General features: G+C 32.6%; 1 protein-coding gene across 1 annotated transcript; it reads left to right on the top strand.

Moving 5' to 3' along the window:
* Nucleotides 1-40,810: 40,810 nt before the first annotated feature.
* LOC143239356 (uncharacterized) lies at nt 40,811-143,008 on the top strand. Its single transcript, XM_076480346.1, has 8 exons — nt 40,811-40,906; nt 78,483-78,688; nt 78,915-79,050; nt 125,693-125,826; nt 130,257-130,470; nt 133,481-133,608; nt 137,685-137,916; nt 141,422-143,008. Exons 1-8 carry the CDS (start codon nt 40,846-40,848, stop codon nt 141,496-141,498), a joined length of 1,188 nt encoding a protein of 395 aa, XP_076336461.1. The 5' UTR covers nt 40,811-40,845; the 3' UTR covers nt 141,499-143,008.
* Nucleotides 143,009-144,179: the final 1,171 nt, after the last annotated feature.

Genomic DNA, 144,179 nt, shown 5'->3' with positions numbered 1-144,179 from the left:
CGCGCAAATCTACATTTGGGCTGTCTGTGCTAGCCATATCTAATTTAATAGTGTAAAGCAGGAGGGACGGCAGCTAGACATCACCACCCACCGCCATATGTTGGACTACTCTTTTACCAACGAATAGTGGAATTGACCGTAACTTTATAACGCCCCCACGGCTGAAAGGGCGAGCATGTTTGGTGCGACTCTCAGATTACGAGCCGAACGCCTTAACCCACCTGGCCATGCCAGGTACAACATATACATCACACGAGGGACAAACACAGTCTCACACACTAACCGCTAGATCACACCTGTAACCCGGTCATTAAACAATCTAGACGGAAAACACAACATCTCTGCCCACCAAGAGGAATCGAACCAGGAATTTTAATATGGTAAATCCGAAAACATGTTGTCGACTCACGGAGGGCGGGAGTAATGAATTGTAAAATAAGTGAATCTTGCGTATTTCAACTCTTAAAATGTTAAATAAGCGTTAACGAAATGTTCTGGAATTCGATACTTATCCATAATTTCCAATCAAAGGAAAACTTACTGCATAGTTCAAAATAAGAAAGCAACTTGCAAGCCAATTAAGCTTGTTGAATACAGGAATTTTAATATAAGTACATAGTGACATAAATCATTAAACAATAGACAAAAAATAGAATGATTAAAATGTATTAATCATTGCTTTTATGCATTGATTCTTATAATCGAAAATCTACAAATTTAAAGAACAGGTAGGACTTGCGCAACACACATTTAACAATACACGTTACTTGCATGAAGCTGAAACAAACGCAGATATTAAAATAAGTGCATGACAGAAAATCCATCACGCTGTTCACAGTTCCATATCTTAATGCAAAATAATACTTATTAGTATAAATAACAGTATCCAAATTTATTTGAAACTAATTCTCCAAAATGTTAATGATTGTTGACACTACTTTGAAATATGTTTTATCAAACATTTTCCTCTGCACAACAGAATTTGAAATGTCTAACTGCAGTCACATTGGTTTGATTAGCATGACAAACCTGATAATACTACTTTAGTTAGTACATTAATCATTTACATTAAATAGAAGCTTTATTTGTAACATTATGTGTTCTCAATAGTTCGATATGTTAGGAAGTGATAGTTTCCCAAATTTCTGTAACACGACCCAAATTCATGGTTTTGTAAACTCTTAAAGAACTAACTTTCTCCTATACCCTTTTATCTAAAAAAAATCTGATATGATGTACACAGATAAGTTTGAAAAATCCGAGAATGTTATATAGAATTGGAGATACACTAAATAAGGAGAAATGACACGTTACAAATTCTGTACTTTACCTTAGTACAATAATTGTTAGCCTTCACTTTTATCTGTGTCTACATATGAATCAGTGTTTTGGTTTCCTTACTACAAGACCTGTAGACGTATACTTTAAAGCAATAATCTCAGTTAACTAGAAATTCTATATGACTAAAATAGTTTATCTTGTTTGTTCCCTTTTCGTATAGTTAATATTTAACCATCACTTTCACCTCAGAAAACACAGCAGATAACCCGATGTGGCTTTGCTATAAGAAAACACACAAACACTAATCACTATTTTTAATATAAAATAATTTTACGTTTTTTGGAACTGCTTACATTATTATCGTTTATACGTTTTCAAAGTTTAAATCTAACAAAAAATTAAATTTAAATCAAGTGTTTCAACTTGTAGCACCTAGAGAACTGTTTTACAAAGTTGTAGATTATTATTCGCAGAATTGGAGATATATTTTGAAAAAGCTGGTACATCAACTAGCTAGACTTTTCATAGTTGTTGTTTTGTGTATACAGTGGTAGCTAGATATCACATTTTTCATGTACACATATCTCTATCTGGATTTATATTTTGTTTATTTATATAGTTAGTGATAAAACAAATCAACTATTGATAAACTTTGTTTTGACACAGTTTGCGTTGTGATGTATTCTGAGTTTAACTAATTTCCCTTAGAATGATCGTACGGGAGGTAATTAATAACAGAAGGTTCGCCAAAAATATTTTCAATGCAACAAAATATTAATTCTTCAATTTTCAATGAGTTCAAAGAAAAGTTTAAAAAATGTATTTGAAGCACATGTCAGACAAGGTTTAAAACAAGTATATCTAATGGACAACTACAGTAGGGATCTCCTATATAATTTAACGTGTACGTAGATCTTAATTAAGCAAACCATGTTCAAGACAAAGAAAACACGGTATCTTATACTAAAAAATTAAAATGCCATTCTTCTCATGACACAGGAAGCAACCATTTAACTAAATGTCACTCGCACATTAATATATGATGTGTTGTATTCTTCAGGTATTAACTAAAAAATCACTCTTTATTTCTATGCAGTATTCTTTACTTTACATGAATATTTTCTGGAGACATCATATGAATTATAGACATTGTATATTAATAATACTTGCTTAATAAGTACAGATTTATAAAATAAATTATATTAAAAAAGGGGTAGGAAATACATAGTATACCAGCAAGTAGTTCTTACAGTGGTTGATGTGTCTATTCGCAAAAAAAACAAAGATAATTTATATTTTACACATATCTTTAGCCTATAATCCTATACCAATTGTATGTTTTCATAAATATACCAAACTATATCCTTACCAACTTATTATAACTGTAATATTCTTGGTTACCAAACCTACTCTTTTTAACTGTTAAACTTAAACTGTGTTCTCGTTGCTTGGTTTGCTATTTCATTTTCTAACTTTCCATGGAAAAAAGAATGATTACATTTCAATCTTCTGTGTGAATAAAGGAAATTAGGAAGGAGTCCTTTCTTGTTTTCACTCTTTTTATGTGAATGTCTCAGTCTCAGTATTGATTGTGATTTTACTCTGAAGAGTTCGAGTGTGTGCAAATGAAGTAAAAATAGCCTAGTGTTTCTGTAAAATGTAGGAATCTACTTAGTGTAGTTATGCATTTGATCAGTGTAAGGTCTCATTAATTCTCTTCCTAGTGACGTATATAAGACAAGGTAAAATTGTGTTCGCATTCCTGTTTTTGAGCATTGACACTTGTTTTGTGTTTTTATACATGTTCTGTAATCTACGTTGTCTAACAATACAGATGATATACACCAAATCATCAGGTAAACTATTTTCATTAGTCTGTCTTAAATAACGGAAAGTTCCATTTACCAAATACTACATATAGATTATTATAATTTTTACTCCTAATGCAAAGGTTTGAGAACGTTATATTAAAACAATTTTACAAATGCAAATCATCATGTTACATCACAATCATAGCAGCGATAAATATAAGATCGAGTAGAATGTACAAGAACTACACTTTATAATTATTTGGTGATTTAGGTTTTGTTATGCCACCAAAAAATGATCCTTTTGAGGAAAAGTATCTAATAGCTTTAATCAACGCAGAATTTTCATACACTGAAATAATAAAGATTCATAATTCCCATGAATGGAATTTCCTTGTTACTCTGTGTAACTAGAAATCAAAAGCATATAAGTAGTTATGGGGTTCTTCAGATTAGGTGGACAACGTTTCTTTCATAGGACTGCAAATAAATTTCAGATCTCCTCAACTAATATTACACTGGGGAACACTTTTTCAGTAACTTTGAGTTGCATTGGATATTTTAACTGATTCTGAAGGAGTTTTAGGCGCTGATTTCAAATCTGAAATTAGTTTTTCTCTACAAGCTCTAGTTTGTATGCAATTTGAGGTTAATGAAATTGTACAAATGTGAACTTGCGTAAACCATGTATAAGCATTTTCACGTCCATATATATAGATAGCTTCTAATATTTTGATCATTCTTCTTTTGTTTCAGATCAAACATGGCTTCCACATATGTAGCAGAAGGCATCAGGCTTGTTTCTGCAATGATATCTATTTTTGGATATGCCTTGTAGGCACGCTTGAAGTTCATCTTGGTGATCAAGACAAGCAATGGGCTCCTCATGTTGTGTGCCACAATTGTGAGGAAATGCTTCGAGACTGGACCAAAGGAAAACGCAATGGTCTGCCTTTTGGTGTTCCAATGATTTGGCGCGAACCCACCAACCATGTAACTGACTGTTATTTCTGCATGGTAAACACAACGGGTGTTGGGAAGAAAAACCGACATAAGATTACGTATCCGAACATTCCCTCAGCTATTCGGCCTGCTCCGCACTCTGAAGAAGTTCCTGTTCCTGTTTTCAAAGGCTTGCCTTCATTGGACGATAAAGACATTGGACATGATACAAGCGAACAAGACAGTTGTGACAGTGAATTGTCAGAAAAGTGTACACAATCGGAGAACTGTTCTTCAGACACTGAACCTTTCCCGTCCCCAAGCCTCTTCCCAGGCTGAACTGAATGATTTAGTGCGGGATTTAGGTCTTTCAAAGAAAGCAGCAGAGCTTTTGGCATCAAGATTACAAGGCAGAAATCTTGTTGATCACTCTGTTAAAGTATCATATTTCAGAAAGCGTGACCAGCTTTTAGTGACCTTCTTTTCAGAAGACAGACAGTTTGTTTACTGCCATGACATCCAAGGGCTTCTCAAAGAACTGGGTGTACCTTACTATAGTCCTGCTGAATGGAGACTCTTTTTAGACAGTTCAAAACGCAGTCTAAAGTGTGTTCTTTTACATCATGGGAACGTTTATGGAGCAGTACCTGTCGGTCACTCAGTGCATTTGCGGGAAGACTATGATGATATGAGAATGGCCATGGACTTATTAAAATATCATGAGCACAATTGGATCATTTGTGTAGACTTAAAGATGGTCAACTTTCTTCTTGGACAACAGAAAGGTTTCACCAAGTTTCCATGTTTCCTCTGTATGTGGGACAGCCGAACACGAGACAGACATTGGGTCCAGAAGGACTGGCCTATTCGTGACACCCTTGAAGCAGGCATGCCAAATATCATACAAGACCAAATTGTAAGCAGAGATAAGATCATCTTTCCTCCTCTTCACATCAAATTAGGTTTGATGAAGCAATTTGTCAAGGCACTGGAAACCGAAGGTGAATGTTTCCAACACATCATCACAGCTTTACCAGGGTTATCATTTGAGAAGATCAAAGCAGGCGTGTTTGATGGCCCACAGATTCGAACCCTAATTCGTGATGATCAGTTTGTTGCTAAGATGACCGCTTTAGAAAAGACAGCATGGTTATCCTTTGTGGCAGTCGTTCAGAACTTCCTTGGAAACAATAAGGCGGAGAACTACAGTGAACTTGTGAACAGAATGCTCCTCACTTTTCGTGATCTCTGGTGCAACATGAGCATCAAGCTTCATTTTTTGAACAGCCACCTTGATAAGTTCCCTGACAACCTGGGGGCTGTGAGTGACGAACAAGGAGAACTATTCCACCAAGACCTAAAGGTCATGGAAGAACGCTACCAAGGGCGCTGGGACAAAAGTATGATGGCTGACTACTGCTGGAGCATTAAACGAGATTGTCCAGATGAAGTGTACAAACGCAAAAGTTACAAACGCAAATTCCTACGTGAATAAAATACACAAACAAATTGATAAGCTATTCCTATAATTTCCTATAATAACGAAAAATTAAAAAATAAATAAAAATGTCAAATTGCATAAAATCTGTTGCTTGCAGACAAAAACCGACTTCAGATTTGAAATCAACAAACTCAAATTGACTATAGAAAGGTCTTTTTTTAAATGCAACAAAATGAGTGTTCCCCAATGTTATTATTTTAAATTCATATATTTGACTGGATACCTTTTACACATGTGAAAAGTGTTACTAGAAGGAAAGTGTTATTAAGATATTTGCTGTTAGGGTGGATGATATCTCTATAAATGAATAGTTGAATAGGATGATCAACTCATCATAGGATATTTAAACGTTTTTCAAAATGTGATTACGTCTTCGACATTGTAGTTTTAGATTTAATTGTATGTCATAAAAATCACAAGTTAAACATTGTTTTAATGAGACAACTATTATAGCTTATTTTATTACATATTATAGCTTTTATCCCACACAATATTTATTTCATCCATTATTTGAACAAGACAAATATTATAAAATAGTCAATCGTTTTCCTTAAATAATTTTAATTATTTGTTCTGAAAATATTTTATCATACCTAATGTTTCATTGAAACAATACTGAACGAGAGAGTTAGGTTATTATTCTGCAGCTGATTGTGCTTTTTTATCTTTTGAGTTTCGATTTAATAAAATTTAACGCTAGTAGGATAGATTTTTGATGATAAAATAGTTATTTGCATCTTTAAACAATATACAATAATTTAACATATAAGTTTACTGTTTCACTTTATATGTATATATAAATAAAATGTATATTTCACTAGTTATAAATCTTCACTTAAGTTTATACTAACCATCTATATCTTTAATTCTGTTTCATCTGTATCTCTAATTTTAATACATTTTTAATAAACTTAGTAATAAATGATTTTGCAACTGCTAATTATGATAAATGAATGACTTACTCTCTAAACAACGAATTTACTATTACAGAAACGAAAATAAAGCATTTACCATTTTATAATTTTCTATAGAATATTCATTTTAAGTAAAATACACACCATACAATTAAAATTTGTAAAGCATTGTGGCTTTAGATTAGAGCTTATCCATTAATTTTCTTTATATATGAATTAAAACATCTTAAATGATTATCTTGCACAGATTTCTTACACACTAATACTGTCAAAGAGGCTCAACTTAAATGTCGTTCATAGCCTCCGATGTTTAAAAACTACAAAGTGTCATTGGCAGAACGGTCGTCACGTGACGAAATAACCAGTATCTCTTCGAAAGCTCTGGAAAAAGAAAAATGTGTAACACGGAGACATTGTAAGACATACGTTATTTCTAGTTTGCAGTGATGTCACTGCACAGGTCATGTTACTTTATAATGATTTAAATGTATGTGTTAGATATTTGTTGGCATATTAGAAATTATATTACACAGTAAGAGTCAATCTTATTAGTTCACCAAAACAATGAATACAATTTTCATAAATAAGTGGCACAGCAGTATTTTTGTAGACTTAGAACGCAAAAAACCGGGTTTCTACACCCGTGGTGGGCAGAGCACTAATATCTCTTCGTGTAGCGTTGTGCTTTATTAAAAAACAAGAACAACACGAAAATAAACATGACAATCTTTATCTTAAAAGCATCCTTAATTATATATCAAATGGTTATTATTTCACGTTTTATAAATGCAACATATTTACCTTATATACTAATATTAAATTTAGATTTGTTTGTTTGTAATTAAGCACGTAGCTACACAATTGGCTATCTGTGTTCTGCCCACCCTGGATATCGAAAGACGGTTTCTAGTGCTGTGAGTCTGTATAACATTCTACTTTGCCACTTTGGAAGCTTCTATTTAGATAAATATCTCAACTTATAAAATGCTGAGTTAGCTTTCATACAACTTCTATACATTGTGTTCGTATTGTTGTTTCAGTTCGAGTTTATATTGCGTAACAATATTTCAGAACAAAACATAATTATTCATGATACATTGTACTAAAGGCATGTTATTACATTAATAAACAAATAAAGGAATAAAATATATGCATTATAGTCAAACACAAATAATACGGCTGGCGTGGTGTCACAAATTAATATTTCCTCATATAAATAATGTTTTGATAGCTTATATTACCATTCACTTAAAATGTATACAAAACATCAGTAACAAATCAGCATACAGACTGAAGGTCGAATTTCACGTAACTACTTATCTAGTGTAATCTTTTATGATACATTACACCTCGTAAATAATAGTTTCCCACGCGTGTAAACACCTAATACAAGTCTCCATTTGCAGTTTTTTTTATAAAAATCCCATGTTTCACCACAACCCAATATGTTATCATTAACATATGTAAATAAATATCATAGACCTAAGAAATATCACATTTACTGAAATGTTTAATGAACGTTGAAATACACTACTTAAAAAAAGCATGTTAGTTATGAAATAACTGCAGGGCAATTTAAAAATATTTATACTATATAGTTATTCTACCATGTGATTTGTGAAATACAGTAGGTCAGTATAAATAATATATGAGTGATATTCTCAAAAGTGATTTGAGCTAATGTGATCATAGACATTTTCTTCATTTAGAAATTCTACAAAACATGTCATTCACTTAAAATCCAAAACTAATTTGATTCCTCCCCAACGTGCTTAACATTAGATCTTTTGACATATACTTTACTCCTTCCCCATCATTTAAAACTAACATGTTTCACTATACCTTAATATGCTATTATCACTATATGTAAGTATCACACGTCATTTACAAACAGAAGTTTAAGTTGGAGAAAGATGACTATACTCAAGATTTGTGAAAATTATTGTGTATGTATACTACCTTTAAAAATGTTAAGAAAAATATTTAAAGTAACTGTGATAGCAATAAAGTTTTCTAAAGAAAATATTTAAATTGTTTACTTATTATGTTAAAAGTAGTGATCCACAAAAAAACATCGATTTTTCACATATTATAAACCTGTTTATAATATAAATAGATTATATTATAATCTTTACTTTTATTGTTACAGAATATACATTATACCTAAAATACGTTTTGTGTAAGTCAGACAATGAAAAATGGATTTTATATGTCACTAAATTTGATTTTCAGAAAAATTGAATGTGTTTGTTTATTAAATTTACACAATAATGCAGAAAATTGAGCCAAATTTATGACATTCTCAAGACTTAAGGGCACACCATAAAGTTATTCTCTATTTTAAGTTACTACTTCCTGTTTTTGTTCTAGAACAGACACATCTGTAGTTAACAAATATAACTTACCAAATTCTACAAATTATTAAACGTATTCAAGGTGCAATTGTTTAGACACATAAAGAAATAACAATATCATCAATTTTACAATCTCGATTGTGTTATTCAAATTTATCCTAGGAGCAAGTATCTTTTACAACTAAATAACCTATGATACATAAGAATAACACAAACTGAAACATTTATGAATTATAAAATATTGGATTATAAAGATTATATTAACTTACAAACTAGTCTAGTTTAGTTGATACACAATTCTTATAGTCTTTCTACTCAGCTACTCTCCTACCGACCTTTATTCATTTGTCATATGACTGTAAATTATCTCAACTTCAAAGACAATCTGTTCTATTTCCATACAGTAACGTGACTCATCTAAAATTAAATACTCTGATAAGTATTGCAGCATTAATCAATGGTTTATAAAAAGTGTTTTGACTATGAAATTGTCAGATTTCCAACTGAAACAAGCCTTGATATTGAATGAAAGGTCTCTTTGACAATGGCATGCATTGCAAGGTGTTTACAATCGAGATGTTATTATGTTTCTCTTCATTGGAAACCCGTAATAAAAAGCCAGTAAGGAAAGACTTGTAAAGATATATTATCAGATACATTGTTGTGCATTTATATATTCCCATAATTCATGAAGGTCTTCCTTTTATGTTTAGCATAGATTGAGTTTGTTTTTTTTACTTTGCATCTTGATAAAATGCACTCACGTTGCGAAGTAAAACCATCTGTGCCTCTACAGGCTCAGTAACATTATATGTATATAGAACGTTAGCAATACTATATGCCCACAGAACATTACTAGCAATTCCTCCCACAAAGGCTTCATAACAACCTCCAGCTATAAAACCTAGATAACATCATTTGCTTGTTGTTATAAGCTCTGTGGTATCAAAACTATGACATAACCCCTCCTTTAAGACAGTAACGATCTATGCGCCAATCAATGGAATTGTAACATAATCGTATCTAATAGGTGATATCATGGGTCCAGCATGGCTAGGTGGTTAGGGCACTCGACTCGTAATGCTTGCCCTTTCAGCCGTGGGGACGTTATAAAGTACGGTTAATCCCACTATTCATTAGTAAAAGAATAGCCCAAAATTGGCGGTGAGTGGTGATGACTAGCTGCCTTTCCTCCAGTTTTACACTACTAAATTACGGACGGCTAGCGCAGAAAAACAAAGAAATGTGATGTCATGACGTAATCATCTCTACCACTGAGTGCGCGGTGTCGAAAGTCTCCACTAAGTACTTACAGTACTGACCAAAACGTTTGCATACTGTTCTATATTGATGTTTTTTTTTTTATATTGGTTTTTGTCTGCAAATGCTTTAATAGTAACAGACGAAATAGCATACAAAGGACAAATATGTGCCGGTTGTTATTCTGGTCTGTATAAGGTGTTTTGAGTTTTTGTGTTAAACACACATAGACACCTGTTTTGTATAGAAGTGTGTAACGGATCAATCAGCACCTCTTTCAGAAAATCGCTCTGTACTTGGTGGAAAGTAATGTGGTAAAAGATATAGGTAGTCAAATAATTCCACTGTCCTGAAATAGTATGAATCAAATGAACAGTAGAATAACCAGTGCATTGTATCTGGAATCCGAAAACGTCATTTGACTATTGAAAACTATGTTCCAGGAAAGTGTATTGTAGATGCCATAGCACATTACTGCACGTAATGACCACATTTTGATCAGGTAAATTAACACATCAAAATCGAAAAAAAAAAACACTTACAACATCTTAGAATAGCATGAATACATTTATTCTAGGGTATCCAGAAGAACAGTGAATATCAGGCTAACCAAACAAGATTATTTTCCAAGAAGGGTTATCTACAAACCGATATTAATCAGAACTCACCATTTCTATGGTGTTACTTAGGCAATACAGTATTCCAACTTACAGTTAGAACACTGATGACATGTCATATTTTCACATGAGTCCTGTTTATTGCTTGTTAAAGACAGTGGTAGAATTTGTGTTCATTGTTTGCAAAATACACAAAATAATCAGAAATGATTTTACGTCTATGAAAGCGACTCAAATCATGCATACCTAAATTGGTTCCAAGGCATATCCATTCAGCTTTCTCTTGACCAAGCACATTCGGAAAGAAACAGGTAACCTGTCAGTGCTGTTCCATATGAATACAAAGTACTATGCAAAAGTATTAGGATAATAGAATATTTTGTCTTTCCATTTTATGGGGTTAATTTTCCCACGCCATTACAAAATGTAAATTTCAACATTGTAATGCTTCACTGATCCCTGTTGACAACTGAATCAGCTAAGATGAGAATGCTTACAATTCTTCCTACTATTTCCATATACTTGTATCGTGGGCATGACACAAGGGTTCTGCTTGAATAAATATACTGATTATATTAAGGGTATGAAATAACTGTCATGGTACCATATGCAATATCTTAAAGCCTTACATGATGTTTGTTTGTTGCACTCTCCGACGAAATTGCTGCAGACATGAAATGCTCCCCAAAAATAGGAAAGGAAGAGATAGAACACCTAAATTAAATGATACTGATTTTATGTATCTTTGTTTGTGCACCCTTCGGGACAGAAGGAAGACTGCCACTGATCTCAAGCATTAGATAAAGGACCATGTACCAAATGACAAAACAACGTCCATATCTACAGTATCAAGAAGGCAAAACTACTATGGAGTATTTGAAATATTAAGATATAAATCCGTTGCTTCAATATCTAAATACTATTAATAAACTGAAATTTGCCAAAATAAATACCAATGATGGACTGGTGATGACTAGAAAAGGATGAATGAATCCTAGTTTGAAGTATTTTGTTAAAATCATAGATTGTATATCCGGCGGAAGAAAGATGAAAGATAGATACTTCAATACATAACAACTTCTTTGAAGCATGGATGATGCATTAGGGTAGGTTGAGGTCTTTTTATGTTAAAGAGAAAGAAGATATTTGCAAGATATATAGAATAATGGAACAACGCAAGCACCATCAAATACTAATCCGTCATGGTATATCCAATGGTTTGCGTATTATTGGTAAAGAATTATAATACCAAGAAGATAATGATCCCAAACACACATTTAACCTATACAGAAATTATTGAGCTAAGAAAGAAGCTGCTGGAATAATTAAAATGATGCAATTGCCCCTACAGAGCCCCGATCTCAAACCAATTGAGCAGATCTGAGATGTGATAGATAAAAAAAACTTAAAAAATTATAGGTTACTCCCAAAGAACCTATATGGGAGTGTATTAGAGACATTTAAAGTAAAATCCCAATGAAAACTTTGATTAAATAAGTTCCAACAATGCCTGAAAGACTGTCTGCAGTTATTAAAACATAAGGGGGGCACTCAAGCATTTCCACTAAGGTTCTATTGTGCTAAATATGTTTCACGTGTGATTTACCTTCGATTGTTCTATGAAAGTAGCCTAAAATCTAATTTTCAACTTCGTTCTAACACTTTTGCACAGTACTGTATAAGTGCATCATCAATGGATTTCTGTGTCGTTCGATTGTTGAAATAGAATCTGAGAAATCATTGTCTCGTGCACTGGATTGCATGTTAAACTCCACAATAAGGAATGTGTGCATAAGACATGCCAGTCTTACGGCGGTTCTTTGTACAATGAATTATATGCTTCAGAACTATTATCAGACAGAACCTAACTGGACGCGGCGATGTAGATTGCAATAAATTGTTCAGATTCCAAATGTATTGTAATATAACATATTCAGCCTATGCAGATCTATTTCTTTTCAACAATTCTAACTTAACTTTAACCAGACAATTACACATCTTTGTACAATTATTTGCATTGTGTTTTTGCAATGCGAAGCTGCAAAAGGATGTATCGTTCTTTCCACCACGAAAAATCGAACTCCTGATGTTGGCATTCTAAGTGCGTTTTGACCCGAGGGCTGTCCGTGATATCTGTCCTTAAGTTACGTATGATACACTAGAGTAAAGGCAGCTAGTCCACATTACTCATTGTCAACTCTTGGTCCATTTTATAATCAACGAAGAGTGGGATTATCCGTGATATTATAATGTTTTTCCTCCCCGCAGCTGAAAGACAGAACATGTTTTGTGACGAGATACGAACTTGCAACTTGCAGATTGTACGGTGAGCGCATTAAAGACCTCTCTAAGTTCCGGAAACATATCACTGACCACTGGCGAGCAATTTCTTACGATTTCATCTTTCTTTATAAATCATGTTTCGTAATAGAAGACTGTATAATTTTTGTTTTCTTTAGCAACGTAAACAGCAATTAGTTGAGAAGAGAGAGAAGCTGATGATCTGGTTATCCAGCGAAATAAATGATTATGCATATCAAAACAAAGGACCCACATTAAAATAAAAAAAAATCCGTTCGACACCACAAACCTTTATAAACAGATTATGTTACTTACGTCTTCATCTATTGAGTATTGAGAAAACTTAATAAATACTGTGGTAATAAAGCTTACTTAATTAAGCCCAATGTCTGCAAATATAATATTTGATACATAAAATCTCTAAATATACTACTTAGATATAAACTTATACATGGTATATTTCCTTTTAGACTTTATAGTAACTACATTTTAATATCATTTCAAAATACAAAAATTCCTCAATTCATTATTTCTCTTTACTTGTAAACTTAATTCACTCTAGTTCTTATAAAACACATTCCTATCAAAAATAATACAAAGAAGTATAGTTATTTTCATGTTACTTTTATCGGTATTTAAACGGTCGTTTTTTTTGTGTGTTTTTTTCTGAAACAATATAGAATTAAGCGATTTGGTGTAAAATAAAAAATGTACAGTTTTTGTTTTGTTTTTGTGAAGTAACCGAAAAAAAAAATCTTATTTTCTAACATAATAAAGAGCTGTATGCTCAGACGTCTCAGTTTCCTTTGTGTGTTGTGGTGCATATGAATAAGTTGAGTAATGAAAAGTAATAAATGTAGTTATCGAATAGCTCACGTAAGAAACTAAAAGACATAAATGGAATTTCTCTTAGAGTGAGCTTATGTATAATTTCATTAGAGAAATCACTGAGCCGTACAAGTAATTTCGAGTACGGTCGTCTTGTAAATTGTTTTGGGCATTATTCATGAAATTCTAATCAGAAATTTTAACAAGCAAGTGCTACGCTACAATTTTAATTTAGTCGATTGATATCATGCCAGACTTAGTTAAAGTAATCCTCAAACATATTTTTAAGTTTCAGACAAAAAAAAAAAAAGATTTCAAAATAGCAAGAGATAAAATTTCTTCTCCTGTTTGCTATGAAACCAAACAGATCCCTAACTATAAATATTGTTTGGTTAATTAGCTCATAATGTAGTACATTTTACCATGGTAACAAAACTAGTGACGATAAATACTTATATACTGAATAAATATTTCATAAGTAATGTAGAAGACCGTCAAAAATTACAGGAAATCAAAGACTATCTTATTTGAGTCGTCCTATCTATTTTTGTAACTTTACTGTTCGTAAACAGACATAAGAAAAGATATGAGTCTTCTAGCTTCAGGAAATTAAAACCTAGCGTGAGTAATATTTAATTAATCTAAAGAATTTATCTTCTCAGTATCGATTCTTGTAACAACATTCATTGATCACAGTTTTTTTTTCTAATAACATCAACTGCAATAGCGCAGTTGTTTGTTTGTTTTTGTTTTTGAATTTCGCACAAAGCTACTTGAGGGCTATCTGTGCTAGCCGTCCCTAATTTAGCAGTGTAAAACTAGAGGGAAGGCAGCTAGTCATTACCACCCACCGCCAACTCTTGGGCTACTCTTTTACCAACGAATAGTGGGGATTGACCGTCACATTATAACGCCCCCACGGCTGAAAGGGCGAGCATGTTTGGCGCGACTGGGATGCGAACCCGCGCCCCTCAGATTACGAGTCGCACGCCTTAACACGCTTGGCTATGCCAGGCCAAATAGCGCAGTGGTTCTCTTAAAACCAAATTTCTTGTAAATATTCGATCATCTTTCAAAAACTTCTCTTCATAACAAACGGGAAATTAATTTCACTCAGTGCTAAATAAAGCTTTTGTATATAAATATTCCTCCTTGATAAGCTTTTATATAGCAGAAAAAGTACCGAAATGTAGCGTTTGAATTCAACTAAAATGGGAACGGGCAAAGAAAGGAGGAAAAGTGGAAATGTACCAGTGTAACTTACGAAAGTCATGTATGACCGACAAACACTTTATTTTGCTGATAAGATTTTAAATATTCTAATAATCATATCATGATTTGTAAACCTCTCTTTTGGCTCAGCTGTTAGTCTGATAGCTTACAATTCTAAGATTCACGGTACGATCTATGTGATAGGTGCAAAACAGATGGCTCATTGTTCAGCTTTGTATTTAAAAATAAGCTCTAAATATTGTTATTACACATTATCATACCTGTAAGCCAAAGCAAAGGACGAGTAATTTAATTATGAAATCTTTTATATGAATTATATTTTTTATTAATATTTTATCTTGTATCTAACTGTACTGAATATTAAGCTACATATAATCCTGCGTGTATTTGTTTCTTCAATTTTGCGCAAAGCTACACGAGGACTTTCTGCGCTAGCTGCCCCTAATTTATCAGTACAAGATTAGAGGGAAGGCAGCTAGTCATTACCACCCACCGTCAACTCTTCGGCTTCCTTTGTACCAACGCATAGTGGGATTGACCGTCACATTATAACGCCTATACGACTGAAAGGGCGAGCATGTTTGATGTGACGGGGATTCGAACCCATGATCTAAAGATTGCGAGTCGAGCGCCCTAACCACCTGGCCATACCAGGCCTATAATTAGGTGTAAAGAACACTTGTCAGCAGTAAAAGAATAAAATTCAGTTGATTAATCATTCATAACTTTCACATCAAAACCTGTTACAAGTCAAGAAATGTGAACTTGTTATCATGCTCCTCCAGAGTTCTGATGATGTCTAAAAATGATAGCTTCCATAATAATAATCCATAGGTAGAAGCAAAACTTTAGTTTATATAGTGTGTGTGTGTGAATGCCTGTGAAACTAATACAAATTATCTCTTAACAGACACAGATTTTTTTTTAAAGGAAAATATAAATGTTCATTTTTACTTATTGATACTTATGTTACTGTTTAGAGTGTGAGGTTATATTTTACTTGTTCATTTTAAGATGGATATACTATTAAAAGTATAGTATGGTTACCTGAAGCTTTCTCTGAATGTTATATGAAGTTTTGGTTTGCTAATAGACACATTGTTTTCAAACCTCTGTAGGTTATTGCCTTAGGAATGTTTACTCACATTTTTTAACCTTAAAGAACAGGTACTGTTCATTTATGTTTATCAAATTCCAAATATCTTTTTTAAAAGTAAAATGCAACGATATGGAGAAAAAATGAAATCGAAAGGGGCAAATTACAGAACTTGGAACACAGATCAGATGGAATGAAACAGTTTTCAGCTGACCCTTAAAAGACTGCGTAGAGCTGAAGAGAACACGTGGAAGTGTCAGAACTAATTGTTCTAATATTGTTGCTAATAGTTTGTCATAAAACTGTTTTATATGTTTTATATCTATATACTGACATTTCTGTGTTCTGTGTTGTAGATTAGGGTAAGTAATAAATGTCACTAATGAAATGGTTAAAGGTTAAATAACCTATTTAGCTTCACTTTAAAGGGAGGGTATTAGTTGTAGGAAAACACCCATTTGTAAGCTAAGAATTTACACACGTACATACAAACACAACAAAAACACAATTACAGAGACCTTTTTTTTCTTTCACAGCTGAATATTCATTCTATAGAAAAAATAATTTTATACTTTGAGTTACAAGAAAAAAAAAGATATGCAGCTATTCATATCCTGAAAAATCTGGCCTGCTCATTTCATTTGGTATGACAATAGTCTCTCATTAAATAAGAAATAACGTCTAGAAAAACACTCACAATAATACAAACACACTTCTAGCACGAAAGCCGACAAATTCAAAGCAACCCTGGAATGTTCTCTAAATTGTCAGGTGAAGAATGTTGAACGACAAATATTTCATTTCCACGCTCTATCACAATCAACTTTTATAGAATTAATATACTGAAGAAACACCTACTAATGTACAGAGAAATGTAGTTATGATGACAACTCATCCTAACATCTTAATAACATGAACTTGATAATATTGTAGCTGATTAATTTTTATAAGCTTTCATATGAGAATGTTATGAATAAAACATTTTATCAGTCATTTGAGTTAATTATTAATCCTAAAATCAGGAGTTAATTGTACAGAAATTAATGTTTGTTTTGATCATCATCTTAAAAGAGGCAAACGATAAAAAACATTAAATTTAATTTTAATGATAATGTACAATAAATAGAGATATCGAACGATACAATATTTGTGCTTATCGGTTCACTTGCAGAAAATTTTGAATTTGAAAATGAGCTCTTCCCCCCCGCTGCCTGTGTAAAGCTTTCAGTGAAAGTTCATTTCCTTATACGAAGTAATTTATCTGTAGAAGTGCTGTAAGTATATAGTAGGATAATGTCCTTAAGTCATGTTTACCCTTCTCTCATTGCAAGCGTAAGGTTGGAAGGCGTGAAGTTTGCATGAAACGTAAACATTGTGGATGGGCTTCCTGTCGAACTTAACGTGATCAAAGAAGTCGTCCAAAAACATAAAATTCCAATCGAAAGAAAAAATTGCAATGCTGTGGGAATAAGAAGGATATGATATTTTATTCTTTTCATTGTCTTATATGCCATGAATATTTTGAAAAGAGAGGAAAAAATCAAAATTAAAATGAAATGACCCTAAGGAAACGAAGTCTTGGTTTGGAAAGGCGTTTTATTTACACATAAACAACATTTTGAGAGTATCTATGTGATTTTTCGAAACGTAACGTCGAACCATCTTCTTACTTGTATATAAGAACTCGGTTTGGTTTTTTGGTTTTTCAATTTCGCACAACGCTACTCGAGAGCTATCTGTGCTAGCCGTCCCTAATTTAGCAGTGTAAGACTAGAGGGAAGGCAGCTAGTCATCACCACCCACCGCCAACTCTTGAGCTACTCTTTTACCAACGAATAGGAGGATTGACCGTCACATAATAACGCCCCACGGCTGGAAGGGGGAGCATGTTTAGCGCGACCCTGGCACGAACCCGCGACCCCCGGATTACGAGTCGCACGCCTTACACGCTTGGCCATGCCAGACCAAGAACTTGGTGTAGCGTAACGTTTTTAATTTAAAGTTGTCTTCCAAACTTGGCAATTTCGATACAATCCACTCAATATTTACGGTTCGAAATGTCAAAATATAATAAGTCGATTAATGAGTATGTTACATTAACAATATATGGAATTATACCACCCAAATTTGTTGTACATTAGTTAAGCTTTTAGTCAAAAATACACTGAAACTGTTAGTCTTTAAAAGTATTATTTTCTATTTTAACCAAATTATAGTTAAACCAAATTTTTAGCGTAGGTATGACCAAATTATTAGCGTACCAGACAGCGGAGTAGAATGTGTCACTAATATTTTGTCATTTGTGAATATATATTATTAGTACATACCTCGCTATCAAAGAAGTGGCGACACTGTACGAATAATTATATGATACTAATTAGTTAAATGCTATCCCGAAAAGTGAAATACAGAAGAAACTGCATGTATATACATTAAATAGTAAAAGAACAGCTTGGAGGGATAAACCTTGCGTTTATTTTATGTATGTATAGATCACTCAAGCTATGAGACCATAAGTTACACAGAAAGACATTTATTATGATTTCACAACTTTGTTTTGAGATTATATAAGGTTGTAAAAAGCAAAAACATTTTTGAAATATCATAAGAATATTTTAATTTTGACAATAAAAAAATTAAATGGTGCACAAATGTTTTAAAATTGGGCTAATATGTTATAAAGAGTAAAATAAGTCATGTGATGTGGAGGTATATTTTGGGTTGAGATTAGTAGGTTTTACAAAAAATGTAATATAAGTTTTGTGTTGATGTCGGAATATTTTGAGTTGGATAAGAATATTATACAAAGTTAAATATTTGATTCTAAGATTTTACTTCGATATTTAGTAAAGAGATCTACTGAAGAGTTCTAAGAGTAAAGTTTTTTTTATTGAAGTGAAGATATTTCTCTACGTTTTAATACACTTTTTCCTTGCCCCATATAATTCTGATAAACATCTATATGTGAATAAAAAATACCTTTTTACATAGTTCTATTTACTTGTTTCAAATTGTTTTCATACTTATGTTTTTATTGATTTCAATACATTCAGCATTTCATCTTTTCGACTATTAACTTACTTCACTCGCTTTAACTTTCAGATGTTAGTTATAAAAATATTCAAATATTCGGATATTTTTTTCTTATTTCATACAGACTACAACTGATAATAAGTTTTTAATGAATTTATAATTCCAGTTTGTTCAAGACATGACAGACATTATTACACAAATAAAAATTGTTAAATATTATTCCTCATCACCTTAATTCAAGTTACACCATAACTGTCGTTGTCAGTAAATTTGCTAATATAAATAGTTTTTCAACCGCTACTGTATCTGTTGTATCTCAGCCAACACTGAATGTAATACGTATAGTGTGGTTGACATTTTATTATGCAATTTTCGCTCAGAAAGTAATTATTTCTAATGTAATTGTTGAGGCTGTAGGTAGATGTTTATTTAACATATTGTGACCAAGATATAAATGAAATAATGTCTTTAAGTTATTCGTTTTTCAGGACCCAGCATGGTCAAATGATTAAGGCGCCCAAATCGTAATATGAGTGTCGCGGGCTCAAATCCCCGTCACACCAAACATGTTCGCCCTTTCAGTTGTGGGGGCTTTATAAAGTGACGATTAATCCCACAATTCGTTTGTTAAAGAGTAGCCCAAGAGTTGGCAGTGGGTGATGATGACTAGCTGCCTTTTCTCTAGTCTTACACTGTTAAATTAATGACGACTAGCGCAGATAGCCCTCGTGTAGCTTTGCGCGAAGTTTAAAAACATAAAAAAGAAAATTGGTTTAGATGCTTTGTGCTCAAGTCGAAGCTTGTTATTAAGATACGATAATTCATTCATAAGTATGATTATTAGCAAAACACCGTATTGAAGGTGATAGAGCTCTGACTAACGGATAATGAAAACTATCAACTATTAACTATGTTAATTACAAATTGGTTTGCTTTTCAAATGCAACCACTTAGTCTCATAACCAATGTAATGGTCTAAATATGTAAGCTTTTATATAGTTAAAAACTTCAAAATGTTCCAAAAGGAGATGTTAATTCATTTGTAAATAGTTTAAGGTAAGTAAATGTTTGTGAGTAAAGTCATCAAAATGTAAACGTTTCGTTATTTGTATATTTTGAAGTGTTCCAGATAAAGTTGATTCATTAGTTATAGATGTGAAACATTGAGGCTTAGTTAATCATTGTGAAATTACTTTAAACATTGTGTGGTAACAAAAAACTCTAAGGTATTTGTTTAGTTATACACGCGACATATTGTGTGGTAGTTAAACACATTAAAATATTTTGTTCATAGTTAAGCACAAAGCTACACAAAGGGCTATCTATGCTCTGCTTTACATTGGTATCGAAACCCGGTTTTTAGCGATGTGAGTTTTCAGACACGCTGCTGTGTCACGGGAACAAAAAAAACACGAATGTTTCGTTAACGTGCAGTGGTGACCACCCTCTACTGTAGACATTTCTTTAGTTATACATGTAACATGTTATGGATTAGTTAAGCATAATAAAATGAATGTTTATCTAATGTCTAGTGGTGATAACTCTCTAGGTGAAAGTAGTGAATGAGTTATACATGTAATGTGTTGTGGGATATTTAAATACTGTAAGAGGAATGTTTAAGAAAGAGTTTGTGATGGTTATCCTCCATGTGAATGTATTTAGTCAGGTGATGTGTTGTGGGTTAGTTACATATTGTAAAAGGAATGTTTAACTAAAAAGTAGTCTATGATTATTATATTTCTTTGCACTAACACTGATGTTAGCTAGGAATACACATACCATCTATATCACTGAATATGTTATTAGTGCAAGTTGTTCTTATGCATTGGTCACTAATTTAAATTCTATAGGCATTAATACAAATATATGACTAAAAATATTATCAATCATTGAAGCAATTTTGCCATAATCATATTATATTTCGTTTGGTAAAGGTTACAACAAAATATTTTATTTTGGCACTATGTCATGGCTAGGATGGTACAATATATTGTTATATTGATCTCCGAATTGTAGCTTTATAAGTCACAAGGTGACACTCATGATGAAAGTACCTACAGTTACGACAAAAAGTGTTCCTACCCCTCCATTGTGAATAGTTTCTTCCTAATAACTTCAAAAACATCAAGATTAGGATAATGGAAGTAAAGTATATTATAAATACTATACTAACACACATCTACATACATTTTTATGTAAATTGAACAACAAATAAATTGTTTATAAACAAATAACCAAAAAATGAGGGGCAGAAAGTGTTCGTGCCTCTACTTTAATGGTCAGTTGTGTAGCCTTTCAGGTGAATTACTTGGCGCAATTTCTCCTCATAGCCCTCTATGATCGTTTGACAGTATTCGACTGGTACCTTCTTCCATTCCTCTTTACAGAAGGCCTCTAACTTCTGCAAATTTTTCGGATGACGCTGATGAACCCTGGTCTTCAACTCATGCCGAACGTTTTCAATTGGGTTGAGATCGGGTGACTGCGATGGCCACTCCAAAACGCTTATATGGTTCCTCTCCAACCAGGATTGCACATATTTCGATGTGTGCTTAAGGTCATTGTTGTGCTGGAAGATCCAACGACGCCCAAGCCGCAAGTTCCGATCATCATTCTTGATATAAGTGCCTAATATATCAACGTACTCTTCTTTTCTCGTGATTCCGTTGACGCGTTGAAGGCTGCCTACACCAGAAGAGCTGAAAGAACCCCATAGCATGATCGAGCCACCTCCGTGTTTAACTGTAGGAACGTTGTTCTTTGGAAGATTTCGTTCATCCTTCTTACGGAAAATATAGGGAACATCATTGTAGCTGAAAAGTTTTATTTTAGTCTTGTCTGACAAAATAATACTCTTCCAATAGGTAAAGGGCTTATCTACATGTTTTCTTGCATACCTCAATCGTGCTTCTAAATGAAGAGGCTTTCAATATGGAGTTCTACGAGGACAGCATGCTTTGAATCCAGAAGAGCGTAACATGTTCGTAACTGTAGAGGTGCTTACTTCAACTCCAGTTTCCCTTACCAGTTTCTGTATGTCATTACGTGTTAAACGATGGTCCCTACTAACTTCTCTGAGAACCTTCCTCTTGGTTCTCTCTGGAATTTTGGTGGGGCGTCCGGAACGAGGGAAGTCAGCAGTTGATCTTGTAAGCTTAAACTTGGCAATTATGCTTTGAACAGTAGATTTCGGCACATTAAGTTGTGTAGCAATACCGGAAAAAGACACAAGAGACTAGTATTTTACAATAATTCGGTTTATAAATCACTGGACAGTTGTTTCCTGTTCGCCTGTCGTGTGAAAGTGGGTTTTCTCGGGGCACTCCCGTTTCCCCACATCAAAATCTTCAGGCATTGGATTTCTAGATCCCAGCCCAGGCAACTTTTTTGCCAGACCCTGAATCGGGCCGTTTGATTTGATCTGGATTTGAATGAATTACATTCATGTTCACATTCTCCACCCAAAAAGTCAAGAATAATAACGATAATTAATTTATTAAAATAATAATAAAAAAAAACCACTTAATCTTAATAACAATCCACGAAAGGGGACGAAGAGGAACTACAAAGTTCCTGAACACCCCAGTTGGAGAGAGAACTCTTCTGATTTCTCTCTCTCTAAACTGAACCCCTGCCACGTTAGTTTAGTTTAGTTTAGTTTTCCTGTTCGCCATGATGACCAAGCAGATAATGACGAAGACGGCGCTAAATTTCCGGAAGTAAATGTTCTGCTGGCTAAATTCTAATAATTATGAACCCAGTGTCTCGTTCTGGAATGGTATAATGTCGTTTATTCGCCAAACTAAACAAACTTTTTACAAGAATATTAGTTTTTTCCCACGTTCTGAAATGTACAAACACTTTATGCCTCTCCTATTTTTGGTTATTTGTCTATAAACAATTTATTTGTCGTTTAATTTACATAAAAATTTATGTAGATGTGTGTTCATATAATATTTACAATATACTATACTTTCATTATCCTAATCGTGATACTTTTTTATGTTATGAGGAAAAAACTACTCACGACGCAGGTGTACGAACACTTTCTGTCGTAACTGTAGTTAACCAAAAAATATTGCGCTTAAATTCTAGCCTTATAAGCCACTTATGATAAATATACATAGTTATTAGAATAGGTGTTTAAACCGAAAATATTTTATGCATTAGATGTTGAAATATGCCTGCAATAAAGGTTCTTACATTGTCACAGTAGATAATGTATTCAACTTGAAAACTTTCTACTGCACATTACAATAGGCTTATTATATGCTTAGTCGTAAAAAGAAAGAATTATATTCATGATAGAAATATTTTGTCCATCAGGCAGGGTAATAAGTCTGCGATCAAAATTCTTAGACAGTTAGGTAATATATTATCAAGTTGTAAGAATTTATTCACTAGAGTATATTTATGAATAAACTGTCTAGTAGTGTCTAGTTAGATGATGAAAAGAATGTTTCCAATCTTAAAATATTTTGTCTCTAAAATATAATCATAAGAATATGCTTAAACGGACGGCAAAGGTCATTTACTTAAGTTTAAAGTATTTACTCGAAAAGTTATCGTAATATGCTCTTGTCAATTAGTCTCAGCTATTTAACAAAAGTTCTTAGTTTAAGCTGGAAATTACTAACACGTGCACTAAATATTTATATTAATACAAAGCAATTAATCAGTTACAGAAGAATTTATATTCGCCATAAATGACTACAGTGAATAACAAAGTATTTATTTTCTGTTGTATTTATTATAAAGAGTCCCCTGCTAGTACAGCTGTAAGTCTACGGATTTACAACTGTAAAATCAGGGGTTCGCTTCCCTTCGGTGGCTCAGCAGATAGCCCAAGGTGGCTTTGCAATAAGAAAACAAACAAACATTATTATAAAGTTGCAAAATTACCTGGAGAAGAATTTGCAACCAAATTTGAAAACAACTGTCCTTGACGTTGCAGTATGCTTAAGATGAATATACTTATAACAATGTCGAAGATCATTTACTGTGAAATATAACACACTTCAATATATCATCTTCGATTATGCTATAAGTATACTGAAGTGTACTGTATTTCACACTTCACGGTCATAAAGAAAATTTTAAGAAAAAATATATACATTGTATTGAAGCGGTAAATATTCCATGTTTTAGAGAATGAACTTTTTTTTTTACATTTCAGATGTAATTTGAGTTGGCCTGGCATGGCCAGGTGGGTTAAGGCGTGCGACTCGTAATCTGAGGGTCACTGATTCAAATCCCCCCTTCCACCAGCCATGCTCGCCCCTTTTAACAGTGAGGACGTTATAATGTGATGGTCAATCACATTATTCGTTGGTAAAAGAGTAGCCCAAGAGTTGGCGGTGGGTGATGATTACTAGCTGCCTTCCCTCTAGTCTTACACTGGTAAATTAGGGACGGCTAGCGCAGATAGCCCTCGAGTAGCTTTGCGCGAAATTCAAAATAAACAAAACAAACAAACAGTAATTTGAGTTAGACAAGATGTGTTCAAAACGGAAATATTTGCCGGTTATACATCTCTTTGTGGTCTTAATGAAAGGTGCTCAGTCAGTTGGAGAAGAAGGTGGAAATTCATGGCTTCTAAACACTGCAATATGCTTACGATAAAAGTAAGAACTCAATTATAGGGGAAGAAGAGCTCTTGACTGATTTCATTTCTGTTATACAGTTGGTATACTCACTACGAAGGTACCCAGTCAGCAAAAGGAGATGGCTCATTCAACCTGGAAATGTGTAGTTCATTAGAGAGTGTAGTAAACTCAGGATGGAAATAATTAATCAGGCAGAGTAGGTACTTTATTTAAGTCCAAAATATTTTGCCTTTCACGCTCAGAACGTTTCTCTTAGTGACATTAAAGATTTTCTCAAATATAACATATTTTTGTCGAATAGATTATGAAATATGCTTTTTAGTAATGTCATTTGTTCAAGCAGGAATGTATCGTTCAAAGTACTTAAAGGAAAGAGGGTGTTTATAATATTTTAGCTACGACAAGGTAAAAACATTGTGATAAACTAATGTAAGAAACTACCTGGTGCTCAGCATGTGAACTGAAATACGAATAATTCGTTATTCAACTTGCCATTTGTCGCGATCACATACTAGCAATTGGTAGTTGTCACTTTAAAATCAATCACACTGCAATTCAGGAAAAAAAATCATAAATGATAGACGACAAAGATGTCGCTTAGAAGTCTTGCTCATCAGACAATTTTTTTGTCTGTTGAACTTCATGCAGGGCTAGATGATAGACTAAAGTGAAGACAACTAGCCAACAATGCTTTTCAACAAACCAAATAGTGGGAACTGACCGTTACATCTATAACATGTCAAAGTGTAAAGCACGAGTTTTTATTACCTTTTTTTTGTTATTTCTCCCTTACCAAGAAGTGAAACGTTGACCCTCAAATCTACAGTTCAGCACCTTAACAACTTAACTGTGCTTGACCTTAAACAAACTGAAGCTAACCTATTGCAATACACTTTTGTTAATTGGCTCCGAAGTATTTGAGAACGTCGCTAGTAGAATGTGCAGTTGTTATCAACTCAAATGTAAAGGTAATCTTCGCACAAGGTCAAGACAAACTGTCATTTACAGCACATAAAGATGACCAGTATTCGTCAATTTGGTTTGCTGCAGTTATTTCAGGCTGTAAGATTGAATCAAATTTTCATAGCCTCAGCTCGTCATAGTATGAGTGTATAGAGGATGATAATAAACAGACTTCCATGCCGACTTACATTCTATAATTCAACCTACTGTATATACTATGTATATTTTACATAGTAAGGCACAAAACAGCACACCTGCAATGGTTCTATTACGTCCAGCAAAGCAACAGTATTGGCCAGATTCATTTCACAGACGAGTTTTACTTTACTATAGTTACAAGTACTAGTCTAATTTGTGGAGAATTTGAAACCAGATATAACCCTTTTTAAATAGGAACTTAATGTATATGGCGTTGGTGGAGTTGTATCATGAATAGGAATAATGACTGATGAACACAGAGAAGTCTACATCATAGGGGATGGCACAGTTAATTATGCATATCCTATAACCTTTTGTGCTCCATGTCTTTGCATAACTGACTCTAAAGTCAGCCTAACTGATAATAACATTTACACGCAGTATCTAAACTGATCAACATGTCATTGAATGAAAGAATGATTGAGTGAATTAAGTAACCATTTAAGCCCACGATATTTCAATCCTATCGATATATGGAATACTTTTAGGAAATGTGTCTTCAGGCACTAATTATTACCTGAAAATAACAATTTCATAAGATTATTAAAGAATGATTGGGAATCTTTACTATATTGCTCTTTCTCTCTTTAGTCGTAATAAATTCCATTTTGAAGTGAAATGCATAAACTTAAAATATCTAAAACAACACTTATGAAAATAGGCTGGATGACCAACCATTCACATTTAAGATCCATTTTTCAAAATAGTTTGTCTGTTAGATTCTCTGTGAATGTAATACTTAGTAAACTGGAGAAGGAAATGAGCTCAATCCAGACATTTGTGTGTTACTAAATAATGAAGTACAAAATCACTTAGTCACAAAAACTGCCGTGTTCACGATGAGATGTTATCCCGGTAAACATGTAGAGTAATCGTAATTAAGATGCATAACTAGGTGTAAAATGTGACGGTCAGTTCCACTATTCATTGGTAAAAGAGTAGCCCAAGAGTTGGCGGTGGATGGTGATGAGTAGCTGCCTTCCCTCTAGTCTTACACTGCTAAATTAGGGACGGCTAGAGCAGATAGCCCTCGTGTAACTTTGCGCGAAATTCAAAACAAACTAAAACATTCATTAATAAGTTTATATGTAGTTTTTATAACGTCTTATATTGTTTTTTTAAGATTCGTTTGCTTGTAGAATGCATAAAAGACCTTCAAGAGCCATGGAAACATGTTTGTTCAAGAAGCAACAACAACGTATCTGTAGTGCATTTTTTTCGTTTCAAACTGTGCAACTGGTGAAAAGAGCTTGAATAATTCAGAAGTTGCTGTTCATTAATCTGTGGGAATTTTTGTAATTATACATTTTCTATGGTGTGTTCATGATCTAGGGGGTTGTTTAGTAAGATATGTTGAATTCAGATAAAACATATTTTTTCGTTAAGTATTTTATATTATATTCAAGTTGAGAAAAAGCATTTTACATACTACTGAAAGACGCGGAAAGTACTCAAAAAACTTTTGAAACTTTTGCAAACTTTAAAACAACATAGTTTACTAAACTTTCTAGCTACTAGTTAGGCGTACATCCTTCGTTTATCTTAGGCAATCAGTATTTTATACTGTTTGTAATCTATTCAGACGTTTTTATAGCATTGAAATACTTTTTGAATAATCATATCGAAATTAATTTGATGAGATACAAAGCGAAAGATGTGATCTCACTGGAGATATTTGTTTCTTTACACCGCACAATGATCATTTTTAGTCGGTTATACAATAGTAAAGGTAAAGATGGTTATTGTTCGTTATTAAGCACTATACAAATGTTATCTATACAAATGGCTATCTATGCTCTGCCCACCACGGAGGTATCGAAACTCTTGTTTCACCTTTACTGCAACTTTGCTTAATCAGTTATATATCAGTTATATAAATAAAGTCCAAAAATTGAAAAGTTCACAACTGTACGGAAGTTGATAGTGAAATGTTTGTATGTAGTTGTACATTGGTGTCGCAGTTTAATATGACGACAAACTTGCGCATTTGTTGTAAGCTGTATAATATGACACCGATCATTAGCTCGAAGCGTCATATGTTTAAAATTAGAATATTAAAAACATGTTTAATCTATTTTTAATTTTGATATCTTTGCCGCATAAACGGTAAATTATATATTTTTTTTTTTAAAGTGAAGGACTAATCAACAGAACCCACCGTCAAGTCCTAGGGCTATAGTGATTGAGTAGTGGGATATGACTGTCGCACTTATAACACACTCACGCCTTTAAGGTAAGAAGATCGAATTGTTTTTCTTTGCAGCAACGGGGCGCGAATGGAACCTTCGGATCCACCCTCTGGCAGAAAACTAAAAGTCAAAATTTCTAAAAATGGAACTCCGATTGCACTCATGAGTATAAAGCATCAATAAATTTTGCAGTTAAATATTTGCAGTTGATGTGTGATTGCATCCTGTGATAAGTAACACCAGATTTTTACTTGCCATACACAGCAATTCCTGAAAAATCTTAAACTAAACACATTCATTTATATAAGTAAACGTGATATTTCAAATTCTTGACAGCGCAAAACTAAGTTTATTGTAAATTTAAGTGTTTAAAAAACTGTATTTCCTTCTTAGTTTCAAATCAAATATGTATACAACATGCTATTTTAATTATTGTTTTACAAAATAAAATAAAAGTTTAATTTACAAGAACTGGTTATTTCACCATGTTAGTTTTAAAATCATTTAACATTTTATTTATACGAAATATTGTACCTATTTTCATAATACAATCCTGTAAAAGTTGGTATTAAATGCATCTACCTATGAATGGGAGTTCAGAGAGATTTAACTTTATTATTTCACACGAAACGGGAATTAAGGGAGATTCGACTTCATTGTCTCACACGAACGAGGCAACAGATGATACTACGACAGTGGCATGCGCACTAATATTACACGAATTCTGGTTTTATCAACCTTTATGAGACGAATAAGAAAGGAGATTCCCAGAAGAATTCGTCTGGAAAACCAAAACTGTAACCAATGTCCCATAAATATTATTATTTAATGAACAAAACTCCTTTTACAGACTTCATACAGAAACAAAGAGAAAGATGGTTAATGGTAACAAAACCTTATATTTATTATATTAACTGGCCAACAAAATGTGACGATCTTAATAAGAATGATTTTTACATAAAAATGGAAACATATAGGGATGCTACTTGAAATCGTAAATAAAGTTTAGAAGAGTGATATACAATATCTGCGATTTCAGTTAGTATATTTATTTATATGTCTGCGTGTGTGTTTTCTTGTAGCAAAGCCACATCGGGCTATCTGCTGAATCCAACGAGGGAAATTGAACCCCTGATTTTGATGAAGTAAATCCCTAGACTTACCGATGTACCAGCGGGACACCTGTATTTATGTAAATACAAGATCCGTTACGTTCTTTCCCCAGTGATGTAAAATTTGATGTTTAGAAACTTTTATTGTTAAGTAAAGTTATCTTAAGGTAATGTATTTTATGTATAAGATTTATGTTTGTATTTATCGTATGATCAGCAGATAGTCTGTTGTGAATTTGTTATAAGAAAACACACACTTATCGTATGAATGTTTAACTTCATATGTTTTAGGCAATACTTCGTAAAAACAACTATGAAAAACTTCATCCAAAAGTTGTTGATATTTTTTATCATTTTACTCCATGCATGATAAGAACAACAAGCACAAATCTCAGCAAAATGGACTATAAACCTGAAATTAAAAAAATCTTTGACTTTATAAGTTTATAAATTATGCAAGTGCATAAAATGAATAACTTGTATGATTTCATATTAATATTTATGAACATTAAACATTTTGGAGCAAGATTATTAAAAATGAAATAAAATTGCTGTCTTCTTGATGACGAGAAACCCACATGAAATAAAAGATTTCAGGTTAAGAAGATGACCTAGGAAGGTCGAAACTTTGTTCGCTCCTTATCAGTAAAAGTGTTAATACCCATACCAGCCGTTCTGAGATACAAAATTGCATTTTCCTATCAAGAAAATTCCAAACATTGGGCGCTTTCTAAGAGTTATATTTTTAAGCTTTTAATAAAGCACCATAAATTTTTGCTCTTTCTTATTCATAGTTTACAGTTATTAAATAATTCATTTTTATGCATAAATACTTTATAATAACTTGACAAGCACGGCATGTGAAAATGAAATAGATTGTGAAATCACTCAAAGACTCCGAACAGTTTGATAGGTACACATGAGATCAAGACAGAGCTGCTTGCCATTTTATTCAGAGCATGGTGCTGCTTTGGATTTGAAAGGAAAGCACATGAACTGTCGTTGTCGTCAGCTCAATATCTATTGATAAGGTTGAAATTGGATCACGCAATCAAGAAAAGATTGACAGGATAAATTTTCTCTATGGAGCTTAGTTTGCTGTATCAATTTATCCATGTGAAATGAAAAGAGCTATCACACACTTTTGTCGCAGTCTCAATCACAATAAGAGCTTGTAGTTTTAACCATAAGCTCATTTTTTGAGATAAGAACAATTTTCCTCCTTGTTTTGTGTACATAGGTTACCTAGAATAGCTCTTGTTTTAAAATAGCAAGAATACTATGGATGAGTCGTAAAGTGATTTTGCCACTGCCTAAAAGCAACATATCTTATGTAATACTTTAATAATATACAAACAGGGCAAACTTCAATCTCCCTAAACCAAGAACAATCAGTATCTCCTTCCTCTCAGAAGTATTAAACACAAATATCTGAAATAAACTCCAAAGTACAACAGTAGTATTTAATGCTATTAACATGTTCCTCATTGTATAGTTTAAGAATATGCTACTGTCCAATGTCTTTAGGAAGAGTCTCTCATTGGCTGGAGTTGATAAAGGTGAGAAAGCAGTCGTCCTTTTGTTAGTCTCTCAGGCATCGAGAGAATAAAATTATCTACGTCATTAGACAACTGTTGAGGTTAGCAGATGTCTTTGTGAGTTCAGCTATATGAAGAACTCAAGATCTCCTATGATTATTAAACGCTATAATCTAATATACGAGAAACAAAGACAAGGTCAGAAAAAAAGGAAACTTTTCAACATGGGTTTGGAAAAGGAAAATAAACGAAAAGAGTTCAACAAAATGAAAGAAAAGAAAACCAGCAGATATGATAAAAAACGAATACGCCGAGAGAGTAGAAAAAGAAAGAAAGTATTATGTTGCTTGTAAGTATCAAAAACATATTTCTAAATATATGTGTTATTGGTTACTAGTAATAAAGAGCAGTTTCTTATATTAGATTGGTATGAGTCAATTTCTGATAGGAATAGGTACAACATAAATAGAGTTGAAGAGCACGAAGAGAAATCAAAGTGTATGTATGACAAAAAAAAAGTGCCTTTCCTAGACTCAGGGTTATAAATTGTGACTATTTTCCGCGGTAAACTAGCTTTGGGAAAACTAAAACAAATAGTGTTTTAATCGATGGAAAAGTATTTGAATTTCTTCTATTACTATCACAAATATGTAATTACTGCAGTATTGAAAAAGCAGTAACACCAAATGTGATTTACGCAAGATATCGCTATCATTCACTGTAGTGATTGAGCAAATACTGATTATATGTGTCGTCTATTGTGATTGGTGCAGCGAACACAGTTCAGCGTATCAGCGTGTGGTAAATACCTTGGAAGTATATCACTCATGGTTGCGAGACAAAGTAGCGTAGTAAATGCCAAATGGGGGTAGTTTAGTATTATTTATGTTAAATGCTAATCTAGTTTTAGTTTGTGTTTTTCATGATGAGTTTGGATGGGTTTTTTTGTTTTGATTACTATTATACAAGTATATATATATGTGTATACACACACAATATATTATATATATATATATATTATATGTACGTGTTTTTTATTTATATATACATATGTATGTATAAACACGTAAGTGTGATAGACCAAAGCCACTGACTAGGATACGCCACTGGTGATAAATCTTTTGTTGTCACAACATAGTGTAGATTCTAGTCTCTGGATGTAATGTAATAAATGTTTATTTATTACTGGTCAGCAATAATATACAGATTTAGAAAAAGGTTTTTATTCTTATAAGCAACATATCACTTTCTTACTTCACCTCTCTAAGTTCCATTCGTTCTCTCTCACATCTTCCGGTCTTCTTTTCTTTCCATTCATTGAGCTTCTTTATTTTATTTTCTCGAACTCACACCAAAGATATCCATTTCATTTTGACTAAACTAAGAAAGACAGCAACTTACTACAATAGTTTCTAATTACTTAAGGTACTGAAATTCCGTAATTCCATAGAGACTAATCAAAGACAAGTAACTTACTCGAGTCTCTCTACCCCAACCTATGTTTCTTAAACCTAACTTCATGACCCGCCATATATAAAAATAATACCCTAACTTAACGTGCACAACAGACAAGTCATGTAATTTGTCTGAAGAATTAACCTCACTTACCTCCATATCGTAGCTGGCAGTTTATAAAGACCTTATATCTTGTGAGCCCTTGTGATTTCCTCTACAAGCCATTTTGGGTAAACAAATCATGAAAAATTCGTACTACCCTTAGCCGAAATTGTCATAATACACAATGACTGTCTGAACTCTAGTGTATTATCATGTTTAATAACATCTTCAAACATATTATTAAATACCTCAGAAAATATTTGGTATTGTTGTTGCTGTTGTTTACGAAATAGGTGACGGTTGATTTAGTACAGATCTTTCCAATAACTATGCTGCACATATACGTTTAAATAAATACTTAAATGTTACTTCAAAACTGCCGCATAAAAAAAATTATACCAAAAGTTTGAAAGTAGTATCACACTAGAAACAGCGAATGGCAGCAGCTGTTGACACGTGCTCATTAAAGATGAATTCAAGTTATAGTTGTTCTGTAACAATTAATCATAGTTCATGAGATAGCCAAGGAGAGAACAGTAGGGCTCACACTGTACAATATCTACAGACATGCATGGTGACCTACATAACATGGATGGTGCTGTGATTACTGATAAATAAAACCATCAGCCACGGATCAAGCTTCGTTAGACAAAGACGCTTATTCTTACTAGACAATAACTCCAAGCAAGAAAACAAATGTGGTAAAACAAGGTCTTGATGGTAAAGTGGCCAAAGAAACATTCACAACTTTAGGTTTAATGGATTTACAAAAGTGTATTTATTTCCCTGTCGACGTTTAATATATATTTAGAAATGCATGTAACATATATTGCTATATGTGTACTGCGCAAGTCCCTCCTTCTCCTTTAACTTTGTAAAGGATTCTCGAATGTAAGAATCAACAGTGTATATTTTACGAAGACACTAGAGTATTATTTGGACAACTGAATTTTTTAGAGCCTCGTCTTAACATTTATAAACCGACGCGTCGAGAGATAGAATGTTGTTTGGTCTTAAAAGTCAACATACGATAAGCCTCGGTAGCTATAATTGTAACAAACACTTATTAATAGGAAAACTACAAATAGTTGACCAGGAATATTTATAGCTTTTGAATATTACAAACTTCGGTGAATAAACTTCAGATATTAATATTTCTTCGATGACATTAAATATTGTTGTCAGGAAAAAAATACTCAGGTGTGAAGAAGAGTGCTACCCTAGTTCCCGTCAAGTGAAGTGTTTGTAATTAAGTATAAAGATACACAATGTTCTGCCCATCACGGATATTGAAACTCGCATTCAAACTTTGTAGGTCCACAGACATAACGCTGTAACAGTGAATACTTGGGGGAAGGTGGGATAAGTGAAGGGTATCTTTGTATCAACATGAAAGTAATTTGTGCTTCGTGAACCGTTGATAAAGTAATCAGTTCAAGACCCAATAAAGGACATAATATTGTTTATGAGATTGTAAAACATTTGTATATAATTTATTATTTCTAATAAGTGTTTGAAGTAACCGTTTTTATAAATTGCATTGTTGTTTATATATTAAAATATATTTGTGCTAAGAAAGAAAACTGTGTATCAGTCTTGTTGGCAAATATCATAAATTTCATACATATCGACATTTACTTAACTTTTAAATTAAAATTTCCGTCTATTTGAAATCGTAATACATAACATGCGTAATATAATAAATCGGAGACTCGTTTGGGATAAATTACAATACGTAACATAATAAAGTGAGAGCTCGTCCTGAATAAATTGTAGTACGTAACATAATAAATTGGGAGCTCGCGTCCATATAAATTCAACTCCTAATCCAATTTTTATTTATCAATGTCATCAATATTTGACCGAATCTGATTATTAAGGTTTTCTTGAATAAACCTTCCTTGAACAATGAGAAAAAATATGATAAAAGTGAATTGCTCAAATTGCCAAAATTTTAGAATTAGAATTTAAAAAATCAATGAGAAAAAATAAACTAAAAAAGCGGATTATTGAAATACTAGTCAATGAGGATTTATTATCTGAGGAAGCGTTAGGGGAAAACCCTAATGTATCCAGGATCCCATCAGAATTGAGTGATAAAAATAAGTTAGAAATTCAGTTAAAACTTAAACAAACTGAGCTTGAACAAACCCTCATCAAAGTTGAGAAAGATCAAGCCTGTATCGAAGCCAAAAGGAAAAAAAAAAAACAAGTGGGAAATTAAAGTAAAGTCTCGAGGCCGAACAAGCTCGTATCGATCCCGAGGAGGAAATTATGATGATAAAAAGAAAATTATACTCAACTCAGATCGACCAAGGCAAAATGATAACTTTGAACTCAATCAATATTTTAAAATACTGCCACTTAATGAAAATGAAGTTAATAAATATTTCTAATATTTTGAGAAAGTTGCTCAGACCTTAGAATAGCCCACCGAAAATTGTCACTATTGTTACAGAGTGTTTTAATTTATAAAATACAAAATACTTATATCGCTCTCTCTCTAGATATTCTACATAGGTTATGATAAGGTTAAAGCAAGTATTCTCAAAGCATATGAATTAGTACCAGAGGTTTATCGTCAAAGGTTTTGATGGTATTGTAACAACGAGAGTCAAACTTATACGAAATTCGCCCATAAAATAAAGGTTTATTTTGATTGATGGTACAAGTTTATGCATATTGCTAACATTTTCAACAAACTAAGATAATTATGACTAATTTAGTAATTGAAATGGTGTAAAAGTGACCACTTTAAAACTTACTTGGATGACAAGAAAGTTGAAACATTACATGAAGCAGCTGCTCTTTTATTACACTTTACACTTAAAACCACTTTTAACAGAAAAAACTTTCTGCGGTCTCAGTAAATCCACTAAAGTTGAAGATTCTTCTTTTCTTCAGAAAATTCAGCTCTTCTACTCCAAATTATTCAGACTCTCAGGAAAAAACTTTATCAAAACTTTCAAAGCTTCTCTGATACTTTTGTAAATATGTATATTTATGGTTTACGAAAACACTATCGTATTTTTAGACCTTGCCTTAACGTTTATAAGCTGACGCGCCGAAAGATAGAATATTGTTTGATCGCTACAGTCAGTACACTATAAACCTTGGAAGTTATCATTTTGGCAAACGCCTATTAACATGAAAATTACAGATATTTGACCAAGAACGTTTTATATCTTGAACATTACAAACTTCACTGAATTAAGTTCGAACGTTAGTATTTCTACGACTACATTAGATATTGTCGTCTGGATAAAACTCACTTATGAAGAATAGAGCTACCTAGCATTTTCATCAAGTGAAGTTTGTGTATCGACATAAAAGTAATTTGCCTCTCGTGAACCGTCGATAAGGTATTCAGTTCCAGCCCGGATATAGGACTTAATATTGTTCGTAAGTTTGTAAAACTTTTGCATATAAATTAGAATTAATTCGCTCCCCGTGAACCGTCGATAAAATATTCAGTTCTAGAACAGATAGAAGATTTAGTATTGTGTTTAAGTTTGTGAAACTTGTGTGTATAAATCATTATTTGTAATTATTTGTAAAAACTGTTGTAAATTCCATTGTTATTGGTATATTAAAATATATTTGTGTTGAGAAAGAAATTGTGTATAAGTCTAGTTGGCATATATCATAAATTTAATACATACCGACATTTAGTTAACTTGGTTTCAAGATAGTTGAAATCGTAATAAGTATCACAATAAATCGGAGACTCGTCCATGATAAACTATAATACGTAACATATTTCCTCCTTCGAGAGATAATAATAGTAATTTTACATTGTGCAAGTAAGGAAAGAGGTAGAATAATTTATTGCAGCAATATTCATGGAACACGATAAAATTATTATATTCTTATCAAACATGAATTTATTTAAGTCTGAACGCCTCTACATGCATTTTTATTATGACTTTCTTCAAAACTGTTTCTAAGGTAAAAAGTAAAAATCAACCTCTGTTCGTCGTAATGACCAAAACTATAAGTAGCTATACAGCAATTATAACTGTACATAAATCCTAAGCAAACCAGAATTCTACCTATTCTTCAAAAATAACTTGTCTGTGCATATTTGCGTAGCACATCCCAAATATCCCTTTGTAATAACAGCATACTTTCCACCTTCACATGAGAAATAGATATAAATAATATTAAAAACGTCTATCAAACAGCTGTAGATATTTTAGTTTTTATATGGAATAAAGTTCCACTATTTATACACACTTTTCATTTACAGTTCCAAAATGTATTTTCATCAGAAACGAATCTCAATATCTGTTTGTTTATCTGAGGAGATTCAAAAGATATTGATACAAGTATGAGTAATGCCAGTGAAGTGAAGGACAAATCTGTTTGTGAAGAACACTTTTCACATAGTTTTATTGACAATATTCTGTGTGTACATGCAAATTTCCAACATTGTTGTGTAGATGAATAAGCCACGATATTTAGAATAGATTAACGTATGGACGATGCAAAGGGTCTGTTACCAAGTGATAGCAAGAATTGTTGACGCAAAGGACATCGAACGCCTGGGAAGAGTCTGTACAGATAATATAAACAGATGCTATTCCACATAAGCTTTCGTAATGTTTACACAACAGCTCGTACCTTTATCTGCAATAGACAGTAGATCTCAGCGACGAAACGACTGACTGTACGTCTGTCTTGGTGTATCCATTCTGAAAAGACTTCAAAACTATTTCAAATGATCCTGCCAATATACTCTTTTTATCCCTCAATTTCTATCAGAACAAGTCACACCTTAAGTAAATAAAAAGCTAAAATATAGTCTGTGTTCCAAATCTATTCAAAAAATAAGTTTGTAACTTAATACAAATTAATATATTTAATTGTGGTTTATAAAGCTAGTTATTCATAAAATCAAAAGTATTACTGGGTTTAAACTGAAACATATGACATTCAAGAAACTAGTTTTTGATTTTATACTAAAACCCATGACGTATAAAATCCAAGAATTATTGGTAAAACGTAAGACCTAAAGATCAAACAATCAACTTTTTTAATTGCACTTTTTTAAATTTAAAATATGCAAGGCTCATTTTCTTTATGCTGGAGCTTAAACCTACATATTTCAAAATTTTCTACTTTACAATTTTACCTATAATGTATAAGAGTCAAAATTATACTAGTTTTACCAACAACTTATATGGAAGAATGTCACAAACTATTTGGCTGTTGAGTTAAAACTTATGATGCATGAAATTAAAATGTTTGCTTGTATTAAGTAACATGCACAATCCACAGATGTAGATTTTGGTTATAGTTTTTACATATGAAGTTCAAGGATTTCTGCCTATATGTTAAAATTCGTGGAATTCAAGAAGCTTTGTTGGTTTTATATTGAAACTTACAACACACAGTACTCAATTTTAGAACTCAAGGTCAAAATGCTTCAAAGTGAAATCGTTGATCTAAGATCCAATGCTCTTTATTTTATTGCAACTTATTTCACAACCAATTACAATTCTTTATGATTAGGTTAGAATTTAATCTCAATAACTCCGAAATAAATGAAAATGGTTTTCAAAATGTTATTACCGATTTTTTTTATTGTTTTATCTCCACAAACTACAATGGTATTTTATAAACTATGTTGCATGTTATTTTCCCTACTTATACAACATTTTCATGCACCACTTGAAAGGAGACTACAAATCAGTCACAAACTGTCCACAGATTAAAAATGCTGTTTCAGAAGATCTAAGACCTTCTTGCTTGTATTGCTTCTATAATAAATATAAAATCTAAGAGCTTCTGCTTTATTTTAAAAGTGAAGCCTGCAAAATCTTGAGCTTTGTGTCTTCTAAAAATAACTATGACATTCAAGCAGGCCTGGCATGGCCAAGTGGGTTAAGGCGTTCGACTCGTAATATAAGAATCCCGTGCTCGAATCCCCATTGTACCAAAAATGTAACCCCTTTCAGTCGTGGGGGCGATATAATGCTCCGTCCATCCCACTATTCGTTGGTAAAGAGTAGCCCAAGAGTTGGCGGTTGGTGGAGATGACTAGCTGCCTTCCCTTTAGTCTTACACTACTAAGTTAGGGACTGCTAGCGCAGATAGCCATTTAGTAGCTTTGCGCGAAATTCAAAACAAACATTCAAACTTTCGCTGCTGTTTCCAACACCGAATTTTAGCATTGTAAATCCATAAACTTACTGCTGTCCCATTTGGTCACTTTGTTTTAGTTTAAAACTTATGCTCACTAAGATAAAAGGAGTTGTTTTTGTTTCAGGTCACAGTTATGAACCGACAAAGTCCAACTTTGTTTTTTTTATTTTACCTTGATACTTATAATCAACAAAAGCCAGGATTTGTTTTCAAACTTGTCAACTACAAATGAATAATCTCCCCCGCTTTAGATTCAAACATATAAAATATAAGGGAGTAAGCTTTCTCGTCTTCCATTAAAATTTATTGCTTACAAGGTCCAAGTCTCTCCGATTTTATTTTAAAATTTATTTCTAAAATTTCTCTATTTGAATTTAGATTAATAATCACAAACTATACAATCTTAAGATTTTGACCCTTGATCTAAAATTTAACGATACACATGATTCATCGATGTAACATCCAATGCTCAAAATACGCAGTTGTGTATTTAAAACTTATATGTTAGAAGATTTAAAAATTACAGGTTTTAAATAAAAAGTAATAATCTACAATATCAAACAGTTTCCGGTTTTCAAATGAATCACCAATTTAAGGTTTATTACTTATAGTTATATCAATAGTTATAGCTCTTTTACTATAGTGAAAATTTATTTACTACAAGATCCAAAGCTCTTTGATTTTAGATTGAAGTTGTGACTCACGTGGCTAGCTGAGTTTAAAAAAAAAAATATCATGTGCGTGACCAGAAACATATAGTTTTGGCTTGAGGCCTAGATTAAATCGTAAAAGGTTCAAATGGTTTTTTGTTTACTATCTATACTATTAAATTATAAGATCCAATTTACGTTGGTTTTGTATTTAAATCCTTATTACCAAATTATCAAAGGATTCTAAGCCTGTTTAGATCTTCATAAATACTTATAATCTGTGCAGTTCAAGAATCTTCCTTTTTAATTAATTTTCAATACATAAATGATTCAATACTCGCTACGTTGGATTAAATCTTGACACATAGAATAATTTATAGTTTCCAGTTTTAAATTAAAACCATAATTAATTTCCAAATCTCAAATCTTCCTGTCTTAAAATATAAGCTACGAGATCCAATCTTGGAGTTTCAATTAAGTTCATTTTAGATTGAAACTTATGACCTATGAAGACAAATTATTTTCGTGTTGTTTTAATATTTATATCGTAAATATCCAAAGTTCTCTTTTTTTTTTAGGTCAAGCTTTATGACACACGGTTTCCACGTTTAGCAATATTTTATACATTTTCCCAACAATTTTTAAGGTTTCATGTGACTTTTGACATACGTGAACCAAGATTTAGTATCTTTTTATTACAAGTTATACCAAATAGGATCTAAATCTCTATATTTAGAGTTATCTATTTTTGACTAAAATACTTTACCTACAATTTCTAAGACTGCCTTCCTCAAATCAAAGTGTCTAATATACAATATCTACAAAAGTCTAGGTTTAAATTAACATTTATAATAAAAGAAGTATCATTATTGCTGATTTTAGTTTAAAAGCTCTGGCGTATTAAATTCTATATATGCAATTTTCTGTTAAAATCTGATATTTCAATTTATAAACCCTTTCTTGAACTGTGTAGTTCTAGCTATAATACTCGAGAAAAATGTAATTCGAAAGTTTCAGATTTAAGATTTGAGTACGACATTCAACTATAAGTTTATAGTCTACTTCATGTGTTACCACTATACTTTAAAATATGAAAGCCCATGGGAAACAATAATCAGTTCTTGAATATTATTTATTAGGTTGAGGAATAACTCGTGAGCGTTTTTAAATAATTTCATTCAAGTATTACATGCAAGACTATACAATACTTCAATGCATGAACACATTAACCCAAAACATTTATTATGATACTTTATTTCATATAATACCTAGGTATATAGTATGCATTGTTTTAAACGAAATTGCAAGAAATTAAATGCGAAAAGCAGATGGTGTCGAAAATACTCGATTTTGTCCACTTGACATTCCATTTAATGAGCTGAAAATGAAAGCAAAAATTAAAGACATGAAAATCAAACACACCATCTATTAGACCAAAAAATTATCTACCAAATGACATGAAATATTTTGTGAAAGCGTTTCATTTATGAATATATTTGTTTAACTTGAAAAAACGCTCACGAATTATTCCTCAACCCAATACATTACTTTCCTTTTTTTCTTTATTGAAGATTTAATTTTGAATTTACAATATAGCCAATAGATGGCGCAAACAAACATTTCAAACTATCCCTTGCCAAAGTGGTAGACTTGTCATCAAGGGTTACCAGTATTCAGAGACAAGTTACAGTGTAAAGCGTACAGTTGTCGGGTAAGAATGGAGTGGACAACTTGTATATTGTTTCTGTTCAATGTGATCGTCAGCTTTCATATACACGGTAAGAAAAGCAAATCCTTTTCTAAAAATGCTCTTTTCTCTCCCTCTCTTCTTTTCCTGATAAATATATTTAGCTTTATATTATGCACTATTACTTGGTTATTCTGTTTCAAACAGAATGTTTTTGATAAACCACAACAAAGCACGCAGCCACAAAAATATACTGTTGACTTATACTCAGGATAACTATTTACAAACAGGTTACCCATACAACCATACTAAACCCTTAGGCTTCACAATATATATGTGTGTGCCTTTTATGGCACCAAGCCTTGCCCTTGTTTTTTGCTTCAAATATGATACATCTACTGAAAAGAGCTTGCTACAAGGAAAGGTAAGAATGATAGAATTTTTCCAAGTTTTATTATTATGCAAAGCCAATATTACTCATATTGCGACTTATGTATTGCTGTATAGGCATATTTTATTTTGAACGCACAGATAGTTTCTAATTCTATTTATATTGATTAGATCTCGATCCTCTGTGTAAATAATAAATAGCGTCAGTAAAACACAATAACATCTGGTTATTATATTTTTAAAATTTAGTAGTTTATCTGAAATTTTTAGAATACAATATTTGTATTATATTTTAAACCTTTATTCAACTGCATTATGCGCAATATAGATTAAGATCCATTAAAATCAAAATATTAAAGGAGACATTTGCAGCAAGCACAGTTTTAATCAGTAATGGTGTATGAATTTAATGAAAACTCTATTGCAAGATAACTATCTGAGGGTCGCGGGTTCGCATCCCCGTCGCGCCAAACATGCTTGCCCTTTCAGCCGTGGGGCGTTATAATGTGCGGTCAATCTTACTATTCGTTGGTAAAAGAGTAGCCCAAGAGTTGGCGGTGGATGGTGATGACTAGCTGCCTTCCCTCTAGTCTTACACTGCTAAATTAGGGACGGCTCGGTGCAGTGGGCTAACAACCTACTCACTTAAATACCTGTTGAAGAATCCGCAAGCAATTGCGGCCTTATGTTCCTAGATGGAATCTAATGGTGATAACTAACTAACTATAAATATTTGTAATACGATGATTTTATGATTACATTACATTGAATCGAACAAAACTATAAACTAAAAAGAAGGAATAATGAATTTTACTCGAGTAACTGTAGTTTAATGTAATCCAAGTAATAAATTGAAATCGGTATTTCAATCATACATATATATACTTTCATTTCATTACAATACCCGAAGCTATTAATACAGAATTATGCAGTAAGTTAACCAGAGTTCTAATTTATAATCTTATTGTCGTCTCATTGTTAAGCCTTTAGCATCATTCTTTATTAGCTGTCATAGAATCGCTCGTTGTTAGTGATAAGCTGTGTCATACAACGTTACCTGAGGATTAATGACAAAATAATAATGTGACATTTATGAAGGAACTTTCGACTTTTATTTTATTTTTTCGTTTATCATAGTAGTGTAGTTGCTCTCTAGATTTGATTAAAGAGTAATACAGGTGCTCGACATTGGAAAATGTTTTCTTGTGTCTGGTGCCCTGCTGGTACCGCGGCAAATCTACAGATATACAACGCTAAAATCAAGTCTTCGATTCCCATCGGCGGACTCAGCAGGTAAGCCTGTGACTTTGCTATACAAAAAACATACGCACACTTACGTCTGACACACAGGAGAAGTTCATCTGACCCGCATGAAAATAAAGTTGATTTGTATGACACGAATAAACATTTTTCCAGTTATCATAAGTGTACAATTGATTTGTTCCTCATGGAAGAACGTTTGATTTTTTAAGCATTGGGAGTACACTTTATCTGTTTATCTGTAGCTGTTTTAATATATCCGACGAGAAATTACTGTTCGATAATCGAATACTGATTGTCAATTTTCATTATTAAATACCATTGATATATCTTTCATATATATATAACCCTATCTCAGAAAGAAAAAAACAAGAGTTGAAAAGTCAGTCGTGTAGGATATTTTATCTGTCTCTCATGAACTATCTTTTATTACGTACAGCAGAGAAATGAGCAATATTTTTGCTTATGTAATAAACTTATTTGCCTTACTTTTTACAACGATTAATTAATCACACTATTCAGATACAGCAAAATATATTTTTATTTGTGTGATATGGAAAGTTGACTGAGCTCACTGGCATAAAGTTTGCTATCTCTCTGGCACGTTCGTATAGTTCATCCGGCAATTAAGGAAAGCTGTAGATTAGTGCGTGGGGAAAGTACCTAATCATTTGTCAGTTTTTTTATAATAAGATGAAATAGGTACCATAAAAAGCTTCGGTATAAAACACATTTGTGTCATATCCTCAACTGCTTCAATAATGTTTCATTGTTCTATAGCAGTGATATAGTTTCGCTAGTTGGATCAACACTAAATAACTGGTTTTTGTATACAGTCATATTTTTACGTTAAGATGTCAAAACATTGGCTTTTAAGTATGAAACTATTTTAGATGGATTTATAGTTGCAATATTTTATACACACAGTATCGTTTTAAGTTGGATCGAGCTATTCTATTAATAATTTCGTTTTTAAGTTTACTTACCGATTATGAGTGTTATTTTGATACTAATTGTAGCTTTCACGGTTAGGAAGAATATTTTAAAAACAGATACAACGTTTTCACCACTGATGCGTCGTACGTAAACTTCAAAATGATTACAGCAGTAATCGAAGCGTCGTATCTGTTTTTAAAATATTCTTCCTTACAGTAAAAACTGTAACTTATAATAAAATAAGGGCTGCTTTATATCCTTTGTTTTGAACCACGTATCTGTATTACTTTTAAAGTGACATGATATTTCTTTCATATATAATATAGTTTTGTTACACTACTAATTTACGTACATGCACTAATGTAAATTGAATTGTTCTATACATGTATAATTACGTAAGATAAGGAAAATTATAAAAGCATTATGTATTTATCAGTTTTCTATAAATTGGTAGCTATATCGCTGTCTAAACTAAATGTTTTCTTATAATACCTTCCATGCTAGTAAAATGAAGCGAAAGTTCCACGAAAATAATCCTTTGATACTGCAGTAGGTGTATTAAAACTCATTAAAATTGTCAAATTCTCCTGCTATGCAACATCAAATTAGCGAAATAATTGTAATTTATATTATTTAATTCTATTATATATAAACAATTCTACTTCATTTTGCCCAACTGTACACACACAATAAAGCATTAAGTAAATATAACACCTCGGAAGAGCTCAATACAAAAGCATTTCTCGAGAGCTTAATTCAAAAGCAACCTAATTTCAAGAGAGTCCGGCTGCTTATAAAGATCGTCGTATACTGAGAAGATTATAATAATAATAATAACACCAGCGTAAGAATTTCAATCTGAAAATTTTAAAATGTTTCCTGGTGCGTAAGACGTGTAAGAAGGTAGGACAACGAAAACAAAATTTTCGAAACATGTGAGGTTTAATGTCTTTACGAAATATTCACATACGAAATCGGGTCAAATATAAATTTGGCACAGATGTGAACGTTGAAGCTATCAAATGGTAACTTTAGTTTTTATTAAGACTTACGGATCTAATTAACTATATTTGTTCCTAATGCTGATTTTAAACTTAATTATAAATATATGATTCATGAATAGTGGTCAAAGTTTAAAAATGGTCATTGGCATTTTGTTGGATCCTACTTCCTTGATCCACGTTCATTTTACCATATTTACCCTGCAGGTTGCTGCAGATCAAGCCTATTAGTATTCTGTGATTGCAAAAAAGATATATTACAATAAACCAATAATAATACAGGTGTTTCAACATATTGTTATTATTATTCACAGCAGCGTACTGTATTATTAGAGACTGAAGCCACCTCTCTGACTGTTTATAATTCTTTGGCCTGGCATGGCCAAGCGCGTTAAGGCGTGCAACTCGTAATCTGAGAGTCGTGGGTTCGCATCCCCGTCGCGCCAAAGCTCGCCCTTTCAGCCGTGGGGCGTTATAATGTTACAGTCAATCCCATTATTCGTTGGTAAAAAAGTAGCCCAAGAGTTGGCGGTGGGTGGTGATGACTAGCTGCCTTCCCTCTAGTCTTACACTGTTAAATTAGGGACGGCTAGCACAGATAGCCCTCAAGTAGCTTTGTGCGAAATTTAAAAACAAACAAACAAACAATTATAATTCTTTTTTTCGGATTTCAAATCGTATTGTTGAAACAACTCGAAATGCTTTATAATAACTTTGGATTCAAATTCGTATTATTTAAGGAAATAATGTGAAGTCATCATTTTATACAGTGATAACCTTAGGGACTTATAACACTAAAATCCGGTATTCGATTCCCCTGTGGTAGACACAGCATACATCCCTATGTGGCTATTTTATCAAACTCGCACACAAACAACAATAATATGATAGAATAACAATATTTTTACACCAACTTCTAAGATTAGGCTTATTCGTACTTGATATAGTCTAACATAATTAGAGAATGCTAATTTAGGCTTAACATATATTATTACTGAGGGCGTTAGTCATATAGACTTGCATTAGTAAAATATGTATATATGTTATTCTCTTGCATTGTTCTATAATTTGCTTGCAATGAAAAATCACTAAAGTAGGAAACGTGATTCATATATGTGAAAAAAACGTATATCTTCGTTCTCTAACAAAAAGCAAGAGTTTTAATGGAACACAGCTCACAAGTTTACAATAAATATATTTCAACCAAAATCATTTCATTTAGCAAGTACAAATTAATTCAATTCACCTTAATGTGGCTAAGCTAAAATGGCTGTATGATTACTTTTATTTCCTATAGACTAGTGGTTCACGGTCAATGATGAGCATGGTAACAATCTAGATAAATTACGTGAAAAATAAAAACGGTTTATTAGAACTATCCATGATATATAAATATACATATTCAGGACTTAATACGTTTGTAAAATTATGTTTGTTAACTTACAATAAAGTCAGCAAACAATAAATGTAGTAAAATATAAAGTGACTACTTTGTTGTATATATAATACGTAATCTCAAGCGTCACTTGAATATCTAATATGCTTATTTTCACTACTTGAGTAAAACAATAAAAGTATTGCTCAGAAACAATACTAATTAAAGACTAAATTATAAAAGTTGAATTCTTCATCACATCTGTCATATTCTGTCTTATGATTCATTTCCGTTAGAATAATTCCTTGTTACACTACTTAACGAATTTACCGAGTTATGAATACCTAATCCTTTTTTGATTTTTATTGACACTCATGGTCATGAATTGTGACAGTTTGGGAAACACCGGATTTAAAAGTATGTTCAGCTCAACTATTTTCATTTCGATTATCTTTTTCTCACCTCCTACCATTTTTTTTCGAAATGAATTTTAGCATCTTTTTTGCATTTTTCTTCAATTAACAAATGTGATTTTTCACAACAAGCATAAACATACATCACAGATAATAAAGATATATAACATCAATTGATAGAAGGCTAAAAAATATCAGTTGCATCCAAACAATGTTTCACAGTATTGTGTACGTAAAATATACAATGTGGCCACGTGTAAAATAGTATCATTATTTTGTTTGTAAAAAATGAACTGACAGTTGCTTTCCTTGTGTGGATCTCATTTCCAAGCTGTTGAATTATAAAATTAAGCTAAGAATCGCTAACATTTTGTTTTCATTATTAAACAACTTTGGTAGGAGTCGCTAGCATCTTCTGTTACGTGCAAAATTGCACTAAAATCGATCGAATTCGTTTCTGTTTTTTTTTAACAAATACAGTACAAGTACATATTATTTTATCAATATCCACGAGAAATATATCCACTTCAACTTCAATGGAGGCTTCACAGCTTTTTCACAAATAAATTTAACTTGCGTAAGTATAGCTTAAACATCATTTCCAATAGTTAGGTAAAGTACATTATATTTAATTTTTTGTTCATTGCTGAAAAGAAACATATTTTCTATTGTTAAACGCAAAACTACACAAAGGCTATTTTGTGCTGTGCCAATCAGAATTATGGAAACTCGGTTTTTAACATTGTATATTCTCAGACTTACCACTGAGACATTATCTAGCGCAAAATATAAAGCGAAAAAAAATTAGGATTACTGTACAATGACGTAAGAACGGCTAAGTATAAGAGATTTATCCATTACGAATTCCTGGACTAACATTTAAGGACACTAATATACAAAGTGAATATTTTTAATTAAGCGACATATTCGTAAAACTTTTTATATTTTAATGTTTTTTTAAATGATGTCGTAAAGCTGATCTACTTTTAATGAATATTTTATATAATTTCTTGGCGCCATTTGTATAAACATGAACGTCGTTTAAGATAGGCCGAGATCACACATATTTAATGTTATAATAGTTTCAAATTTTGTAAACCGGACGGGGTCAGCTAGTTTACGATCCCAAAAGGTAAGTTCGAGAATCTGAAATGGACATTTCGTTGTCATGAAAGCACACTTTATACTTTGAGACGGTAGATTTTCTATAACAGCGACGGCTAAACCCCACTATTCGTCGAGACACAAGTATCCAGTGGTATCATTGCTGTTGACTAAATCTCTTCTCAATAGTTTATAAGTTCCAAATTAAGGACATATGTGTAAAAATAATCTTATGTAGTGTTGCTAAAAAAATTATGAAGAGAGCATAAAGATTTCATGAAAAAATAATTATGAGAGCAGAAACTTATCAGGTGAGCTATACAATAAACTAAATGGCTTCATATTATATAAGAAAAAAGCTTGTTTTTATTTGTAATTATAACCTCCATAGCTCAGTCTAGAAGAAAGACACTTATAAGTTTTCATAACCTCTGACAGCAGTACAAAAACCACACCTTTTTTTTTCTGTCCAACGATAAATATCACAAAATCACGATTTCCAATGACGCAAAAATCTGGATCCTGATAATAAGATGGCTGAAAACTTTAAAATTATTTACACTGAATGAAAACATTGAAGTGTTTCTTTAAATGGTAGCAAAAGAAAACAGAATGTATAACAATATTTCTTAGGACTTAAGATGAGCAAAAACATCAAAGGTTTCAAAGATTATCAGAGAGAATATTTCACAAATCACAACACTTTGCGAGGCTAAAGAAAATTTCTATTTCGGACTGTTATTAGTATTTGAAGCAATTAATTTATTTCAATTACACAATCTACAGTTTATACAGTAGTTGGTAAAGGCATTAGTAAAAATAGTCACTTTTAAATTTGTAACTAAACTGGTCTTTTTATTTTTCCGAATGGCTAATAAGACTGAGGGAAGTCTGTGCTAGAATGTCTTTAGGTATTATTATTAACATTAATTAAATAATTACTTTACAAAACTTAAAACATCCATCTAAGCATTTCCATTAATGTATCTGTTCTTCCACGAACTTATCATTTTATTATATTTCAATCATCTATTCAACGGTTTTCGATATTTTGACCTCTTTTTTTCTCTATAAGAATATATGTTTTATTTTCCTTTTAATACCGTCACATCTCTATATCTCTCATTCTATTTATCAATCATTTCTCTTTCTCCGCGCCCGGCATTGCCAAGCGTGTTAAGGCGTGCGACTCCTAATCTGAGGGTTGCGGGTTAGCATCCTCGTCGAGCCAAACATACTCGCCCTTTCAGCCGTGGGGCGTTATAATGTGACTGTCAATCCCACTATTCGTTGGTAAAAGAGTAGCCCAAGAGTTGGCGGTGGGTGATGATGACTAGCTGCCTTCCCTCTAGTCTTACATTACTAAATTAGGGACGGCTAGCACAGATAGCCCTCGAGTAGCTTTGTGCGAAATTCAAAAACAAAACAAACTCTTTCTCCGACTGTCTAAAAATGCCTGAGTTGAATTTTCTATGATCTTACTGACGGCAGTTATAAAACCACATTTCCATGTTTGTTTTAATGCCCGGACTTCTCTGTTTAAGCTGATTCAACAGTCGAATGTTTTTTTTCTATCATCCTCTTGTCTCCACTTTAGTTAGCAGCCGATGCCTGTGTGAATGACACACTCTATGATAATGCAACTAAGTCTGTCATGCTATGAATTTTTGTTAAACACTGCTGTAATTATCTACCTATGTTGATGGTATATGAACTATTCTAGCGACATTGTCAAAGTTAATAGTATTTCTACATATCTCGCTATGAACTTCTTTTTTTCGTAATCGCTACAGCTGTATATATATATGTGTGTGTGTGTGTGTGTGTGTGTGTGTGTATTTGTCTTTTAAAGACAACCCTAACGACAATAATAAATTCATCCATTTGTTGGCTCAGTGTAATCGTTGCTGTGAATTTCTCTGAAGATACCAAACCTATTTAATTTAATTTTACCATCATCCTCTCTGATTACACCGTACAACAATACCTATGTCTCTCTTCTTATATATTTCTTTGATGTCACTCGAAAAGCTGTCAACCTATTTCTCTCTTGGTGTAAACGTCCCTTCAATAGTGATTAGACATCCTATGTTTACCTTGTTAGTAAAACTGACGTAGGGTAACTATTATTCATGTGTTACTTTTTATTAACTTTTTTGACAACGCTAACAGACTTGCTGTGAGTTTTACTATCGGCTCTATCTAAGTTTATCTATCTCTACACTTCATTAACGTAAATAAAGTTGTCTTGTTATCTCTCAATTCTACTTACCTCATTATTTGGTATTAAACACCCACCTTAACTCGAAGTATGCCTGTCTCATAACAACCTCTCTAACAGTAATTGTCCAAGTATCTGTATTTCTATCTTGGTACGTTATTTTTTCAAACATTGATCAAGCTGTAGTCATGTCAGTCTTAATTCGAGTTTCACCAACTATACTGATGCAGTTACTAAATTGAGCGATCGCAAACAGAAACAAAATAAATACACTTTATCTGTATTTACACTGATGAGCGTTTCAAAATAATACTAAGATATCATTAAACGACCTAGGACGAACTAGAAAATTCTACTAGACACTTAGGTTTATCGTTAGACAACACGCTAAAGGTCTATAAAGTCGTTTATTGTTACGTGTCTATATGCCATGTTTTATGATAGCCTGATCAGGAGATAAGTTTGTACATGTACATTTATAGCTGTATGCTGTCACACAGCAGGCTCTCGTTCTTATGCCATTTAAATACAGTTTACTACTTAAAATATATGGTAAAGGCAAGTCTTGGAAATTAATTAATTTCAAGTGCTTTCAGGATCTCAGTAACTATTCGGATTATGTTTTATAAAGCGATAAACTATTCTGTTCTTTTGTACTGTCAGAAATGTTCGTATAATAACCTTAATTTTTCGTTTAATTATCAGAGATAATTTTACTCTTTAGTTAAATAAATATAAATACGATTATAAAAATATTTCTTTACGTTGAATTGAGTACTACGTGGCAATACAAAATATGGGGTCGAAAGGCGCTAACCCTAAACGTTATTGGTTGTATTTTGGTTCTATACCGATCTTTAGACGGTTTGAGAACATCAAAGGATGACAACTGTCTGTTGAAAGCAAAGAAACGAAATTTCTACTTTTATGCTGCAGAGAAGCTGAAACGTCACTTCTCTTCTTTTAACAAGCAGTTGAAGACCGTTAATGTTCTCGAATATTCTATACCTGCTCCGCTTAAAGTTCCACTGAAACAACATTTGCCTATAGATTCTCAAACATTTCGCTTTACCAAACTAAACCCTACGGCATTTCGGTTTTAGCAATATCATTCCCCCTGAATGTCAAGAACTACCTTTTGTTGTTGTCTTTATCTTCTTACAAGAACTTCATAGTTTCATCATTGAGTATCCATAATAATAGTCTTGCCGTGCAGTTTTTTCTTTCTGTCATCCATTTTAGGATCACCTACTGTGAAATTTACGCAAACAACATGCGAGCTACTGACAAATATTACGTCGGTGATACCCAATTTGGGACTCATTCTGTTTAATAATCCAAAAGCTAACTGATTATGTGGTCTCCAAAATGTTGTTGCTCTGCGAAATTATGCATACTTAAACAGCACTCTCTTTAAATATGTAAAGCCTGGCTTTTTTCTTTCACATTCTACCAGTTCGTTATGTGTATGCTTATTTCTACCGAGCCATCTTGTATCGCCAGCTGTTTATTCCATTTCAAGATGTCCAAGATTTATCTGGTGGGCAATTATTACCTCAGTGGTGGCTGCCTCCTGACGTGCCTTTTATACAAACATCTGCTTGATTTGGGTGTCTGAGTCCGTTATAGGACTGGAATATTCTGAGAAAGCCAATGAAGCGATTATGAAATGCATGGTCTTTACATTGGAATGCGTCAATGAAGAAACTTGTAAGCGCTGTTGGTATTTAGCGATTTTGCAAAGGCTTTGCAGGGTGTAATATGGCCTTAATGGGACGGCTGAATTATATCCCATTAGTAGTTTTAAACTTTAACTAGAGATATTTTTACGTTACGTAGAACTTCATTTCTCGAAAGATTGTAACGTATAAATAAAATGACTCAACATTACAATGGATGTTTCTTAAAAATATTCAATGCTGTAAAACTTTATTTATGTAACATTCTAGTAATTAAAAATATAAATTGCTACTTTTCTGTATAAATAGAAATATGCCATTTCCTAAAATCTAGAATCGGTAAATTTTTCTGAAATTTATGTGTGCATGATGATAAAATTGGACAATTCTGAAAAACAAAACGTTTGTCTAATATATTAATGTTTAGATGTAAAATCGTGTGTCTACTTGCAAGATATCAGTTTCAGGTAATTTAAATTCAGCTAATTTATTCTATTACTTTTTCTAGATTTTATTTGTGGTCGTAAATTTATATTATGAAACTCAACTGAATACCGATTGTTCACCCAAATTCATACGCATCTCAATATTACCTTTGCATAATTATCTTTCAACAGAAAACCACTATTCTGTTTTATGAAAATTAGAGAATTCACTAAAAATAATAGTATGTTTTCACTTGCAGATTTTTTATATATGCAGTTTTTTATTTGTGATTAAAGATTTACAGTTTTGGTACCTTTAACACTGATGGTTTCAACACATCATTGTATTTATTTAATAATAATCTTATCTTACGCAGTTTACACTTGATTCTTGACTGTATTAGGAAAAGATTTTCATTCACTCTCCCAGTATAATAGAGTATCAACCCTACGTGTTTATATCATATATGTGCAGAAAAAGGTAAAATGTTTACTAATAGTAATGACAGTACTGCCTTCTTACGTCCTTGTTATTCAGCTGTTTGCTTTACGTCCTACCTGTAAAACAATCAATATTTATTTTATCATGATCGTATTATTTAATTGTTTCGCTTTGTCTTGCATACAGCAAGTAAAATAATATCTTCGTTTTACTTTTGTTAACTAAGGCAAGGTATTCATTTGTAATGTTCGATAATTGTATATATAACTTATTGATTTAATCGTGTCAGTCTTTCTTCCTTTCATGTTACCTAATGATCTTAAGTTTTGAAACAAAATCTCTACATCACATAATATATTAAAAACAAAGAAACATAATAATTTTTAAAAAATGAAGAATGAAATGTACTGTTTATGGCAGCTACATTATTCATATATAAAACAGAACATAAAATAACTATTTTTGTGTTTAACTTAGGTGACATTTACTTAAAACACAATTTAGTTGGCTAATATAAGTCAGATCACTTTGAGGTATAATTAAGATGATATATGCACTATTATTCATTACCTGTTTGTATCATCAGAATAACATGGAAATATTAGGACTATGAGTGCAAGTGTTACAACTATAATTTAAAAATTATACTGCGATACTAACCTTCTATTTATTCACTCGCATGAGTATTTATTTATTTATTTATTTGCTTTTTGAATTGCGTGCAAAGCTATACGAGAATAATCTGCAGAAACCACCCCGAGTTTAGCAGTGAAAGACAAGATGAAAGACAGCTAGTCATCAACACCCATCGTTAGCCCTTGGGCTTTCTTTTGCCATCGAATAGTGGGCTTGATCGTCACATTATTATATATCCACGGCTGAAAGGGCAAACACGTTTGGTGGAACGAAAATTCGAACCCTCAATCCTCAAATTGCGAGTCAAATATCCTGACTCTGTATTAATAAGTAAACCATATATACAAAGGATAAAACTCTAACGTTCCGACTGGTTAACATGTTTTCTTCTGGTATAAAATACTAGGTTTAACTGTGAAAGAAACAGGTTCACCTGTCTTAATAGGTAGGGTTTTATATTTTCCAATGACATTTGCCAAAACGAGTTTATATTACAAGAATAGGTTTAATGCTATATATACCATTAAGGTAATTTGTGTCATACACTAACTGTTTTTGATGAAAATAATACGAATAAATTCTAAAAAAGAAACGCTTTCATAAATACTTACTCAAATACAATTGCTCGCGGATTAACTGTTTTTTTATTCAGTGATGTTCGACCAAAACATAGCCTTATGGTTTTAGATCATTTCATAATTTATTCACGGCTTATCTATAATTCTAAAAAAATACAAGCCCTTGATTGTTTGGAATAAAGCACAAAGCTACACAATGGGTTATCTGTGTTCTGCATACCACGGGTATTGAAACCCGGTTTCCGGCGGTGTGAGTCCGCACACATACACCTATGCTACTGGTGGTGAGTCCATAAATGAGAAGAAGTTGCATAAAAAAGCGTAATAAAGTGTAAGTTTACACCGTGTAACTAAGTCATGCAACAAGGTCTTTATTAATCATTGTTCTTCTTCTTATAAGTTTTATTTCTAGTTACCGTTTTGTAATTATTTTGTAAAACGTATTAACTTTTTATTTGGTCTATATTAGATACATCTTCATTACCTCTGAATTTATTTTCTAAATAAAAGCTGCAGTTCTGAAATTAATTATGATGTTTTACTGTTGATTTAGTTTGTTTAGAATTTCCCGCAAAGCTAAATGAGGGATACCTGTGCTAGCCATCCATAATTTAGGAGTGAAAGATTAGAGAAAAAGTTACTCTTTTACTAACAAATAATAGGGTTGATCGTCAATGTATAACGCCTTTACTACTCAAAAAACGAGAATATGTGGTGAGACGGGGACGAGAAACTGCGAACCGTTTTACTGATATATATCCCGACGCATTTCCTTGTGTGAGGCTTCATGTTGGTTTGGTTTGGTTTTAGAATTTCGCACAAAGCTACTCGAGGGCTATCTGTGCTAGCCGTCCCTAATTTAGCAGTGTAAGAGTAGAGGGAAGGCAGCTAGTCATCACCACCCACCGCCAACTCTTGGGCTACTCTTTTACCAACGAATAGTGGGATTCACCGTAACATTATAACGCCCCACGGCTGGGAGGGTGGGCATGTTTGGCGCGACTCGGGCGCGAACCCGCGACCCTCAGATTAAGAAGCGCACGCCTTAACGAGCTAGGCCATGCCAGGCCCAGGCTTCATGTTACCTTCTCATTAATCAGTCATTATTACAACAATTTTCTTTTAACTTCAGTATCATCTGTTTTACTCCAAGCTCATAATCTATGTATAGTTCTACTTCGAAATACTCTATTATGGTTAACGTTTTCAAAACCAATTAATTCGTTCGTTAAATCTATTATTCTTAAACATTAACAATCAGCGTTCAGTAAAACAAACTTAGTTTCATGTACACTTTTCTTCTTTCTCTTTCTTTCATCCTTTCATGTTACAAGATTTGTGCTTTTTGCCATTTTTATCAGTTTTCATAATATGTTATTTCAAAAGTATGTATCTGATAGTTTTATTACAAAACACATGACCTAGTTGTCTAGAATCAATAAAGATACATTAAATGACATTTGTTTCATAGTCATTAAAATTATCCTAAGAGTAAGTAACGATATTGAATGTAATATTTGTTGTATGTAACAGTAAAAAAACCAACTAGTTTGATACATTAGCTTGCATTAAGTTTCATTAAACATGTATTTCCCATATCCCCTTATGACCTTAGAACCTCTTATATGTACTTCATCGTGCTCAGACTGATGCCTATGACTATGGTTTTGCTCAATTTCGTAATTTTACTGCTAAAATCTTCTGCGAATATGGCGAGACTAATCGTAGATCGAGTGTCTGGACAATTTTTCCATGTACCTTATACTATATGACAATGTGAAGTTTAACACATCAAGTATAAAAACTTCAATGGTGTTGCGTTTACGATGATATAATGTGGTTGAAAGGACCCTTGACTTATTGTTGAAGGGGTATTATTGTGATATTAGTTATCTGCAAAAGGTTTCTTAGAAATAACTGTTTATTAATTGAAGTGACTTCAAGCTTCTGAGTATTTTTTGTGATTTTGTATCAGATTCAGATCCTTGTTCATTTTTTTTTCAGTTTTGACAAAAGATGTTTCCAGTTTCTCCACAATGTATTTATTGAAGTTGTTTCCTTTTACTAACTACAGGTTTCACGTTTACAAGTCGCAGTATTGTATTAAATTGGCTTGGGGTTTGAATTTGAGTGTCTTTGTTGCCTTTTATCGTGGAACATTGACAGATTTGTAATAGAACAAATTCCAAGTGATTCAAGTTTCTTTAGTCAAATTTTTCACGAAATAGCTGCTAATAGTCAATTTTCACGGTTGAAGTAGCAAAGTAATAATTAAAGTGGCATCTAACTTGCCTTCATCGAAAGAAAACAGTTTATAACAAGATTCAAATAAATGTTCTCTATTTTTCTTAGCCTTATCTTCGATACTCGAAATAACGTAAATCAATGATTTAAATATAATACATTGTTTAAACACCTTATGGATTTAGAAAGTCCACGAAATACAGATGAATGAAACTACCTATACATAATTAATGTGTAAGCATACATTCTTCAACTGTTGGTGAAGTCGTTAGTGGATTATTTAATGTTACATGTCTAATTGCGTTTTACAATATGGTTCAAAATTCTCATGGTCCGAGTAGAGAACAACTTTAACGGAGTTTCCATATTTTAATGTATATATATACATGTATGTCTCTCTCTACAGTTCAGTATCCAGAAGGAATTTGATTATGAGTAGGCAAGCTGAAATCACTCTGCACTTTTACCAGCCGTGACACATTAAATAACCATTCTTCTTACAAGGTCTATGGGTAACTTTATACGTCGTTCTTCATACCAACTAGCTGATTGTTCACTGATGGATGATCGATTTCGGGGATTTAGGCTGTAGTTCTTTCAATTATTTTAGAGTTTTTAACGTTTATTACACGAAAACTTTCCGACTACTAAAAGCTTTATTGGCGAAAAATTCAGATATAAATTTATTTTTATAACTTAGAACATTTCACTAGGTAAACCATTTAATTTTCTTATGATTGAGATTATGGTGTGTTAATGGGGAATATACCTATATCTATACCTTAAATATATATTCTTATGAGTATTTTAATTGATAGTAAATCAGTAGAGAAGTCTCTTCATAAATCCCTAATAGTTTGTAAGAAAAGTTTACAGTTTGTGGGTAATTTGTATTTCTTAGTTTATAATATCAAAATACCATGATCGATCCCTAAGTTGAAAATATCATATATAAGGTTCCTATTTAGTTTTATGCTAAAACAAACTCTTAATTTGAGACTCAAGCAAAGTTGAACTTAATTTTAATTGCAAAACATTTAACTTTAAATTTTCACACAAATAACTTCACAAAGAGTTAAAAATTATAAAGCTTTACCTTAAAAATACATTAAAGCTTTAAGATTCAAATGAAAATGATATAATAGGAATTCGATTCAGGTGTATTTTTGTAACGTCAGTTGAAAATTATAAAATAAAGCTTCAAGTGAAGTAAATATCTGAATTAAGTTACATGTTAACATACAAAACGAAAATATTCTATTTAATAATTTTACACCTCTTTAAGAGATATTTAACTATACATGTACAATAAGTACATATAATTGTTAATGAAGAGCGTCTGTTGGAGCTCTTAACAATAACTTAGTAGCTTGTGTTATAATACTATGAAGAGCTTATGTCATTTAATAGAGTTCTATTTAAGAAATATTTTGGTTCTACAAATGTATCCCTAAGGGTAAACACTAAAGTGTAGGCAAACGTCTGTAGTTGTGAATTTTTCTAGAAATTCCTGTTTGGTTTTCTTTACTATGTCCAGTAATATTTGCAGTTTGTAGTTTACTAACCAAATTTATGAAGAAAGTGCTAGTGGAAAGAACCTAATACTGTGTATAAACGTATTTGCCATGGCAACAACATCTCTGAGGTCATAGATTCGTTATAAGGATAATGGCCTATTCCACTTTCGATCATACAAGAGTAGCCCAATAACTAGCGATGAATACTATTGACTAACCTTTGTTTTTGTTTGGGAATTTCGCACAAAGCTACTCGAGGGCTATCTGTGCTAGCCGTCCCTAATTTAGCAGTGTAAGACTAGAGGGAAGGCAGCTAGTCATCATCACCCACCGCCAACTCTTGGGATACTCTTTTACCAACGAATAGTGGGATTGACCGTCACATTATACACCCCCACGGCTGGGAGGGCGAGCATGTTTAGCGCGACGCGGGCGCGAACTCGCGACCCTCGGATTACGAGTCGCACGCCTTACGCCATGCCGGGCCGGTTGACTAACTACACTAGTGGAATGGAAAATGTAGTATATCTCTACGAGGATGACCCAGGATTGAATTCCAGCTATTACTAATACAGAAATAGTATTTCTTAGAATTCCTCTGAGACGGTAGTAGAACATCAACCGATGTATGGAATCAATATTTGTTACTAATTATTATCTACTTTTCATAAAATATGTAAGAACTTCAACCTTTAAAAATGCACTATAATTTATCGTTTAGAGTTAAAAGTAAAATATACAATTAAAACTCTACATTGACACAGCAGTATCTCTGCGGATTTACACTGCCAGAAACCTTTCAATACCTGTTGTGAGCAGAGCACAGGTAGCCGGTTTTGTAACTTTGAGCTTAAAAACAAATAAAATTCTACCTTTTTTTTCATAAAAGCATGTAGAGATTTTAATTGTATATTTTACTTTTAACTTTATACAATGAATTATTGTGCATTTTTAATGCTGAAGTTCTTACTTAAATAATGAAGGTGTGCACAAGAACGGTCATAGAATATCAATGATTATTTCAGTATATAGTTATGTGTGTGTGTTTTCTTATAGCAAAACCACATCAGGCTATCAGCTGAGTATCTAGTTTTAGGTATTCATTCACAACAACAATTTAACATAGTTTAATTTTTAATGAACCTAAAGTAAAAAAAAAAAGAAATTTAAATGAAAGCAAAATATTTCTCGTCAAAATATATCACTTAAATTTCTAGAATTAACTTTTAACAGAGGAAGCTGCTTTTTACAAATGTTGACCGTAATAACCTTTACATATCAATGAATAATTCAAACTACAAACAAATTCAGTAGGTCTGGTTCATTACTGGTACCAAGTAGACTGTTCGACTCGTACAAAGCTTACTAAGACCGAGGTATGTATCAGAAGGAAGGCTTACAATTTTAATTGTGTTAATTATGTTGCAGCGTTTCTAATCTATTGACTGCAAAGTAAATATATTTTCCGAACCTCCGTAGCGAATTAGCATCCATATTTATTAGCGTAAACAAAAGCTCTTTAGAAACAATTTTATAAACACGACAATAGACAGTACCTGTATGTTACATCCGTCTATGCCTTTGCTTTACATTATAACTAAACAGTGACTAACGTGTGTAAATAATGATTACAAGTATTTAGGGCATGGTTTTGGCGTTTTCATATTAAATATTTTAATTTTTATTTGAACATCTAAGTATAGTTATTCACTATTTACTGATATTGTATTTACTAGGCTCTAATTAAGAACTAAGTTTTAAGAAACATTTCTGCTTCTAATTTGCTGCCTTCAGGAACTCCTGAAAAAGATTATTTCTTTGATGGTAATGGCCGAGATTCTGAGTTTTATTGACAAAGAGGCTGCTGTGCTATCCACCCAGTCAGCCTAGCATGGAAATAAGCAACACCTGGATAGTCCACTTGAAAATATTCAAATAAATTAGTCTATGTAATTCTTATCAGAGAACCCTAGACGAGAAGATGGCACACTGGCTACCCTTTGAAGACAAACCCATCAAAAACGAAACCTAGCCACTACTGCTGCTGAAATAACTCTTCTCTTGCTTTCTGCAGGTGGCAACTAATTAGTAGCCGAAACTCGACACGAAAACTATTTATTAATTAGTATCCAATAGCTAAATATACGTATATTTACATATTAGTAACCAATTAACAAATGGACTAAGCTAGGTGATCGTATAGGCTGCTAACTGTGATAACTAATGATGGAAAGACGATCACTTGTCTTGTCGTCATTTGCTGTTTATAAATAATGAACGGGATAAAACGTGACGTTACAACATTAACATGTGTAAATGTTACGTGCAGGCGTCCAGGGTATCAACGGCATTTCTGAAAGCTTATAATGATCGGATTTCTTTACCTGGCTGGACACAGTACAGATAGCCCATCATATAGTTTTGTGCTTAACTTCAAATTAATATATAAGTACATATATAAAACTTGTAAAATACCAAATGTAAGGTTGGAAAAACTTTATATATGCATTACATTTGAAGTCAGTATTTGCTTATATAGTTGTTGAAAATAAACATGGAACAAATATAATATAAAATAAAAAGTAAATAAGACGACATCTAATCAACTGCAACAATTATAAAGGGTACACAAGTCTCATGTTCCCACAAAAATGAAACAGCCACGTCATAGACTTAACGATCGCCTTAACCACCTGTCCATGCTAGGCCAAGTTCGGTAATCAATCCCGTGTTTCAGCATAAACTTACCAACACCTGAGTAAAATTTTACATTTCATATGGTTCAAACTTCATATGAAATTAATTTATCTTAGATAAAAGAATTACTCTTAACTTTGATAAACAAAGTTTAACAAGATATCTTATTAGTTTTATTAATAACTGTACAATATTTTCATGATTTTTTCCTTTAATTATTTAAATTATTTATATTTTCTATTTTTTCGTACAGTTTTCATGATATAAAGTTAACGCTTATATTCAAATTAGTATGTAAATTATTTGTCCTGATATATCTAAAATATAAAATGTTTTTTGACAAGAACATCATATAATAAATCATGTTTGAAGACATGTAATGAAAATATCGACAAAAACTTAGTACTGTAAATAGCAGATTGTATGTTTGTACACGGTGCGAAGAGGAAGACAACATAGGTAATTGGAAGTTGGTTATAATAAGATGTTATCATGGAATATTTTATTATTCTTTATATAAATAAATACTTTTTTTAGCACTCTGCCTAAATTAGTGAAGAGTTAATCCTATGAATGTTGTATATATAACTAGACTTAAGTAAATTGTAAAAAAAGTATAGTTTAGATTAATATTTCATAAGGAAAATACTATGAACATAGAAAAAATACTTGGTTTAGCCTTACACCACTTTTAAGGCCTCGGGGTAACGTGTTTGTGTTTGTTTCAGCGCAAAGATACACAACGGTTTATCTGCGCTCTGTTCACCACTAGAATCGAACTCTGCAAGTCTGTAAAATTACCGTTGACCAATCAGAAACCAAATGTAGTCATAGAAAGTTGTAAGTCTTTAACAGTTATATAAAAAATATAATATTTCGGTGTTAGTTCAGTTCCTTATTTTTAATTCAGTAAATTAAATGACGCTACATCTCCAGTGGCATTTTGTTGTTGTTGTTTTATCACACATCAAATCACCACCTGCTTATTAATACAGAGTTTTAGTACATTATTTTAAAGTGAATATGAATTCTAACCACAACGTTAAGGTCAATATCACCACATCAGATCATGATCTATCTGACAGTAGAGCATACTAACAACAGCCATACATTATACTTTCCATTTTAAGTGGTCGGTCGTAACGCTGTGGTCTAAATGAACGGCATATTTCTCACTATAGGTTGTCTGTAAATCACTTACTGTACATAAACAATCGCTTCCGAACACAGAAATCCATGGAAACTGTGACTGGCAACTTGGCATATATGGCTTCACAATGAATAGCATGAATACCTGTTCCATCTTTCCAGCTATTTGAAGTGTACCGTTCTTAAACAGATATTTAGTGGAAGCAGTTTTTATACACGTGACTTGTTTCGCTTTCATAAATGGATGTTTTTATTTGTTACGAGGAGGACTGTTGTTTGAGGCACATGGGCAGATTTTTCCTTGACTTTCTATTCATTAACTTTTACCTATTACAACACATCACATCTAACTTAATGCAATTAGTTTCTTCCTGGATGGTCTTCATACTCAAAGCTGTTTTATATTTTTTTTAGGGGGGGTTTCTAGTAAAAGGAGTTTTCCTATCTTGAAAGCTCTAAATTTTCATCTAAAACGTATCTTTATGACCTAGGTGAATGATTTTCGTCGGAAGGAGCTATTAAACATATTTCGGAAAAATAATCTATTTCCACTTGTATAATACTACATATATACCGAAAATTTTCAAAATGCAAAATGTAGTTATGGTACATACAGTTTCACCTCGGCCTTATATATATATTTACTGCAGTTATCATGTGAATCAGAATTTTTTTAATATAACAAACCCAACTCCAATGGAACTTCCACACTGAATAAATCAAACATTTTCTTAATGAAACAATCACGCGAATAGACTATATATATATATAGAGAGAGAGAGAGAGTGGGAGACGATCTATAATTAATTAAAAGTTATTCGCAGGACTTAACATGAATCCTTCTACTTGTTAATGAATAGAACAGTCTTTGATGAAAAGTATTAAAGTACTGTTAACTTAGTAGATTATTAACTGTTGTTCTTCTCTCTGATTGAGTTTCATGTCTAATGTTAATCAAGAAGTAATGTAAATTTTGATGAGAGCATACTACAAGCACAACTAAATAAGCTAGATTCTTGAATGTTAGTTGAATAATTTCTATGCCCATGCAAGCTCAAAAAATGGAATATCAAAGTAAATTAAAACTAAGTATGGTTAAGGCTACACATATGGACTGTAGCAGTAGCCACGAAGTGTACGCCATGAGTTTAAGTTCGTTCTTATACAAATGAGTTCTTTTTCTTTTCACATTTATATTTAGATTTGTGTTCTCCATTAATTAACAGTAAATTTCAGTTACGTATTAATTACGTTCCCGTGTACAAACATGCATAATCTTTATCAACTCGTGCAATAAACTCTACAGTTCGATTCCAGTGATAAAGTAAACGTTATAGTTCGTAATCTCGTGTCGCCAAGGGAACAGTGAAAAGTGTTTGTTTGTTTTTTGAATTTCGCACAAAGCTACTCGAGGGCTATCTGTGCTAGCCGTCCCTAATTTAGCAGTGTAAGACTAGAGGGAAAGCAGGTAGTCATGACCACCCACCGCCAATTCTTGGGCTACTATTTTACCAACGAATAGTGGGATTGACCGTCATATTATAACGCCCCCCACGGCTGAAAGAGCGAACATCTTTGGCGCGACGGGGATGCGAACCTGCGACCCTCAGATTACGAGTCGCACGCCTTAACATGCTTGGCCATGTCGGGCCCAGTGAAAGGTGAACAAGATATATTACAGCTAACCGAACCCGTTATACCTCTGATCTCGAAAGTATTAATCAAGGCCTGATATTTAATATCATAATACCTAAGTTTATCAAGGAGAAATTTATTGGCCACATTTCGTTAGTCTCCCGTATTAAACTAGGGTTTAATATTTGTACATGAACAACATAATGAACATTACCTTATTATTTTGTTAACCAAATGAACCAGTAAATAATTTAATCGATTGACATTTTGTCCTCAATCCTATAAATAAAACTGATTGAACCGTGAGTTGTGAATACAACTCTCTTATACTAGTGGTGCGCACACTTTTTATGGTGTCTCCGCCTCCATTTTCTAAATATGCGTTTTGTTACGCCCTCTCCCGCATCCTCGTATAACCAACTTATGCATATACTGTACCCTTAAATTTATCACGTTAATTCTTACTACTGTGTTATTAATAATAGTAATATTCATAGGGTAGTGTTGAAAACTTCTTATTTTTTAATTTATAGTTTTGGATGTAAATCCCATGTTTTTATGACCAGATGGCGCACTTTACAGTTTACACACTACCGTCTTTGACTTGAATTACCACTGACCGAAACACTGCGATGGTCTATATTGACAAAAATGTTGTATATTGGCACGTTGATACATATTTTAAATAATACTGTACTTGTGAATATACTTACGAGTGCCTCAGTGTTAGTGCAAAGATAGAGACGACGATTTTAGATATATAGATAGCTGTCACATCAGATCGTTGTGAAAAGAAAAAAAAACGCTTCTAGCTATCCATCAAGAAAAGATGTGAGAAATTACCCTTCCATATATAACTTATGCAATGTACTTTTCAATTTCCCTACGATATGATAATATATATTTGTAAGTAGAATTAAACAGATATATCTGTATGTATTTATCATCAGCACCCTCGATGATGCAGCTGTAAGTCTACGAATTTACAACGCTAGAATCAGGGGTTAGATTCCCTCCGGTGGGCTCCCCGGATAGTCCGAATTGGCTTTGCTATAAGAAAACACACACACATACGTGTATTTATCATTGCAGAATCGATAATCGAAAACAAAACGAACAACTTGATTAATATAAAGACATCATAAATCGATTATTTTATTCCTAGATGATCAAAGTATAAGAAAGAAAATTTCACTTCACAATTTACATATAATGTTATTAGGTAATAGAAAAATACACTATTTTTCATAGTAATGCATTGTATCGAAATGAAAGAACTTTTAAGACTGGTGACATATTTCAGTTTTTGCACTTTATTTTTTAAAAGAGTAAATAAAATCCTATGTGATAGAATTTCTTACTCATAAATATATAACATGGAACAGAAATTAACATTGATTATGAAACTTTTATAGTTACCACAGGACGTAATCACATTTTAACACACTTCTCAATACTTCAAACAATAATATAAAGAGAGATATAAACACTACTTTAGCTTCAATGTCTCCCAAAATTATTTTCCTTCTTTGTGTACCTTAACTTGAGTGGGAGTGGCAGTCTTTCTATTTCAACACGTGGAGACAACACGCTTTCCCATTTCTTAGCAATCAAATATATTATTTATGACATTCCCAGTGTTCATATCAGTTCATTGTGCATTATTGTTTTAATGTTGAAGTTTAACACTATTCTTAGCTGTGTACGTATATATATATAATAGTAACGATAAAAAAGCAAACGTCAGAGTTACAAATATGAGTGGGATATTTTCATAAACAATGTTGTGTTATTTGTGCTCTATTTTGTATTGAGAAAAGAAAAAACATAAATATATAATTTGTTTGTGTTCAATTTCGATAGCATACTTTGTCGATACCTTTATTCTGTGTTTTCATTCAGAAACCCATAACATTGTAACTTCATCATATTTTGAAGTACTGTAAGGTGTTGTTCCATGCCCAAACTTTTTTATGTTAAAGTCAACATAAACTATAACACATAAAAAGAAAAACTGTTGTTTTTCTTCAGCTGATTATATATATATATATATATATCAAGTTTAGAGGAGCTTTTTTTATATAACAAAGAACACGCATGTGTTACTTTATGCACTGTTTGCATGTTGCAACTTCAGGTAAGGATTAAACATAAGCATTCTGAGTATTGCTGATCAATTTATTATTTCATGTAGAAATTGAAAATTGTCAATACTCCTAATCATACCAGCGTTTTTATCACAATACGAATGAGCTTTAAAAACTTTGCTAAAACAAACATAATGATGCAAGTACATGAGCAAAAGAAACATAAGCGATTTTTAAAAAAAGAATGTTTGTGTTAGAGAAGTATTAGTAATTTTGTTTAGTCCGCAGTTTTGAAGAACACTGATGCTTTCTAATCTAAGGAAACTTTAAAGAGATGTTGAAAGAGTACTATTCTGTCTTTCCTGGGATACTGTGTAAATGTTGGTTTGTTAGCGATTGTAAGTTTAGAAGTTTTTATTTCAAAAACATCTTACAAGTGTAAACTGGTATAAAACAGAAAATATATATTTTTTCTGCTAAAAGACTCTGAACCAAACTCCAATAGTCAGATATTTGTTCGTTTTCTTAGTGTAACCTGCTTCGCGTGTAGTACAATAGACCAGTGCATTACTGTGTTCCGTTTTAACGTTCCAAATCATAGACATTGATGTGTAGTAGAGCATGTCATTTATCAAGAAACAAGCATATTGAAACATCTTTCATCCATGTCATCCAACAGATAAAGAAGAAAAGCAACTATGTACAGTATACTTCTCTTTGCTTCAGTGTTTTAGAGTATTACGTTTATTAAGGAGAAAAAATCAATGTTACAAGATTAAATCAGTTATAACCAGAAATTTATAACTGAACTGAACTAACTGAAATCTGCTTTCACTAATATTTTAATATCTGCAAAGGCCTTAGAATAGACTGTTTTACTAAGTATATTTACAGTGTCTTTATAAATGTCATAGACAGTATCACTTAGCACGTAATAGTTATTTGTTTACTATGTGAAGAGCACTCTGCTGTTTTAAGCAATATAATGACTGGTTTCTTTCCTACGTTAGACATTCATTTAGTGCAGCTTTTTTAAGGAAGTAGAGTTATCGTCAATGAAGAAGATTTTTTTCATGTTAAGCTTCAGGATGTTTGACCACCAGATGACAGCGCTCAAATTGAGTGATCACAATACTCAGATGGACAAAGCTTTTAGACGACTTCCTGTCTTTATACCAGTAGATGGCGTGGCATTAAAGATACAGCCACCTAGGAGGGCGACTCACTAATGTATATAAATGGACGTTTGATTGCACTGTGTTTGACAAGTAGTCTTTATTTTAAAACAGAATTGGTATGCACGATAACTTTAAAAAAAAAGTATATAGGTTCTTCTGTTGACAAATATTGTTACAAAATATAATGTGATTAACATTGTTACAACCAGAGTATAACATAACCAGAACAAAATTTATTCAGAAGCACTATATAAAGCTCAGTACACATTACGAAATTCCTGCTTGGTTTTATGTATACACTGTGAGGGTACATGGGTTAAGTAAATTATAAAGTCTTAGTCAAAATGTTTCCATATTTTGCAACAAATAAGATTAATTACAATTTAAGTTAGTGCTGTGAAACTGATAAATTTATTTTACATTAAACATTTACATATGTAATTTGTATAATAAAACAGGATCTATGGAGATCATTAGATATTTATTAGAACAGCAACAAGTTCATCAAATACCCGTAGAAAAATGTGTAATTCGACATTTCACCTATCATAATGAAATCATACCAGAAAATATAAAATTAAACTATAGCATCAAATTTTTATAAATAGTGTCTATAACCTTATATTGGCTCATATAAAGCATCCAGTAGTTGGTTGGTCCTCTTTGTTCTTTACTAACTACGTAAGGTAATGTGGCTTGCTGTCGATGATGTTTTTTGACGTAATCTAACATAATTTCATTCTAACTTGCCACTAGTAGGTGCTTAACCTCAATTACATTAGCTGGTTTAAGTATATGGTTACATATTTTTGACTTAGTTCTGCCCGACATTTCTTAATAGGATTACAGTTTGAAGACTTTGCTGGTCATGAGAATCTTGTAACAATTTTCTGAAAGATATATTCCTGTATAATTCGCGCACTATGGACAGTATTACTGTCATTTTAAAACACAAAATTATTATCAGTATACAGCATACAGTAGAAACATCTTCTCTATATGATATCTGAAGTAGGCGACATTGGCTTTTCCGCCATGTAGAATACGTGCCCAAAAATGTACTGCACCAGCTCCTTTATGTTATCTGTGGGAAATACAGTCTTCACGCATCAGTTATCCACGCAAACAACAATTACAAATCCTACCATCAGCTTTAATAAGCCGGAAACAGGACTCATCTGTAAAGATGACATGTTGCCAGTGTCCTAAATGTAAGTTAGAAGATTGTGTTGGCCAAATAACACAGTAATGGTAGTGAATTATGGTTAATATTGATTTTCAGATAGCCATTCTTGCAAAATAGCCTCTTCTGCCTCTTCTGGTCAGTATTCTATTCACTTTTCTTCTGAGTATTCGAGAAAGATTGTGTTTATGCTATTCCTATCATAAGGTATTCCAAGAATTCTTTTGACCTTGATGTCTTATCAAAACACGGTCATTTCAGACATCAGTTTTTCGGTGTCTACACCAAGTACAGAGAAACTAACTGAACAAAGTGTTGATCTGGTTTCCAATGGATTATACCAATATATATTTATATGTGGGTTTAGACGACAAAAATGCTCAACATAGCTTATACAGACCAGAATAACAACTTTTACATGTTTGTTAGACTATATACTACCTACTTTGTTATTACTCGGGCATTTACACGATAACTATTCCATACGTATAGACAATAACATCAAAATAGAACATTATGCAAAAATTTGAACAAGTCCATATTAAAATGTTTTTATAACCTCACTACATTGTTGAAGTCCCTATCACCATCTAAGATCATGTTCTATTTAACGACCGTGTTACTTGAAAATCCCCGTTTATAAAGGCTCCTTGATGATGATGCCATGTTCAAAGTATCAAAGTACACCATTCTTTCCTCCTTGCTTTCCAAAGTCTTTTTAATCTTCAAGGACGATCATTTTCAAACTCCTATTTCAACAGTATACTATGTATCAGACGCTGCACCTAGCAATCCCAATGGCAAGACTTTTAATTGAATAGCATAAACACTGTTTCATTTTCCATTTGTTTGAGATATGCGAAGGATGAACGATATGTCGACGAAAAAATTCAATCGCTTTTACAATGGATATCCGTCTTGTTTATGTTGTTTTTACCTCTTGTCTTTGTGTATATGGATGCTCACCTATTACAAGATGTTACGCTTTGCTTACCAAGGCTATGAAATGACATATATGTTTTTCGGAATAGTTGTGGCCACCCCAACTTATCCCATATTTTTGTCTACAATAGATAACCTGTAAGTTTAGGTGACTTAAGGATATAATTTGTCTACTACTGTCATATTCATAGTTTTATTCGCTTGTTTTAGAGCTATATGTCGGGTCTATCGAAGAATAAAATACCTAAATTTCAGCAATTTAACTCCATATACTTAACGCTGTCCCACCAGAGGACCATATGAACAGAACAACATAATTGCATCGGCGTTTTTGAATAATCTTGTTTTGGATTTTTTTATAATTTTACCTGCGTTTTTACTACGTTGAATACCTATGTTTCATGAGTTTGATTTGTTACTAACACTTAAACGGAGTATGGTCAATAGCTCATATTTGCGGTATACTAATATACATACAGGTGTTTTTATTATTCAGCTATGTTTTAATATACTGACATTTTATAATGTTCTGATTCTATTTGTTATATAAGACAAATATAAATTTATAATTGTCTTTGTGCCATTGTTGTTACATTTTGAGAAGAAGTAAACAAATATTCCTATAAGTTTTCTTCTGCAAAACTTTAAAATAAAATAATAAATTGTTAGACATTTTTTTGTTTCTTTGTTTCAAGTTAAACACAAAACTGCACAATGGATTATCTGTGCTCTCTCCACCAGGGATATCGAAACCCGATTTATAGCGGTGTGAGACAGTTCTAAGCAATACATTGTTCAGAATAAATAATAGTTTATGTTAACTACAAAATTCTAATAAGCTGAAAATTTTGGGGCCATACTGTCACTAAACAGGCAAATTATTAGCATTTTAATTCTATAAGATTTAATGAAGAATACAAAAGATTACCTCACTAGTGTAATATTTATTAAATAGCATTATTCTAACGGCGACTAAAAGACTAAAAATAGACATGGTTATGTGTTGCTAAAAACTCAGAACTACAAACATATGCTCCACTTAGACTCACGTTTCAAGATTTAGAGAAATATAAATCACAGATGATTTATAACTTAAAGTAAAACTAATGTCTTTTACGTCTCACATATGCCCACTTATTTCCTGTAAAGAAATTGGTTCACGGAGTAATCTCATTAAGCCTAATAAAACAAGTAATTGATTTAAAATTTTAGTCTTTGTTCTTATTTTAAACTCGTTTATTCAAATACAAGAAATTGAACCTATGATAAAAATATACGTAACATACTAAATGTCTGGACACTTTAAATAGTTCAACGATAAGTTTAAAATTAGAATTTTAATTTGTAAGATGGTAAAGGACTTCCGATTTTTTCATTTAACAAACGTAATTTTGCTTACAAAAGAAAGAGTGTTCCGTTTGTGTTCTATATAAGTGTGATGCTAGAATATTTCTATAAACTCTATACAATCTAGACATATGAGACTGAGAATTAGTAAACTAGCACAATCACCAAGAATAGTTTAGTTCTTTTTTTAATTTCACGCAAAGCTACACGAGGACTATCTGCGCGAGTCGTCTCTCATTTTGCAGTGTAAGACCAGAGGGAAAGCAGCTAGTCATCCCCACCCGTCTCCAACTCTTGGGCTACTCTTTTAACAAATAGTGAAATTGACCGTCACAATACAACGATTCCACGGCTGATAAGGCAAGCGTGTTTGGTGTGACCGGGATTCGAACCCGCGACTCTCGCATTACGAGTCGAGTACCTTAACCATTTGGCCATGCCAGGTCTATCACCACGAAAAGCTACATTTGATCTGTTCTCGCATATACTGCTGGTGGTATCTTTTTTTTTTTTTAATTGTACCATGAGTATTACTTCCACACACACATACATAGATATACATACGTATCGCTCACATATGCCTTATTTTAACTTTCTTTTCAAGAAATTTGCAATGCATCTTTCAATAAGTACCATTTTTTTAGAAGTCAATACCAACAATACAACGTGTTTCGAATGTTAGATGTGTCTGTTCACTTTATCTCATAGTTATTTCAATGTAACTTACACAAACAAATACTTCCGACAATGAATAAGCTTATAAATATATGTCATATTGATTACAATTAACTATTGAACCTAAGTTGATCAAACGTTTTAAAAGTTCTACAGTTATTGAAACACGTGAACACAACTTTTCTATTGAATATACTATAGTCTTGCCGTTTTTTTAATTTCTGTTTCTCTTTATTAGTTTAAAGTAAACACGCTTAAACATGAAACTAAATAATCTCTTTTGTGTAAAACTTAACATTTTTAGCTTAATTCGCAGTTTAACTTTTAGTTATTGGTTCGCTTTCAAAAAATGAACTAATCTATTAAATATATGCGTTTGAAGCTATCTTGGTTGATGCCTTGAACATCAAATGCATTCACATTTTATTGATTATTAAAATTCATACTTATTCATCCTAACACTTAGATTTTTACAAAGTCTGATGTTCAAATTTAACTAGTACGTACGCACTCATGTAAAATCACATTATTATGTTTATCGTAAGAAATTGAACGTTTTTATAAAACGGCTGAGGTCTAATATTTGTTAATATCAACACCCCATGACAGTTTCGAAGATAGAGGTCTTACAACGCCGAAATTCAGAACTGAATACTTGTGGTTGGCACAGCACAGTGTGCAGTGTTGTGATTATTATCACTATCTTAGAAAAATAATATAAAATTAATAAAAGTATGTACATTAATTTGGATATATCTTGTTTATATATTTATTTTTTGTTTTTATGGTGCAAAGCTTCACAGTAGACTGTACAAAGTCTGTGCAATTACTATTTACTCACCTCAAACATTTTCTGTTCTATCGTTATTTTAATTCATAAATAAGCGCAATGTAAATATAACATTTTGAGTAATGGAGATTGGAAAAGGAAGATTCAAAAGCTAACTTTTTGTCTTTTTGAACATATATGTTATCCCATGTTACGTATTACGATTTTAAATAGCCTGAACCTAAGTTAAATGATAATTTGAATTTATAATTAAATGTAGATATGCATCAACTTTCTGATTTTTAACAAGATTGATATGTTTTTTTTTTTTAAGATAAATATTCAAACAGTAATACAGTTTATAATAAGTTATTACAAATAATCATTTATATACATATTTTTTTACAAAATTTTGTTTGTTTGTAATTAAGCACTAAGCTCCACAATAAGCTATCTGTGCTCTGCCCACTACGAGTATCGAAAGTCGGTTGATAGCGGGGTGAGTCCGCAGACATACCGCTGAGCCACTGGAGGGCTTTTCCAAAATTAAAAACAGTATTTTAATTAAAAACACGATAAGATAATGAATTTCCAGTTGATATCGATATAACTCACTAATTTAATGTGGAGATAGCTAGCTCTTTGATGGTTACACGTCGGTTACAAGTAAAATTTTTCACCGATGAAGGTATGTAATGTTTTTGTGAAAATACTAACCTTAGATGTTAATCCACTGAAGTCAAACGGTTCATAATGTTCGGAATCTATAAACGTTCTTGGTAAAGCATCTGAACTTCCTGATTAATAAGCGTTAATTACAGTTATAGCTTTCGAGGTTTATAAAATACCAACTTTAGTAAACCAATACTATAGATACTGTCACATGATGCTCTGCATTGGTTACTTTTTATAAGCGTTAGGCGAGATTATAGAAATTTCAGCCTGCACAACAATACTGACAATATATTGGTGTTACCAACACACATACATTATTGATTCTTACACTTGAGAATATTCTACAACTTTGGTGAACAGGCAGAAATTTCGCAATACAAATTTAATAGATGCCTTTCTAAATATATATTTAACTGAGACAAACATCAGTATTGAAATAAATATATCATAGTAAGTCGTAACATCTATGATATAAAGATTTAACTTAATCAAACCAACCGTTTTTTCTTAAGAACAAAACTAATAGAACTCATTAAATAATGAAATAAACATAGTTAGCCCACGTGAATGCTATGAATTTTCAACTAACTGCAGCAGAATTATTTGTAAAGTCTTTTAAAACTAAGGATCTTTTCTAAATAAGTTACACATCTTCCAACCAATCCGGGTAAAGAGCTGTCGTCACAAATAAAGGTTATAATATTCATATGCTGTGTTTATTGTTTGCTATTTATGTCTCTAAGAACTTAATAATTATATTAATACTCTTAATTCAACCCTATATTGTGTTTATTTTTAAACATTTAAGGCTTAATTATTTACTTTAGTTAAATATTATTTTAGTGTTCATATTTTTAATGTTGCGACAAAAGCGCTGTGATAGTAAGTGGAACAACTTATTTCAGGTTAATATGCAATATGATATTCATTTTTAACTAGCATTAGGCACATTATAATTAAGTTAACTTGAGGAGACAAATTAACTTCGGGATTTTATTCGCAGCCATTGTGTCTAATGGTGCATGTTAAATACAGGTAAATGTATATTTTCTTTTTAATAATTAAGAATAAGCTCCAAAAAATCTAATTTTTAAAGCAAATTGTTTTTGATATATATAAAAACTATTAAATACTCGTTTTAAAATTGACTGGAAACGTATTACACAAAAAAACGGCAATTAGTTATTAAATCTGTAAACTGTGGACATACGGTTTTAGTCTGTTTTCCCATCCAGAATTCACTGTCTTTATAATTATGATTACGTATTAAGGTGGTTCGCCTGTAAAATTTTAAATTGGTACCTGTGAACGTGACATTTCTTCATAATTTTCATTTTATGCAGCCAGTGTATTTTGCACATTGTACGTTGTCTGGTATGAACAACGCTGCGTAAAAATAAAGTTTTAGTCACTTATTTTATTTTATTTATTTGCTACTTTTCTCTATGTATCTAAAACAAATGATGAAATACTTCTAATTACTATTCAGATCTTGTGTTTTTAACAATTTCATTATTATTTTGTTATCAAGTAGGCTTATTTACTGTATATTTGTATATTTAACGCAATGAAAAGCTTATAAACCTTGTTATTGATGAAAACTAATTCACGTATACATTCCACAAGGACTCGTTATCCGAGGGTATGGTATTCGAGTCTCCATAGTTCCAAACTTACTCGCCCTTTCAGCCGTGTGGGCGTTATAATGTGACGGCCAATTCCATTATTCGTTGGTAAGAGTTGGCGATAGGTGGTGATGACTAGCTGTTTTCCCTCTATTCTAACACTGCAAAAATTAAGGACGGTTAGCGCAGGTAGTCCTGGAGTAGATTTGCGCGAACTTAAAAATAAAACAAACTAACATTCCACAAGTGTTTTCATCTGTAAACTTGTAAACTCCTTCAGCTTAATCGGATAAAGTACTGACTTCCAGTCACTGTAAAATAAAAATATTCTTTGTGTTTAAAATTATTTTACTAAAGTAACAAAAGCTTAAACTTACTCACACTCTTCTGTATACTGAAAAAAATTAAATAAACGTAGTCCACACTGATCGATGAATTTATTAAATATTGTACAAATATTGTAATATTTAAATTTATTTAAATATTAAATATCAAGAAATATACAATCCCATTGTCCTGTATACATGTATCTAAATACAAAGTGTTAAGACTTATACGTCAATGTGTTTAAATATTAAGAAACTGTTAACTGAAATCATAAACGTGCTTGCGTTATGATTTAAGGCAGGTTTTGATTACTGCGACATGCATGCTTTTAAAGTTAATGAAGGACGCATAGGCCTTATTTTTATTTCGTGAACAAATAACAAATGTATTAAATGTCTATGCTATTACTTTTTTAGAGCAAAAAAATTGAATTTGCTTGGCACAACATAATATAATATCACTCTTAGAGAAGATATACAATTTCATCCAACAATATAGTTCTTGTTAATATCAAATTTATTTTTATCTATTTGAAAGCATGACACTAATACGCACCAAATCTCCATAAGAAACTATTTAATTTAAATTTTCTTTCTTGTGAGGAAATTGCAGTTATAAAAACACCTTCTTTGTTTCTAATGTACATAGTGGAGCTATCGTATTTTTGGAGAAAATAAATTCAAAATTTAGATTGGTATTAGAGTTTTAAAAATAAAATATCCATAACTCGTCAGTTTCATATATTGCTTTTAGTAATTTTAAACCACTTATTTTATAATGAGAATAAAACGAAGTTCAAGTTACTCTATAAAGCTTCTGAATCACCCTTTACTAAAATCCGTTATATTTATGAAAATGAATATTCAACAGCAGTTGTAGTCAGTACTAAAAATGCATTAAAATATCTATGTGTACCTCTTTACTATAGGGATGTTGTTGTTGTTTTTTTACTTAAGCACAAAGCTACACAAGTGGCTATCTGTGCTCTGCTCACCACGGGTATCGAAACTCGGTTTTCAGCGTTATAAGTCTGCAAACATACCACTGAGCCACTGAGGGGCCTACTATAGGTAATTTTATCTTTTTTTCTGGGGTGGGGAATTAACCGTCATGTTAGTTCCTACTCATCACGAACGTTAAGATCAGTTTTACAAAATTTTATTTAACTCTTCTCATGAAAAAAAGATAAATGTATGAACTTTGGAACAAGCTGGTACTGCAGACTCAAATACTAAAACTTCGGTACTTTTCAGAAATTATTATAACTTATTAACGTTTACCACATTCATAAATGCATGAAAATAATACACCCTAAAAAAAAAACTTTCATTGCGTAGTATGATACATTTAAATAAGATCTTCCAATACAGTTACTTTTTGAATTATTGTTGCAAATGTTATCGATAAATATTGTAAACATATAACTTTCTTGAAAACGTATTTTACTTGTAGTTCTTACTAGTTTAGTTATATTACAGTTAACGTTTATAATGTAATGAGTATATAAATGTTTAGACCAGTTACAGCTCACGAACTGTTAAACATGATTTGGTTGTTTGAAATTAAGCAACACAATGGGCTATCTGTGTTCTACTTACTACGGTATCGACGCTCTAACATTTTCCACTTTCATTGTATGTGAGCTTGTGCTTAGTGTCTAGTCGTTGTTTTCAAATAGTAGTTTCTTTTAAATATTTACAATATAGATATTTGACTACATAGGTAAAAATAAATAGCGAATTTTAAATTAGTATTAGCTTTTATTTTGGTATTGAAAAAGAGAAACAATTTCCTTCTATGCAGAAACAACTTATAATAATCTATATATAATAATTCAAACGCAAGCTTCAAAGGACAAAAGTTATAATTGAGTGAAAACTTTCTTTTTTTCTCCATTATAACTTCTTAGAGCAAAATGGAATGCTAGTTTGAAATAAGCTGTCGACACTTCAACCTTAGAATTTTCTAGGTTGTACAACATAACATACTTTCACTCGTATTACTTTAAAATCTAAAAAAAAACGTTTCTGACAAAAAAAATCTCAGATGAAATACAGGAATAAGAAATATTGTTCATGAAACGGCCTCAGGCTTGTGCCTTTGATAAACGAAGTCTTTGTGTATGATGGTATGTTTGACAACTTGTAGTAAAAGGCTTATGATGTATTTTGTTTTATCACACATAAAGAGACCCCTCATGGCAAGGTGCTTAGGGTGCTCGACTCTACATTTGCGGATCGCAATTTCGCAATTCCGTCACACCAAACATTCTCGGTTTTTCAGCCGTGGGGGTGTTATAATGATGACGATCAATCCCACTATTCGTTGGTAAAAGTGTAGCCCACGAGTTAGAGGTGGGAGGCGATGACTACCTGCTTTTTCCTCAGTCAAACATTGCAAAATTAGGGGCGGATTACGCAGATAGCCTTGTGCAGCTTTCTGAGAAATTCAAAAACAATACATACGCATAAAGTTATAAAGCGTAAACTTTTTTAATGTTGTTCTAATATTTTACTAACATGTTGTCTAAAAAACAACATGTTAGTGAAGTATCAACCAGAAATTAATAGAATTTGTTTTATAATCTTTTACTTGTGATGGATAAGGTTAATAGATTAAACCACGTGATCATTTCTATCCACTTCATTTATTTACTTTGAGTTTACATTACAAGTATAACAAGTAAAATCCATCTTAGTTAGGCCTGGCATGGCCAAGCGCATAAGGCGTGCGACTCGTAATCCGAGAGTCGCAGGTTCGCGGCCGCGTCACGCTAAACATGCTCGCCCTCCCAGCCGTGGGGGCGTATAATATGACGGTCAATCCCACTATTCGTTGGTAAAAGAGTAGCCCAAGAGTTGGCGGTGGGTGGTGATGACTAGCTGCCTTCCCTCTAGTCTTACACTGCTAAATTAGGGACGGCTAGTACAGATAGCCCTCGAGTAGTTTTGTGCGAAATTCCAATACAAACAAACCATCTTAGTTACATCAACGGATACAGATATTGCATATATATTTTGATATTTTCATTAAAAACGTTCCAAAATCGTTTTCGCATGCAGCTGTTTTGTTTATTTATTTATTTTTGTATTTTGCGCAAAGCTATACGAGGGCTGTCTGCGCTAGCTGTCCCTAATTTAGTAGTATAAGACTAGGAGGAAGACAGCTAGTCATCACCATCCACCGCCAACTCTTGGGCTACTCTTTTACCAACTAATAGTTGGATTGACCGTCACATTATAACGCCCCAACGGCTGAAAGGGCGAGCATGTTTGATGCGACGAGGATTCGAACCCGCGAATCCCCATATTACGAGTCGACCACTCTAACCACCTGGCCATGCCGGGTCCGCATAGAGCTGTAATGTCCAGTAAACCTATTTTGATAGCAAATGGAAGACACTTTAATCACATTATAAAAATTTAACCAGAAAAATTACTTAAAGGCGTAAGATATTGTTATGCATTTATACTATTACTTTAGAATATCCTGAAGAAGAAAATACCATTTACAAGAATTCGCATACTATACAAACAAACCAGGTTAATAGCTTGGTTATTCACTTGCGCAATGTAAATATAAAGCTGTTTCAATTATTATATTCTACAGGAGCGTGATTTTTAAATAATTACTTAAAATGTAAAACTATTACTATTTAAAGTTTTTAAGTGCTTACTGTTTCGAGATCTGTTTTAATAATTTTATTTTACAACAACAAATCAAATAATTTGCTCAGAAGTTAAACCTTTAACTGGAATTTTTCAATCAAATGACCTACCTCCAAATAAACATTTGAAAACTGGTTGTTAAAATAATACTATGAGAAAGAAATATTACATTCATACTCACTTCAGGCATGATATCAGGGAAATTAAGCATACTAATATAATTTAGATTTACATTAACAACCACTTAACACAGTATCCCTCTTTAAGGTTTTGTTGGTTAATCACACCTCATTTTGGACCATTCTTATGCACATCGTACGGTGTAGAATGGCGCAATTAAGAGCTTTAATTACACGTCTGTTTTCTTACACAAAATCAAAAAGACGTTTTTTAGTGCATGGTAAGTTTCATTTATATGTTTCACTTAATTTTGAAAATTTATATTTTGTGATTTCAACAGACATATAACTGTATGGGAAGGTATTAAAATATAGCAAGGAGTTGTGATTATTTATTATGATTCTGTTTAAGCTTATTCACAATTAAGAATCTGCTTAACATTTTATTAATTTCAAATATAACATGATATATTAGTTTATGATAGCGGTTTAACTGACAACACACTGTTACTTCTAAAAACTGTTTTCATTCAAAACTATTATTAAACTGGCATTATAAAAACAGCTCTAGCAACATTCAACAGAAGAAAAACAAGTTTTAATGAAATATAGTATTTGTCTTACCACTACTTATACCACTACAAAGCGAATTTTGATATCCGTGGTGGGCAGAGCACAGATAGCCCATTGTGTAGCTTTGTTCTTAACTTCAAACAAACAAAGAACTTTGCGCAAGAGTGATAAATAATAAAGATTAGTTTGTTATATTTGATATAAAGTACTAACTAAAATAAATAAATTATTATTTTAATTGTGTGTGTGTGTTTTCTTATAGCAAAGCCACATCGGACTATTTGCTGTGTCCCAAGAAGAATCGAAGTCCTGATTTTAGCGTTCTAAATCTGTAGACATACCGCTGTCCTAGCGAGGGACATAGTTTTAGGAATATAACTAGTCACATTGCATTGAGGTATCACATTTCGAGGTTTTCAAACGATATGTGATATACTAAATTATGCCACATTTTATATTTTGAATTTGCACACTTCAATAATTGGAACTAATGCATAGTTGTTAGATAATTTCAATCTAACTAAGTAATATACAGGCAGATTTTAATAGTAGTTTGAAGTCTTCAATCGATGAAAATTTAGAAGTTTTATATAATTTCAAACTTACCTAAGGTATAAAATATGACCCTGCTAATATCCAATAAAACCCTTTTTAAAATATATGTTCAAGTAATTTTAGGTAATATACAGTCTGCATTCATTTTCACGTTGATTATGTTAGCTATGCTTATACTCATTAATTAAATATAAAATCTTTAATATCATTTTAACTGTTATAACTGTTTCTTATTATTTCAGTGATACATGGCCTTCGACTTCAAATCGTAGAAGTACCCACAGCTGTTAGACGAGGTGACCCCATCTGGTTAAACTGCACCTATAATTTAGAAACAGACGATTTATACTCTGTGAAGTGGTACAAAAATAACGTCGAGTTTTACCGATACTTACCAAGCGATGATCCTCCAGCACAGAAGTATGATTTGGTAGGAGTCTATGTTGAGGTAAGAAGGTTGTATGGATATACAAGCATACTAGCAACGTATTTCACTGCAAATAAACTGATTAAATGTTCTGATGAATGAAAACAAATCAAAGATCGAACCACTAACGAAAAACGTTATTTTTTGTTATCCTTAGTTTCCATTTTTTTCCTACTTTCAAGATGTGTCATAGTTGTAAATAATATGACTGTTAATATTCTGAATTTATGAAAATAATCTTTAACAGTTGAGCAAGTCTCATCAAGGAAATGTATACCTCTCAAGTTCGGACATGAACACAGAAGGAACCTATAGGTGTGAAGTGTCAGCAGAAGCTCCGTCCTTTCAAACAGAACGAGCAGAGAGAGAACTGCAGATTTACGGTAAGGCTAGAATGTTGTTGTTGTTTTGAATTAAGCACAAAGCTACACAATGCGCTATCTGTGCTCTGCCCGCCACGGGTATCAAAACCCGGTTTTTAACGTTGTAAGTCCGCAGAAATACCGCTGAGCAAGGCTAGAATGAATCATGCATATATATATATATGTCTCTTGTGTGCTTGTGTGTGTGCGCCTGTGTAGGTATTATTTCAAACAAGAGGTTAATAACTATTTGTATAGAATTTCACAATTCCAGTAGTGTATAGTCTCTGTTATTTTTATTTAAAAGGCGATATTCTGACTACCTTTGTACATTTTAAAAGTAATGATTATTAAAGATTGCACAAAGATGTTTCAATTCAAATATGACGTTAACCATAGATAATACAAAATGATTAATTAGTTGGAATATTACCAATTAATTTGGTAATGTTAAACATGTACGTTTTATAATGATATACAAAACAACATCAAAATATGAACAAATAAATAACTATATACAAATAATTTAGAAAACAAATGGGCTCAAATACACGATTATATACATGTCCCTAAAAGTTTCTCAGTAAATAACTGAAAAATTTAATTTCACGTTATGATAAAAAATCACTATTACTTATACATCATTCAGAATTTGGATATGAAATTCAAAGTTCAGAATATCTACTACGATCTTGTTCAAAAACTAACCTAATCAAATTAAAATATTTTCAGCTAAACATTTACTGAATTCAGAGATAATTATTTTAGGAGTATTTATTTTCGCCAATCCGATTTAACTATGGTTATTTGGTTGACCATGCCATTTATGTATGAAGTACTAGTTATTACAACAGTTTATACATATGCATTTATTGACTGGGTTATAGTTTCATGAAGGGGAACCAGAGGGAACATTACTAGGACACCAAAACACTTGGCGACAGAATTTGTTTGTTGCCAGAGAGCACATTAATATGAGATGTCACTTGATGTTATCATTCAAGTGTCGCTCATTAGAAAGCATGTTTCTAGAGCCACGAAGTGACACTAGAGCGCGAGTTGGTATAATGAGCTCACAAATAGTGTGTTTTTTCTTGAAGTAAAGCCACATTGGGTCATCTGCTCTGCTCACCAAGAATAGTTGAATCTCTGATTTTAGCATTGTACTTCCAAAGACTTACAGTTGTCCTACCAGAAGACAAATAAGTAGTGAGTTAGCCATTAGACTGTGTTGCAGATCAACGTGTTTCAACCTTATAGAAACAATCAAGGTCTGAAAATTAATATTTATCTAACTTACATGACGCTGTGTTTACAATTACGGTTTTGCTTTATAAGTAGATTTACAAATCTGCTGTTTTAATTGATCTTATCTATTTTAAAGTTCCTGTTCATATATTTTGTATCTTACAAAGATGGACAGTGTTTTATTAGGCGAACAATAAAACGTATTACTACTATAGCAGATGATGTTTCTGTATATGGATAGTTAAGTTTATTTTTTTGTTTTTAAATTTTGCGCAAAGCTACACGAGGGCTATCTGCGCTAGCCGTCCTTAATTTAGCAGTGTAAGACTGAAGGGAAGGCAGCTAGTCATCACCATCCACCGCCAACGCTTGGGCTACTCTTTTACCAACAAATAGTGGGATTGGCCGTCACATTATAAAGTCCACAGACTGAAAGGACGAGCATGTTTGGTGCGACGGGAATTCGAACCCGCGACCCTCGGATTACGAGTCGAACACTTCAACCCATTTGGCCATGCCAAGCCATGGATAGTTAAACAGGATGATGATTTCATCATAGAGTGTTTCAACATGTTATCATTGCCTGTATTTAATTACATATAAAACTATTTTTTGTATTTTATTTTGACTTGGTATAATAATAAAAGTGTTATTCACAACATATTTCATTTTACTGCAATTTTCACTTATAAAATTATTTGTATTACGAAGACAGATAGTTTTTCTATAGGTGAACAGTGTTATTTTACTTCTGTAGGAATGCTTACAGATATCAATTTTTTCTACTCATGTTTATAATTTTTATTTATATGTTTAACTGTTTTTCGTGAGTTCCTATAGGTAGATAGTGTAACTAGTACATGTAAAGTACATCTAAAATGTTTTCATAAATATTGAATGAGACAATTAGTATAGCCAACTGTGTTTCTAAAAACACATTTAACAAACTGAGATATAGGTTTCTCTTCTGTGTTTAATTTGTATAATACATGTTTTACAAACACCATCCTGAAAAGGATGTTTATTTAAATCTAATATTTAGTTTCATAAGTTGATTTGCTCTGTTAAAGTTTACAGGATCTACATAACGTTTAACTATTACTTCCACAAGTTTTTGTCCAGATCTTCTTTCTTGCTGGTTTGGAACCTTTGTATAAAACTTTTATTTTTAAGAGTGCAAGTTTTCTTTATGTATTAATCAAAACGTCTATCAAGACACATCTAATCCAACTCATGACTTTTTAGAAACCTTGGCCTTTGTGTTTGCTGAAGGATAAAACAAATACTGTGTTCATGCATGTGTGTGTGTGTTTTCTTATATCAAAGCCACATCGGGCGATCTGCTGAGTCCATCGAGGGGAATGGAACCCCTAATTTTAGAGTTGTAAATTCATAGACTTACCGCTGTACCAGAGGGGGACACTGTGTTAATTTTTATACAACTGTAACACAAACCAGAAATTCTAATTTTATATTTTTCAAAATTGCATTATAATATTACACGTATTAGCTATTTGATTAGTGACTTTTGAGTTTAGTGACATAGAGAATCCCTTCGTAATTAAGTTGGTTAGACTCTGGCACAACTTATTTTGGATTACTTGTTTTAGCCTTAGTTGAACACATGTATTAGCATTACTGTTACAGGAAGCTTTTTTTTTTCTTGGAGAATGCTTCTCGTATTGGTGCCTTGCAATACACATCATGCACTATGACTGGCTACTCTTCATACCACCTGTATAAGTAAAATGAATTTGTTCTATTCGTCAGAGATGTGACGCTTTTAAAGTATTCATAGATCCGTTAATTTTAAGCAATGAGTTATCAGAATTGTGCAAAAAATTATTTTATATTTCATATCCGTTAGCTCAGTATCATACTTTACTAATTGTTATAAATGTCAAAAGTCTACCTCATTAACAAAAGTGTGATCATTCACTATGTTATCTTGTTTCATCTTGACTGTCTTACTGAAGTAGTTTTGTGATTATATTATTTATTGAAGTTTGAGTATACATGTAAATTTTAATTAATTATTAATAGTTCTGCTTCTTTATTTGCTTAAAATTTACCTGTAGAAGCTTGCCTTTATTTTAATTCTCGATTACTAGGTTTTATGCTGATACATATATGTTGCGTGTATAATTGTTCAAAGTAATTGCACTAAAATTTTTCCTGTCACAGGTACCAATCAATATTATTAGTACCGTAATCTAGATTCTCTACAGTGAGGAGGAAACTGAAAATATATCTTGTGGTTCATTCACTAACATATTAAATAACTTTTATTATTCTCATTTTTATCAGAATAAAGACTAGAAATAATGCCCTTCTCTGGAGGAATCCATAAACTTAGGAGAAGGAAGATACGTATGATAGTCTGTAATTGAGGGTGAAAGAGAAATGTCTTTTTGGCTGGAGTCTAGATTCATTAAAAGAGTGTTCTCCTGCACTCTGTCAGGTTGTTTGTGGATTCTTACTATTCTATAAAATGGTTACTAGAAGTACTATCCGTAGCTGCAATTATTTTTGGTCAATCAAAGCAAGACACCTTGAAAACAAAGTCACTACAAAGGAAACTGTATTTTGGATAACAAACTTATATCTTGTGGATAACCTTAGAAAATATCATTAAAATGCATTAGCTGGTTGAGATAATGAGTTGAGTACTATGTAATAATCGTAGCGGTTGTACCAAAATGAGATGACCCTTTCTTTACGGAAGGTAAACTTCCTTGCATGAAGTAGAGGAGAGTTGATTTTTCATGTTATCAGTGATTCTTTGACAGTATATTGTTCTACTCATTCTGACGTTTTGTTTTTCTACATCCAACATATGTTCTTTTGTTTTCCAAGTGTATCATTTCTTCTTGGTTATTGTTTACACATTAATAGTTCAGAGGAGTCGATATCCTGCCAGTAGAGTTGTGTCAGATTTGATGTAGGCGTTTTATTGTAAATTCATCATATTCCTCGATTAAATTTACACTTACATGGTTTGGCATATAAATCCTGTCAACAATTTTACAATATGGTTACTTTGCTGTCTGTTAACCATTAGATGACCAATTATATTAAATTTGATATAGAAGTTCCAGAATTCACATACAAACACTATGTTGGTGACACTGTCTATTTGCAGTTCATTGCTTTCAGCAATCGAGAAGAGTTTGCTTTCTGGTTGTGAGTTCCATCCTTGTGCAGTTTGCGGAAAGTAAGTTTTTTTGTTTTTTGTTTTCTTTGGAATTTCGCACAAAGCTACTCGAGGGCTATCTGTGCTAGCCGTCCTTAATTTAGCAGTGTAAGACTAGAGGGAAGGCAGCTAGTCATCACCACCCACCGCCAACTCTTGGGCTACTCTTTTATCAACGAAAAGTGGGATTGACCATCACGTTATAACGCCCCCACGGCTGGGAGGGCGAGCATGTTTGGCGCGATGGAGCGAACCCGCAACCCTCAGATTACGAAATGCACGCCTTAACGCGCTAGGCCATGCCAGGCCCCGGAAAGTAAGTATACTATACTAGATTTGTACAAAATCTTGTTGGTGAATGATACAATAAATCTCAACTACCTCTCTTGCTGTATGTGGTGTAAGACCTATATATGATTACAATGAAAGTGGACTGTACAATATGGCGTTTAAAAAGGTAATGACAGGCTTTTTCACTTCACCATTTGCCAACCTATACATTTTATGTCTAATCTGATTTTCTCATATCTTGCCGACACCATACTTTTATTCTATAGGTATATTATCATTAACATTTTAATATACTATTTAATGCATCTTCTGAAACTAAACATTGTGCATCACCATAGAGAATTCTGTCTGTTGTGGCCAGTGCTTCTTGTTGTAGTGCGCTGCGGTGTCCCTGCTTTCCCACAGGCAAAGATAACAGGGAACTTGGTAAAGCCTCCTTGAAGACCCATCAGGAATGCTGCCATTTTCAAGTCTCTTATAACCTCCCAGCCATACTCGTCATACTTCAAGATCTTGACGCTGTTGTATTCCGCTTTGAGGTGTACCGAAAGATATTTAAATTTTAAAAAGTCTTAAATTTATATAACATAAAACCTTACTATTCAAGCAAGCAAAAATTGCCCGTCTTACCTTCTAGAGGTTTTTTGCAGTGTTCGCGAGTAAAATGAGGTGTCCAGGGTTTGTCTTGATTCCAGACAGGCATGCCGAAGTATGTCTTGTAGGCTTCACACATTTTAGCAGATGCTGTCACAGAGAACTTTTTCGCTACTGTCTTGATAAATTGGCCAAATACATAGCAGAATACATCTGGAAAATGCTTGCAAACCAGATAGATCTATGTGTTCACTTAGGCAGCTAGAACTAAACTCAAGTGGTGAGTGGTGAGCCCCTGTATATATGTTAATATGGAAAGTTCTAGAAAATTCTCCTAAGTCCTACAACATTCTAGTAAGTTCTTGAAAATTCTTGTTTGTTCGAGAAAATTCTCTATTAGCTACTCAGCACTGAACCTACCTGGAATATTCTAGAAAATGGGTAAATTTGAAAATTTCATTGCCCAAGTCACAAAAGTAAAGTTTTAGGAGAAAAATATGTCTTTTCCATTTACTTTAGCATAAGCAATTGGGAAATAACACTTTTCTTCCCAGGAATAAGAAAAAGTAAAAATTTTGTTGCATAGTGTAAAAGAGAAACGATGGTATTTCCTTATCCTTTAAGAGATTATTAATGTATGTAAAATTCAAAAATGTATTTAAATAACAAGTTTTTTGTAAAAGAGATTCTCTTAGTATGTAATATGATATATTTAAAACTATTTTCCATTCCCATTAAGATTTGCATTATTTTAAAGTTTTACTTTCTGAACTTAAACAATATCTTTGATATTTTTACTAATAAGTTCCAAAATATACTTTTCTTTGTAAAATTTTACTTACAGTCTTTGCTTATTTAGCCCCTTAGTGACACAGCTACTCGTGGTGGCCAAACCCTTTTTATATCTTTTGTTTAATAACAAACAACATTATCACGTATTCAATTATATTAAAGTTGAGATTTTAATACAATGAGTATTAAAAGTATATGTTGACCAGTTGCAGCTCACTAGCTGTTGAACTTGATTTGTCTAAACATTAAATTATTTCTGCTTTTACAATAAATGGTTTGGTGCTTCTACGTAGTGTCTACGCATCAAATTTAAACAACAGTTCTTTAAAATAAATATATATATAAATATGACAGTACTTTCAGTTGTCTGTTGTATCTCCATGTAATTTTTTCGCAGGGTGTCGATGGATGTTCACCAAAATTAATGTGGAGGCTCATGATGTCCAAGCGAAGATACAAACAATTTTTCAGTTTTTGTAGTGAGCATTTTTTTGTGTTTTTTACCCCTACTTCTCCCCCTGTTGAGGGATCTTCTTTTTTGTTTCTCACTTTTTTATATACGTTATTTTACAATTACGAATGGGGAAAGCCTATTTTCGTGTTCTAAGGTAGCCTTTCATTAATGATGAACTTATATAACTTTTGTCCTTGGGACTGTATTACAGACGATAATACTTATTGTGAGATTTAAATTAGCATTACTTTTTGCCTTTGTATTTAGAAAATGTATGGGATGAAGTATTGTCCTCTTCATAAAAGGCTTTTATTACCATGTTGTTGTTTTATTTCTGAACTAGTCATAAACCTGTGAAAGCGCCAGAATAAAATAAATGTATGAATGGAGAAACTACAGAGTTCATTCAGTTTCATGTCTCGTGCATTGGAAGTTGATTTTCTGGAGAGAAAAGGTGCTCTATTACATTACAATACTTAACTTTGCTGCACTGGCTAGGAAAACTCACCTAAAACCTGTAGAGATCGATGCAATTGACTGCAGTCCATCAACCAGTCTACTGCGTGTGGAGATTTTATTAACATATGAAGATACTATTGTATCTGAGTCAGTATTCATGTACTGCAAGATTAGAGGCATAGCCAGTAATGAGATCAATCTGCTTTGCTTTTTTAAAATGGAATAACGTAGACGTTAACACGTAATAATAACCAGTAGTAGATATAATAGTATATAGTATAAGTGCTTAGGCTTAATGATAACTTGAAATGGGTAAATTTGATAATGTAAATCAACGCATTTTCTAATTTCTTATGAAGATGAATACTGTTAAGTGTTCTCATCAAGATTCTGCTATAAGGGGTGAACAAGTGAAAGATTATTTCTAAATATCTAAGCCGTTTTTATATGCTGAGTTGAACTTTCAGAAAAATGCTTTACTTCCTGATATTAATTGAATTTACAGTTTTATCTCTCTTATATTTTGTACGTTATTATTACCATGTACTGACAAATGTTACTGTTTTAAACCACATCCATCAGGTAATTTTTTTTTTTACTTTCCACTAAGTATATAAATAACGTTAAGACGTATAAGATACTTTAACTGTACACAGTTGACACGTCATGTGTACTCTGGTTGAGAATGTTATGACTACAAATAGATGATGTGTTTCATACTCTACCACAGATATCATAAATTATTCTATTTAAGTGTTTCATAGCATTAATTTGGAACTTTGAAATTTTATATCGCAGGAAGTTAATACTAAATTGGAGTAGTGGCTGTTTTTTATTTAGATTTTTATTCAATACCAGATGCGTCCCTGATAGAGATAAAATTCAGAGTGTATTTCATATATGGATGTAAATGATGTGTTTTATTAACTGTTATTAAAATGTTTTTGAAATTATATCGGTGTGAGGATTGCTCTTTTAGTTTAAGATTGTTGTACGTCATTACATGCAAACTGATTCTTCTCTTTATCAATTTTATAATTACTCTTTTTAATTAAAATATTTTATTTTATACTATAAATTTGCCTTTGCAAGCGAATTAGCTTTTTTGTTTTTTATTGTTATTTCTTCACGATTATCATGCCATATTTAATAGTTTGTTAATGTAACCAGAGTAACCCGTTTGTACTTCATAATGTAAGTGCTAGGCTAACTAAAATAATCTTCAATTTTTCTAGGAGACAGATTACCCAGAATGGTCGTGTTGTATTATTTTATTGAACATTATAATAAACAGTGTATTTCATAATTTATCATATTATAATAATTCTGAGATTTAAGTAATCGACTTGTATGGTTTATATCTACAATTAAAGTTGTAAAACTTATGAGCAGTAGAGTTTAATATTTATTTATACTTAACTATGCTTTTAGTGCTTTAATTTCTTTTGCTGTTTTATCATGATCTATAATTTTGAATTTTAAACAAATATTTTATTACATGCATTAAAATTTGTTTTTTCTATATCTTAAGATACCGTATTATGTGAAGAATATAATGCAAAATTACGATTAAGTTGTGTTGAAATTCTATATATGTAAGGTATTATTGATTAAATGTTTTGTTATATTTATCATATTAAAATAATTTGTTCCAAACCTAAAATGATATTTTTACACAGCCTTGATCTTGAATCTGATATGGAGAAAATAAAAGAAATTGGGGTAAATTTTCACTTTACGCGATTTATTCGTAATTTGTAGGAACATTGGTTCATAATGTGTTCCATTGTTGCATGTATAACAGTTTAATAATTAGAGCCAAATTATTTGTTTTATATCGTATATGTACACATGTACCTTATGATGATGATAAAGAAGATAAAAGAGTCAAACGCCACATTATTAAACAAATATTCCACACTAGTAATTTAAGACACGATAATGTAGATGTGATGCTAGAACTACATCTGTTTTCAGCCTTATTGATGTCAAAGTCCTGACATTGCGTGTTTGTTTAACAACTTGAAGTCTAAAAACAAACAGTTCGAATTGTGTTCGTCACCCAGCCTCACATAGGAACGATGTTTTTTAATGTCTGCTTGTTCTCTTTTCTTTCACAATATATTGTTTATTGAGTTTACAAGCGTGTTCAAAATTAAACACAATTTTGCCACACATGTAATGTAACATTTGAGTTGATACATTTTTCAGTTCTGAAATTTTTTAATTTCTGAATTGTTTTCTATTAATTTCTATAAATATCTCTAAATATGTTAGTATTATAGAATATTCTGGCATGCCCTTTGAACTCTGTGAACGACAAAGAGTCTTTATGTAAGTGAAATTTAGTTTTTCTCTTCGTATGATTTATATAAAAAGTCTACAGAAAAACATGAGTTATTTTGACTAGTGGTGGTAAACGGTCTGGATCATCACCGTCAAAGGCGAAAGAAAGTCTTCCACGTGTATAACACGTGTTCGGCCTTAATAAGTCATCCTTAGAGTGAATTTCGGTTCGAGTTATTTGTCTCTTTGTATTTTAGTGTCAATGGCTCCTATTCAACAATTTATCTCCCAGGTCTTTACGTCTAGTTTCAAAGGTTGGTTTGTCTGAACAAAGATTAGATTGTAAAAGAGATTGCAAGTGGTAGAATTCTGCCATTCAACCCTCTAAAACTTTTAGTTCTTTCATGAAATAAATTCTATAAAATATATTTGAGGAAGTAAGAAGTTTCCAGCAGTACTAACCATTTCATAAGCTTCAGTGGTCCCTATTAAAAACAAAAATATATTATTAGTAAATCGTTTTCATGTAAAAATATGAAATTATCCTCTTTAAATACGTTTACAACCTAGGATTTCTGTTAAAATGTTTGTTTGTTTGTAGTTAACACAAAGTTCCACAAAAGATTATCTGTGATGTCGAGAAAAACCCACTTGTAGAGAAAAATATATATGTAAAAGCGGCTCGTTTGGGTTTTTATATATAAATAATTATCTGTGCTCTTGCTATCACGAGTATAGAAACCAGGTTTATAATGTTGTAAGTTCGTAAACATACCGTTGTGCCACTAGGGGACTCCGTCAAAATGACTAACAATCTGAAATACGAAATACAGAGTAGTGGTCAAAATAATATTTATAAGATTAGTTACTTGAATAACTGTTTGACTGAGAAATACATCAAGATGCGAAAGTTAATTTTTACCAGCTTAAGTCATTACAAATAAGAATTAAGTTCCATTAGTTTATAAGCACTTTTTATTGTTAAATACAAAGTGTTATGTAATATCACTCGTAAAATCAAACAAATCCTTTGTTGGTACTTCTTAAATCTCTCGTATATTCAAATAATTCCTACAACTGGATATGGCATCTTCATTAGCACATTGGTATAAAATGAATTAATTTATAACGCATTGGCAGACTGTTTGTCAGTACGTATGTCAATAACGTTAAGCTTTTTTTCAAAACCTATTTTCTATCCAACCTGAAAGAAGGTACTTTGTTTTCCAGTGGATTAAGTTGTTAATTAAATATAGACACTAATATGTTTTGTAGCGGTTTCTTACTTGGATATTAATGAGCCGTCCAGGATTACAAGAATTCTGGATTTTAGGTACTAAGTAAAATATTCCATACTGAATATGTTTGGATAGTATAGAAATTTTAGGGTTCTCATTGAATACCTTATGACTGAACATATCTATTACTTGAGAAGATCTGAATGAAAATTGGTAGAAATCTCTTTGTCTCCGCGTTTATTCAGTTTGGTATTTTTTAGTTGTCGAAATCTATGGTTTTCATATATAACCATATTACTATGTAACAAAATTTTTACTTTTTCTTGTTCCTGAGCAGAAAGTGCAATTTCTCAATTGTTTATGCCTAAAGTGAATGGAAAAATCCTATTTGTTTCTTGAAAGTTTGCTTTTGTGACCTGGGTAATGAAATTTTCAAATGTACCCATTTTCCAGAGCATCCAGGTAGGTTCAGTGCTGAGTAGCTGAGAGAGAATTTTCTGGAACTTACAAGAATTTTCTAGAACTTTCTAGAATGCTTTAGAACTTACAAGAATTTTCTAGAACTTTCTAGAATGCTCTAAAACTTACAAGAATTTTCTAGGATGTCGTAGAACTTGCAAGTCGCAAGTGAGAGGAAGCGTCACCAACATTTCTCAAGCTTCTTCACTCGTCAAGATGGGCTCTGCTTCATCCACAATGTATTCGGTCTGTGCGAGGCAATTGGAATTGCCTGTAACCCGAACGAGTGGCGCCTCTTCATTGAGAGCTTAACCAGAAGCCTCAAAGCTGTGCTGCTTCCTTAACGGGAATAAGTATCCGTCTATTCCCCTGGCTCATTTGGTGCACCTCAAAGATGAATACAACAGCGTCAAGACCTTGAAGTATGATGAGTATGGTTGAGAGATTATTGGAGACTTCAAAATGGTGGCATTCCTGACGGGTCTCCAAGGATGCTTTACCAAGTTTCCCTGTTATCTTTGCCTTTGGGAAAGCAGAGACACCGCCGCGCACTACAACAGGAAGCACTGGCCACAACAGACCGAGTTCTCTTTGGGAAACACAATGTCAAGTGTGAGCCACTAGTAGACCTACAGAAGTTGTTGTTCCCACCATTTCACATAAAACTGGGTCCCATGAAACAATTTGCCACAGCTCTTGATAAGGAGTCTGCAGCCTTCAAGCACCTTTGAGACTTCTTTCCTAAGCTGTCTAAGGTCAAAGCTAGTGTCTTTGTTGGACCACAAATAAAGAAGATCCTGGAGTGCGTAGAATTCTCCAAGAAGTTCAGTAGGAAGATAAAAAAAAAAGCTTGGGGCAGCTTTGTCGCAATGATTCGGGGCTTCTTAGGCAGTCAAAAGGCCGAAAATTATGTGAAACTGGTTGAGACTGTGGTGAAGAACTACGGCAAAATGGACTGCAGTATGTCCCTGAAAGTCTATATTCTTGACGCTCATCTTGATAAGTTCAAGAAGAACATGAGAGCATACTCAGAGGAGAAAGGCGAGCGCTTCCACCAACATATACTGGACTTTGAACGCCGCTACCAAGTAGCGTATAACGAAAACATGATGGGAGACTATATTTGGGGGCTGATACGTGAAAGTGATTTACATTACAGTCGCAAATCTCGAAAATCTATTGACGTCTAAACTTTTTTGTATAACTGTAGTAAAAATATATGTAAATCTTGATTCATATGTTGTTTTATTCAGACCTTATGTAAATGAAAATGTGCAAATTTGCTCGTTTTTACATAGAAAATAGGTTAATTTCTAAATTTCCTTATCCAGGTCACAAAAGCAAAGTTTGAAGGAAATAATGGCAATTTTCTGTACTTTTACAACATCAGTAATTAAGAAATAACACATACTATCTAGAAACAAAATTTGTGTTACACAGTGTTTTTGGTGTCATCGTTTACCGAGGAACGTTTTAATAATATCAGTTTTCTCATTTAAATATTTCAATGCTTGCTTCTACCAAATGTTATGAGTTACAGAGAGGTTAATTTTATCTAAATATAAAACTAAGTTCCTGATGATCTGATTCAATACAGACGTTTACAGTTTGTTCAGGTCTGCTTTTTTGAATTTTATTATCATCTATATAGATGTTACTCAACAGCACCCATCGTCAAATTATAGGCTACACTCGTCTAGCTGAAAAGAGGAATTTTACCATCATTTTTATAGCTCACCTACGGGTTTAAAGTGCAGAGTACGTTTTAGAGGGTCTCGAATCTTGAACCTTCGTATTCATAGTCCGGAAATAGAAGTGAAAAGAAAACGTCGGGATAAATTCTAAATGTTAAAGACTGTTTGAGATGTATTCCTATTTTATTAATGGTTATTGATAATTAATAGTTTTTCGGATTGAATGTCTTATCGTATTTAATATTCTGGATTTAAGTGTTTGTATTTTAGAAATAATTAAATTTAAATCACAAGGAAACCTTTAAAAACAATGTGTTCCTTAACAGACATTACATGGCTAATGAAATTTGTGCATCAACAATATTCACTTGAATATAATAAAGAATACGTAACATTTACCATACTAAACTATAATAAAACTACCTAAAACTGTGTACAGTATCATCATGTAAAAAGAAAAAGAAAATATACCGGACGTGTTTCGTTATATTAGTTTTGTGTTACTCTGTATTAAGTATTTTCAATAAAGGTAATTGTTAACTAATTGTTAAATGATATTAAAACCAAAAAACGTATAAAAATATTACGTATTATATAAGGATTTGTCGATCTCTATTACAGTTGAAATATGAAGAAACTGAAAAGCTTATTGTGCTATGTTTATAATATTTGATATTTTACAGTTAAAAAGGTAGTTTAAAAGCTTACGTATAATGCTTGCTGCCAACATTTTACTGATGAAAACATGAAGAAACTATAAAGCTTGCTGTAACAGATTTAGAAACTGTTGTATGGTAGAAAATGTATCGGAGTTGCTTAATATTCTAGTTATATTGGTAAAACATTCATACACGTTCCCATAAGACTCCACAATAAAACACAGTAAAGTAGTGGATGTAAATACATCATTAGGAATTATTTTATACGTATATTTGGTGAGCAAATAGTTCCCGAAGTCCCACTTCATGATCAAATACTCTAAATGGATAAACATGGTACAGCCAGGGCAACTGTACGTAGTAATGCTAATTATCATATGTAAGCTATTCATATGTGTTAAATTTATATTTATGTGTTTCGATATGGTTTTTGCACTTGAAAATATTTTGACATTTACCTACATTATTCGCAAAACTTTAAATAACAAAATCAAATATACTTGAGAGGGGCCGAAAAGTGTTACTCTTATATTGATTATTTGCTTTAATTAAACTTAAGAAATTAAACAGGTGGCTTAGAAGTGAAGGTCTGTATGTGTATTTTAGCGAATGTATATCGATATTTATCATGATTAGTGATCTGTACGATCATTCAAATCTAATTATTAATTAGTAACACATTTACATAAATAGATACCATATGCTAACTAGTTTATCTTTAGCGTTTCGACCTTTAAAATGCTGTCGTCTTCAGGGAAATTCTGAAATCATAACTAAAATTTGTTTCTGCATATTCTTATCGGAAGTCTTGAATATTATCTATTCTACCACTAAAGAGAAAGTACGTATCAATTTAGTTCTTATTTCTTATTTACTAGATCTCTGTCTTGTATTCAGAGTAAAAGCGATTAGTATAATTACTTGTTGAAGGAGAAGTTAAAATCCACGACATTATTTTTCATCCTGAAAGCATTTTTATTGAGCTACGTTTCCATTTTAGTTCCACTTAAGACACAAATGCATAAAACTCAAATCGAACTGAACGGGAAAAAGCACATATATATAGTAAACCATGATAATGTGTAATAAATGGTTCCAAAAAACATCCTCTCCAACCCATTGCTCAGTAATAAGCTTGAAAGCTCCCACTGCTAAAATCCATGTTTCCATGCTCCTGGAGACCACAACATATATTCCCCATTGTTTAGTTTTATGTATAAAACAAAATAATTAAACATTTTACATAATTCTGATGTGGATTATTACACACTAGCAGATACTCGTCGAAAATATTCAATAGAAGTTTTCTAACACTAGTAATGAATGATACAAAATGTACAGTCAATCCAGTGGATCAGTTGGTTTGTTTTTGAATATCGTGCAAAAGTACAAAGGGCTATATGCACTAGCTATTTTTCATTTATCAGTGAAAGAATAGAGGAAAGGCAGCTAGTCACCACCACCCACCGCCAACTCTTGTGCTACTCTTTTACCAACTAATAGCGGAATTTACCGTATAATCATAACGCCCCCAAAGCTGAAAGGACGAGCATGTTTTTTAGCAAAGGTGACTAATTACAATGTATTGTTCACAAAAATATTTGGATTTCAATGCGATGGGTACATCCACTACAATAGAGTGCTCAGGTTCGCTAAGTAGCCACAAGGATTTTTTTTCTGGTGAATGATAATTATTTGTTATTTTACCAAACAAAAAAGACACCACTACCGAAATAAGAGCTTTTTGATTGTTGCCATTTCTATAAAAAGTGCCAAAGTTTGAGATATTCAATTCAGTTAAAATTAATTTCGTCGACATGAAACAATTACATCGTGCAAATATATATATATATATATAGAGAGAGAGAGACAAGCGGATTTTTTTTTTCGTTTTAGCTGTACATCGTCGAATATCTATTACTATCCGTCAATTTTTTGACGGATGAAGTCACGTTTGCTTCGTGAAATTATCTCATAAAAAGAAACATTTCATTATTTCAATAAGTTTTCTCAGATTGACCGTTGAGCACTTGTGAATCACTGACAGATCAATGTTGATTTCAATATGACATTTTAAAGATGGCAAAAATGAATAGTTTCCCTGTAATGCACTCTTGAGAAAAAGCATTTTGACATATACATATATATATATCTTCGCACAACAGGTAGAGAGTGTGACAGACAAATATTTGGCTACTACATATATATAGATAATGATATATAAAGTAACTATTGTTAAAAAATAGTGATGTGAGTTAGAACACTAATAACGTGAAACTTTTTCATGTTCAGAAGTAAGGATATTTTAATGCACAATTTTGAGAAGCACATTTTTAACTTTAAAATGTTAGGTCTTGTACACAAAAGCACTCCGATTGAGACATGTGGCAAATTCCTTATGTTTTTATTTCCACTCTCTTTCAATATCTATGGTCAATCAATAATTTGTATTATCATCAGAGATTTTTACTACTGGTTAACAAACTATCAGTAACGAAGCGAACTCAATTTTGTATATGAAATGTTGGCATAAGAAGTACATCGCTGATAGTTAATTGTAGAATATGGTTTACCACATTTTTCATATCTTTTCTTGGGCTTTGATTATGTGTTTCACTACTGTAAAAAGTTACGTTTAGAAAATTAAATTACAACATTTGTGTAAAGACGATAGCAGCTTGGTAGGATTAATTATTTCCAATTGATGCACAACACTTGTGTTATAACAGTCGCTACCAAACTTGAAGTTAATTAGATTATGTTTGGTAATTTTATGCTATATGTACTCAGGTCGAGTTACTGTGCAATATAACATAGTTCATGTTACAATCGTATATTACCAAGGATTCCAGCTGTGGATGCGTTATAATGTGACGCTCAATCCCACTGTTCGTAGGCTAAAGAGTAGCTCAAAAGTTGGTGGTTGGTGGTGATGACTAGTTGCTTTCCCTCTAGTCTTAAACTGCTAAATTAGGGACGGCTAGCGCAGATAGCCCCAGAATAGCTTTGCTCGAAATTCAAACCAAACCATATATTACCTAAGAAGATTTAAAGTTTAAAATAATATAATATATATGGAAGATTTTTGCAACTTTGTCGTGAAGATTATCTAAAAAGTCAGACGTTGTAAGCCTCTCATACACAATGCATACTATTCGTCTCTGCGTAGTTTCCATAATTCATATAATATACTAGGACGATGGGTTCCTAGTGCTCAGTTCACCAGTCCAATTATATAGTATGTCTTTGTATGGAGTAACATTCTCCAGTTTCTTTATATATGGAACAATTGATTGAGAAGTATAACTGAAAGTCTAATCTTGGTGATTATACTCTTTTAATGTCGGTTCCAAACAAATATCCTTCTTCTTACGTCGCTTACTGTTTCCTGGAACATGTACATTACTTTCACAAGTGACATTCTCACCTGTTAAGAGATACCCCACTTTTCGTATCACAGATGGATGGAATTTCACTAGTTGTAGGTCTGTTTCTAAATCGTTTTGGTGTTCCAGGTTGAGCCATATACGTTTGTTTTCCAATACTATCAGTGAAAAGGAACATTTATATCTAAAATTCAAAGCAACTAATCTAAACACACGATTTCAGAGTATATTTTGTGTTGGAAACTAGTGTTATATATTTTATCCAACAATAATCAATTCTTCGTTGCATCTTATAACTTGCTAAACATCAAACAGCTTCAAAATGTAGTTCCGATAAATTTGTTTCGTAGCGACTTTTTATCGATTGTGACCTACTGACTTCTATACTCTATACTGTTTATTATAACTTACCCAGCATGTGTGTATATTACTCACAAGAATTGCTTTTACAACTCCATATATACTCTTCAAAAAAAGAAACGCAAAAGGGATATTTTTTTATTTTAAAGATAAATATATGTAATAACGTTACAAGCTCAGAGTATGTGATGTTACACGTGTTAAGGCACTGATTGTCAGACCAAAATGACAATAAAAGTTGTGCACTTTGAAAACGGAGGAAAACATCGGATTTTTCGCCAAAACTCATGCGTGTCCAATAAATTTGTTTGAGAGATCTGCATGTTCTGCAAGTGCAACATGTGCAAAATCCCTATAAAATTGACGGGTTCTCGGTTTCCATAGCTCAGTGTTAAGCCACCGACACGCAATACAGTTACGCCAAGACTGACTGAAGCACAAGGCAATAACGCCATTGGTCGCTTGGAAGCAGGCGAAACTCGATCAGATGTTGCCAGAGCTGTGAATGTCCACCAAAGCACCATCACAAGGCTATGGAATCGTCACCAACAACATGGATCAACTCGTGACCGTCCACGATCTGGCAGACCTCGTGTGACCACGCCCGCACAAGATCGCAACATCCGGTTACGTCACCTTCGGGATAGGACCACCACTGCGACGTCTACTGCCTCAACCATACCAGGGCTGCGTAGGATTTCCGATCAGACCGTACGCAACCGTCTACGAGATTCTTAGGCCCCATGTGCAACCCATCATGGTGAACGTCAACGACGTTTTTCAACATGACAACGCCCGTCCTCACACAGCCCGACTCACAACTGTCTTCTTGAGACACCACAACATCAACGTTCTTCCCTGGCCCTCCAGATCACCAGATTTACACCCCATCGAACATCTTTGGGACGAGTTGGACCGACGTCTGCGACGGCGACAACCTCAACCGCAGACTCTACCTCAGCTTGCAGCAGCTTTGCAGGCTGAATGTACAGCCATTCCTCAGGATGTGATTCGTTATCTCATCGCTTTCATGGGCAGGAGACGCCAAGCAGTTATTGATGCTCACGGGGGGCATACTGGTTATTGACGTTGAGTGACGTTAAACTTCACCTAGTGAGCGTGGACTTCGCCTTTGCAGACTTTGGATGTTCAGCAGTGAATGTGCAAAGTTTCACACATGTCACACAGAACTACCCGGAATAAACTTGTTAACAATGTATCTCATATTTTGCCTTTTGCGTTTCTTTTCTTGAAGAGTATATATATATATATATATATATATGCGTGCGTGTGTACATATGCTATTACAAATACGTCCACAAACTCCAAATAAAGAACAATATTAGATAAAAGTATTTGCAATTATAATGACACAATGCACAACGAACGATTGATCAATAGTATACGAAAAACGTGTTTTCCAATGTTTGTAGTTCGGATATCCTATTTCATTTTAACGTGGAATACTGTCACAACAAACAAAAAGATCAGTTCTGTACCAACATTAGTTGTTTAAAATCTTTCTTATAAAACTGCTGGTTCCATCACGTCTTAATTATTTAGTGAGATTTACTTGACAACATGTGACACGAATTTCGAGAACGTATCTACTTGCTGGGTTTAGTTTAGACTGGTAGCGACAGTTATTGTCCATTAACTTTAAGTCACGGCTAAATACAACGGCATATGGTAACAAAAATAGTCGCAGGATATATTTCTTATAATACGTAGTATTAAAAGTATCACACTGCAACTATGCAACATAGCTTCCCTTATCACAGCTGTAGTATTACAAACAACAAGCCCGGAATGGCCAGGTGGGTTAGAGTGTTCGATTCGTAAGCTGAGGGTCGCGGGTTTGAATCCCTGTCGCAACAAACATGCTCGCCCTTTCAGCCGTGGTGGCATTATAATGTAACGATCAATCTCACTATACGTTTTCAAAAGAGTATTCCAAGAGTTGGCGGTTGGCGGTGATGACCAGCTGCCTTCCCTCTTACACTACTAAACTATGGACGGCTAGCGCAGATAGCCCTCGTGTAGCTCTACGCAAAAAACAATAACAGAGTAATCACACTGCCTGAGTAGCTACACCACGTGCATGGAAGTAGTACAAACAACACTACACTTTCAGCAACAATATAACGTTTTGCGAAGTCAGTTTAAATTTGTTCCATGACTGTGCTGGAAATGTTCTTTTCTTGCGGTTTAACATCGATAAGACATAGTTTTGAGCAATTTAATGTAAGTATTCCAGTCATAACATTGGACATTCACATTATTTTCTGAATTTATTTTTATGTGTTTTACAAATGAAGTTTAGTGTATTTTAATAATCTGTTCGAGTTTATCAATATTTGACATATTCGAAATTATGTTTAGTGGCCTTAATGTATAAAATCTATATAAAATTAACTATTTATGCAATAGTGTCATAACGCAAGGTTTTTTTTTCTATTTACTTTGCAAAAGTTCAGGGTGTCTTGCATTTTTATCAATGAAATTTTAACAAAATATTTTATCAAAGAGGAAGTCTGAGTTTGCCACTAAATCTACATATTTTAATAATTCAACTAGAATATCCAAAAGTTATGAGTCGATGTTTGTTGCCATTCAGCGGTTTAACTTTGTATACTTTTATGATTTTATTATTTGTTTTAAGACTTAAACCTGATCTTAAAGTGGCAACTTGCATAATACAAAGAAAACAAATTCAGACTAACGAAACGAAAATTTTTTAAAACTTAAGTGAAGAAATTTAATTTTCGAATTGTTCGGATTTCACATTCTATTGAATTAATTATAATTTTCAGACTAAGGTACTGGGTAGTCTGCGCTTCTTTATAAAATATATTATTTTCACTTTCAACATTTTCTTCAAATATTGATTTAGAGGATATTTCTTTTAACATCAATTCAATTTTTAGCTCAAATAGTAATTATATGAAAAACCGAATTTTTAAGCACTTGTAATAAGGAAACATATCTTCGGGTGATTGTTATATTATAATCATTAAGTATTTTTTATTATTATTTTTAAAATATAAATTTAATGTGTTATTCACCAACGTGTTTCATTATTGTTGTTCTTTGTTTGTTTAACTTACAGCAAAATAAATATTTGAACACTATCTTTTCATACAATACTTAGTTCTAATTGCTTGTACTCGAAGTGACAATGTATTGTGTCAACATAAATCAAATTGCTTAAATACGTACTAGAAATTTAATTCAGTCCCATCTATTATTTTTACAATTTTTTGCTTTATGGGAGGATTGTTTGGTATTTAGCGGGAAAATAACTGCAAAACTTTGCTAAGAAATGAACATTTAGAAGCACAAACTTAAGAATAATGTAAAACATGTAGATATGTTAATGGTTGTCGTAGCTGTTCACTCCGTTAAATGTAACAGATTCTCACGGATGACTTTACGTTTTATGTGTGTGTAAATGCATTGCTAATTTTGCTTTTACGCAAAGTTACACAAGGGTACAGTAAACCACCATCATTTATTTTGTACTGATAGACAAGAACTATTTAGGCAAGGGTTTAGAAGTTTTTGTTAGCTTGTAATAATAATCCTTGGGTGGAAATAAGATGTTTCACAATTGTATAAAATAAGTATGGATTAATTAACAAATACGTTTTCGATTATTAACATTTTTTTAGGTTTAATTATGATACTGACAACCAGCTGTCAACGCTTAGTAGCAGTGGAGTTTAAGAGGTTCTGAATTTTTACTGTTTGTTTGTTTTGAATTTCGCACAAAGCTACTCGAGGGCTATCTGTGTTAGCCGTCCTTAATTTAGCAGTGTAAGACTAGAGGGAAGGCAGCTAGTCATCACCACCCACCACCAACTCTTGGGGTACTCTTTTACCAACGAATAGTGGGATTGGCCGTCACATTATAACGCCCCCACGGCTTAAAGGGCGAGCATGTTTGGCGCGATGGAGATGCAAACCCGCGACCCTCAGATTACGAGTCGCACGCCTTAACACGCTTGGTTATGCCGGGTCTATGAAGTTTTTCACCCACATCCAAATCGTCATTTGATTTTTCTAATTAAAAGTCTGGTTTTACATATTTTACCTTTGTGATATATTGGCGAAGATATTTTTATTTAAAATTGCATCTTTTGTACTTTCCTGACAAGTCATTGGTGTTTTTCGTAGGAAAGATGTGTATTTTCGGATTTACAATACTGTAATCAAAGTCGATTCCCTTCCCCGAACACAACAGATAGTCAGCCGTGACTTTGCTGTAAGACAAACACCCATATACTTGGTTATCTTATTTTCTGTTCTTATAACTGGCACGGTGGTATTGAATCAATTGAATGTCAGTTGGATTCTGATTTTGCTAAACATACTAACATTTTAAATTTTGTTATCAAAAGTATCTTCAAAATTTGTCTTGAATGTTTATTTTAAGAGTTTTTATTTGCTTTGTATATATATATATATATATAAATTTGATTGTGAAAAACAGAAATATTCCGGGATGTGTCTGGAAACATGTAAACTTCTTTTTTTTAAAAAAAAGTCATAATATGACTGAAATAGTAGCCAATACATAAAAATAAGTATCATAGATCGAGATGTAGCTCCGGATTACAGTTAAAATTGCATGAAGAATACATCGGAATGAATATCACATTCTCATACTTTTGTTCAAATGTTTCGCTCATATTTTTGTATGTCTTGTCATGCATTATCATTTCGAACCTTTCTTCTCTGTACACTTGTTCATTATTAATGTAACACACTTCAGATTTTAAACATAAATGTCGAAGGAAAATACATATTACAGAAAACTGGTGCATGTTAGTAAACAAAAACATTTATTGGTAGGAAGGAACTATTAAGTTGTTATATCTAGCTATTACAAACTAAAATCACCTCTATGATTTAGTAAACTAATGTCTTCTACTCTCTTAAATTTATTCAAATTTAATATCTATTTTTGTATTAAACGACACATTCTAAATGAGGATTATATGTCCAACCTTACACTCATTATCCTTAACTACTGTTGAAAATCCAGCACTTAACCACTGTCATATATTGCCTTTTTCTAAATAATTCATTAAACGGGTTGAAGCGAGATGTCTAGAATGTTCATCATGTATGACAACACGAAGTCAGTAATTCTCCTTCCCCTTGTGGCTTGTCTGGTAAGGTGGTATTTTGATAATTTATGTTATAGATTTAGGGTTGAATTGATTCCAAGTTACATGAATTCTTCACTTGAATTTGCCTAGTGTTGTTACAATTTTTCCTTATTTTAGTTCGTACAGGAGAGGCCTACTATGAAGGTATACAAGTGTGTTGTCCTCCTTAGGCATTTTCATGTGCCATATTTTTATTATCTGTTAGAGATATTGTTATAAGTTTCATCTTTACAATAATTAATTTTTAGTCTTTTTATCTCTTTTACATTTTTCATAGAAATCATATCTAACAGTTATTGTGGTATTATAGCTTATGGTTTAAAAGTACTTAGAATACCACTATACTAAGGTCAATCTCGAATGCTGGGTTTTGGCTCTTATAATGCGACTACGCCTCCAAAATGAGAAGTGTGATTTTTGCAGCAGCAATAGCTTGCGAACCATGGACTTTCATATTTCATATCTGCAGAATGACACAGTACCATGACCAGTATCCGTGAAAGTATTACTGAAACTTGAATCTTATTAACTCTTGTTACAATCAGTTTTGCATAAAATCAGTAATGATTTATATAAGGATACATTTATGTTCTGCATAAATAAAGCAACCAGTTTGTCTGTCTTTTACAATAAATGTAAATAGCTGTGGTCTCAAAGATACTCGCCGCTTGTATATACATAAGAATACCCAAATCTTCTTTAAAATATTCCATACTTCCTATTCCATCAACAATAAAGAAATTCAGTAATATGGATCTTAATCCATACGTAATCTTTATTGGTTTCTTTAAAAAAATTCTTTCAGTTGTATATTTTTGTCTATCTACTAATTAATGTACCTAGCCTACCAAGAAATAATGGTTTGCATCCCGTTACCGCTAAAAACAAAAATGTGCTTGTTACTTTAGGGCTGAGGAGACACTATGAAACTGATAGTAATATGTCATTATTTCGGTAGATAAGAGAAGCCTAAGAATTGGCATCAGGAAGTTGTTGACTAGCTGCCTTTCCCATACTATATTGCGTGATAATTAACTTTTTATCACCTTCACAAAATTTCAGATAAAAACTCAGTTCAGACCTGGTTGTGATTTTAGAAATATTAACTTATTAAGATATAAACTTAACAAAAAAGAAACCAAACTCCTAAAATTAGTAAGAAGCATTACATCTAAATATGAACAATAATGACAGAATTTAAGCAAACTATATAAGTATTCCTTGATAGGTTGTTTAGACAGAGGATGTATGATGTAGAAATACAAGTTTAGAGGATAGTCGAAAGTTTTCTTCAGTAAATGTACTAAATATTTTAAAGAAACTGCATTTCAAAAGAAGAAATTCTGCATTGAGTTATCCATAGGTATAAATTCATAATTAGAAATTTATATGGAACATAGAAGAAGTAGATATAAGTTTTATTCAAAATAAAAAATAATGTTTGAAGAAAGGAGGAAAACTTCCAAATAAACCAACTGAGGATGAAAATATTAATCATAAGAAAAAGTGACAGAAAAGATTTGTTTAAAAATAAAAAATTGAAATCATTTTGAAAATAAGACAAAAGCTTGAAAAAGTTTTACTCAACATTGGAGTAATAACTTAGATAAGGAAGAAATTTTATATATTTTACGAACCAAGTAATTACCGTTATCATCTTTATTTGTCGAGAAGCGTACAAGATATAATAAATTATACATTCCTATCTATTTAGACTATCGAGCGGTGGAAGTGATAAGTGTACGACTTTCTATCCCTCGCTGGACATAGCAGATATCCCATTGTGGTGTTGCTCTTAAACATATTAACAGAAAGAGAAAAACAAAATAATATAAAACTATATTCAATAGTCTATAATAAAAAAAAAAGAAATCAGTTTACATTTGTTTGTTAGTTTTGAATTTCGCGCAAAGCTATCTACGCTAGCCGTCCGTAATTTAGCAGTGTAAAAATATGGGGAAGGCCGCTAGTCATCATCATCCACTGCCAACTCTTGAGCTAATCCTTTACCAAAGAATAGTAAGAGGGGTCCTAACATTCTTAACACAGTCATCATCTTGATTGTGAGAACTATATCAGAACAAAAAGAGACTAAAATCTTAAGCCTTTCCTTAACTATACCAAAGAAATTACCATGCATTCACTGTGCTGCGATCCTAGTCAAACATAAAATGCCTTTCCACAATTATGCACAGCAGTTTAGACTTTTCTTTTGACATTGCTGACTGCTCAACTTCTGAAACGAACCTCACCAGAAGAAAAAATAAAAGCCATTAATAATAAGAAAAGTGTTTGTTTTGGAATTTCGCACAAAGCTACTCGAGGGCTATCTGTGCTAGCCGTCCCTAATTTAGCAGTGTAAGACTAGAGGGAAGGCAGCCAGTCATCACCACCCACCGCCAACTCTTGGGCTACTCTTTTACCAACAAATAGTGTGAGTGACCGTCACATTATAACGCCCCCACGGCTGGGAGGGCGAGCATGTTTGGCGCGACTCGGGCATACGAAAAGTGACCCAAACCTGACAATCCTATTTAGCCTACAGAGGAATCAGCACTGTCACTCTCAAAATCATCTTTCCATGACTCGACGGTAAGTCTGCTGCCTGGAGGCGCTAAAATAGGTTTTATATACAAGTGGTGAGAAGAGACAAGATTGCCCATTGAGCAGCTTTGTCATTAATGAAAACAAAACAAAACTCAATACAAGAGATTATTATACCAATTAAACATGGTCTCAAATATAGTAAAGTTCTTCAACACAAAAGTGTATATAATCTAATGCGTAATCTGCAAATTACAATAGGAAGCCTTTATCTTTTAAACCTTTGAGAAAGTACCAAACGTCATTGGCTGTTAGACCTCACGATTCTTAAGTTGTCCAAAAATCTACACCTGATTATCCTCTTTGCTCAGTAGTTAATGTGAATAACTTACGTATGTATCTGATTGTAAAGTTTTCAGTTGTCATTCCATCTCATCTCTTCGAGGAAATACACAATATCATATAAAAATGATTCATACTTAGTGCATCTTCTAACAATATCCACTATGACCGAAAAGACCTCCCAAGTAGCTTAAACACATTGCAACCTATCAGACCCATTTTCCGCCATGCCAGTCAACTGAACTCTATAATTAGTCTGAAATAACTTAATGACTTTACCGACTGTAGCATTCTGAAAATAACACCATAACGGAACTTGCACTTTCTTACCCACAGACCACATCCCTCAAATGCCAAGACAGTGCAATAAACTTGCTGACCTTCCCATCTTAATAGATATCTACATGGAAAATTTTGTATAAATTAGTAATTCCAGCTGATATATTTCTACCGTCCTTTCATAAGAAATGTGTTATTGATAAGTTTGTTATCAGGTTACATGATGATTTTTACCACATTGTTCCCTTTACATTTAAGCACCATAAACAACATTATACAGTTTATAAATAAAGTAGAAGATAACAACAGGCTTCCACTTTTGTCTGTTAGAATAAAAAACAACAACACAGCATTAAATTTAACTGTACTCAGACTATAGTACATAGAAGAACTTCAGCCAACAACAACATACCCGTGTTTCTAATCTTACCATCGACGTTTTCCTAACTATAACCCAGAAACATTATATATATATAAGAAAGAGATAAATCCATATATATATTGAAAAACACTTCAAATCAGAATGACGACATATCATGCCAGCATCCAAAATTATGTTTGTCCACTTAATTTCTTCTTGAAATCACTGGGAGAAAAAAACAACCTCGAAATATAACTTAGAGTATGATTTAGCGACTCCTTTCCCATATCTGACACCAAAATGAAAACTAAAAAGTAAATATAAAAATGTTCTATTCTACTTGCTCTTAAATTCAAAGTACCTACCACCTCCCACAGAAATAATATGCGCGAAATTACTTGTTATAATAGTGATTTCTATATTTGAGCAACTGGTAGACACTTTGATGCTTGGTTGAAATAACATTAAAACTGCGTCATACTGATGAAAATCAAACATAAAGTATTGCAGAACATTCTTTAGAAACAAAATAATAGACCAGCTGAGATAGCAATAATATTATCTACGAAAAACAAAACCACAAACGAAAATAATCAAAGAAGCATTTTTACATAAACATAATGATGAAACTTCAAAAGAGACCTTGAAATCGAGAGCTGCAGTTTCTGACACCATTCATTGAACAAATACTGACAAAAATGAACAGTGGAAATGCTTCCTAGCTCTTCCAGTCGTACACGTTTAAAAGCTTTGTCTAAGATTCGCATGTTTCCACATACGATCGTACTACTATGTAGTAGGGAGCCAGTTACTTATAAAAAAGTGAGTACTTAATTGGGACATTGTTCCCTAAGCCTTGTTGAGATTCGTAATGTTTTGTGTCCAAAAACAAATTCGTGTATCTTTCGAGTAAGAATTTTAGGTTACGATATATCTGTCACAAGAATAGGATGTTTCAAAACTAATGTTTTGAAAGTACACAATAAGTATGTTTGAAAAATTCCATTACTTGTTGAAGTACAAAATCTGATCATGATAAGCTGAGCAATTCTTCTTAACTTACAACGAAATAACTGTAAATAAAATTGTATGATTTACATAAAATAATGTATTCTCTTTTTATTGGTCATAAAAATGTCAATCAAAAATATAAATTTTATTAGCAACAATCTCGAAAGTCAGAGAGAAATAGGGGATGGGTTTCTTTAATTAGTTTAATAAATTTATTGATATTTTTGTAAATCAAGAATTTGAGTTTTAGATTTTCGCTTATAATTGTGCATATTTCATGTTTTAAATTGTTTAAAACTGCAACAGAAAAGCTTATTTTAGAAGTTCCAAAATTCTAAAGTGAAGAAATTAGAGTTAAGTTAACACTATGTAACACAAATTTTGTTCCTGGATAGTATGTGTTATTTCTTAATTCCTTATGTTATAAAAGTACATAAAATTGTCATTATTCCCTTCAAACTTTGCTTTTGTGACCTGGATAATGAAATTTAGAAATTAACCTATTTTCTATGTAAAAACGGAAAAATTTGCACATTTTCATTCACATAAGGTCTAAATAAAACAACGTATGAATCAAGATTTATATGTATTTATATAGAAATGAACAAAAATGTTTAAAAGTGAGTAGTTTTTTGAGATTTGCGACAGTAATGTAAATCACTTTAACGTATCAACCCCCAAATATTGTCTCACATCATGCTTTCGTTATACGCTTTCAGGTCACAAAATCAAAGTTTGAAGAGAAAAACGGGTCTTTTCAATTTACCTTAGGCATAAGCAATTGGGAAATAATACTTTCTGCCCAGGAACAAGAAAAAGTAAAAAATTTGTTACATAGTGTGATTGATGTGACACAGAAAAATGAAGTTGGAGCTTTTTTCTAAATTCATCTTTGTATGCAAGAATTTGAAATGTGCTGATACAAATAGTTGAGATGTAAACTATGTTCTTATCCTGACTTTATTTATTTACATTGCTTATAAAGATGTTAAGGCCCGGCATGGCCAAGTGTGTTAAGACGTTCGACTCGTAATCTGAGGGTGGAGGGTTCGAATCCTGGTCGCACTCGTCCTTTCAGCCGTATGGGCGTTATAATGTGACGGTCAATCCCACTATTCGTTGGTAAAAGAGTAGCCCAAGAGTTGGCAGTGGGTGGTGATGATTAGCTGCCTTCCCTCTAGTCTTACACTGCTAAATTAGGGACGGCTAGTGCAAATAGCCCTCGAGTAGCTTTACGCGAAATACAAAATAACTAACTAAAAGTGTTAAAGCACTGAGTGCAAGATTGTTAAAGGTCGTGACATGTGTACTTTAATTTATCCAAAGCATTAGTCGTAGCGCTAGTATCAGTGCAAACGTTTCTTGATAAATTGTATTTTCCTGTATTTAAGTATTTTAATGAGCATTCAACATCAGAGTAATTTATTACTCTTCTAGTTAAATATAGTTAAAATTCTGTTGGTTTTATTAGGATACAAATACACTTTATAAGGATGGCCAAAAAATCGGATGGCCAAGAAGTATGTATCTCATAAAGAGGCAAACTTGTGGTGCCAAGAAAACACCAAGAGCTCCAAGTACAAGTAGAGTAATATTATGCGATCAAATTACTGGCATGTGTTCATTTGTAGAAAGGTCCGTTATGGACAGGTGATTAAAGCATTCGAGTTGTAATCTGAAGGTAACAGGTGCGAATCTCCGTCACACTGAACATACTCATCCTATCAGCCGTGGGGGCTTTATAAGGTACGGTCAATCCTACTATTTGTTGATAAAAGAGTAGACTAAGAGTTAGCGGTGGGTGGTGATGACTAGCTGCCTTCCCTCTAATCTTACACTGCTAAATTAGAAACGACTAGCCCAGATAGCCCTCTTGTATCTTTGCTCGAAATTTCAATACAAACTACATTTGTAGCAAATCTAAAACCAGATCAAATTCCATTTTAATCTAGAAGTTTGTGCCAATAACACTAATGAATTAATCTTGTGGGTACACTGACCTTCCCATTTTATGTCATTGTGTCAGTAATATTACACATTATATGTGCCACGTGTATGAACAGTTATACTGCCTTAAGCAGTCAGTTGACCCTGACTTCTGCTTAAAGGGTAACAAAATCTACCTCATCATTCTAAACATTTCTAAACATTGTTTGGATATGTTTAGTCTGATTGTTTTAAATATTCATCGAAAGTTTCTCAATAGATATCTGCACTAGGCGTCTCTACTTTTGAACCGACATAATGGTCAACAGGATTCAATACCCACTGTTATTTGAGTATAATAGTCGGGATTGACCATCATTCTTATGATATAAAAACAGCTTCAAAGGGAAGAACACGATTTTGTGACAACAGAGTGTGAACCATGGGCTCAAATTAATAATTCCATCCTTAACAATTAGACCATATCTGGTCCTTTGATTTGTGTGTGTTAGTGTGTTTTTTGTAGCAAAGCCACAATGGGATATCTGCAGTATCCACTAAAGGAAATCGAACCCCTGCTTTTAGCGTTGTAAATCCGAAGACTTGCCGCTGTTCAGCGGAAGATTCCTCTGTTTGGATAATAGAGGATTCACCAGTTCTATAAGGTATATACGGCATGCTCCTGAGAGACGCTTGATATCACACAATGTCACTCCAAAACTAAACGATCCTTGAAAACAGCTATTTCAGAGAAATAATTTAAAGTATACAAATTCGTAGTGACTATGAAGGTAAAATGTTATGAGTTGAAAAATATCTTTTTCTAATTTTCATTTAAAAGAGTGATTTCAATTATCTTTGCATATCAGCTCAGATGATGTCAAATTTCCAGTTACATGATTTACATAAAATATGAGTTGATGATAATGATTGTTATTAGATTATTAGAAAATTTTTCTCATATCAGAACTTATGTATTATAAATCTCATTTATCTTTTAATTATCTTAATTACTAAGTAGCATAATAGACGTGACAGCATTCATGTGACAGCATAGGATTACGCGATAATGTTTATTCATAAAAAATGGTGGTAACATTCTATAAGATAAACGATTTATATTGAATTTAAAGTTTCTCTCAGAATATTCTTTCAAAAGATGTGATTGTTAAATTATATTATGTTTACAGTAGTTTAACAGTATTAATTGCAGGTGAGTTATAGAGGACATTTTAATAAATAAACATCATATATATGTGCAATAGCAGTCGGTGTTAACAAAGTATATGTTGTCTTAATCTTGCTTTCAACTACACTGACTAAATTAGATTCACAAAATAAAAATCCATCGTTATTTTGAATTAACTGCAAAAATCCATCTTCTCTGCCTATTATACGTAGTCTTAATATTAACAAAGGTGTAGTTGCAATGGATTTACATGGAACAAGTACATATGAAGCAGTCGAAACGCAGAATATACATTTATTAGTATCTATCAAAAGCAATTAATTACCACTTAGGCGATTGTTGTAATAACCTAAACAACAATTTTTCCAGAAGTAAATTATATTACATTAGGAGATCTTTCTAACATATTTCATCTAATTTTTTTTAAATTTTACTTGAAGGTTTAACTGTTTTGATTGTTTATTGTTTGCTAAGATGACTAACATATTTGTTTTAAATTTTGCGCAAAGCACGAGGGCTATCTGCGCTAGTCTTTCCTAATATAGCACTGTAAGACTAAAGAGAAGGCAGATAGTCATCACAACACACAGTCAACTCTTGGGCCACTCTTTTACCAACGAGTAATGGAATTAACCGACACTTTATAACGACCACGGCTGAAAGGGCGAGCATTTTTGGTGTTACGGGGATTCGAGTCGAGTGCCTTAACCACCTGGCAATGCAGGGCCTTTCTACAAATGAACACATGTCAGTAATTTGATCGCATAATATTACTCTATTTGTACTTGCCAGGCCTTATATTTTGTAGTTCGAATTACCTTATTCTTGAACCAGCCCTTCAAGAAGGACCTTTTAGTATAGTGTTAACATTTTATTCTTCTGCACATGATTGCTAATTCTGAAGTTATTCAGAGTTTACTCAACACGGGAATATTTTATTGTGCAAAACTTAAATTAATTGATTTGAAAGTACAAGCTCAAACAATCTGTGAACAAATATATCACGTTAACAGCAAATAAATACCTTGAGAAACTTTCTTTCTCATGCAAATTTATATCTCTTTGATGAAACTATATTAGTATAGAAGACAGATCACCAGACAGACACTTAAGTTGCGTAAATACTGAGTATATACATTTACATAAAATGTTGTTGATCATATAAAGTTTACAATATTTCTATAGAACCGAAACGTTATTTTCATTTGAGTAGGTATGTAAAAACAAGGCTTGTAACGATATTTTAAAATAGTGGAAACTCAAGTACTTTTTGTGAGAGAACTTATAGGAATTGTTTATTGTTAAAGACAAAGCTACATAACGTGTTATCTGTCTTCAACTCAGTGCAGATATCAAAGCCAGACTTTTGACTTTATAAACTCTAAACTCACTGCTGAACCGCAGAGGTATGTTAGTAAAATATTTTAAAAGTCAAAAATTAATTACTGCGTACGGAAACCAGATTTATTATATGGAAATAGGCGGTGTATCAGGAATCAAGATTTGTTGGTTTTTCCAGGCAACATTTAAGAATGGAAATATGGAGTTTAAGGTTATTTCGTTTGTTAAATTAAATGTTTTATGTTTTGTAACTGACAATATACATCTGGTGATTAATAATTATTTAGAAATAATTATAGGAATAACAAGAAGCTATCTGTGTTCTGCCAACCATGAATATCGAAACCCGGTTTCTGGCATTGTAAAGTCCGTACATATACCGCTGCGCCACTGATGGGGTGGTAACAATTGAAGCTATAATTGTTTACAGTTTTGATATGTTATAAACTGTGAAACATCATTGCATCTTTCCATATGTAAAACAAATTTGCATTCAATTATAAGGAGGAACCACATATGAAAGCAACAGTTCAGTATATGAAACCCTAATATATTAAAGTCACTCTTTCAGAAATATCTCTGATAATTTGTGCTAGATTGTTAAATACCAGCAATGGTAGTAAGTTTGTCTCTATCCTTAAGCATTTATGGAGGAATTTAAATCAATTAACTGTTCCATGATGCTGTAAGTGAAAGTATGCAATAAAATAGCTTATTGCTTGTAAAAACAGTTTCAATTTTAATTTTAAAGATAATTGAATTTAATTGAGAACCTCAGGAGGTTATTTTAGTATAATTGAAAATATCCAAATCTGTCTAACACATATGTTGAATAAGGTTACGAATGATAAACTTTACATATACAAGCATAAGAAACATTAAGGGGTTCGAAATATCATATAATTCCCAAAACACTATATATATAAGAGGGGACTTCAAACACCAAAAAACAGATCCTAAAACCCTTCACAGCAGATTTACACTGAAACTACTATGTAGATTTATGCAAATCAATTTGCATACAACAACGTTTCTAGCAAGTAGACATACTAAGGAACAGCTAGTTTTCTGATATGTTTTTTATCTAAACACGGTGTGTTTTCTATTATTTGCCCCAGGTAATGAATAAACAGTAAGTTTTCTAAGAACTTGCTTTCTTCGAAGCAACACTGATGTTAAAAGATTCGTAATAACAAGTATAAAGTTAATATTAACTTCCGATCATAGTTACTTAATAAAAGATGAATTCAAAATAAACCTGTCAGTGAGCATACGTCAGTATATTTTTTCTCACATTCTTATTTAAAATGTTTCTTCAGGTTAGTGTCCTCTCTGTTAACAATATTTTTGGATATTAACCAAATTATCTCTCACAGGTTCAATCAGAATATTCAGGATAGTTCTAACTGCGAATATTAAGTAACACATTTTAAACAATATCTATAATAAAACTATAACAGAAGATTTAAAATAAAAAATACTAATAGTTAATATACTAAACATTCTAAACAACACTGTTAATGAAAGTAACAATAAAGAAGCAATACACTATACGAAACGTATGAAAAACACAAACACTAGTTATTATCTTTAAATACTGTTGTAAACCTAATGATCTTTCTTGTGACAAGAACAGCTCCAACAGCGTATTTTTTAGATGAACGTGTAATCTGAGATAAATTTCCAAAAACATGTTACTGAAGCATAATTCATTATTTAAGTATCATACATCTATGAAAGACTCAGCCCTTTAGAATTACTCTCTTGGGGAGGTGCGTTGGTAGCTATTCCATGCACCACAACCTACTGATGTGCTTACACTGCCTGGTTAGTTATCATTTGGTTTACTACACTGCGGCCCACCCATTCCTCTTTATCTGTATCCACGACGAACCTGATTCATATACTTGAGATGCATTGCTACAGAGTGACTCATTTCACTCCAACTAAAACCCACATCACGTAGTCACTTATTGAGAAATGCTGCCACATAGCCTTGGCAGCCAACCTGAAATGGATAACATGAAGAAGTCCACTTTCAGTCTTTACAAACAGACCTAAGCTTCACATAATTGACAAACTTCTTTCATATGCTTCTTAGATATTTTCCTCCTAGGATGCTGTCAGCTCTCTAATAGTCAACTGTTTTCCATCCGCCCGCCGAATGACATTATCTTGCCAGAGACTTGTAACCACTGTCTCAGCTGGATGATTCCTCTCCCCTTTCAGTTTTACTACTATTTGAAGTAATTTGTAACAAAGTAATCTACTTCTAGATGGTCAACTGTTGCCAGAGTCACCTGATTCAAAACCCTTTTTAATGAAGGTAAAATGTTTTCTTAGACCAGTTGGAATTTCTGATGCACTGATCTTCTGAAATCTCTTCTCAATTGACTCAGTTATCACTTGGAGTTTACCGTACGTAAAGAAACCTTTAATGTAGTACCTTTACTCAAAATAAATCAGCCTTAGTGAGGTTTTATATGTAGCAACAAATGTAAACGATAATTATAAAAAGTTGATCTATGCAAAGAATACTATCTTTCCTGATAAGTGGTGTCATCCAAGTAAAAACAAATGTAGCAAGTTTATTTATAAAGCTATATAATGTAGCAATATTATAATTAATGGAAGTTTTCCACTAAGGTCCTTCAACCGAAGTAACCCAGACTGATAACGTTCATAGAATGTTACTTCTTTTGAAGTATTTGTTTTGTTTTGAATTTTGCACAAAGCTACTCGAGGGCTATCTGTGCTAGCCGTCCCTAATTTAGCAGTGTAAGACTAGAGGGAAGGCAGCTAGTCATCACCACCCACCACCAACTCTTGGGCTACATTTTTACCAACGAATAGTGGGATTGACCGAGATATTATAACGCCCCCACGGCTGGGAGGGTGAGCATGTTTGGCGCGACCGAGATGCGAACCCGTGCCCCTCAGATTACGAGGCGCACGCCTTAACACGCTTGGCCATGCCGGGACCGACTTTTTTTTTTGAAGTAATATTCTATAAAATGTTTTCAACAATGTAAACTTTGTTGAAATTAGAATTTAATTCTAATCGAAAGCAAAATTATGTTCCTCAATAAATAGTTTTTTTGTGAAGAAGTAATTTTTCTAATAATTAACTTTATTTAAAAAAATACCTGTCTTTGTAATAAATATCATTACTCAAAGCAAATGAATTGGAGCCCACGTTGTGATAATTTGATTTACCGAGAAACAGTAAGTCTTCTAATAATTAGCTTTACCCCAAAGAACTTGTTCTACAATAAATTGCTACGCCCTAAGAACAGAAAATGTCTTAATAAAATGCATTAAAGAGTTTGAGTTTCTTGGTTTTATTTAAGAGCAAAACTATCTACGCTATATCCGCTGCAAAAACTAAACATAAATGTTAGCGTTACAAACCCTCAAGCTTACACCTGAGTCATTGGATGGTACACCACAAGAAACCATAACAATAGTTTTAAAGAACGTATTCTATTTGATACAACCATCAGCATTTCAAACTACTAGTTTTATATGTTTATTTGATGGGGTTTTGCGCAATACTACACGAGGGCTATCTGCGCTAGCCGTCCATAATTTGGCAGTGTAAGGCTAGAGGGAAGACAAGTAGTCATCACCAACTCTTGAGCTACTCTTTCCTAAGAAATAGTGGTATTGGCCGTCACATAATAACCCACCTATAGCTGAAAAGGTGACAGGGATTCGAATCCGCGACCCTCAGATTGCGAGTCGAGCGGCCTACCCACCTACCATGTCCCGGTCAGTTTTATATGAAGGAAGAAAAATGTTTCTAATACGCAGCTATAAACGAACAAGCAGTTAATTTATTGAAATAGCTTATCAGAAGAAAGTTTTATAAAAAAGTGGTCTTATTCAAAGAAACCAAATTAAACAGTTATCTTAACAATCAGCACTATTCTGAGCAGGAAAAATTGTATAATTAATTGATTCTTTGGAATTAACCACAAAGCTACATAAGGGACTACGTGTGCTCTACCCACCGCAGGTATCGAAAACTGGTTTCTAGCGGTATAAGCGCGCAGACGTACCGTTTTGCCACTGGGGGGGGCAAACTTTAGAATACATATCTGGTTTTCAAATAAGTATTTAAAAACAAAACAAAACCAGGGAGATTTCTAATAAATTTCCTCAATTGAAATAGCATTACATTCTCTTTTAAACACCTTCACTTCAAGCAACTGCTAGATTGATATTAACTAGCTTTACAAGAGAAGTTTGTTGTTGTTTTTTTAATTTCGCGCAAAGCTACACGAGGGCTGTCTGCATTAGCCGTCCCTAATTTAGTAGTGTAAGACTAGATGGAAGGCACCTAGTCATCACCACCTACCGCCAACTCCTGGGCTACTCTTTTACCAATGAATAATGGAATTGACAGTCACATTATAACACCCCCACGGCTGAAATGGGGTCCATGTTTGGTGCGACGTAGATTTGAACCCGCCTCTCAGATAACGAGGCGAACGCCTTAACCCACCTGGCCATACCAGGCTACACGAGAGGCAACACAATTTGTATTGATGGAAGTATTGTGGTAATTGAATAGCGATAGTTAAATGTAGCTACTAACCTAAGCAATCATTTACGTTTAGTTATTAATAGCTTAATTCTTCTATTCTTTGTAATTAATTAGCAACTAGTATGTATCATACGTTTTAGCATCAGTGATAATATGCTGTCGTGTTCAGGAAAGGTCTAAGGGGGACAGCATTTGTGACTAGGATTTGAGCCTTGATTTTCCTAATGGAAAGGCCACATGCTACCTACTCATCTCTGATCCCTTCCATTAGGTTTTGAGCTACCTATCTGTTTGCATGCCTCCAAAATGGATTTCCAGGTTTTGTTGAATTCTATACCACTTTGAGTAAATGTTATCTATTAGGTGGGTATAGAAGGTTTCTTTTATCTTTATTTTTTCTCGTGTGTGGTTTCATATTTTATTGATTTCATATTACTCCGTTTTATTTTATGACATCCATCTTGTTTGATAGCCTTTTGCTAATTGATAAGCCTTACAATGTCTTACGTCTTTACCCTGCTTTTGAATTCTAGCTTTTGTTAATAATTTTTAATTCATTTTTCAACGTATTATAGTCCACTTTTCTAATAAGGGTGTTTACCCGAAGCAACAGAATATTTTCTGAAAGAAAGTTTTATCGGAAATAGATTTATTCGGAGTAATAACAAATTTTCTAGCCAGTAGTCTAAAAAAACCTGTAAATATCCTAACAAACTACTATATTCAAAACAACAGCATGTTTATGAAAAAGTAGTTTTACTTAAAGGAATACATATTCATCAATTTTTTAACAAGAATCTTTGTTAGAAAGAACAACAAACTTCTTAATTATTTACTCTACCCCCGAACAGGAAGTTTTCCAATAAGAAGCTTTACCTGAAGTAACACCGGAACAGTCGAATTTGTAATAAGTAGATTTAATCTAGTCATTTCGTTAATTCCTGTTAGCAAATATTCATTTTACTATGCAGCAACATTTTGTTGTTCAGTTTGTTTGTTTGTTTTGAAGTTCGCGCAAAGCTACACAAGGGTTATCTGCGCTAGCCGTCACTACTTTAGCAGTGTAAGACTAAAAGGAAAGCAGCTAGTCATTGCCACTTATCGCAAACTCTTGGGCTACTCTTTTACCAACGAATAGTGGGATTGACCGAATGTTATAACGCTCCATTGGCTGAAAAGGCGAAATTGTTTGGTGGGACACAGTTGTTAAATATCATACGATTATTCTGGACAACTTTCATGTTAATGAAGTTTGTAATATAGAGATAAAATCACTTTTTAATTTATATGTGTGTACCTATGTGTGCGTGCATTTTGGAGGTAAAAACAATAACAAGTTGTAAGTGGTAAGAGAGAACAAATACTTTATATTTTCTCATTCTCTTATTTTTCCTTTCTTTTCTTTTACATAAGACTAATATAATTGAACTAGTACATAATTATCCTGTCCACGTGGCACAGTGATACACAGTGGTGGTCTCAACACAGGTAGCCATTTTTGTACCTTTGTGCTTGACTACAAACTAACAATCATTTCATCGTCGTTATGTATAAAATAATTTTATTTGATCATTTTTTCTTCTTAATATAGAGGATAAGTATTTGAATTTTTGATCGTATTTACACAAATGAATATGTAAATTGATAAAATGAACGGCATTAGCTGAATAAAATGTATAATTATAATTCATTAACATGATTTTAACATAAATCATAAAATCATAATGAAACACACTGAGTTTGACGTCACAAACATTCATAATGTCGTTTGTTTGTTCGTCAAATGTTTGTAGCATTCATCTAAAAAATAACCTATATAAACAATTAAAAAAATGAGATTTTCTTTTGACTTTCAAATATAAAAGTTAATTTTATTTTACATTTTCCGTTCAAAGTGTTTTGAATTTCGAACAATTTTTTGCATATCTTTTCACACTTGAAGACAGCTACACTGCTGGTTAAAATCTTAAGGCCAGTGAACATAAAGAAAAAATATGCATTTTGCGTTGTTAGGCTCAATCACTTATTTAAGCTGAGTTTCGAAAGATGACAATAAGAAAAGAAAAGAAAAATAAAAACCTTTTTAGCATTTAATAGGAAAATGTGAACACTATGAAATTAGCCTAAATACTAGCTGGTCAAAAGTTTAAGATCATACTAAAACGAAGCGTTAATCGGCAAACACGTAACGAAATTTAGTCATTTGTGTTCAAGCATAAGCGTTGTCAACATTTCCTACTGACATCTCATGTGTTACATTGGGTAAAAACATGGCAAAGGCTAAAAAGTTGACAGAGTTTGAACGTGGCAGAAGTGTCAAGCTGCAAAAGCAAGATCTCTCTCAACGTGCCATCGCTGGTGAGATAGGGCGTAGTAAAAGTGCTGTTGCAAATTTTTGAAAAGACTCTGAAGGATACGGAACGAGAAATTCAAGTGGTCGGCCCAAGAAAATTTCGCCAGCGTTGAGCAGGAGGATTCGACGGGTTGTTCGGCAAGACACCAGCCGATCGTCGAACCAGATTAAGGCCCTTACGGACGCCGAATGCTGCTCAAGAACAATAAGACGGCATCTACGAGAGAAAGATTTTAAAAACCGAAAACGTCTTCAAAGGTCACACCTCCTTCCACACCACGATATAGCTCGGTTAAACTTTGCTGAGAAGCACCAAACATGGGACGTAGAAAAGTGGAAGAAGGTTTTGTTCTCTGATGAGAAAAAAATTTAACGTCGATGGTCCAGATGATTTCCAACGTTACTGGTACGATAAGGATATCCCACCAGAGATATTTTCTTCACAACGAAGTGGAGAAGGTTCCTTCATAATCTGGGGTGTTTTCTCCTTCCATGGAACAATGGAGTTTCAGGTCATACAGGGGCGTCAAACAGCAGCTGGTTACATTGGCGTGTTGGAGAGAGCATCCTTATCGACTGAAGGCCTTCTTTCAACAGGACAACGCTGCAATCCACAATGTTTCATGGAGAATAACGTGATTCTTTTGGACCATCCAGCATGTTCGCCCAAACTGAACACCATTGAAAATATTTGGGGTGGATAGCAAGAGATGTCTATAGAAATGAACATCAATTCCAAACAGTGCAATGGCTTCGTGAAGCCGTCTTTACCACTTGGAATAACATTCCAGCCAGCCTTCTGCAAAGGCTTATATCGACCATGCCAAAGCCAATGTTTGCAGTTATTCGCAATGATGGCCGTACAACTCATTACTGAGACTTCTTGTTGGGTATTTCCTACCCTGTTTAGGACTTCTTTTTGTATGGTCTTAAACTTTTGACCAGCTGGTATTTAGGCTAATTTTTTAGGGTTCACATTTTCCCTGATAAATGTTAAAAACGTTTTTTTTCCCTTTCTTATTTTCATTTTTCGAACCTCTAGTCAAATAAGTGGTTGAGTCTAACAACGCAAAATGCATATTTTTCTTTATGTTCATTGGCCTTAAGGTTTTGGCCAGCAGCGTATGTCAGATAACACAGAATTATGCAGTATGGATAATTTTAATCGACATGTATAATGACGGTCCTCCTAGAGTTGAAAAATAAAACAGATTTATATCAATCGTAATCTACGATTTCTCATAGGAAAAAAATGAAATCACTAAAATAATACACGAATATAATTTTACCATTAATCAACTAACTGATAATGCATTTTAATATTTTTCATACGAAATGAAATTAATGTAACTGATTAAATACAGAAATCAACTTTTTTCAGAAAAAGTTAGCACATGTGGTTTGAAATACAACTTTTATTGTAAGAAATATAGAAAATGCATGACTAATGTTGTCAGAAGAACTGTATTTCCATCATAATATTTTCTTTGCACAGTATTAGTAACCCTAAAGAAGGTTAATGAATGTAATTCTACACGCTGAGAAACAATTTTTAAGAACAATACAAAAACTATTAACGTCTTGGGCTTACGTGTTATCTGATAACGCGTTACTTTGTAGTTGTTCACTGCAAAGGTACACAGTGAAATATCTGGGCTATTCTTATCGCTTGTATCAAAACCCAATTTTTTTAGTGTTGAGCACTCAGACTTACCGCTGATCCACTGGAAGTCCCTTATTTTGGTAACATCTAAAAGAAATTGACTAAATTTCGTCGATAATTAAAGAAAAACTTTGGCTAAATATTTGTAGTTACACAGTTAACGAAATAACTAAGCATCAATTTCAGTCTTATTTCTACCCCAAATGTATTGTTTTGTTGTTCCTACTTGTATACGCTTATAGATTGATTGTGGCTTTAGGTTTTGGTCAAGATGAATCAGTAAGGAAAGTAATCTATTGATGCTTCAGTGAATTCTTCCAAAATAAAAAAAATAACTTAGTAGCAAAATATTATTTTTCCATTTTTTACTGTTGTTGTTGCTAGGAGAAAGGTCTGAACTATTCCTCAACTACAAGTGCTCGTTCAAGCAACATAGACTGTTTCAGTTCGTATTCATTTTAGTTGACACAAAGCGATCGATGCATGCCTTCCAAAAGAAATATATTGAATACATTTTTGCATATGATAGTGGTTATTTTGACTACGATTTGAAAACATGCATGATACATTTCTCTCTCATTTGATTTTCATTGAATCTGTTAAGTTAAAACACGTCTTAATCAATACTACGAAAAATACATCTTTATAAATATTTTACGTTTATCTCTATACGCTGAACTGTCACTTTCATCAACTATGTGACAAATGCTTTAAGTTTCCCTCATGTTATACTACAGCTTTAGATGTTAAGCATATCAATGATAGAATTTTTTAAAATGATTTCGTTTTTCAGGAGTTTACTTAGCATTTATTATTTGTGTTTATATTTTAATTACTGACATTTATCACTGACAAATTACAGGATATTACCTTTGGTATTATACATTTACCATTGTAACCAAGAAACTCGTGCAATATTCAAAGCCGTAATATTCGTGACAAAGAATTATTTTAACTCTTTAATAATAGATTAACAAAATGACGTAGGACTATAATATTCCTTCTTTTTGTCAATAAATTGTTAAATTTAAAGGGAAACTCGAAACGAATGATGGGACAAGTATATAGTTACACAAAGTATAGTGTGATTATATTTTATACCCACTACACTTGACTATGAATTATAAAATGGACTAAGGAAATGCTCTGTAAAATGTTCCAAATAATGTATACTCCAACTTAAAATTTTCAAATAAATCTCTCTAATCTTGACACTGTTGTTTCAAGTAGTACAAACAAATAAAATGGCAAACTAAAACTACAGGCTGTAAATATGTCTGATCTTGTCATCCTTCTGCTAAAAAGTTAACAAATGAAATTTAAAGATGATAATATAAATATTATTCCTCATCCATAATATGATTTAAGAAATCGATTTATGTATAAAATGAATGTTATGAAACACTGTACTTGAACAATGTAAGTCAGTATTAATAAAATTATTTCAGCTTGTTCCTAATGTGAACACTTAATTCATTTTGACGATTATGTTACCTAATTGCAAACGCCAAGTATTGTTTTTAAAATTACCTATCTTCCAAGTTAGCACGAGTATACATGGGTAGACTAAAAATATTGTTAATCATTGTGAGGGAATGTACGCATTAAGATTTGCGTATAGTTCAAGTATGATAGAGCACATCCTAAATAAATGTAACGTAGTTCTTCTCTCAAATAATTTTTATATCATATCAAGAGCTAATGATGAACGAAGTCTCTATATAAAACAAAGCTTGCTCGTAGGCAAACTCAAGACAAACAAAAACCATAAGAATTTCGTGTTCAGAATAATTTAGACTTTACAAGTACGAAATTGTTTTAAATTCAAAGTACATAAGATTTTTACATCCTTGGAATAATCATTTTAGTTTTCATTTTTAATTAAAAATTTGATATTTTTTGGTGATCGTGAACTTAGTTTTATAATTTATAATTATTTGCAAATCCTTGCAATTATTATTCCATTTTTTAAATTGCTTTCATCTATTCTTATTACATATCTTAACACTGCGTTAACTGTGAAAGAATGTAAATTTTCTTTATTGTAGTTAATTATTTGTAAATGAACATAGAAAAAAACAGAATTTTTAATCAAACTATTTTCCCTAAAAAACGAATATTTCTTTAACTTTCATATAACTATAATCAGTTCTAGTCTACATTATCTAAAACGTTATTGTTTATTTTGACTGCGCTCAGTCACTTATCAAATAAAATGACAGTGTTGTAACCAAAATAAAAAAGAAGATTTGTTTACATGTAACTAAGCACAAAGCTACACAATAAACTATCATTGCTCCGATTTCTAGCGTTGTACATATGCAAATATGCCGCTGTGCCGCTGGGATGAGCTTGAAAAAATAAGAAAGAAAACCACTGTAGTCTTTCTGATTAGGCTAGGCATGGCCATGTGGGCGTTATAATGCGACGGTCAATCCCACTATTCGTTGGTAAAAGAGTAGCCCAAGAGTTAGCGGTGGGTGGTGATGACTAGCTGCCTTCCCTCTAGTCTTACACTGCTAATAAGGGACGGCTAAAGCAGTCAGCCCTCGTGTATCTTTGCGCGAAGAGGCCCGGCATGGCCAAGCGTGTTAAGGCGTGCGACTCGTAATCTGAGGGTCGCGGGTTCGCATCCCGTAGTGCCAAACATGCTCGCACTTTCAGCCGTGGGGGCGTTATAATGTTTCGGTCAATCCCACTATTCGTTTGTAAAAGAGCAACCCAAGAGTTGGCGGTGGGTGGTGATGGCTAGCTGCCTTCCCTCTAGTCTTACACTGCTAAATTAAGGACAGCTAGCACAGATAGCCCTTGAGTAGCTTTGTGCGAAATTCCAAAACAAATAAACAAACTTTGCGCGAAAATATAAACAAAAAACAAACTCTCTGATTAATAATTCGCTGATTTTGCATAAAATATGCATGTTTATTTTACGTCAATAGAATTGAGACATACAAACGTTTTGCTTGGTTCTGAACATGATATGCGTTTGTGTACTTTTGATTCTAGACACAAATAAAGATCCCGAAAAAGATTAAAACATTTCATTAGCGAAATATTTGTTTTTTAATAAACAGGATTGTCTCAAATATTCTTTTTTTTCTACTAATAAGAATGATAAAAAATATAAAACTTACTTTAATATGGCTCTCAAAATAACTTTAGCTATTTTTCGCCTTTAAATAACGAGACTCTTTACAAAAATAACCAAACCATATGTAGTAGCAAACGTCAGAATAAGTAACAGCGATCAGCGAATCCTTACTTTAATGATTGTAAATATTACAACATATACAAATCTGGAGCGAAAAGCCGGAATCAGTGAATTCTACTTAACTGAATTACTTACTTCCATTTAGTTGCAAATAACTATATATTCATGAAAGAATCTACATCATCCGTGAGTGAAGACTAATATCGATTATTAAAAGGTAAACAAAATCCCCATTATCTGTCCACTCTGTTTCCGAAGCTCATCACGTATAATTCAGCTACGAATGAGAGTGTCAACCCATGTCACTTCTGTTTCCGGTTCTTTACACATGTTAGCTTTCTTAAAGGTAACAACCTTTCCAATCTCATGCAAGATATTTTAAAATGTGTTTAAAAGCAACGACATATTTATCTACATATTACTTTTTAGCGTGAGCTACTTACATTTAAAGATGTGATTAAATAATAATGATTAAAGTGTAAGTGGTTTGATTTGATGTGAGTACGGGAAATTTATCCAAAGAAAGCTTGATCAACACAGTGGATGATATCTCATAAACAGAGTAAAATAAAGAAATTTGTCAGTACTTATATTCTTCAAAACTTATTTTATATTCACTTTGGTTCATAATTTACCTGAAAACCATAATTGAAAACACTAACTTGAACAAAGTGTCACGTATTAAATTATGGCCCACTAGCAAGTAAAATGATACAATATAAGATATCACTGTTTGAGCGAAAACATAAATTTGGATACTTCGTCGATCAAGCTATTAGGATAAATAAAAAGCTATTATTAAAAATGTACCACTGAAGTGTATTTGTCACGTGAATCAGATTAATAAGTTGCTGCCAAAATCTTTGTATGTTAAGGGAATATACAACGTTCAAAGAGTGGTGAACAATAAAACGCGAAAATATACAACTTGTTAAGGAGTGGGAACCAAGAAAAGTTGAGAATATACAACTTTCAAGGAGCGATGACTAATAAAACTTCAGAACGTATAACATTTAGATAAAATGTTCAAAGTTTTACCTCGTTAGACTGATATCAAAATTTTAGAAGTGAACAAGTGGCTCCTTAATTGTATGTTATTTATATTTAACTAAGATAAGTAATCGAGTAAACAATATGTTTATATAGCATAATTATTTGGAGTCATAATAATAAATAAGAAACCTATTTTGTAAAATAAAATGTTGCAAAAAATACTTGTCAGTTTTAAAGCTTACACAACACTTTTAAACCCGTTATTTGCGTTGCAAGTAAGTTTTTACAAGGTTTTCGTTAGAATATGCCTTATAAGGCAGTTATGTCAATTTTAGAAAAGCAATATAGTTGTTGGAGAAATTATTTTTTTTGTTAGTACGATAAATCGTCACTCAGTATTGCTTTCTTTGAAAATCAAACACTATAATGACACTTTCTTATCCATATTATTACTGGAGAAGGCGTCTGAATAAAGCATAAGTATTTATTTAACTACATATATATATATATAGTAACTTACTTGTTTTCAACGGTTTTAAACTTTTTGACAATTTTTATAAGTTAATTGTCCTCTTATTATTATGGACTACAAATTAATCTTTTAAGATAATATGTAACTTAAATTAAAAAATCAAATGAGGAAAACTATAGTAGAGTTGGTCAGGTACACTATACAAATTCTTATTGAATGATAAATATCTCTTAAAAGTCATCAATATTGAATATATATTATATAATCCTTCTGCATTGTGAAGTAAGACTAATGTTAGAGGGCGGTCTGTCTCTAAAATTATATCAGTAAGTAAACTAAAAAAAGTTATACTTTTATCACTGTTATAAATAAATTATTGTGCAGAATGCATAAATGACTTCCTTCTTGAATATTTTAAGAGCAAAAAGAAAAGTGAAGAAAATAAGAGACACAAAATAATCTATGGACAGAAACTGTGTGGCGAAAATGCTCTATACATAAGAGGTTGGGCCCGATATGACCAGGTGGGTAAAGGCACTCGATACGTAATCTGAGGGTCGCAGGTTCGAATCCCAGCCGCACCAAACATGCTCACCCTTTCAGCCGTAGGGGCGTTATAATGTGACAGTAAATCCCACTATTCGTTGGTAAAGGAGTAACTCAAGAGTTGGCGGTGAGTGGTGATGATTAGCTGCCTTCCTTCTTGTCTTACACTGCTAAATTAGGGACGGCTAGCGCGGATAGCCCTCGAGTAGCTTTGCGCGAAAATTCAAAAACAAACAAACATAAGGGGTTGTAAAATGGCAAATAAATTATATTCCAAATTATATTGGGGCTGATAGCGCTTTATAAAAACAGCGCTTTAATTTCTGTGTTGTATCTCATGTTACTTCTCATCATCGACGATAAAGCATAGTTTCATAGTCATAATTACACATTATATCTTGATAAATCAAATTTCATTGTCACAAGCCTTATAAAAGGTCCATAAGGTTTACTTATCACAGTGGAATTGCTGTGATTTCAGTGTCTTGCGTCATCTCATGAAAAAGAAAACGATGATTCTGAAATAAGACTGAAATTTGTAAACTTTTGTCATGTAAGCCATCGTAAGTTTGATATATTCGATTATTATATTGATAACGGTGCCAGTAAAACATATGTCTATTTCAATTGTTGCTTGTATTGCAAAAAGTTTCGAAAGCATTGACTTCACTTTGTAAATTGCGCGTATAACTCCGAAATGACTAGGGATGTGTGGTCTCAGAAAAGGATAGTTAATTTTCTAAATGATTTGTTGTGCGAGTTTCTCTGCTTCTGTGGAGAACAGGGCCCGTCATATTGCCAGGTGGTTAGGGAGCTTGAGTCGTTATCAGAGAGTCGCGGACTCTAATCCCAATCACACCAAAACATGCTCACCTGTTTGGCCGTGGGGCGTTATTAGTCACGGTCAATCCCACTATTCGTGAGTAATCCAATTAGAGACGACTAGCGCAGATAACCCTGGTGTAGATTTGTGCAAAATACACAAAATAGAAAACAAAACAATGCATGAAGAACATTTAAAAGGCCTCATTTTTGAAATATTTTTTGTACATCGTTTTAAAAACTCCATATACGAATATCTTCTCCAGCAAAGCTGTTACATATACATATGAGTCATAAATCAGTACATTGTACTTTCGACTGGTCGGGATTTGTCATGAATCCAATATATTGGAGTTAAACATATCCCACGTTGCGCTATGGTATCTGCAGCAGTACGCCACAACATTAGCATATACAAATCTTTCTTCCAGTTTTCTGTTAAATTTCTTCTTTATTTTATCAAACTTAAGATATTCGGAACTTTCTAGTGAAATCTTTATTTAAAAAAAAGGAAATATTCATTTTGTGAATAACACAGAATATTATTAATGCTATTATCAATAAGTGACAAAATTAGCAAATTCTTTTTTGGTAATTCAAAGAAATCTTCGTAGCATATATACTAACACTTAGTTGTTTTTCAGACCCCTCGGGCTAAACAACTATAATATCTGAGAGCTTATCCTAGCCTATTATACCTACCTCTGTTTCTTAATTATGTAGAAAAATGTGAAATACGAATAAAATAATTAGTACCGTTACATTTTCTTTCAGTTCTACCAAAAGGAGGACCTACGATCATTGGAACCAAGTTTCAGTACCACATTGGAGACGAAGTCAATGTCAGCTGCCATGCAGCTCCATCTAAACCAGCTGCAACTTTCAAGTGGTTCATTCACGAAGATGAGGTAAGTGTGTCATTGACTATCAGCTGCAACAATTAGAATTTGTTGTAAGTGTATCAGATCCCTGAAAGTATACGAACAGAAATCCTCATATAAAGAACATGAATTTTAAATTATGAGAATTTTTATTGTTATTGCTTATGTTGCAAATATAATTAAGCAAGAAAATCTAAATTCATAACTGTAAATTTGGAAATAAAATAGAAATATGTTCTCAAAGGGCTTTAGAAATAGCAGTATATTCAATGTTCCTTTGATATTGAGTGTACTGAAAAAACAGACTAGTCTTAATATTTTATTTATTATATGCTCTATGGCTTTACTCTGCTGCTTCTGTTTTACATACACTGAGCTCGCTTTCACTGATGGTTGCCAAACCGTCTCAGATATTATAGTATGTCATTGAATCCTGATTATAAAAAAATAAAGCATTTGGCATTTACTCTAACACTCATTACAAATGTTTCACATTTCTCCACGATTTTGCAAAATGTCTACATTTTAATAGTTACCACGTTAACACCAACACTTGCTCAAACTCTAGAAAACAATAAAGTTTAAACTTATTAAAAGTGAGTGTAATCTGTTGAGGATTACTAGTAAGCTTTACATCATTTAGATGGAGCTCTGTACCATAAATGATCAACATCTGTGCCCACGTGGCTGAAATGTTTCATACATACTTGTGTAAATTACTGCTTGCAAATTTAGGTTAAAAATTTTATAGAATACCAATATTGTGTAATTACATTTTCATAAACTCTTATATTGTAAAAGTTCTATACCAATATTTATTTAATGTAAACATTCCTTCATAAACACGAGTAGTGTAACCGTTCCATACATAATTTATTGTATTTTACGCGTCAAATAAATAAATTTATATGGTATAAACATTTCGTGCATAAGTTTTTTTATGTAAATATTGTAGGCTTAACGTTAAATATTGTAAACATTCTGTGAATAAACTGGTGTAAGATAATTTAAATCTCCTTATGAATCTGTATAGCGTAAATGTTCTGTGCAGAAAAGTGTGTATTGTAAACGCTTCCTTCTTCATTAAGAATATTATAATATTTACATATTAATACATTACATAACTAAACTAGTTTTATGTAAACTCTTTTTACATAGCACATTCTGTTACCATATATTTTGCTTATGTAAATTTCTGAAGTGTAAACGTTCTGCTGATAAACTTTTAAAGTATATATGAATCGTTCATAAATAAATATTTTTAAGAGGTATGTCTGTGTTTTATTATAGCAAAGCCACATAGGGCTATCTGCTAAGCCCACCGAGGGAAATCGAACCCCTGATTGTAGCGTTGTAAATCCGTAGACTTACCACTGTATTAACGAGGAGCTAAGAGATTCATACAAAATATAGTACGAGAAAAAAATTCAATGCAAAAGCAAATGTATTATAAATTTTTGTTGAAAAAATATTGAGCTGCAGACATTCTACGTAAAACTAATGTAATGTAAACATTCGTTACCAGACGTGATGTATTCAAATGTTACACATAATAATTAATGTTTTGTAATTTTGCCATACAAAATTATCTTGTAAACATTCATAATAAAGGTAATGTAAACTTCCATATACAGATCAATATAATGTATACGTAAATGTTGTCATTAATTAAAAACCAAATAACTGTACCCAAACATTCCGTACATAAAGTTTTGTAGAATAAGCGTTCATACATAAAATATATTCTACAGTACTTAATGCATTGTAAATGTATCATATTTATGTAGTGTAAACGTTTCATATGTTAGTTAGTGTTATATAAACGCCACACAGTCGCGGGTTCAAATCCTCGTCACAGTAAACATGCCTTTTCAGCCGCGTGGGCGTTATAAAGTGACGGTAAATCCCACTATTCGTTTGTAAAAGAGTAGCCCAAGAGTTGGTGTTCGGTGATGACGACTAGCTGGCTTTCCTCTAGTCTTATACTAGAAAGACCTCGTGTAGCTTTGCGTGAAATTCATATTACAAACAAGCAAACTTTTGCCCACGGACACGAAAAATTTTGCTTCTCCAAAGAAATGCAACTTTATCTGTAGCTAGTTTATTACACAGACACTAAATACATGTAAGGTCGATGTATTAAAATTTTACTGAGATAGATCATCATAAAAGAGTGTTAAAGGCCAAAATTCAGGGTTTAGTTGTCGGTCGTGACCCAGTGACGGTGTAATATATGGACCAATGTTTCTTATTATAAAGTTGATCCATTAAATATGTGTGTGAGTGCGTTTGTTAGCATATGTCGCCCAGAATTGGCTAGATCGATTACAGTGTGTTTTGCTACGACAACTGGAAACTGTGTTTTGATATTTTACATTTTTTTTACATATAGAAGGGGGTAAACAAGCCCCTGAAATAGGGAACATTTCCATTTTTTATTAATATATGACTTTAAATTTAAGAACACAAGTACTTCAGTTAAATGAGTGAATTATTATATTCTACAAAGCAGGATGTGCATTTAGCAATTAATGAGGTAATCAATCCTAAATGGAACATTATCTGACATTATACTTTACACAGTATTTGCTTCCTTAGCGAGCACCATCAGCTAATTAAATTAATTATTGTAAATTTTCCAGAATAATTGATCTATAGTATATGTTCAATGTGTAAAATAGTGTTTTTAAGCTTTTCATACCGACACTCGTGTGATGTGGTGGTTTGGTTTGTTTTTAATTTCGCGCAAAGCTACTCGAGGGCTATCTGCGCTAACCGTCCCTGGTTTAGCAGTGTAAGACAGTTAGTCAACTCTTGGACTACTTTTTTACCAAAGAATAGTGGGATTGGTCATCACATTGTAACGCCCCCGCTGCTGAAAGGGCGAGCATGTTTGATGTGATGGTGAATAGAACCTACGACCCTCAGATTACGTATCGAGTGCCTTATTCACCTGGCCATGCCGGGCCATGATGTAGTGTGGTCGTTTCAAATATAAATGATGTATAACGAACATTTCATACAGAAATTAACATTGTTTAGATGTTTCACAGTAAAAAAATATATTGCGTGAACTTTCATAAAAACAAACACTTAACGTAGTGTAAATTTTCCATATCAAAATGTATGCAATACAAACCCTTTATCAATGAAAATTATATAAGGTAAACCCTTTACAGAAGAAGTAGGTTATTTAAACTCTCAGCATGTCTATTATAAAATTGTTTAAGGTAAGAATTGATCTAAGATGAATTTTCAACACATAGTTTAGTGTGGTGAAAACATTCAATATAAAAACAAACATCTGCTGTAATGTGAACGAATAAATTTACTATAAACATTATTGTAGTTTCACAAAATAAAATATTTCTCAGTTACACATGCTTGACATATTTATTTGAAACTGTTTGCATAGTTCAGTGTTAAACATATTATTGTTTTATTTATCAATAGAGATTCGTACATCACCATAGTAGCGTTGAAGAAAAAGAAATATAATAGGATAGTAAAGTGATATGTAATATTACGCACGGACGTCTGATGGAACCCGAATTTTAATGGATTGTAATTGAAAAAACAAATTTTAGTAAATTATATAACCCATAATACATTAGTGTATATATTAATAATTTAGCATATTTTTTCTCTTTACTTTCCAGATAATAACTCTAACAGCAGAAATACATTTCTATATCATTAATCTTCATTCTTACGAAATTTTTATCACGATGATTCGTTCATGAGTTGGGTTTCGGGATGGCAGCATAATTATACGTTGAGGTTAAAAAGTACTTGATCTGAAAAAGTACTGAATATGCTACTGAATTTACTCTGTACTGTGCGTGTGTGATCACAGTAAAAATACTCGAACTCATATCCTTCATGGCTAAATTTTAATATTAATAGAATTTTGAGTCGACTTTTGCTCATATTTTTATGGTAGATCAATATAACACTACGTTTAAGAAGAAGCATAAAGTTCGAAGTGTAAGAAGTTTTATTTAGAAACGTCTGCTGATGTGTATCAATTGACAAACAAGATGATTGTTATCATCACACAGTACCTAATCATTTTTGGAAAGTCACTCGAATTAGTGCTTTCAAAATCTTAAAATACAATACTGTAATTCGTATCTACTTTTATTCAAACTGTATTCCACATTGAAGAAGATAAATATATATATATCCAGCCTCTAGTGTGGCGTTTTACTTCTGTGTCTGTGTTTTCTTATAGCAAAGCCACATCGGGCTATCTGCTGAGTTCACCGAGGAGAATCGTACCCTTGATTTTAGCGTTGTAAATTCGTAGACTTACCGTTGTATCAGACGTTTTAAGTTCAATAAGTCGTAAAGAAAAATTCTGAAGAGCTGTTTACAGGTTGGTTTTATATCCAAGGCTAGCCTGAGGAACACAGTACGTGTGAGAATAAGAATTAAAGCGTTCTTTTTAACTTCAGGTTCCTCCCGAATTTTTATGGTTTGCTCCCATCGTTCGATATAGAGATGGACTTCTTAGCAGTCAGTTGGGACTACATTTTGTCGTAAAGGCTTCACATTTAGTGAATGGTATGTTGAAGTTACGCTGTTTAGCCGATATCTCACAAGCGTACTCCATGACAAGTGAAGAAATTATTGTTGGCAATACTGTCAGGGCATCTGGATTGTATACAGGTGAGTTGATATTGTTTATTGTAACAATAACATTATTTGTATGTATGGTGTTTTTAACTGTACTTATATTTATATATGGTTTTGAAGAATATGTAGCATGCATGGTACTAATTTATTCTTTTAGGCTTTATATATATGAATGATATTACATCTTATGATGATTATCTTTATAATGCTATCTTTTGAGGAAAAGCGCTAACTCCACTGTTGTTGGCAAGAATAATTCATCGGTTATATTTCCGTGTTTCGAAGTTGTATTTAAGTCTCATAACACAAGTTAATATTATATTAAGGGAGATAATGGCGTGTATGAACGAACAATATGCATAAAACTAATTAAGTACAAAGTTAAGTATTCATCGAGTGGTTTTAACACGAAGTTTGTGAATCAAAAAGATCGAATTATTGGGATTAAGAGTTTCTGGTATTGAAAATAGAACAATAATTCTACTATAATAAATGAATCGATCTATTGATTAAAAAAAAGGAAGACTTTACGGTATAACTAGCTCACCTTTAAATAGTGTTCTGCGTCGAAGAAGTGGAGTTTACAGAACTGGCTGAACTGTGTTCTTATAAATAACAGAAGTATTCGTCTTTAGGCAGGTACTGCACCACTTAGCCATTTTACTATGACAAGTAAGCTTTGGTAATCCTTCCTTTCCATCTCTATCGAAAGAACTGGCAAAAACCACGGAGTAGACGGCTTTGTAGAGTTGAGTCACCAGATCTTGTATTTCTCAATGTATGCGGTTACTAAGTTGTTTCTTTTTTTATTTTAGGTTGTTATATAGGTTTTACTCTTTTGCAAATCTGGAAACTATTACCAATTTGGACATGTTGAATGACAGTTCATATTTCAGATATAGGGAAGACTTTAACTCTTTATTCACAAATAGAAAATGGAGTACGGGAAAGCTTTAGGAAAAAAAACAACTCGTGAAACATATCACGAAACATATAATGAAACATATCACGAAACATATCATGAAACATATCACGAAACATATTTCACCGACTCGTAGACTCGATAATAAACACAATGCTTTTCAAATGACTAAAACTTCATAAGCTTTTAAAATCGGAATCACGGCACAAGGAATAAACACACAGTACATAAATACCACGTACTTTGCTCAGAAGTGGTTTCCTTGTTGTAATTTAAGGATAAGAACATCACAGTAATATTCTGTTTTGCACTGACCCTTCAGACATAACTAGATTTTGCCCATTGTTTATTATGTACTGAAACTTTACTTCAATTTAAAGTAATTTTAAACATCACACCTTGTGTCTCTGATTAACAACTTACACATTTAGCTAAAGCTGATCAAACATCATTTATTAAAATAAGTAAAAAGAACGTTGTGCAAGAATATTTTTCAACTTTATTGTAGAATTTTAGAAACTATTTCAACAAAATAAATATAAATAACGTGTTTTATAGTTAAGCTAATTACAAACTTTTGAAGGGGCATGATTCATTTTTAAATTTTCTACTAAGCAGCTGGACAACGCACATGAAATTGTAGTATGTCTTTGGATCACCATTTACTCAATGAATTCTGTTAATTAATAAGTCGATTAAAATGTGTCGATTTTTACAGCTTATGTAAAGTTATGCGGATATCGTCCATCTAAATTACTTTCTCTGAACATTTGGCAAAATGAAAAGTTAATTTAGTCTGTGCATCTATGGATCACATTTTACCATTGCGTAGACATGTGGTCTACCTGTCCATTTGTACTGATGCCTTCTTCAACCATGCACCATCCATACCATAAACGAATATATTAAAAATAAGGTCCAGACAATTGTTTTGTTTTGTTTGTTTGTTTTTGAATTTCGCACAAAGCTACTCGAGGGCTATCTGTGCTAACCGTCCCTAATTTAGCAGTGTAAGACTAGAGGGAAGGCAGCTAATCATCACCACCCACCGCCAACTCTTGGGCTACTTTTTTACCAACGAATAGTGGGATTGACCAAGCGTGTTAAGGCGTGCGACTCGTAATCTGAGGGTCGCGGGTTCGCATCCCCGTCGCGTCAAACATGCTCGCCATTTCAGCCGTGGGGGCGTTATAATGTGACGGTCTAAACGTAAGCCTAAGTATTCTATAGGAACGTATTACCAACTGACTAATTTCTGTCGTTTTTGATGTGGTGCTTGCAAGATTGCTACGTACCCTCATGTGCACACAGATAAAAGAGAATGTTGTTCACCTGCAAAAGGAGCGGATATTGCTTACAATTTTGGTGATCCTGGCAAATATCCTAAGAAGTTTTATGATCAGTTGTAGAGTTGAAGTAGGTTTTCAAGGTGTAAAGCCGAATTCGTGAAGCGTGGTTCTTACTGTTTCGTCTTGATAATCACAGCAGTTTCCTGTATTATAGTACATACAGAGACCATGAACATTTAACTGGGAATTCATAATACGATATTCTTCAAAATATCTACCGGAAAGAACCAGATCTATGATAGAGTGACCACAATTTTCTTATTACAGACCTATCAACACCAGGATGAGTATCAGGTTTTGTCAAGCTACAAATACTTGAACAATTTTGACAGTTTGAACCTACGTCAAAAGTCCTAGTGTATTATTCGTCAATTAGTCTCAGGTTCACACAGAAATAAAACATATTTGGAACAATCATCAAAATTTTAATTAGAAAGCGGCACAGTGTAAGTGTTGAAATATTGTTCTAACACAGGTAATTTGTGAAAACCAAGCGCTCTCACAATAGAGCATTTATAACGAAAAAAATATTAACGTCATTTTTGTTGGTTGCAGTGAATTGAAATCTTTAATCACGCTAAAAATGTGTATTTTTAACAGTGTAACCTTCTTTAGGTGTAAAGATATATTGGTATTAAAATGGTATTGTAAACCTTGAAATTTTTACGGACAATATAAGTATATGAAAGCATTCAATGAAAGAGCAAATGTATGTGTTTTTACTGTATAATATTTGTTTGTTTTTGTTTACGTTATCCCCTCTGACGTATAGCAATCGATGGACCGCGCATAGAAGGTGGCTTAACTAAATATCAAGTTGGAGATGAAGTTGACGTCAACTGTACCTCCAGAAAATCCCAGAAACCCGCAAAGCTTTCCTGGATCATCAACGATAAAAAGGCATTTGATTTTTTAAAACTTTACTTGATAATTATTGCAAATAATTCTATAAGAAGTAAAAAAGCATATTTTCATCTACGAATTTCTTACTTTACTTTAACCCACTTCGTAACATTAAGTTTAACGCTATGAATTTTATAACATTATATTTCAACTCTAGAAATAAATTATTATATGTATTGCATAACTGTTATTACATGGTTTATCTATCTCTTCGCATTAATTTACGGAAGTATCACATCATATGTCTTTGGTATACACTGTGATACAGAGCTAATATTATGTGATAATTCAATCACACTACGTCTATCAGTGATAGCTCCATCATTGCTGTTTGTTTACATAAATACTGCATGCAATATTTTATTTACTTATGTAACATTACGTGAGCATAGAAATATTTAATATGAAATTGAATTACCTAAGAAAATGCAATAGTATTCGCATATACGTATTGAATCATTGAAGATTTCCAATTAACTTATTATTATCAAGTTTAAGAAGAACGAACAGTTCCAAACTGACTAAGCTCAACTTTGGGTAAAATGTGTGAAGTAAACGTTGAGAGAGACAAGATGTCACATGCGCGATGATTATTTATCGACAAAGGCAAAATGGAGCTACTTTTTGTTACAATAGAGCGTAATATACTATATACATACACCCATACTGAGTATATGGTACAGAAGATTGGGTACATTATATTAAACCAATTTTAAACATACAAAACAAAAAGTTACTTGGTAACCACAAATAATATAAAACTGCGTTGTATTGGCATATATCAGAACTACTTTTTGATACCTTTTTGCATTTCGGAATTAGTGTGATGACACCTGAAACTCATTTTCTTTGGAAAGATATTCAACATTCTTTTCTGATTCTTAATATTCATACACTCAAATTATAAAGATGTGATCGTACTAGAGATTTAGAGTATGAGAGACAGGGATATCTCTTGTGCCTAGTGCCATTGTAGGTCACGTTGGGAAAGGAACCATACAGCAAAATATCTTAAATTAGACATACCTGATCCGGGTAGAATTCTGTAAAAATAAAAATCGGTACCAAAGACTGTTCATTGAACCAACAGAAGTATACAACACAATAAAGTAGCTAATCTGTCTGAAACGACGACAGAATTTACGTGTACCCAAGTGTGTACCACAACATACATGTTTTATTATCCAATACCTGAAGTAGCTTGAAAATGAAACGTTTATTAAAACTATTCTATACGAGAGCATATTGGTCAAGTCACTGAATGTAACATCTACTGATTTCTGTGTGATTGAACTGCTGAAACATGTGTTGGGAAACAGCTGTATTTCTGTAATAGATAGATTATGGAAATTACCAGACAGGAGGAACGTGATTTGGACATTACAATCTTGTAAAGGAGTCTTTTGTAATGTAGCCTACACTGCAGGGTTGTTTTCAAAATATACGATCGTCACTGGAACATGACTGGACGTGGTTACATGTGCTGTAATAAGGAGGTAAGGCCTAAAAATTGGTTTAAGCCCAAGATGTTCGAAGAAGCATTAAATTAGTATTGATGCTCTGATCATTTCACTTTCAAGTCATATGAGCTTCGTAAATCTTCGTGCAGTTTTGAAATCCTATTAACTAAATATTGTTTCCAGTGTCGACAGATTATACAATACTGATGATTTTTCACAAAATGTTGTGATTAATTATTCTGAATAGAAAATGAAATTGAATTGAAACTTACTAGTTAGATTGCAAAGTCTTGAAAATAATACTTAATAATAAGGTTTTATATATCACTGAAATGAGTTTTTCAGTTTCTTCCTACTCACAATTCTGACTGATATCCACTCAAATAAATTTCTAATTCTAGAGAGATGAAAACATTGAAACCCGTTCTTTAAAAAGCCACCTGTTCTCTGATCCAATGACACGTCTTCACTAACGTTGGACTAAGAAGAGAAAATTAGACAGAAAGTTGGTTTCTGCGCAAAGGCTTCATAATAAGCAATATTATAATGTTGAATGGGGTACCATCTGATGTATCAGCCTTAATACATAATATAATTAGTTTACTCTCCGTCTTGTTTAATACTTTAAAATGACAGAAACACCTTATGCAGAAAAGTGTTCCACTTATTGCATCAAACACTGAATGGAAATACATCCTTTAGTTAGAAGTGCTAGAGAGATCCAAATCGAGCATAACATTTTATAATTCAGTGTCTTGAGCTGTACACATATGTTATGCCTTCCAAGAGAATTGAAATGTACTGTACTTGAGGGGCTTATCAGGGAACCTTCATCAGGATTTTAACACTCAGTCTTTGACTCTAGCACGAACTGTCTCTTTTGTGACAATAGATTCTTGCCATAGAGCTCTAAGAATTCACACAGAGACATGTTATTCAGTGCATAACTTTGATTGTAAAGCATAATATACTAAAAGTCTGTGATGAAAGAGAAGATGACCATAAATATTTCAAGTGAAACCTCGCTGGCAGCCTTTTCTATATCTTTTTTGTTACAATTGTTATATTTGCTACTACCACCCTCCTCGTAAAGAGCATCCTTTTTCAAATCCTCGCTTGAAATATTGCCTTTCTTGCTTCCTACTCACCGCTTTCAATTCTACTTTAACGTGCCAAAAGCATACCATAGCACGTGCCTTATGGCGCGTGAAGTAATTAATGTAACCTGAAGCACAAATTTAAACAATCAAAAGGTTCATAAAGTTCGGAGAATTTTGCAGATAATTCCTCTTAATGTAAGTTTGTTTCTTTTTTGTCTAGAAAAATGAAAAATTCCCTCATATGTTACTCTGAGTAGACTTTTACACACCAAGACAAACAACAAGCGCTAATGATCCTCTACCCATTTGAATGTTGTCGATGTAGAGAACGTGGCACAAGGACACTACTGCATTACAAGCATAAAAATAATATTATTTTAGCAAGTATTCCCTAATACCGTACATGGACTCCTATCACCTCATAATTCCTACTTTACTTGCATAAAATTAAATAAACGTTAAATACATTCAAATTCGTTTTTACCCGATAGCACCTTTAAACAGTAGAATTTTATAAATTTTTGTGATATCTTGTGCAACAAGAGCATTTGTTTTTCCGAACAATATATTTACGATTTACGAAAAATATATACGATTAAATTTATAACAACCTCTTAGCATTAAACATAGCTTAATCATCCTAACTGTAAACCTGTTTAAAAGAAAAGTCACTGCATGAAAAAAAATGTAACTGTACGCACTTTTACGCGTTTCTTATTCAGCAGTCTAACTATATGAATATAATAAAATATTAAACAAAAAATTACTATTCTTAATAGTGTTTTAACGTTATGTTTCCTCATATAAATTGAAAGAAAAATGTGTTGACAATGTAATTAGTTATATATTTATGTAAATATCGTAATTTCTCTTGCAGAATATACTATTTTATTTTTACAAACTTGCCTTAGTGTTTCATTCTTTCTTTTGCTGTATTTAAGAAATTTGTTCAATATATATTTGACGAAACGTCCATTTATGAGCATTTAACTGTTTCAAAACATGTCTTGTAATTTTGACTGTTACTTCTATATTTATTTTTATTGAATAATAAAATGTTCTCTCACTTTTTTCATATTATTTTTCTCCTTTGTTCTCAGTGTTCTAGTATGTAATATTTTTGAATGTATATCTTCTTAATTTGTGATCGAGCATGGTCCAGATTCTGGATCTAGTTTATAGCCCATACCTACAGAAAAGTGCCTTGGAGTCGTGGGTGCTAATAAATGTGATAAGCAATCCACGTTATTGGAATATAATAGTCCAACAATTCGTGATAGGTACTTTTTCTCTAGTTAACTATTTTAAAAGTAGGATCAACCAACTTAGACAGTTTGTTTTAATAACATTAGGCGAACCTACAATACAAATAAATTCTTCACTTCAAAATATATTTCAAACGATTAGCAAAGGATGTTGTTGTGCATTTCTAATTACAAATATGGGAAAAGTGGCATTTTATTATTTTTTCAAAATGTAATCACAGTTTTAAGCCTATTTTTGTGAATGACAGGCTAATGCAGACTTCATTGTACCATATGAACTCCAAACGTACCCTAATGGGCTAAAAGCTTCGCTTCTAGGATTGAAGTTTGTCGTTAGAGGGCATCACTTTCACAAAGGAGAAATGAGACTGAAGTGTACTGCTACACTAACTAAAGTGATACACAGTAGCAGCGAAGAAGTTTTAGTAGGCGGAAATCAACAGATTTCAGGACTGCATGTATCTGAAAATGGAAGTACAGGTAAAAATATACTCATATTCAGTATTTCGGTAATGTAAAATTGCAAACTTTGAAAAGTATAATACCATTCATGCGTTATGTAACCAAACAAATAACAATAGTGTTATAACCTACGACAATTCTGTTATAATAGTTTAATTTTCTGTTTAGTAATCATATATATATCGTCTCAATAGATGAGCAAAGGATTTTAAGTGCCAATCACAAAACCTTGATACTGCCATTTTTGCTCTCAATTATTTGATAGATCAATGAATAATGAGCCACATATTCAAACTATCTTTACTGAATTATATGTTTAAGGGAAAACAGTTCGACATAAAAAGGATTAACAGGTTCACTGTAGTGTCAGGGTGTAGGAAGTTACACGATTTTCTTCATTCTGTTTATGTTCATTTGGAAAAGTGAATGCAAATGAAGGTGGAAAATAGAAATAAATAAAATCTGATTACTTTTTCTTGTAATTCTGGGATCTTTCTCAAAAGCAGACTTGGAGATTTACATGAGATAATTAATGACTAATTTTATCTTCAAAATAAAATTTAGTTAATAAAATGAATTTAAAATAAACCAAAAACAGTATTGTATAGTTAGGTCTTAATAATCTTGACATTTCCAAAAAATTTTACTCTTTAACCTCTGAATTTACTTACACAGCACGAGGTGTTGTTTGATGCAATTATGTTGTTTTACATCTTTTAGGGTGTTATTGTTTGTTATTAAGCACAAAGCTATACAAAGAGCTATCTGTGTTCTAGCCACCACGGGTATGGAAACCCAGTTTCTAGTGGTATAGTTATGCGGACATATTGCTGTACCACTTGGAGGCATCTTTTATGAGAGCAAATACTTAAAAAATATCCCTGAAAATATTTGAAAATTTGTTTTAATAACCATATTTTAATTTCTTTATAAGAAATATAAATATGATTTCAGTTCACATGTTAATATTCTTCATATGTTTCGTATTTGATTGTGAATACCGTATTTTAACTTCATTGTAAGACTGGATTCCCAGCTAGTTTAATTACTATACATTTTACGGTATTCCTAATTTGTATCATTGTTATCCAGGTGAGTTGATTTACAAAACAGGAAATTTGAAATATTGTGCGTGTGCATCCAAACTTTACTACAGTGACTTCAAAGAAAGGAAGAAACACAAGTCACTAATAATAAGCAAAAATATCTTTATCAACACCTTAAACTGGTTCAAAGAAAACCAAGAATGAAAATTAAAAAATGCAAAAAATAACGTTTTAAACAAACTCCAATGAAGTGTTACTGGAATATATTATTTTTAAGTGCTTTAGCATGGGCCCAGCATGCCCAGGTGGTTAAGACACACGACTCGTAAACAGAGGGTCGCGGATTCGAATTCCCATCACACTAAACATACTTGCCCTTTTAGCCGTGGAGGTGCTATAATGTGACGATCAATCCCATTATTCTTTGGTAAAAGAGTAGTCTAACAATTGGCGGTGGGTGATGATGACTAGCTGTCTTCCCTAAAGTCTTACACTGCAAAATTAGGAATGGCTATCGCAGATAGCCCTCATGTAGCTTTGCGCGAAATTCTTACAAACTCGACACCAGGTAAATATTTTGTGAAAGCAATCCTAAACATTCTTTGAGAGAGAGAACTCACGAGAACTAACAAACATTTCTTCTATTGCTATTTATACGATGATTTAACTTCACGAAAAGAGTAAAAACTGAATTACATTTTGAGTATTGACATAAACTATCCGCACTTAGTTTGGGGTTCAAAGGTCTCCACACGGTTCACATAGGCTCACATTCCACGATCAGACTTCTCCATGATCTATAACTACATCTTTCGCTATCCCAAAGAAGATCTGTATCCGAAAATAAACCCATGGGTTTCTGGGCACATGTGCTGCTTTTGATTCGGCTAACTTTTGAGAAGGTGTCTGAACACAATTTCAAAAATGGCACGCTGGGATATCGATTGGCTCCAGACAATCAAAATACAATGACAGGTTCCAGTCAAACCTACTCTAGACTCTCATTATGTCTGGGTGACCTTCATAAGACGTTTTATCCCACCTTCGTTTTAACAGGATGAGGGCCACGCTGTATAAGTACAAACATTTCCAGATTACTAAGATTCCAACAACTATAATCCTAAGCTGTGGGAGTAATTCGCGGACAAAACTAAAACAAAAATGAACAAATGTAGTGTGAACTAGTATATGATGATCCGTAAGTATATTGTATAATGTAAGTATATTGAGGATGGATACACAACTACTTTAACCAATGAATACTGTTTTTATCCCTTTAAACTTGATTTTAATATGATGGAGCCGATGGTCAACTACGTTATCTACAGAGCACAAGTTGGCGTTTAAACATTAACACAATGCTCGATATTCCTCACTAGATGGTCAATAATGTTAAATAATGAGACAAAGTATGGTTTTATCTTGAATATAAATTTCACTGGAGTTTATCAATTTCTGAACACAAATAGTTTTATATCATTTGCGATAAAGGATACTTTATCTCACCATATCTCACCATTTATGTGAACTCGCGCACTCGTGCTGGTGTAATGGAATAAAATTCGGTTACAATTATTCACATATTTATTTTATCATATGACTTCGCGTTATGTTATTTCATAGCTGGTTTTAAGGAGTCAAAGAAGTTTTCGATAATCTTTCTAGGTGTTGAGAAGTGCTAGTCCATAATAGGAAACAATTATTAATTTTATTAATTATTTTATGTGCGTTCAGTGAATATAATTAATATACGTACTAATACTTTTCAAACCCTACTTTTCTTGTAGTCGCCGCTAGTGCGGAAATATAATTACAATTAAATTAATTTGATAAGAAGATAGAAAATATCAATTAATGTATTTTTTAAACTGCGTGCTCTACCTCAATTTACAATGTAACTGTTTGTACAAATTAGATTGAATTTATGTAGCTTTGAGTCATCTCAGAAATTGTGTTCTATAGATTGCTCTCCCTCTTAGAACTAGGTGCTATCATAGGTATAATAATTTAAATAATGTAAATCATTGACCTCGAAAATGAATGTTAGTATAACGGTAACTCACTTTCTGAGGTAATGAAATGTATTTTAGTTAAATCATTTTTTTCTTACATTGATTACCTTATTTTATCAAGAGTTTCCACAATGTTCGCTTAATTAAATTCGTTACGTTTTAAAATTTTATCCAACTTATATACTTTTTTCTTCCAAATCCAACTTTATTCTTTTTAGATAGTAAGCTTGGAAATACATTAATTTGAAAAACTCCAAAATAAATAAAAAATTTAAAACCTGAGCACACTTTTCCAATGGCACAGTTGTTTCTTTTTTTCTCTGACTTTTTAGATCGTTGTAACTAATGAATTGCAAAGAATATCACTATCCAAAAAATCAAACTAGCGCTTTAAGCATCAACACTGTTAATGGAAAGAAATAATAAACTGAATTAATAATGTTTTTTATGTTATTTTTCTTTCAGTGGCAGCAGTAAGCATCTCTTTGAGGCAATCGTGCTGGATCACGATCACTTCGTTGTTGCTTTTGTGTCAGATGTGATATTACTAAAGATTATTCATAAAATCCAAAGGAATTGAGTGTCCCAGTATTCTACACAAAGCATGCATAACACTATTTGAGGCCATCCGTAAACTTCTTCTCTGTTTAGCTCGAAATATGCTTGTTTATATAATGATTGGTGATCTAATGGTTGTTGTCATTCATTTACGGTGGCCTGGACGATTACAGACAAACTGTGTAATCTGTGAAAACATGTTATGAACGTGAGTGTTATAAAAAAAAATGGATATGTGTATTTTCTCATCATTACACACGAAGTGCATCAATAACATCTTTGATGCAAGCTGTGCCTTGTGAGTGTTCTCTTTTTTTTTTTTTGGTATCAAGTAGACGAAACAAAAATGATTGTCTATCATCATTGGTAGTAATACGTTACTAAGTATAATGCTGAAGTATTGAGCCGTAAAAATAAGATCCATTACTGTGATTTCCAATTGAAATGAAGGTTTTTTTGTTAATTACCCAACAATAATTTATTGAGAACAGTCCCTAAGTTTCTTATTTTGTATAATACATAACATAGACACTTTAAGTTAAATTTAACTTAGTTATCTATTTCTACTACTGAGACTTGATCAAAGTCATTCCAGTTATCGTGTCTATGTCCATTATTTAAGTTGTAATACTATCCTGGGGTAAGTGAATCCGACACTGTATGTAGATGTGTTATTGGATCCATAAAGTAATCTTCTATTAAATAAGTTATGATTGTTTTCAAAATTCATATTTATTAGACCTATATAAATGTAACTGTTTTCTTTTCAGAGCTTTACTGTAGTTTTAAAAACAATAAAAGTACCTTGAAAGTATTTAAATGTATTTTAAAAAGGTACAAATTAAAAAATTGTATTTTCAAGCCTTTTACTTGTATTAATCTTTATTGCTTCAAATGTTTGTTCGATCATTCTGATAAAACCTGAAAATACGAAAAATGCGAGTGAAATTCATGCTTAAAAGTTATAAAATGTTGTTAAGCCAGTTCTTATCGTTCAAGTTAAGTGTATTCATATTTGAGTTCAGGAATAAACAAATAAATAATGGTTACAATTGACTTGTAAAATGGATTTTTTGAAAACAAAATTATCACTTGCTTGTAAATAGTACTTTACATAACGTTTGACGAAAAGCTTATTTAAATCCATATTTTAGTTATTTCAGCTGTTGTTACTTTAACATTCAGGTGTAAACCACGTGGTTGCAAAACAATGGCTTATTTCGTTTAAAAATAACAAATGACATTTTTACTGGAATATCTAATTTCAGTGTCCAAAATTTTGAAAGTATTATATGTATATATACATAACGTTTGTTCAAAGTTGTGCATCATTATTTTAAAATTATACTAACGAGTAACACAAGTGTTTACTTTGAATTGCTGCGTTTTGCTCAACAACAATCAACTATAAACTTGATTGCTTTCTCTTGCTACTCGTTTTGTTCCCCTTGGAATTATTGGAAAAAATACATTGTTCAATTGATGTAAGGTATTGTTTTGTCTTTAAATAAAAGAGCTTGTGCGTATTTTTGCATCTCGAACACTTTGTTTTATTTCATTTTTACTCCACTTTTCTGTTTTCCTAAAAGGAACTAATCTATTAAATCATATTTATAAATTCAATATCTATTATACTTTTTTCATCCCTTTTGCAATCAGTTTTAAAAATAATATTTTATATTGATTTTGCCAGTTTTTATAAGAAAAAAATATTTTATTTGAGTCTGAATATAGACGCAGTGTGAACATAAACAAATATATGTATAATACTGGCATCTAATTTAAACTTCAGTAAAGTAATACATTTTCGAAATAAGTTGTTTCGGTGTAATGTAAGGCGATTTATGATGTGAGATTAGAGGTTACCTTCAATAAATCTATTGTAAATTTCCACATTATTTTGATCAGACAGTATATTGGAAAACAAATTATAAATATCAGCTATCAATGTTTATGCTAAGTTAAGTTACTAAGTGAAACTTATTAAACTTTTAACTAAAATTATACTTCTTCTAAATGAGTTTCACATTCTCTATAATAATAATAATGTTAGATTTCTTAACAAAAGTCTTGATTTTTGCAAGGAGACATGAATGAGTTATAAATGGTAGTCATATGTTATTCTGTCACGTAAGCTAACCTCAAGAGAAAACGGGGTGAGCGCTATTTCTATTGTTTGTAAGATCCTCAGTGACAAAGCGCTATATCTGCGGACTTACAAAGTTAGAAATTGCGTGTCGATATCCGTGGTAGGAAGAACACAGGTAGCCCATTGTATAGCTTTATGTTTAATTTCAAACAGTTTTTTAAGCTCAAAATTAAGGACGGTTATGTGCTAATAGCCCTTTGTCTAGCTTTGTCTACTTTTAAAGTGCCAGCGTGAAATTAGTAACATAACAAATGTAATTACTGATACTAGTGTGTGGCATGTACACTTTCTTCGCATTTGATAATACTATATTTTAACTTTAAATTTACTGAGGTGATATAAGTTTAAAAACTTATCACTGCTGAATCATTAAATAGAAAAATTATTACATACTCAAATATGTTTTTGTTGTTGTTAAATTACAATATTCATTTATATATTCCGATTTCATAAAATATAGTAATTTGGAAACGAAAATAACTCGTAGGAAGTAATGTTATACCTGATGTAAATTTT

Source organism: Tachypleus tridentatus, chromosome 13 (assembly GCF_004210375.1).
Source record: "Tachypleus tridentatus isolate NWPU-2018 chromosome 13, ASM421037v1, whole genome shotgun sequence".
Taxonomy (NCBI): domain Eukaryota; kingdom Metazoa; phylum Arthropoda; class Merostomata; order Xiphosura; family Limulidae; genus Tachypleus; species Tachypleus tridentatus.
Note: the sequence above shows the minus strand (reverse complement) of the source record. Positions and strands in the feature narration are given on the sequence as shown.

Bases quoted from the DNA above. Each gene is read 5' to 3' on its own strand.
- LOC143239356 (XM_076480346.1), top strand. From the start codon at position 40,846: ATGGAGTGGACAACTTGTATATTGTTTCTGTTCAATGTGATCGTCAGC. The intron at 40,907-78,482 runs GTAAGAAAAGCA...TTATTATTTCAG, and splicing joins CGTCAGCTTTCATATACACG to TGATACATGGCCTTCGACTT. The intron at 130,471-133,480 runs GTGAGTTGATAT...TCTGACGTATAG, and splicing joins GGCATCTGGATTGTATACAG to CAATCGATGGACCGCGCATA.